Raw genomic sequence first — 144,179 nt, 5'->3', positions numbered from 1 at the left:
CCTAAACTGCTGATTTTGGAAGCTGATGTCAAGGTAACTTTAGTATTATGTTTTAAAGAATTTTTTCTAATGGAAAAATTAATATGTATTTCCACAGTAGAAAATATGGAAACTATAGCAAACAGAAAGACGAAATTTAAACTCACTTTTATTTCTTACATCTAACGAGGACCACCGCTAACAATGTATTGGTGCATCTTCTAGTGTATATATGTATGTACACACTATACGTATGTACATGTATGTGCAAAAAAACACATAACATACGCAATAAATATATACACTAGAAATGTACGTATGGAACTAACAAAACAATAAATGTTAATGATTCTCTTTATAAATATATAATACATGTATCTATAGTATATATCTATAGATAAATATTTATGATTACATTTTATCGCATGAATTTGTGCACACCTGGACATTTGTCTGAAAGTAGAATCATGTGTTACTTACCAAATTAAGGTAACCTCTTTCCACGTAGACTGTGAGCGTGCTGTCGTTCCACAAAGCCCCCGCGTTGCTTCGACAACTTAATCCTGCTTTGCCGGGCCTGCCTCCCTCCAAACAATCGTATCATAGCGATAATAATATCTGGCTGTGGGAGGGTTTCTGTAGGCCGGCATTGTTCTCAGCAATTCACATGCATCAGTTCATTTAAAGTTCAAAGCAGCACCACAACGTTGTAAGTGGGGAAACCAAGGCACAAGGTGCCCAAATGTACACAGATAAAATGCATTTGGCCGTTGAGATTTGTGCTATAATCTGACGTATATACTGGTCATCTCCAGTTCCTGGTACAGAGCTCCTAAAACCCTTGGCATTTCATGGATGCTAGGAGCATCTTTTTTTCTAACGCGGTGACTCTTGGAGGTCCCCAGGTAGTTTCCGGGTGGAGACCGGTCATCAAAAGACCAAACTTTGATTAGAAGCTAGGAATTTTCAGCCCCGACCAGCTTTTTCAGGGAAGGAAGAAGGGCTGCATATTGGGTTAATAATCATTCATGCCTGCAAGATGAAATCTCCTTTCAAAATATCCCTGAATGCCAGGGTTCCGAGAGCTTCTGGGCTGGGGAGCAGATCCCCATGCGTGGATGGTGCTGTGCCACAGCTCCAAGGAGACAGACTCTCCTGGACCTCGCCCTGCGTAGCTCTCCATCTGGCTGTTCGTTTGTAACCTCAATGACATCTTTTATAAAACTAAAGTGTTTCCCTGAGTTTTGTGAGCCTTCATGGCAAATGGTCCAGCCTGAGGCAAGGGGTGTGGGAGTCTCTAACTTATAGCCAGTTGGTCAGAGACGAGGCAGTAAACTGAGACCTACAGCTGGGGTCTGAATTGGGGGCAGTGTCATGGGACCGAGCCCTTAACCTGTGGGCTCTGGGCTAACTCTGAGCAGTTCGTGCCAGAACTGAATTAAATTGTAGGTTGCTATCCACAGAGAATTACAGAATCGCCTGGTGTGGAGAAACTGCACATTCAGTAGGTTTTCCTATCAAAAATCATAAAATCATAGCCGTCTCCAATTTTATTACTAAAAATGATAATAATGAATATCTTTCTGGCCAAATATTCATGTGTATCTGTGATTCTTTCTCTAGGATAACAGTTTTATAAGCACGACTGCTGAGCTTAAGTGTATGCTTATTTTAAAGACTTGCCATGTGCATTTTCCTAAATTGGGCTCCATCCTGTTTCTTAATTTGTGGGCTGGTGAGGGAGATACAGTTATTTCTGCTTTTACTAATCTTATTATGTAACAAGTGAACTCTTCTCTAAACAGGAGCTCTTGCCCAGAGATGAGGCTCTTTCTCTTCCTGAGTTTCTCCGGGTGGGCCAAGCTGATTCAGCATCGCGGCTGTTAAAAAACACGGGGCATGTTTGTGGAGCTGGGGAACCGTGCCCTCTGCAGTCTGGTACTGGACCTTTACCAGCATCGCGTGTAAATGCACCAGTCTGGAAACTCCGCCAGCTTATCGGAAGGACCCACCATCAAGGTCTATCAACGGCTTTATTGCAAGAGAGCCCCTTGCCCCGAGTGGCTGTAGATGGCAGCTATGAATACAGATCGATATGTGAATGGACACTAAGTCTATTTTCATTCAAGCTCCAGCATAGAGGCTGCTTTTCAATTTATGGTCCTGCTCAGCAACCCTTTTCTTTCATTCCTCATTTACTAGAAGCTTCCAAGTATAATGTGTTTGGCACTGAATTCAATCAATATCCACATTAACATCGTTTCAAAGGCAACAGCCCATCGACAAAGTTCTCACTCCCTGTGGCCTTGCTCTGCATGCGGTCTGGGCATGTGCTCAGCGCCGTCCTTATGACCTCCCCGCCAGTGTGCGGCGGGCATCACCTTCTAGATAACATCCAGGTTAATTAACCTTTAGGTGAAAATGCCGAGGATCCCTGTGATACTTACTTCCTTCTCGCTCATTACATTCAGCCTGAAAAGCAGCAAGGATCTGCAATAAGTGCATTAATTAGGAAAATGATTAAATGCAGTTGCCTTTATTACCTTAGCAGTTAATCTTCTCTGCAAGGTGCCTGAAAAGTCACCCTCATCAGGAGGGAGTCCATGCAGGGGAGAGGCAGCTGTGAGAAGCCCTGGGTCCTTCACTCTCTCACTAGAAGATGAACTCAAGATCCTACCAATTCCACAAAAGCCCAGCCTAACAGCCAGAAAGAGTGTGGTCACCTGCTCTTCTCCCAAGCCACCCTGCTGAGGATGTCTTAGGAGAAGGCGTGGACATCCGTCACCTTTGTCACCAGCAAAAAGCACGAACCATGTCACCCATAGGTGGGAAGACTCACTGGCTGTCTAGCGTCTCAGGATGTCTGATACAGACTTCCACGTGTGGCTTGAATGGAAATGAATAATAACAATTGGTCAGATAGGGCAACGTTTCCAAAGAGAGAGAAAGTGATCAGTTGACAGATCTCCTTATCAAGGAGACACGGTCAAAGCTAAACAGCACTCTCCTGGGACGATCATGCCCTCCGACCCCAGGTGCTGTGTTGGAACCTGATCTACCTTGCTCAACCAGGAATACTCACTGGGGTTGAGTTAAATTGCATCCAGTGGACAGACTGTCCAGAGCACCACTTCCTCTCTCTGCTTTGGATGACCCTAGTGCGCCCATTGGGATGCTCCTCCTCCCCTTGTTCCCTGTCAAAAGCCAAGCCTGGCACCGCCCACCCTTCCTGACACCACCCAACTCCCTCCTCCCCGTGCAGACATGGTTCACCTTCCCACCTACCACCTGTTGACCTTCCTAAAAATCACAAGGTGACACTCTTCCCAATACCCTGAAATTCACCCGCTCGGCTCGCATCCACGCCCGCATCGTCTGTCCTACAGAAGGTGGGTGCTGCATAGCCAGGGCTCAGTGACCATTCACAGAACCTGAATTAGAAGCATAATATGTAATATCTTCAGTAAAGATTTAAGGAAAGAAATCAGGCTCCGTGGGAAAGTCATAACTAACACATGTCACGCTGATTGACTCTGGGAGCTGATGTAGGACAGGGGGCTGAGGGGACAGAGAAGCTGTCCCATGTCCAGGGCGTCAGCTCAACGCCAGCACACGTCCTCACAAAACCACCCTCTGTCCCTCTCTCTGCAGGGGCCCCTGGCTTCCTGCCGCTCCGTCCTGTCACCCTATGCCTTCCTGAAAAATACAACTGAGTCTCATTATAGGTAAAGTCCGAGACTCAACGATTTTGACATTTACCGCTTTCTATGGGGAAAAAAACCAAATTATTAAAAATTAAAATTATTATCAGTGGTGACTGAAAACGTCTTCTTCCCCATCAGTTCTAAGCATCCGCTGTTGACAGAAGTGCCACAGCCCTGGTCCGTCCTGCTCGCTCCCGCCCCTCATCCTGCACCCAAGGCCTCTGCCAGGTGGGGCCGGGCTGTGTCCCGGGAACAGAAGCACCTCTGTTTCTATGGAAACCTATGCAGGAAGTCCAGTTTTGTAACCTTCCCTTTAATCGGAATGAAGAAGGTACGGACTCACTTAACTATCCCCGGAGTGATTTGCTACTGTATTTGGAGACAACAGCAAGGGCCCAAATCCTTGGCACAGCTCCTTAAACACTGCACTTACTGCTTTGCCAGAAACCCCGTCTGCCTTGGGCCTTGATGTTGCGGAAATTAAAAGCGAAGAAGCCAGTTCTCCCCAGCAGGGCAGACGCTCCCGGTGCCTTGAGCATGGGGAGCAGCAGGCCCTCGGAGCCAGGCTCAGCCCCGTCTGGGTTGAATTTGCACTGCTGGCCTGCAAAATTCACTGAAGTCCCAACCGCCAGGACCGCAGAATGTGCCCTTATTTGGAAACAGGGTCCTTGCAGGTGCAGGGAAGCTGAGATGAGGTCCCACTGTAGGAGGGGGGCCCTCACCCAGTACGGCTTGAGTCCCTGTGAAAAGGGGAATTTTGGACACACACACACGCACATGGGGAGAACAGCATGTGAACACGAACGCAGAGATCGGGGTGACGCGTCTACAGGCCAAAGGACACTGCGGCTTGCCAGCAATGCACAGAATCTAAGGGCAAGGCCTGGTGGACTCCCGCTCACAGCCTTTCAAGGAGCCCACCTGCCCACACCCTGATGGGGGACTCCCAGCCTCCAGGAGCAGGCGATCAAGCATTGCTGGCTGGCCCATCCATGTGCATTGTTACAGCGGCCCCAGCAAACTAACTGGGGGCCCTTCGTGAGCTCCCTACACACAGCTTCTCCTGCACTCGGCTCCGGCGCTGAGCTTCCCAGAGGCCGGAGGCTGTTTCTGCTGCCACCTTGCCCGTCGCTGGAGCGCGGCTGTTCAGGGAACAGGTCCTGGGGAGTCCCTGCGGGTCACGCTGCCGCCCTGGGGGTTTGGACAGAAAGGGCAATGGGGGCCCCTAGGAGGGAGACGGCATGACCCCGGGTGGGATGAGAAGCCAGGCCCTCCCTGCCGCCTCTCCACAGACTGAGGATGGAAACCCAGGACGGGGGGAGCTTCTTGTTCCAGGACGCAGAGCTGGCTGGGGGTGAAGGTCCCTTGGTCTCCAGCATCTTCCATACGGAAGCTTAGTCATCCCCGGTCAGCCCCGTCCACCCCGACTGTGCCCTCAGTGCTCACACCTTGTCCCAGTGGAGGTTTGAGCACCAGGCCAGGCAGCAGCTCGGACCCGGGCACCACCCGCCCCCAGACGCCTCCGGGCAGCCAGGGGGACATGGTGTCTGAAAGGCAGGAGGTGAGCAAGGGCCCCTGGCCTGGACTTGCCACCGCCCAGCCATAAGGAGGAGATTCTGAGGATCTGCGGGGGATGATGGGGAGCAACAGCGAGGCCTCCTGCCTCGTCAGAGCAGCTAGGGGCTGCCGCTGCCCACCCTCGGGGGGCTCTTCTCCTTCCCCTGGGGCCAGCTCTTCAGCGACAGGAGACCCTCAGGACTGGGGCCTGTGATTTCCGCTCGGAGGGCGAGTGCGGACGGAAGCAGCAAGAGACGCAACACAGTGAGCGTGTGGGCGGAGAAGCGGAGAAGTTGGCCGAGCTCCCCCAGCCGGGACATGTCCCCAGGCGGCCCTGTGCAGGGGCTCCTGCAGCCCGGCTGTGGCTCAGAGCCAGAGCAAGGCCAGGCTGCTGCCGGTGACCTTCACGTTCCAGGTCCCTAAATCTCCCTGCTTGGACTCCCACTCAGGAAATACATCCCCCGGGACTCACCACCGCGGGAACAGCCCAGGCACCCCCTCACTTGGTGCTAGGCCAACGCAACGATTTGCAGAGAGTGTTCTTTTTTTAATGCACAGACACATTCAAAGTGCACTCCTGCAGATGCTGAGTGCTGGTGTGACTACCACTGGGCCCTGGCACAGAGCCCCACCGGGCCATGCAGCAGTGACGCACTAAGCCTGGAGAAAGGGACGCAGACCTTTTACCCCCACTCCAGAGCACTGGAGTCACCCCCTCCGTATCCGCGACCCCAGGGTGTCTCCCCAACCTTGGCTGGAGGAGCATCACACACTGCCAGGCATGGAAACGAGCTCTTTATCACTCATCCGAGCCAGTGTCGCTGCACCTTGGCTCTGAGGTCGCCGCGTTGAGCTGACCTTGACACTCCACCATGTGTGCATCAGTCACCCCCTCGCGTCCCTGCGCCTTCCCGTGTGCAGCGGACTCGCCTGAAGCAAGCAGTACTTCTTCCCGGTATTCACACCTATGTATTGTTGACATTCTAATGACTCTTAAATATGCATGATCATTTTCAAGAAAAGCATTCCACACTTTATGATCACTTGCATAAACTGGCCGGTTTTGCGAGCTCACCCCTGGAAAGGGGGCACAAGTGAGCTGTAAATTTCATTTGCTCTCGCATCTGCTGTCATCACGTGGGAGCCTCCGGGGCTCAGGACTGTCCAGGACTCATATGTTCTGACGCCTCATTGTTGTTGTGACTGTTTTTAATTATAAGTGCTTCCACCAGAATGAATCACCCTTCAAAATTCCAGCGGGGAAAGTAATTTCTTTCTACTGAGCTAAACAGAACCAAAGCACATTCCGGCAAGAAATGCAGAGGCTCAGAAGGAATCCATGACGAGAGCGGTCCCTGCTTGCCGCTGTCAGCTTCTATTCCCGCACGGGGAGAGCTGACCCAGCTCTGGGATTGCATCCAGCACTGCGCTGCCCAAATTTTCAGAGTGGCTGTCAAAGCTAGAGGAGCTTGAGGAGCACGGCGGTTTCAGGGATCCAAATGCCCCTTAACCAAAGGACTACCTCTTTGCTTAGAGTCCACGCTTTTCCCTATTTTGTTCTGCAATGAGTTAATAATGACAAGCAAGTGTTCTTAAGACAGTGTGCCCACTGAGAGCCGTGCCTACCCCTTCCAGGACATGGACACGAGATTCAGGGACCCAGAATTCCCCAGCCACCCAGCCATGTGCCCCTTCCAGCCGATCTCCCGGGCTTGGTGCGCCCAGCTAGACCTCACCACCAGAGAGGGAGGCCCCAGCCAGAGGATGAAGGTGCGGGTGGAGGAAGCACAGACCCATACTCGGGGTACCTGGGCACAGGCCCCTGGGGCTGTGGGGCGAGCCTGGAGCCCCCTCTCTCTATCCTGGGAGAGTCTGAGAATCCGTATTCAAACTGGCCTGCCCCCAGGTCCTCAGAAAGGCACGGTGGCCAAGACCAAGGGAGAGAATGTGTTTTGTTCAGCACCTGTAGCCCTAAGTGCCCTGGATTATAACCTACCCTGACCATGAACGTCAGCAGTGAGCCTGCCTTGGCACCTCGCCAGGTGCCCGGAGCCCCGCGGTGGCCTGGCCTGCCTTCCTCCAGCGAGGTCGCTCACAGTGGTTTTGTGAAGTCTGTAAAGAATCAAGAGCCCCGGATAGTAAAACCACAGTCCTGAAAATAAATTCTTGTTTAAGGAAAAAAAAAAAAAAAGCACCAGAGTGACCCCAGTGTGTTTTATACGACTGAGGTGTGTCATCTTTTTCTTTTAGAACTCAACTTCGAGGGTTAGTAGGGGGAAAAGGTGCTGTTTGGCATCTGAGGGATAGTTTGAGGCTCCCACAGAGCCAGTGTCCTGACAGGGAGTGGCAGTCCTGCTCTGCCTCCTCCCCTCGGACCATTATATTCTCATTCTTCTTTCCTGCACCCTGCCTGGCAGCCCCCCCGGGCTCAACCAGAGACTGGGGCAGGCAGAGAGCGGCGGGTCCCCGGGAGCTCACGGAGAGGAGATGTGCTGTGGCCGCAGGAGCACCAGAAGCTGCCGTCGGCTGGACGGGCCACGAGGCCTCCGGCAGAGGACAGAGTTGAAATGGAGTTAGGGTGTAGGGTTTGGTCCCGTGGATGGGTGGAAGGCGAGAAGCTTCCAGAGGCAGCTCCAGGTAGCAAGGGCTGAGAAGAAGGAACAGGCCAGAAATGATTGCAGACAAGCATGTGATCCAGGACGCTGTGGATAAAAGACATATGGCTGGCAGTAAGGATGGAGACAAATCGTGATGGCTTGGGATAGCCCACTGAGGAATCTGGACTCTATGAGGCTGTGGGCGAGGCCACGGGGTGAGGGACGTGGTACTTTCCATGTGAGACGCCGTCACTGTGATCACCTCCACAGGGCACGGCTGGTGAGGAACCGGAACAAGGAGTTAAGGCACAGAGCAGGGAAGGGAAGGGCCCTCCGGCCACCAGGAGGGCCCAGCGTGAGCCAAGCCCACCGCCTGACAGCCCAGCACGCCTTCATGCGACGGGCCCACTGTGCTCACACCCTCTGAAAGTACGTGATGCCCATGTTGGAGACCCAACAGAGACTTAGAGAGGTCCAGTAATTCACCACACAAAGCACAGGTAACACACCAGCATTTGCCCTTGGGTCTGTCTAACCCCAAAGACCATTTCCACCCATTATTTCACAGAGAGGTATCAGAAATTAAAAATACACGCATATACAATTCTGTTTAAGACTTGGTGATGAATTAATCTGGGAGGTAGGAAAAAGAAGGAAAATAAACATAACTGAAGCTTGAAAATCACTCACTGTATAAACACATGGAGGTTCAGGGTGGGGATTTATTTGGGGGAAAGAACAAAAGCTCAGTCATTAGGCTTGTGGGCTTTATGATAAAAAAAGAAAAAGAACATCCAGGATGTTCAGGAAATAAATTACGTTGTACAAGGGACAGTCTTTGGAGACCGGGGCATAGAGGTTATGGTTGCTGGTCTGGGCAGAAAAGTGCTGCCAGGGTCAAGGACATCAAGGAAACTAGTGTCCAGAAAGAGGGAGCGGTTCATTTTATCAAATGCCTTAGAGATCAGGAACGTAAAAAAAATAATGTCCTTAGTTTGGTGATTTTTCTTTAACCTGAGTAGAAAGAATCCATGCCCACCCCCGAACCCCAAGGTTAATTAGAACACATATTTGGATACCATAGAGGAAATCAACCAAGCAAAAGGCTATTGCAACACTCCATCTTACAGGTACTCTCCCTCCCGAGCCCCATGTGGGCTGGTGCTGCCCTTCCTGAGTGTGGGCTGGATTTAGTGACCTACTTCCCAAGACAGAGTATGGAAGGGAACCAGGTGTGAAGGGTCCAAGTGCACCCCCTGCCCCCCGCCCCTGATCTCCCGGAAGGTCTCCATTCCACAGAGAAACCAGAAGTGGCCAGTTTGGTGAGTGAGCTGAGGCCCTACGGCTCATGCCTTGGGACCCCTTGTAGGGACCCCCCCCCCAGTCTGCTTCACACCTCCCTCGGGTGTCTCTGGGAGCAGCTAGCATGGAGAGCAGTCTCCGTTGCACTGAACGCAAACACACGCGCTCCAGTGAAAACACGGATGATCAGGAAGTGAGGCCCGGCTGCTGGAGACATTCTGACCCAGGGAGGGCCTGAAACCAAATAGGTCTTGGCGGCGTCCCCAGCTGCTGAGGAATTCCTGACTATCCCCAGGACATCTCCTCCCATCTCGGTCCCCTGCAGGGATGCTGGAGAGCAGTGACAAATGGCCCGCCACCTCCCTTGCCGTCATGTCTCCAGCTACTTACTGATCCTGGGTTCAACTCTGCACAGTCCAGCCACCCTTTTAAAAACGGCTCTAAAATGCCCCATCCACAGCTGAACCCCATCCTGCGCTTCCGCGTGCTCCGTGTCGCCTGAGTGCCCCGAATGTTGTCACAGCCTGCTTTTCTCAGACCCTGTTTCTCTTTGCCCGGGAAAGGTCCGCACAGCGGCTTCTGTGGGGACAGTAAGCTGGAGTGGAGTCGGGCGCGCCCATCAGCCGGAGGCCGTGTGTGCGTGTGCTCCGGCTCTGCGCCCATGAATTTCACCCTTGAGCCCGCCCCTCTCCGATGACACTTCCTCCCCACGGAAGGTTTAAATGTGTCAGCTCCTGTAAAACTTACAGCTCTGAGGCAGAAGGGAATACCTTGCCCCATCACAAAGCCAAGAAGTGACCAGGCCACTCCGGACCCCTCTAGACCCGGCCCCAGCCCAGGGCTGCAGCTTCGCTTCTCATCCTGTCACCCGCCTCCCGCAGGAAACCACTGTTGGCGCTTTTGTAAAACCATCAAGCAGAATTTTTCCCGTATGAATGTATGTGCACACACTTTTATTTTTTAAATTATGTTCATTTAGTCACTGTACAGTACATCATCAGTTTTTGATGTAGTGTTCAGTGATTCATTAGTTGCGTGTAACACCCAATGTTCATCACAACACGTGCTCCCCTTAATACCCATCACCCTGTTACCCCAGCCCCCCACACCCCTCCTCTCTGAAACCCTCAGTTTTTTTCCCCTGGGTCCATAGTTTCTCATGGTTCATCTCCCACTCTGATTTCCCTCCCTTCACTTTTCCCTTCTTTCTTCTAATGTCCTCCATGCTATTGCTTATGTTCCACAAATGAGTGAAACCATATGATAATAGTCTTTCCCTGCTTGACTTAACTTCACTTAGCATAATCCCCTCCAGTTCCATCCATGTCGATGCAAATGGTAGGTATTCATCCTTTCTGATGGGTGAGTAATATTCCATTGTATGTATGGACCACATCTTCTTTATACATTCATCTGTTGAAGGGCATTTCGGGTCCTTCCACAGTTTGGCTATTGTGGACATTGCTGCTATGAACATTGGGGTGCATGTGCCCCTTCGGATCATTACATTTGTATCTTTGGGGTAAATACTTAGTAGTGCAATTGCTGGATGTAGGGTAGCTCTATTTTTAACATCTTGAGGAACCTCCATACTGTTTTCCAGAGTGGCTGCACCAGCTTGCATTCCCAACAACAGTGTAAGAGGGTGCCCCTTTTTCCACATTCTTGCCAACCTTTGACAAAAATATGATACTGCATAGATTGCAGTTTAAAAAATAACTTATTGAGGTGAAATTCACATAATGCACAATTAACCATTTTCATGTGAAGAATTGGGTAGCATTTAGTACTTTCATTGTTGTGCAGCCACCACCTCTGTCTAGTTCCAGAATGTCTTTATCCTCTGAAGGAAAATCCACTCATCATTAAACGTTCCTCCCGCCCTGAACCTTCTGACAACTAGTCTACCTTCTGTCTCCGTGGATCTGTATATTCTGGACATTTCATATAAATAGAATCATCCAATATGTGCCCTTTTATGTCTGTCTGCCTGAAGCTGGCACGATACTTGTGAACATTCATCCACTTTATAGCGTGAAACAGTACCCCGTTCCATTTTATGGTGGAATCAGATCCCATTGTGCGGCATACTACCCTTTATTCAGTCATCTGTGGATGGACATTTGGGCTGTTCCTACCTTTTGGCTCTTGTACATGTATTGATAGCTATAGACACGCACTTGTTGAGTACTTGTTTTCAACTTTTTGAGTCTATACCTAGGCATGGCGGGGGGAGGTCATGGGATAATCCTGTGTTTAACTTTTTGAGGAACTGCCAAATTGTTTTCAACTGAGGCTGAACCATTTTCTCTCCACTGGCAGTGTACATAGGCTCCAATTTCTCCACACCCTCACCAATGCATGTTATTTACCTTTTCTTTTCTTTTTTATAACTACTACAGCCATACTGGAGGGCCTAACATGGTATTTCATGGTTTTTATTTTCATTTGACTGATAACTAATGATGCATTTCTTCATACGCTTGTTGGCCATTTGTATGCCTTCTTTGGAAAAGTCCATATTCACATTCTTTGCCCACTTTCTAAATTAGGTTGTTTGTCTTTTTGTTGTTGACTTCTAAGTGCTCTTTACATATTTTGAAGTATATAGCAATGATCAATGTGTAACTTACAACTATTTTTTCCAGGGCGCCTGGGTGGCTCAGTCATTAAGCATCTGCCTTCGGCTCAGGTCATGATCCAGGGTCCTGGGATCGAGCCCCACATCGGGCTCCCTGCTTCGCGGGAAGCCTGCTTCTCCCTCTCCAGCTCCCCCTGCTTGTGTTCCCTCTCTCGCTGTGTCTCTCTCTGTCAAATAAATAAATAAAATCTTAAAAAAAAAAAAAAAAAAAAACTATTTTTTCCAGACTGTTGTTGTCTTTCCACTTCTCCATAATGTCCTTTGATGCACAGAAGTTTTTATTTGGATGAAGTCCAATTTTTCTGCTTTTTGTTGTTCTTCATGCTTTTGGTGTCCATTGCTAAATCCAAGGTCATGAATATGTACCCCAATGTATTCTTCTAAGAATTTTATGATTTTAGCTCTTATATTTAGATCATTGGTCCATTTTGTGTTCATACCTGTATGTGGTGTAGGTAGGGGTCCAACTTCACTGTTTTGCATGTGGAAATCGAGTCATCTCAACAGCACCTCTCCAAGAGATGATTCTCTCCCCGGTGAAGAGGTGACTATTGAACAGCCTTGGCACCCTTGCTGAAAATCAATTGACCATAAAGGTATGGGTTTATTCTGCACTCTCACTTTTATTCCATTGGCCTATATGTCTACCTTTATGCCATTTTTATTACTGTAGCTGCGTATGCTGCTTTTTAAACCTTTTGGCTTTACTTAATAAATAGAATAAATTCTGCAATAAGGGAACTATAAATATTCTCCTATAATGTCATCAGTCAACCTTTTCTGTGTAAGGTGTCCATATTTCTTTATTATCAGGAGCAACATAATAAACACGCTTGCGGTTTTGTAAATGAGATAACCTACAAATATGCCTCAGAATAACTTCCTTGAAGTAGGATCCCTGGGCCCAAGATTTTGCAAAATTCCCAGAGTTTGAGTAGCTGTAGCTGAACTCCCTTCCAGAGAAGCTCTGCTAACTTGTCTTCTCTCTCCAGACTGAAGCTGCCGTCTCCATCCCTATGTCCTTCTCTCTGTTTGCCCCAGCCAGACCCCAAGGATAATTGTCCCTTCTTTTCTTCCACTTCCAACTGTGTTCCACATCAACTCATCTTCTTTTCAATTTTAAAACTAACTGCATATTGGAAAATGTAACACTCCCTTCATACTTCCTTATCCCAGAGATTGAAAGAGTCAGCTCCCTTGAAAAAGTCTGAAAGTCCCATTCCTAATGTGATGGCCCAACAAGGACGCTTGGCCATTGTGAATTCACAGGGCACAATGAAATGATGGGTCCTCACATCCCTATCGAGCACTATCAGCTCCCAGTAATTGCCTTTAGAACGGGCAGGATGGTTGAGTCACCGATGGTAGAAACTATCCAGCCTAAATAAAGTTACTAGTCTCAACTGAATGATGCTGGCAGACAGAGCCCTCTGGAGCCCACTGGGGAGGGAATGACACGGCAGAGAGAAAGAATACCTCCTTCGACCCCGGAGACGGCCCCTGCTCTCTGTGCCCCTAGGAGAACACGATTCTGAAGATTCCGTCTCTGTAGCTGACCCGTTGTCAAAGCCACACGGGCTGTGAAGGTTTGCCGAGATGGACATGTCCTTTGCCAGTGAACTCAGAGCAGGGGTTGCTGAAGGACACACGGGGAGAGAGGAAAAGGAGAGACACTCACGTCCGACTGCTCTGAGTGTCTGGGCGCAAGGTGCACGCCGCAGCTCAGGGGCTGCCCGCAAAGCTGCCTCGCCAGCGTCCCTTCACCACTACAAGCACTCAAGTCGCCCTCTGGTCAGCACGGAGGCACAAAAGGGGAAAAGTGCCAGGAAGCTGCTCACATCGTTGAGTCGTGAACAACCACAAAGAAGAGAGTAACCAACAGAGCAGGAGCCCAGACTCCCCGCCCATGTGCTGCCTCAGCCAGGCCCAGCACCTGTGTGGACCTTGCCCGCGGATGGGCCAGCCCCTTCTTGCTGACCCTGGCCTCCCAGGAAGCCACCACGGCCACGGCCACGCAGAGCCCACACAAGGAGGAGTCCTGGTGGCGTGTCCCGGCTAGACGCTGCCCTCCCCGGTCTGTACAGATCGAGTCTCTCCTTTGCCCTTCTCCCTGTCTCTCCCCTCGTATCCCTTTCCCCAAAAGGGACACAGGCAAAGGAGGGAGGGGGCGACGAGGCAGGAGCTGTGGATCTTAGTGCATGTTCTTGGCCTGATGGTCCCGCAGGGGGCGGAGGTGAGGAGGGGCTCGCAGGTGTCTCTGGAGAGAAGCTTTTCATCCAGAAGAGGACCATCTGCTTGAGGCAAGTGGGCACTTCTGCCGGAGAGGCGTTGTTTCCAGCAGAGCTCGGTACCAGGGACCTTTCAGAGGCAGATGTTCTGTAGTCTGCATTTATTTCCAGGCTCTTTACAGAATATTACATGGAACAAATGAGAAATTGGAGATAAGGAGAAATGGAAAAGCAGCTAGGAGTAAGTAGGGTAAGGAGAATGTGCTAGACAGCAGGATAGAGGCGTGGGCTGCGATGGAAACAAGGTAAATATAGACACGGCTTTCCATTTATAGGCTCACTTCACAAAGCACTTTAAAAACTAGCATCTCATCATCTCCTAACTACACCTCTGTGGCAGAAAACATCAGCCTTCTTTTCCAGAAGAGGCAGGGAGGGGAGACCCCCGTGGCCCGAGCAAGGTCACAGAGCTTGTTAGTGGCAGACGGTAGCTGCCCCCAGTCTCCTGACTCCTGTTAGCGTATCGGTGAATGCCAAAAAGACAAAAGCACAAGGAAGAACACATGTAAGAGCCCTGATTTTAAAGTAGAGCAGAAGGGATTTAGCAGAATGACTCGGAGCGGGGGCAATGTTTAAACAAAGCGGGAAGAATCGCTCTGGGTGGAGGAAGAGAGAATCGGAGGGCGGGCCAGGAACAGGGCTTGTGGACACAGCCATCCATCCCCACAGCTTTGGCGGCTGAAAGCACAGACGCCAAGTCAAAAGGAGAGCAGCACACAGCAGGTGAATAGAAACTTCCAGATGGAGCAAAGGAAGGACAGAGATCCACGGAGGACCATGCCAGGGTCCTGGGCAGCTTCAATGTGGGAAACACCATGGGGTGGGGGTGGGGGGTTGTACTGAGGCAGAGGCGACTCCCACCCGAGACTCTGATCACAACTCTATGATATTTTGTGTCAAAGGAGTCTGATGGTACACTTTATTTACCTATCTGACACTTTCTCTCCAAAGGTGCTTGAGAAAAGGATAGGAAAGTCCACCAAAGGATTTCCACTGGAACTCTCTGATGGGGGCTCACCCGCCACGGCTAGTGTTTCCATTTAAGCGTCTTCCTTTCAGAAAACACGGTGATTTGTTTTCCCTGGAGAAAGATCAGAACAGAGTGGCTTTAGCCATTAATCCCAGAGACCTCGTTCACTATTCTGTTCAAAGAGGGCAAAAACCAGAAACAGATTTCAAAGAAAGGCTCTTCTAATGAGCAGAGGCAGACAGGCAATCTGGGAGTAATGAGCCCTGAGCCCGTAATCAGCCACTGTGTTAAAAAGTGTCCCCAGATAAGAAAACCCTCTGAATCTAAACAAACACACAAGCACACATCTTACTTGGTGTGGCTTCCTCTCTCCAGAGAACCCCCTTCCACCTGTGGTTTCTTGCTGCTTTTTCTATCCCTCCTTCCCTCTAAGACCCAGGTGAGAGGTTTTGGGAATAAGAAGTCTGTTTATTTAATTTCACCCAGTGGTTCTCAAGCAGAGATGACCCCCTTACACACACACACCACTCAGGGGACATTGGGAGTGTCCAGAGATGTTTCTGATGGTCATGACTGAAGAGAGGTGGAGTGGTTCTGTGAGCTCTGGTCGTGGGAGGCAGGGACCAGCTCACCACCCTGCAATGCGCAGGATGGCCCCTAGGACAATAATCGAGGCCAAAATGTCCATAGAGCAGAGGTGGGGAAACCAAGGTTACCACTGCCACCTCTGAGGTCAGAACCATTCACACTCTAATCCTGGGGTCTGTCTTCTTTCTCCCAAGTACAGGATTTTAATAGTCACACGTCAGAACAGGGACGCGTGTAGGTGACGCGCTGTTGTGTTCACCTCCAGCTGAAGCACTGTCTTCCTGCTCACGACGCCCCTGGCAGATGCGGTAAGTCTTCATTACACAGTGATCTGGGTGGGGATAGTTCCAGAACGTGTGAATGCCTAGGGGAGGGACATGCCATAGAGAACTAACTTCAGCAGAGCCCACACGTCAGTCTTTTGAGCAAGAGTTCTGGAGGCCGACATTCCTACCTGTCTCAAATGAGGCTGCACTGCTTTGTAGAAGTCAGCTTCCTTCTGGATGCCTTATCTTGTCCTGATTGGCAATGGGATCCTAAGAGAACGCAGGCCCCTCTTTAACCCCGGACACGAGGCTACAGGGAATTTGGAGTCTAGCATGCGTCTGCAAGAAGAATGAGTTCTGTACGTTTTTAAATCGTAGTGAAAACAACAAAGAAAAAGTCCGCTAAAAAAAATACGCATGTAATAAAAATCAAAAGGTGGAAACCACCCAAATATTCATCAGTGATGGATGGGTAAGCAAGAGCAGTCTGTCCACATTGCTTGGCGATAGAGAGGAACAAAGCTCTGATGCATGCTGCGGCATGGATGAACCTTGAAAATATGACTCTCAGTGAAAGAAACCAGACGCGGAGGCCATGTGTTGTATAATTCAACGTATATGAAATGTCCAGAGTATGCAAAGCAGATGAGACAGAAATAGATTAGTGATCGCCAGGGTCTGGATTAGCACTAACTGGTAAGGGTTTCCCTTTGGGGCAATGGAAATATTCCTCAACAAGGTAGAGTTGATGGTTGCGTGCATCATCAGTGTACTAAAAATCACTACAATGTAGAATTTGAAGTTGTTAAAAGGTGGATTTTATATTATATGAATTTGTCCCAATTTCAAATAAGAAAACATGTTTTAGGACCCTTCACTTAGGACAATCTGATGAAATGAGTTCTCTTGAATGGGAAGGAAGTTAAGTATGAAACACCATTCAGAATCTATTGACTTGTGAAAAATAAAGCCAAACAAACAGCAAAAATGATGCCAAAGCCAGGTGTTTGTGGATGGTAAATTACATCATCCAGCCTTGGCGCTGGTTTTCCCAGGTCTGGGACAGGATCGATGAATACATGTCAATGAACATAAGTCAGTTCCTGGTCACTGGCCCAGCGAATTGTTCTATCATTTTCATTTTTAGTCGCTCCACGCAGCTTCACTTCACTGTGACTCCGAGAACTGAGTGTAATCACGGTCATCGCCAGCCCTCGGCAAAGGTGACTGTCTATCCATTGGGACCCTAAGACCTCCCTCCCCAACCCTGTCTCCACCACTGGCATCAATGAATGCCCCACTCTGAACTCAAAACCTTGTCTGGAGATGGTCCTGGAGAGGAGACAGAGTACCATGAGATGTCATCTGTTAGGTCGGCATGACCCTCAGCAAAGGGAATAGCATATGGGACAGGTGTCCGGCAGCTGAGTTACCTAAACCACATTGTGCTTCCTACCAAAGCCTGGGTCAGTCCAGAGAGAGAGAGCTTGCACAGGCAGAAGACAAGAAGGAAAGGCATAGCCATTCAGAAAAGGAGGTGGTTTTCAACAAAAGAAGGTAGGGGTGGGCTAGGAGGAATTCAAATGGGAGATGGTGGAGCCCTGAAGGTGAGCTTCATTGCTTCCACCTGTCTGCAGACCCCACCTTGAGCTCAGTCTCCTGTCATCCTGTGGTTGGACCTGACTTGTCTACACACTCTAGCACCCCCTTCTTTTCTGATATTGCCAGGAAAGGTAGACCAGGGTTCCAGAATGTTCCAGCAACTTGTCAATCCCACAGTCCAATTCACAGGGTCAGTCATTGGAAAAATATGGAACCTACTTCAACCAAGATATTCTCTGCAAAGGAGGACAGGTGTGTCCAGGCAGACAGACTTTGGACATAGTTTCTCTTGCTCATCGGTATACGTTAATTGCATGTGAATGTGTTTTGCCCATTTGGCAGTGTTAGAAGATTAACTGAGGCCTATTAACATTTTTAAGAGTTTATTTGAGCAGAAATCCATTCAAATCAGCAACATCCAAACTAACAGCTAGAAAGGAGTTCCGAGGTCCTGTAAAAAAATAAAGATTTTTGTAAGCACAGGGCAGCATAAATAAGGAAATTATGGTGACAAACAAACAAACAAACAAACAAACAAAAACAGGTTGGTTATTGCAAGGTCACTTTCCTTTAGGGGTTGGAAGGGGTTGTAGAAAAGGAAAATAATCCCTTCTACCCTCCAAAATTCTTCCAGCTTGTCTAATAATTAGATTGACATGACACAGATTAACAGGAGAAAAAAACCACAAAGATTTATTATGTGTACTCAGAGACCCAATAATGAAACTGAGACCCAAAAAATGACCAAGGCAGATGGTTTTTACACTTTTTAGACAGAAAATAAATCTATGAGGAATTGATAAGGAAAAAGTAACTTTGGAGCTTCAATTAGTAAGGTATTCTAAACAGAATTTGGGCTTTTACTTTTAGTAAAAAGTAATAAGAGGGTTTTTTTTCTTCATTTTTAAAATTTAAATTCAATTAGCCAAGGTATAGTAAATCATTTTGATTATATCATTTTGATATAATGTTCAATGATTCATTAGTTGAATATAACACCCAGTGCTCATCACATCACGTGGTCTCTTTAATACCTGTCACCCAGTTACCACATCACCCTACCCCCTCTTTTTCCACAACCCTCGGTTTGTTTCCAGGAATCTAGAGTCTCTCATGATTTGTCTCCCTCTCTGATATCTTCCTATTCAGTTTTCCCTCCCTTCCCCTATGATCCTCTGCACTGTTTTTTATATTCCATATATGAGTGAAACCATATGATAATTGTCTTTCCCTGATTGACTTATTTCACTCAGCATAATCCCCTCCAATTTCATCTGTCCATGCAAATGGTAGGTATTCATCCTTTCTGATGGCTGAGAAATATTCCATTGTATATATGGACCACATCTTCTTTATCCATTCATCTGTTGAAGGACATCTCGGCTCCTTCCACAAGGGGTCTTTATACAGCCTTCTGGGCTCGAAGTTCCATATCTCCAGTGGTAAGGGTGTCTCTTTACCTCCGGGTACCTTTCACACGGGATATTTATTTCCTGCCTTCTAGAGGCAAAGTGGGGGTTAGAGTATTCTTCTTGCACTGGCTGTTCTTAAGTATCTTTTAATTCAAAATAAATAATCAGTATGTCAAAGTGGTGCAGTTTGGGGCAGGGTCTTGGCCCCTACAGGGTGTATCAGGCAGATCACCTACATGATATCAGTGCCAATGAACTGACTTCTGATTGACTCACTTAAGCTTCCATTTCTGAGAGAGCCCAAATTCTAAGTAAGTTAGTTCTCGGTTCAGTGATGTGGGCCTTAGCATAAGCAACTCCATTTTGAGTTGTTGTCTTGTTTTTAACAACAATCTGGGTTATTTTCTCTGGTTTGGAGCAGGGTTTAAAAATTACCATAGCCAACTGGAAGCTATCTAACCATTAACAAAAGATAGTTTCCATCTTAAGGTTGTTTTAAATGCTAACATGGGTTTTGTTTTAAATGTTCAAACAACAGCAGAAGGGTTTAATGAAACTGAAAAGAAAACCGAACTGACTAATATATAAAGGTTCAAAAATCATAAATCTTTCTAGGCTCCTCAGGTGTGTGCCCCTGTTCTTGTCTAAAAACACACATGGAGTCGAAACAGAGGGCCGCGTCTGCGTCTGGCTGCTTCAGTGATTGACATCTGCGATTGTCACATACACACCGGCAAACACCTGCTTTGTGAAATGCATGTCCCACATGCTAAGAGAGCACACCAGGCGAGCGTTCACACCGCACGCATCCCCGGCCCACGTTTACATGGACCTGAAACCCCTCACTGTCTCCTTAACTTCCTCCTTAGGAACCTGGTCTGTTTTTAAGCCTGGGATCTAATATTCAGTTGGGTACTGGAGTCGGGGTCAGGGGAGCTCCTCCATGTCAGAGGACAGGACAGTGTCAGTGCCCAAGCCCAGGCCCTTGCTGAGGGGTGTGGTCACTTCCCACAGGGCCCAGCTCTGTGATGGGAAGACGCCTGCAGAACCGGGACCAGAAGGGAAGGGTTGGTTGCCGTGTGGGCTAGGGTTGACATGGATCCCAGGCTACTCCTTGCCCCCTGAGGAGGGGGAAAGGAAGCCAACAAGGACTTTGGGGTGTAGGTGGGAGCATGTAGGGACTTCTTTATACATTTGGAAGATGCGCTCAATGTGCATGTGCGTGTGTGTGTGGTGCACATATTTATAGACATACAAAGCACACACAAAGATGGACATAGAAGATAGAGTGAGCTAGAACTGTCATGCAAAGTACCACGGACCAGGTGGCATAAACAACAGAAATGTATTTTCTCCCAGTTCTGGAGGCCAGAAGGGCAAGATCAAAGTGCCAACAGGGTTGGTACCTTCTGAGGCCTCAGGAAGAATGTTTCCTACCTCTCCCCTGACTTCTGGTTTGCAGGCAATCTTTGGCCTTTGTTGGCTTGTGAATATATCACCCCAGCCTCTGCCTTCATCTTCCCTGCATGCATGCCTCTGTTCAAATCCCCCCCACCTTTTATAAGGACGCTCATCATGTTGGGTCAGGAGCCCACTCACTCCAGCATGACCTCATCTTAACTAAATACACCTGCAAGGACTCTGTTTTTCAATAAGGTCACATTCTGAGGTACTAGGGGTTACAATGTGAATATATGAATTTGGGGGAGGGGCACAATTAAACCGGTAACACCTCCCAACACGAACACATTCGGGTGCGCACACATACTCAGGCATATACACTCCACGTCCTGTCTGCTGTTATTCTAAGAAGCATGTATTCCCACCATGGGCATTTATCTCTTCTTGACCCTCTGGGGGTCCCTGTGCTGTGGGCTATAAGGTACAAATGTCACAGAGAAGGAAAAACGTGGATTAATCAAGAACATGCAACTCACTTCTGGTTTTCTTTTCCATTGCCATACATCAGTGTATAACTGTGCCCACGCCATCCAAGAGCCGGTCCCTGGGGAAAGCCAACAATCCTGGATCTCATGGAGATGGGGACAAGGAGAGGGGAGTTCCAGCATCCGGGGTCTTGGACTCACACCCTTACTCTACTGTGAATTAATGTAAAGAGAGTCATGTTCTAACTTTGTGCTATAGTTGCTTCTAAAACTTTATGCCTTGAATGGAATTCATTCAGTCCTGCGTGCGTTTAAAAAGCTCTAATATGCTCTCTATCTGTGTTTGCAGATATTGAGGGTAACCACACTGCGCAGGGTGGGCGGTTCTGGCTAAACCAACTTAGCAGGGCTTTTGCTAAAATTGCATGAGGCAGAGATGGACAGGGAAGTCCCAAAGTCGGGGTCCAGTTGGGAAGAAGGCTCAGAGAGCCCTGACTGGAGTGTGGTCAAGGAGGGACACTTCGCCACCTTGGCCCTCCGGGTCTGGGGAGTAACAGTAATCTTCCCTCGTTTTCTTCAAAGAAGCCCACACATCTGAGAACAAACCTCTCCTCAAGGTCTCCTGAACCATCTGACTTGGATTTTATCTTCTGCCGGGCCCCTGACGGACCCATGCCTGGGGGCCAGTCCTGTCCACGGGCACCACTGACGTCACCAGCGCCCAACATGAGTTACTGTTTTGTTTCTTATGTCACCATTTAACAGAAATGTGAAGCTCTCCTAACGACAGACAGATCCCTCCTTCAAAATGGAGGCATGTGAAACATGGAGGCTCCCCATGATTTCCATGATTTCCTATGTGCTCTCGAGGCCTCCCAAATGAGTGGCTTGTGAATAGGAAAGATTTATCACTGTCACCCCTGCTATTGAAAACAAGTCTGCACCTCCCATCAGAGCATTCCAGCTGTAGAGAGCAAAGTCAGACAAAATCGGACCCTGAAGATAGCTGGAAAGAGGCCTCCCCGCCAGAGCTGTGCTTGCGCTCATTCTTTCTCTCATGAATGCTGATTGCCTTTAAAGGGAATCTGCTCTGCACAGTGGTGTCCACACTTCCATTCTGAGCCTCCTTTTGTCACTGAGAACAATGCAAGCGCATGAGCCCAGTGTGTGAAGTGACCCATCTTGTCTTGCTGAAAAAACCACCATGACACAAGGTTAGGGAAATCAGAATTGGGTAAAACGTGGAGGTAGATGCTTGCTGCTTTTCTCACACTTAAAGAGTAAAATGATATCTTTCTTCTGCTCCTCTTCCTTCATTGACTCCAGAGACCAACAATGGCTGAACTAAGGTAAACACTTTATATCATGGTTGTTCAAAAGCCACCTTACGGGGGGTGCCTGAGACATACTCCAGTCTGAGAGCCTGGTGGGGCTCCTTCTCCACCCAACCTTGAAGTATATGTTTCCAGAGGATGTGACAAGGACCAAGGGCTTTCTCCATCCATCTGGTCACTCCAGCTCCCCTTCCGGCCCCATCAGTCTTGTCCTGAGGGTGGCCTGGCTAGTTTCAGGGCACTTTCTGTAACTCAAAGCCCAGCATCTGCCTGCTCTGTGATGACAGCCGCCTTGGTGGCCAGATGAGAAAGCACTCAGCTCCCATCCTTGAGCAACACTGAGTGAGACGTCGGCCTGCAGAATTCATGCTGAGCATCTGAAAGACAAACCACCTTGAAAATAGAGACACATGCAATCTCCTGAGGTTCCTCCATGTTCTAGAAATCCAACACAAAGCTGAAAGATGCTTCCACTAAATGAAAAAAAAAAAAAATGTTTTCAATGGAAGGCTTACATGAATAAAAGCCTCAGGTTCTCAGCTGGAAGCACAGTGTTGGCTAGACACCGATGCCTTCACCCACACGCTGGGGCTGACCCAGAACTCACACGTTTGCAGCATCTGCGCACCAGACAACCTTGACCAGGCGACAGGCTAGAGGCTGGCAAACCATAGCCCGTGGTTGTCCCGCGAGCATTTCCAACCGTTTCAAATAATATCAGGCTTTGGTCTTTTGGAAAACTGGTCGAGCGTTTGATAGGAGGTCCTGAGAACACTGTTTCTAGATGAAACCACATTCCACTTACAGAACTTTTCCTCAGAACATAAATGCTATTAAATGAGAGGAGGTCTACGGAGGCTTGGGATTAACTCAGTAAATTATTTACAAATAAAATATTTTTCATACATAATGTATTAGTCAGGTTCTCCAGAGAAACAGAACCATAGGATATGTATAGACAGAGAAAGAGAGAGAGAGAGAGATTTATTTAAGGAATTGGCTCATGCAATTGTGAGATGTAGCCTGCCTGAAATCTTCAGGGAAGCCTGGCATGCTGGAGACCCAAGGAAGAGTTCACACTGCAGCTCAAGTCTGAAGGCCTTCTGCAGACAGCATTCCTTCTTAGCGAACTTCAGTCTTTCCTTCTAAGGCCTTCACCTGATTGGATGAGGCCCACCCACATTAAGCAAGAAAATTTGCTTTAATCAAAGTCTATTTAAATGTTAATTACTTCTAAAAAAGTACTTTAATGGGGACACCTAGACTGGTGTTTGACTAAACATTGGGTCTGGCACAGCCAAGCTGACTCATTAAATTACCAATTGCACATGCACACATATACAGGGGTGAAAGGTAAGTAGTAAAGAATGTCCATAGAAGGTGCTACTTGTCCACCTGCAGGCAGTAATATATTTGAGTTTTCTAGGCTAAAGTCCTATTAAATAAAATCAAAGTCAATAGCATTAGACATTCTTGATTCCTAAGAATAAATACCTCTATATACCTAAGTTGTCCTTTCTGGAAATTGAGGTGATTCCGTTTGTGCTGATGCTTTGACAAAGTAGTGTGGTGCAAGACCCAGGGCACAGACCTTAGAGCCAGCCCAACCTAAGTTCACACCTTGGCTCCTTTATAGACTCCCTGTGTGACCTTGTGCAACTGATGTAACCTCTTTGGGCTTGTTTCCTAACCTGTCAGGTGAGCATAGAAGCATGAAACTCGCAAAGCAATGTGAAGAGGTGTGCCTGAGACCCAAAAGGGAGCTCTTGGAGGCAGCGCCAGGCATACAACTGTGGCTCCGCAAACGGTGGCTATGAAAGTGAGCCAGAAAGGGTTTCAAATCACTGTCTACCATGTGCAGTAAAACAAAGGCCGAGTCAGATGAAGGCCATAAGGATACCTGAGCGGTAAAAGTATCTGAGCTTCAAGGCAGAAGGGGGAGCGATGGTGGCCAAGACTCTACAGAGTTTGTGGGCAGGTGAGGACATGGCAGATGCAGCCAGATGATCCGGTGCCCTGTTTAAGGGGAGGACCGTCTCCATGCTGATTTCAATGGCAGTTAATACCAGAAAACACAATCAGGTTGGCAGGGTATCTGAGTATCATGAACAATCTAGAGCAAAAATATTGCAGTCATGAGAACTGTCTTTTTTAACATGATCATAGCTGTGCAGAAGGAGATTGGCAGGTAGGTTCAATTGCTTTCCCATGTATTATATGCAACATTTCTATGAAATAGATTTATCTAAAAAATGGTTAAGATACAGGTGAGTTCCAGCTCCACTAATACCGGACTAATCTTTCCCAATGGGAACAGCCATAAAATCTGAGAAAATATTATTGAAATGTATGTAGAGTTGTCATAAAACTAATACAGCAATAAAAAATATAGAACCAAGGTTTGAGAGAAAAATAAAACAGGTGAGTCTAGCATTTGGGGACATTTACCCTAGAAGCTTCTCCTCCTGCTGAAATGAGCAGAAGAACACAAAGTGATGGCCAGAGCCTTTGACAGACTCCCAGGGATAGAGACAAAAACTGGAATTCAGGGTACTCCAGGCACAGAGGGTGGCTCTGTAAACACCTAGGCATTGAGTTGGAACATCAAAGAGTTGAAACCTAGGAATAAAGGTGGAGCGCCTGGTGGTTCAGTCTGTTAAGCATCTGACTCTTGATTTTGACTCAGGTCATGATCTCAGGGTCATGGGATTGAGCCCCAAGTTGGGCTCCATGCTCAGTGGGGAGTCTGCCTGAGATTCTCTTCCTCTCCCTCTGCCTCTCCCTTGCTCACATGCTCTCTCACTCTCTCTCTAAAATAAAAATAAATAAATCTTTAAAAAAAACCCCTAGGAATAAGGGTAAACCAGAAGTAAACTGACCTTCAGAAAAAGATGGTAATCAAGCATTGATCCACGCCTGTCCCTGAGAGTCAAGGTAACCCCAGCTTTGAATCCCCTCGTCTAGTTATGGTCCCCTGTGTAGGAAGAGAGCATCATACCAAGCCTCAAATTATCTCTACAACTTTTCAAATACAATGTCTGCACCCAGTCAAAAATTACTACGCATGAGGAGATAAGAAAACATTAGAGAGAAACTTCATCCCAGAAGGAATCCAGACAATGGCATTGTCAGACACAGGTTGGAAACTAACAGGGCTTAATGTGCTTAAGGAAATAAAGGACAAGCTGAGAATTTTTGCACAGAACTAGAAACTATTTCTGTAGAGAATTTTGTAGAGGACTACAAAAAAGCCCAAGCAGATCTTCAAGAACCAAATAATACAATGACACCACGTTAACGAATGTAACAGAAAACTATGAAGAGCGGAAAACAGAATTAGCAAACTGACAAGTCGGTCAGAAGGAATTACCCAGACAGCATAATGAAGATGACAGAAAGAATATAGGAGAGGCAGGGATGTGGCAAGAAGGTCTCCATTACCTGCAACTGAAGACCCAGACACAAAGAGAAAAATAAAGAGGCAGAAGAAATTATGATAATATTCCAAAACTAATGAAAGACCTAAAGCCACATATTCAATCAGCTCTACAAACCCAAACGGGGTAATTACAAAAAAAACCCTCACCTACACACAATGTAGGAAAATGTAGAAAAACAAGAGAGAAATCAGGCAGAGAAAAAAGACAAGTGACTGTCAGAGCTGTGTCTGTAAGAATTATAGCTGACTGTTCTCTAGAAATGATGGAAGCCAGGAGAAAATCAAGTTCTGTCTTCAAACAACAGCAACAAAACCAAGAATTTAAATTAAAATTCTGGGACAAATATATCTCAAGAATGAAAGTAAAATTAAAACATGTTGAGGCAAAAATGGACAGAATCCATCAGTATGAGGACCACCCGGACAGAAAGGCTGAAGGAACTCCTCCCGGTGGAAGACAAATGACTCCAGGTAAGACCTGAGACAAGAAAGAGAAGGGTAAACTTCAAACATGTGAACAAATCTAAATAGAAGTGTCCACATCAAGTGCAAATAATACACAATTAAAGTAAGTGACAACAATAACACAAGAGGTGGAACAAGGCTACGCGCAGTCAGGGCACCCCACCTTTCCTGCTGTGGCTGGAAACAAGTAAAAGCATTAATTTATATTAGACTTGATAAGTCAGGGTGCCTGTTGCATTCTCTGAGGTAATCACTGGTTTAAAAAGAGTACATAATGATGAAGATAATGAGGGTGGGGGATGGAACAATTATAAAAATACTTAACCAGTTTAATAAAAAAGGCAATCTTAGAAAGAAAAACATCTTCCAGATATCAAGGAAGTCATTCACCAAGGAACTGCCAAGCATTGATCATAGAGCTGGTATGTCATTGGCCCAGAAACCAGGACCCTAGGTCCTTCATACAGTTGGGTTCTGTCTCTTGACTTCTGCCAGAGAAGGGTTGCATTGAACTGTGATGATGATATCAGATAATGATATATATATCTGCAATACTATAAAGGCAGGTCCCAGGAAGTAGACATAAGAACATGGAATTTGAAATCACAACAACTATAGTTTAGACCCAGTGCAACCATTAAATTTGCTTTAGCAAGTATTTTAACAAGAAAGATCTGGAAGAGAAAATATAGAGTATCATTTTTAAAAGTAACATGAGACATTACAATTTTATGGCCTTATTCATAATATAGATTTTAAATGAAAGATAGATGGTTGTATAGTCAGAAATCTAATCGGGGTTGGGAGTGGATGAACCACAGAAAAGCAGTTTGATAAGGAATCAGGTGGGTCAAATTCTCCCCAAGAACCTGTCGCAGATTAGGAATTTCTGAGATTCTGAGGGACTGAGAGAGTCCTCAGAGAGACAACATAAAGAGTCCCAACACATCTTGGAGCTCTAGGCTTTGAGATTAAGTATGTAAGGTTGGTCCTGCTGGTGTCTATTCAGGAATCACTGCCCTGAGCTTGTGCCTCTTTCACTCTGGTCTGTCAGAAGAAGCTCTGCCCAGTTCAGGAAAGAGCAAAATCATGATCAGCAATGATATTTGTGCCTCAACCCACACCTTCCTCGGGAACTCTGAGAGAGTCCATCTAACCGTGGATGGTGTAAAGTGCTCTGATACTCCTGGTGGAGACTGGCCTATTAAGCTTCTTTCATCTTCTCTCATCTTCCTCTGAGCACTGTGCCTCAGTTCCTACGTCTCACCTCATGGGGCCATCAGACAGGGATGGATGGCATCTGGACTTCAATACCACATATGTGAGGATAGATTCATGAGAGGGCTCTTTGAATAGTCCATATTATAGCTTTTCCAAAACAACTGTCCCAAACAAGAGGAATAAGACTCCATTAAGGCGAGTTTCCAAGTCTACTAACTGGGCTCATAATAGTGACTAAATCCTAGGGCTTGAGGCTTCAATTATATACCTGAAACAGAGTAAGTTCTACAAACAATAGGAATCACTGTCATCATTATTGTCATCCTCATTTCTACCATCCTTGTTCTCATCACCATCCACAACATCATCACCATCTTCATCATCATCACCATCCACACCATCATCACCAGGATCATCACCACCATTATCACCATAACCACCATCTTCATTATCATCACCATCCACACCATCATCACCATCATCATCACCACCACCATCATGATCACATCAACACCATCCATTATCACCATCATCATCATCACTATCATCATCACCATCATCATTACCGCCATTATCATCATCACATCACCATCAACACCATCTGTCATCACCATCATCATTACCGCCATTATCATCATCACATCACCATCAACACCATCTGTCATCACCATCACCACCACCATCATCATCACATCACCAACACCATCATCACCATCATCAACAACACCATCACCATCATTCTGGAGCTGGTATACTGTTTCTTCCTTCTTTGTTTTTCCAACCTCCCGCACTCCTGAGTGCTCCACCTCAGACCTCTGGAACTCAGTGTGCGCAGCCATGCCCATCCCAGAGGCACTGGCAAAGCGGAGTGCCCCTCCCCCCGGCAGGGATGCACGTCAACCGCCAGCCGTGCACTGTGTGCACCTGAGCACCACAGACGAGCCTGGACACACAGCTTTGAGCTCAGTGGACCCGAGCAGGAGGACCCCAGTCCCAGGAAGCGGTATGACCAGATGGCTAAGAATAAAGATATTAAGAAACTGGCTGCCTGTGATCTTGAAAGTGCAACTGACTCATGGCCATGGGGAGCCTTTTTGGAGACTTTCGCCTTGATGTTCTGAATGGAGCTCATTGTGATGCATGCCTGCTCTGCTTATTTATAGTGATGAGATAAAACCCAGGTGAGTTATTTGGCAGCAGGGAATGCTGCTGTTTTTAATCAAAGCAAACAAAAAGACAATCTCTTTATTGAAAAGATGTACCCTCAAGGCCTTTTACAGACTTCAGATGTGTGCACCTTAATCTTACATTCCTTTGAAAAGAGAACACTCTTGAAAAGCAATCTATATATTCCTAATTTCACAAAGAAATACTGGAATAGTTCTGTCATTCTGAATCAGAAAAGAAAACAAAGGGGAAAAAATAAGCTGGTGGTGACACAGGAACCATCCCATGTCACCAGCTGGAAGGCGACACGCTGGGGGAAAACCAAGTTCAAGGCTACCAAGGCTCAGGCTGCTAAGAGGCAAATTCGATTTTGCAGTATAAACATGACAAGTCAAGACAATGACTGAAATATGAGGATGCAGAGGATGAACTGGGCAGAGAACCCAGACTGTCCGGGGTGATAGCTGCAGATGTACGGACTGTCGGAGGAGGCTCCACACCCACAATGAAAGGGGAGGCCGCACGCCACCCGGTGTCTCCCACACAACAATAACGGGTAATGGAGGCACGGGGAGAATCGTGCTGAAAAGCAATGAAAAACACATCAACCTCCGTGCGTGCTCCCAGGGAGAGACATGAAAGGACAAGCGTCCTGGCTGAGCAGACAGGAGCGGCAGTCTCCCGCCGAGCAGGGCAGAGGATGATCTGTCTGGTGGTGTGCCTAAGGAAGAGCTTTTGCTTAACTGTTCGCTTCTCGTGACTTTATCAACAACAGTGTATAGAAAACACTGGTTTTCTAATGTGATTTCTTCACCCAACCAGACTGGAAAAAAATAACATTTCTAAATTTCTCTTTATTAAAAAAAAAAAAAACTGTTTTGTGTGAGTGCAGATATAATTTTTCGATTTCTCTGATTGTTTTACTATTCTCGCATGACTCTTACCACCAAACCCAATGATACCTCAAGGAGGTTTTCTGTTTTTTTTTTTTTTTTAAGATTTTATTTATTTGCGAGAGAGAGAATGAGAGACAGAGAACATGAGAGGGAGGAGGGTCAGAGGGAGAAGCAGACTCCCTGCTGAGCAGGGAGCCCGATGCGGGACTCGATCCCAGGACTCCAGGATCATGACCTGAGCCGAAGGCAGTCGCTTAACCAACTGAGCCACCCAGGCACCCAGGAGGTTTGAATTATGAAAAGAATGTCAGCCCAGCAAGATGAGCATAGCTGAGGGGCGCCAGGATTCGGGTCCTGAGCTTGAGGAGGTAAGTGTGTGTGTGTGCTTATGAAGTGTGTACTGGGTAAGAGAGTGTCTCCCCAAAAATCCACATCTACCCTCCTACCCTCACCCTCATGATGTGACTTCCTTTGAAAATAAGGTCTTTGCAGAGATGCCATTAGTTAAAATGAGGTCATTCTGGATTGGGCTGGGTTCTAACCCAATGACTCGTGTCCTAATAAAAAGAAAACGGAGACGCAGGGAAGAAGCCATGTGATGACAGGCAGAGAATAAAGTGACATGTCTACCAGCCCAGGAACACTGAGGATCAACAGCAACCACCAGAAGCTGGAAGAGGCAAGGGACGATCCTCCCTTGGAGGCTTTGGAGGCACAGGGCCTGCCAGCACCTGGATTTCAGACTTCTGGCCTCCAGAAACGAACAGAGTACACCTGTGTGGTCTGAAGCCCTCAAGCCTGTGGTCTGTTACTGCAGCTATGGGAAACTCATACCTGGTCCCTCAGCCATCTGGAGAGCAGAGTCTGCAGAACAGCACCTTCCCGGGACCCCCGCACACTGAGCATTCGAGTGCCTCCTGAAATCTGTGAAGGCCCGGAACTCCTGGAGTTGTGAGGAATCGCTTCCCTTGAGTGACTCCGCAGCGCTCGGAGTCCTGACAGGTGCTCTGTCCGCCACCACGTGCCACGACGTGGCTGCCGGTCCTCTGTGTGTGACACGTCCCGTTCATTCTTGAGCAGGCTGGTGGAAGACTCTTCCCCTAGTCATCTCACTGGCATTGCCAAAAGCCTGCATGGCTTTCATTCCACAGTCAATGGTCTTCAGCTGAGATTCTGGAATTTTCAGCTGGTGTTTCAGGCTGACTCTGCATCTGCTGTTACTTCCATGCCCGGCCCTCCCTCCCCTCCCCATCTCCCCCCTCCCTGACCTTTCCACTCTGCTCAAACCCAGCAAGGCCTCCTCTCCCTCTGCGCACAAGGCTTCCTCCACCCCCTCCTAGCCCGTATGCCTGTTTTGTCCCGTCCACCAAGGGTGTTCGTTTCCTAGGGCTGTTGTAACACAGCGCTGGAAACTGGTGGCTTAAACCAACAGAATTTTACTCTCCCACGGTTCAGGAGGCCACACGTGTGCACTCAGGGTGTCGGCAGGGTCCCCGAAGACTCTTCTTGGTTTCTGGTACTGTCACCCTCCTTGGTGCTCCGTGGCTTGCTGCTGAGTCTCACTGACCTCTGCCTCTCTCATCCTGCCGCCCCCCCGCGTGAACATCAGCCAAAGGAGTAGGGTCCAACCTACACTTGCATGACCTCATCTTAGTAACGAGGTTACTTCGGCAAAGACCCCATTTCCAAATAAATGCACATTCACCATGTACTGGGGGGTAGGACATGGACATCTCTTCCTGGGGGACACGAGTCAGCTGACAGCACTGAGCTGGGTGACACGGGGGGCCAGCTGGCCCTCTCTCATAGTACCACTCCTCACCGCACGGAATCCGGTCTGCATCCAGCCCTGCAGGGCTGGGGAGGGCTCTGTTTCTGAACTGTGCTCTTGCTTGCAGAGGGTCTAGCCCTGGCTGCCACTGGGCCCCAGATTACAATGCTCCCCATCACTGCACTCCACCAGCCCTGCGTTCCGACGTGCAGACACCGAACCCACCGTGACTGGGCACCAGCCACCTCCCTGTCCCCCACCCCCACACAGTATGGGGTCCCTGGCTGGGTCTCCTCCTTTGCTGCGGAGAGTCTCACGGGAAAGTGTCCAGCTCTTTCTGGTGAGGACATGCTGACGCCAGCCAGGGCCTCCCTCAGTGTGGCTGTACCAGGGCCCATGTGTCCTGACTTGCCTGCCCAGGTTGAGCGGGTGTGGCCGGGGAGAAGAGCGCCTGCCACTGCAGGGCTACTCACTCAAGACCTGGGCTTGGCCCGCTCGGGGGCTGGGTCGGCAGCTGCCGGCCGAGGTAGGCCATGGAAGGCCCTCCCCTTACAGGTGCTCTGTAAGGGAAGACTGCTGTCCTCGGCAGCCCCGCGTCTATGTCTTCAGAGTGTTTCCAGTGTACAGGGAATTCCCTAAAGAAAAAAAGAAGGGAGAAACAGGACCTGACATATAATAATAAAAGCTAAAAGTAGCCACCAGATATGAAGGGCTCGTGATGGCAGGGCAGCATTGTAATGACCTGAGCACACGCCTGCACTACGTTATTAAAACCTCGCTAGAGCCTGGGGGTGGGCTTCTGGATCTGATAAGGAAGCTGGGGTCGAGGTGCAGTGACCTGCTCAGGCTCACATGAGTAAATAAAGGGCAGAGCTGAGGTCTGAAGCCCAGAGTGTTCGATCCTGCGCTATTAGCCACGGCACCTCTCACCTGCATCCCCAGGCCATGGCCAGCTCTGGATGCTCCTGCGTCTGCATCTGCCCCAGCTACTAGGACAGCTTCCGTTTCAGCCGCAAAGCCCTTGCCTCTCCATCAAGTGCTGCCCGCTCTCTCCAAGGCAGAGGCTGCAGCCGGACCTGTGACAGTGGACGGGGTCAGATCCAGGTGTGGCCACATGGAGGCACGGACCGAAGCTGGGGCTTCTGGCTCACGGGCAGCCAGCCCGATTGTGGGCCCTCGTGCCAGTGACTGTGTGGTTTTGGCACTCTGAGACTCCAACACCTGCTCGTTCAAATAGGTGGACACAGCCTCCGGGCTGGTGTGACCGAGCAGCCACTGGAGTTATATCAGCTTCCTTAGGACCCGCGCATCGCAACACCCACTTGGACTTTGAAGAAAAATTCCTGGATCCTCATTGTCCTGAATGAGCCTCTATCTCATTTGCTGGACCTCAGTTTCCTTCCACATGAAATGAAGAGACTGGATGATGTTTTAATTAGGAAGCTTGTGGCTTTTTTAGTCTTTTGAGTATAAAATTTTCATCAAGACTAAAGTTGGCTTTGCCTCAAATGGGGACAAACAAATTCAAACCACGTGCAGGAGAAACTGGGCCGAGCACATGCTGGCCTCCCCCAAACTCTGGCCTCACTCCATGCTGGTCTCTCTGCATGCTGGCCTCCCTGCTAGTCCTCAAATTTGTCAGCTGCACCTGAGCCTCAGGGCCTTTGCCTCTGTTCTTTCCCCTGCCTGGGACTCCCAGGCTCCTCCCCGCCCCCACCTGACAGCACCATGCCCAGCCTCTGACCCCTCCCCTTCCTTCAGGGACAGGGGAGCTGGGCATTCCTGGGGAGGAGCAGCTATACTCAGGATATGTGTCGAGGACACAGCTCTCAAGATTTGCTGAGTGACTGGGATGTGGAGGGTACGGGAAATCAGTGTGCAATTACTCCAAGTTCCCTGGGCCCAAATAAGTGGACAGGATGGAGCTTCTGGGTACCGTGATATAGAGAGCAGGGGACAGGTAGCAAGGGCATGCTCAGGAGTTACATCTGAACATGTCACATCTAGGATACCCCTTGGACTCATTGGATAGCTACTTAGAGATGAAAGTCTGGAGTGAACATATCGGTCATGGCTGGAGGTACAAACTGGGAACCAAGAGTGCACGTATGACATTTAAAACCAGGAGAATGAAGTGCAAGCAGAGAAGGGAAGAGGTATCAAGTTTTGGTGAGCAGGGAGGGGAAGAGAACCCGCAAAGGAGACTGCCCAGGTGGAGGGGACTGGAGCTCCACAAAGCATGGGACGTGCAGAAAGACAGGAGCAAGGCAGGTCATTGCAACCACTCTGTGAAGTGTTATTCCTTCTTTAATTTGAGGAAACGGGTAGAGCAACTTGCCAGAGATCACTGAGCTGGTGAGACACTGATTTGGGATTCAAATCCAGGTCCCACAGACTTGAGAAACACTGGATTTTCCACGACAGTGTCCTTACTACTTGATAAAGGGTGGCGTGTTCTGTACGGTTATTATGCTGTTTCATAGGCATAGGGTTCCCTAGGTTCCTGTATCAGTCACACTACTTCCAACCTCATTGCTTTTTGTGAGTTTTCTTTGTCTTTTTCAAAGTGCTTTATTTACAGTTTTTTTAAATTAAATATAGGAAAATGAGTCCAGATGTGTACAGCTAAACAAACATCAAAAAGTGATAATTATCAATGAGCTTCTTGTATCTGTGAGTCAATGTCCTTCATCAGGAAGACATTTGGGAAATTCTCAGCCGTCATCTCTTTGAAGATCATCTCTGATCCATTCTCTGTTTTCTCACCTTTGGGGTGTCGAGTCTATGAACATCCAACGTTTTCATTATGCTGCTCTGTCCCTCCATTCTTTGCCTTATTTTCCATCACTTACTCTTTCTGTGATTCAGTCTGGATATTTTCCTTCTCCTGCTTCTGGTTCTCAGGCAAAACCCGACTTTTGATTTTTGAACATATTCATCACAATTATTTTAAGTCTGTGTCTGCTATTTCCAATATCTGGATCGCCCATGGTTTGGTTCTTGCTGTCTGGCTTATTTGTCTCACCTTGTTTGTTTGTTTTCATTACACTGTCATTCTGCAGAGAAGACTACCTCTTGCTTTGGCCCAGTGTCCAGGGTTGGGTGAGTGTGCAGTGGGGCCCCTTCTGCAGGAGACCTAAACGGTTTCTGGCTTAGCCCGACGTCTTACATACTATCCTGGATTCTCACCTGAAAGCATGGAATGATTCTAAAGACTTCTTCAGGAAGGTCTCTGAGATCCTGTTTCTGTCCTCCCAGGTCCAGGAGACTGTTGAGAGCTCGGCAGATGCTCAGACGTTTGGTTACTACAGCATCTTGAGGGTAAAGTGGCATCTGACCTCAGGGTTTTTCTTTTCTTTTTTTTTTTTTAATTTTTTTATTGTTATGTTGATCCCCATACATTACATCATTAGTTTTAGATATAGTGTTCCATGATTCATTGTTTGTGCATAACACCCAGTGCTCCATGCAGAACGTGCCCTCCTCAATACCCATCACCAGACTAACCCATCCTCCCACCCCCTCCCCTCTAGAACCCTCAGTTTGTTTTTCAGAGTCCATTGTCTCTCATGGTTCTTCTCCCCCTCCGATTTCCCCCCCTTCATTCTTCCCCTCCTGCTACATTCTTCTTCTTCTTTTTTTCTTTCTTAACATATATTGCATTATTTGTTTCAGAGGTACAGATCTGAGATTCAACAGTCTTGCACAATTCACAGCGCTTACCAGAACACATACCCTCCCCAGTGTCCATCACCCAGTCACCTCATCCCTCCCACCCCACCCCCCACTCCAGCAACCCTCAGTTTGTTTCCTGAGATTAAGAATTCCTCATATCAGTGTGACCTCAGGGTTTTTCAACACCTGCCGTGCTTCCAGGATCCTGGTCCTCAAATCCTGTGGCCTCGGGAACTGTGCAATGGCCACAAACAGACAGGTCTCTTTCCTTTTTATTGTATTCAGTTTTCTTTCTGTTCTCAGTGGAAAGGTTGGTCTGCATTATCTATCTCCATCACCAGAAATAGAAGTCTTTTCTTAGTTGCTTATAGCAAGTTCACAAAGGTCCTCCCATTAGTGTTCTTAGCCCATCAGCATGGCAGATGCCTAGGAAGACACAGTTCACTGGGCCGTCCCCACACGTATAAGCACAAATGACTTCATACAGTGCATTAAGCACATTCTTTCAAGTAACCTTAATGAAGTTTTTTATTTTCCCTGCCTCCTTTTGTGTCAGAAAGGGCCTAAAGAGTTTACTTTTTATGAAACTAGTATATCTCTCTTGGCTTTCACCATGTTGTGTTCTTAGAAACTTCCCACCTCTCATTAAAACATGCAGGTTATAAATTTCCAAGTAGCAGTTGGGGCAGGATATGGGGTTTCAAGATCGACAACCTAACCTCAAACTTAATAAATATATTTTCAGGGGGAATAAAGAACTCTAATTAAGAAAGCAAAATGACAGATCAGAGAAATAGCGTCAAGCAAGTCAATCCTACACAGCCTAATTCATTATCCATTTCTTCTCCAGATGCAGCGTGGAGGATGAGAGCCAATAGTAAGTTTGAATTGAAGCGTTGCTCAGAGTCTGCCTGTGTGCGTCCCCCAGACTCTGGGCCTTGTTACTCTCCGGACCCCATCACAGAGCCTGAGCATGGTGAGGACTGGGAAAGGAGGAGCAGAAGTGGAGCTCATTGCACAAAGTAGAGATGGTGTTGGGGGAGCTTTCCCTGTACGAATGAGCAAAGATGTCCTCACAGATGCATGCGGGCAAGGAGGGGAGAAGAGCCCGCACACTCCCTGCCTAATAACTCTTTTAGGCCACTTAGGAAACATACTCCCTAAAAACATTTATCTCGTGTGCCAAATCTTATCAATGAGCACCGTGTTGAGAAACATTCTGAGGCTGAATCAAGGTCAATGACAAAGGACACAATTCTAAGGAGTGACATCAGCCACAGGCTTGCAGTGCACAGGTGTTTCTGTATTTGCCACTTCTCCCATTAAAATGTGTGTACAATGACAATTATTCCAGACTTACTGTGGTGTGTCAGGGCACATCATTATTTTTTCTCTTGTTTCTAAAGCAACCTCATGATGTAGGTAAGACTGGTATCATACATCTCATTTACAGGTAAGAAAGCTGCAATACGGACCATCACAGGATTTGACCAAATCACCCCCAGCTCATTACTGACTTTTGCACCTATTTCTATTCAACTTTCCCATGGTCGTAAGGAAGACAGCAGGTGCCTGATGACCAGGGCATCACGTAAAAAAAATGGACCAGGCAAAGGTATTCACAGCATTGGTCTCAAAGAACAAAATAAATATTCTCTAAATAGCAAATGATTCTGCCCATTCATGTTTTTTTTTTTAAGATTTATTTATTTATTTGAGAGAGAGTGAGAGGTGAGAGAGAGAGAGCATGTGTGAGGGAGAGGCAGAGGAAGAGGGAGAAGCAGACTCCCTGCCAAGCAGATAGCCCCACATGGGGCTTGATTTCACAACCCTAAGATCATGACCTGAGCAGAAATCAAGAGTCAGATGCTTAACCGACTGCGTCACTGAGGCGTCCCCTGCTCATTCATGTTAAAAAATTAAACATGTAATTAAGAATCTATTACAAAATATAACTAAAATATAAAAATTATGAAAGATCATGAATATAGTCTTTTTTCATATTACTGATGGAAGACCACAAATGGTTAATGCTCCAAACATATAAGAAAACATACAGTGTGCCTTCAGGATTGAAAACTTCAGCTGTTAATCATTGTGCATACCCGAAAACAAGGCAGGAAAATAGCAGTTCAATTCAGTAAAACAAATATTAAATTGGACCATATGCAAAATGCATAGAATATATTCTATGCTAAGAATATACTAGAATATAATCTAATATGGGTCAGATAAATGTACAAATAACTATAATCCAAGATTAGATATGATATGATGTTGGAGAGACACAGGGAAAATATCACGGGAGGTCACCGAATCAGAAGATTTGGAAATAAACATTCAGAATGATGACTAATTGAGCATGAATTTCATTTTTATAAATATTTAAAATTTACTTTCAAATTCAAGTAGGAAAGAGAGAGAGAGAAGTATTTCTTTCAATTCTGTGGATTGAGTCTGCTCCTATTTTTTTCCCCCTGGAATCCTTAGATGGATATGAACAAACCAGGCTGCTAATGTATTCATGTCTATACCCCAGAACCTTTGTAAGATCATATCTAACAAGCATTTAATAATAAACCAATTTATCTCAGGACTCATGGCATGGATTTTAATTTCTGCTTAGAGATCTTCAAAGGTTAATAAAAGGTAAAATGGCCTCTACAAATGGATGATAGAAACCAAGAATTTGATGTAATTCCTTCCACCTTAAATAGAAATATCTTTAGACTATTCAACATGGACTATTATTACCCACTTTATTTTATAGCTCTCCTGGAAACAAGATACGAGAACCCCTTGCATCAAGCATTTTGGCACTAAATCCCCTTTGTGTTGTGAGCTCTTCTCTCAAGGCTGAACACATTAGTACCAGACACACGGAGGGAGACTTCAGAGTGCATTACTAACTTCTAAAGTTTCTGATCCATGGACAGTTCTCAACAGTGGCATCTCTGTGTTGTTGTCTCTCCTCAGACCTTCCCCTCAAGTCAGGCAGGCTTGTGACTGCTTCAGCCAGTCAATATGGTGGAAGCGACACCACCTGACTTTTGGAGGAAGGTCATATAAATCATGCATCCTCCATGGGGCCTCGTGGAACACTCTTTCTTGGAATGCTCCTTCTCAGAGCCCAGCCCCATGCAGTGAGAAGCCCAAGCCTCGTGGAGAGGGACTGTGTGAGTATTCTGCTCACCATCCTGGCAGAGCCCAGCCTTCAGGCCACCCCAGCTCAGGCACCAGATGGCTCAGTGAAGAAGCTGCCAGATGCTTCCAGTCCCAAACTCAGGTCACCCCAGCCATTCGAGTCTTTTCAGGTGAGACTCCAGACCTTCTGTACTCTGTATAATTTCCAGACCCGTAGGATTTGTGAACATGAGAAATGACTGCTGCTTTACACCGCTAAGCTTGGGCTTGTTTGTTACACAGCACTCAGTAGCTAGAACACCCACCATGATTTTGCCCATATCACTCCAATGTGTCCAGTGTCCATATCACAATCCTTTTCTATCCTGAGTCCATGGTCTCTGTCAGTCCTTATGCAACGTTTCCATCTTAGCACTTACCCAGTTTGCACCATTTTTCTCATTGTCATATTTTGGTGTATTTATTTCCATTTTTAAAGATTTTATTTATTTATTTATTTATTTATTTATTTATTTATTTTAAAGAGGGGAGAGAGAGCACACAAAAGCAGGGGGAAGGGCAGGGAGAGAATCTCAAGCAGACTCCACACGGAGCACAGCACTCGACTCGGGGCTCCATCTCACGACGCTGAGATCATGACCTGAGCTGAAACCAAGAGTCAGACCCTTAACCGACTGAGCCACTCAGGCGCCCTTATTTCCATTTTTAAAACCATCCTAATATTATGTTTAGATTCTTTTCCATTAGATGCACTTAGGGGTGGTGCTATCATGAATACCTTTGTGCGTGATTTTGTGCTTGTGTTTGGGATTCGTTTTATAAGACAGATTTTCAGAAGTTCAACTACTAGGTTAAAGAGGATTAATGACTTAAGGCTCTGGAGGCGTACTCAGATTTATTTTCAAAGAGTTATAACGGTTTAGAGTGACACCAATAGTATATGAGTGTGTCCGTATGACTGCACCCTCTCCAGCTAAATTAAGTTTTGAAATTAAGAAAAATATTAATTTGAAGCATCACATGCACTGATTAATTTATCTCTCAAACACATGTAGATGTGGAATAACAACAAGAGCAGCTAGAACAATAGGCACATTACGGTGTGGGCTGAAAACCAGATGAAGTACAGTTTAGAAGTGAAAAAAAAAAAACACAAAAAAAATCATTAACTGTCAAACCTGAGGGAGTGAGAGAAGGCAAGAGGGAAAAATGCAGCAGGAGGGATACTCAGAGGCGTGGCTAGACCTCTGCACAGGAAGGGAGAGAGACAAAAACAGAGAGCTCCGAGCAGCTGGGTGCATCACTGTGTCACGTAGGATTCTGAGGCTCCATGAAAGCCACTGGGGGCTGAGTATCGGGGTGCGCTAGATGAGACTCAGTGTCAGTGGGATTTTCAGGAGGAGATCAGGTCTTGGAGACACCCAGACAAGAGTCATTAAGAGAAGGAGGGAAAAAATGCTGACCTGTGGTGTCACTAGGATAGAATTCCCACCCTGTTTATCATCCCATCATTTCTCAGAGGGTAGCTAGACGTTAGAACACAAGGATTAGATAAATAGCATTAGGAAAAAAATTACAAAAAAAAAAAATTTGGAATGTGAGTGAATTTGGCCAAAAATTTTATTCAAAATTACCCTCTTTTATTTTATTCAAAACACCCTTACCGTTGTTTTCCAACTAACAGCTCGTCTTCTTTCAGGTAAATGTAGCTCCCAGAATGAAGAAATTTATGAGAATATTCAAAATGGCATTTTAAGGAGTATGTTCCTTGATATCGCACTGTTTAACGGCCAGCATGCTGCGCTGTCCTATTTTTTCCCGGATACTAAGGGTTTGTGATAAAAACATCTGGTCTCTGTGAGCTGGGTTTTGGCAGTAGCAGGTATTTATGTAAATAAATATCTGCTTAAAATGCATCACACCATTGCGACTGATGTCATCAGCTACCCAGTTTTCCAAGAACAATATGAAATAAACCACCAATTAAGCCTTCTCAACAGGAGGAGAACAATAGATAGAATAATCTGCTTCATTCAAGCTCTGTTCGGTGCTGGCATGCAGCATCTGTGTAATTCAGGGCACTCGATGCTCCTGGACTTGCAGAAAGAAATGCATCTTCTGCCAGATTACATTCACGTGCTTGGCACAAACATCTAACGTATACAAAATAATTAAGAGTTTGTTTTCTGCATGGCCAGGAAATGGGTAAATTAAATATTCTAGTTTATAATGTAAGCTCTATTTATATATCAGGTGTGTGTGGATGGTCCATCACCAAAGATCACTTACATTTGTATACTGACCTATGGTATGCATGGTAGTTTCCAGTGTATTATCCCATTCATCAGCACGATTTGACAAAAAAATCTACTAATGTCTCCACTTTTCAAAACTCTGGTCCTGGATGGATCCAACTGCTTGCCTACATGTGGGTAGCCTGTGAAGAGGGCAGAAATCATACCAGCACCAAAGGATGTGCTTTCAAATCTGTGTTCTGTGTACCTGAGCCCCAGGCCCCCACCCCACCACCTGGGCTGCAAGACTCCAGCCACACCTGAGCCCATACACCGCCAGGCCTGAGCCCTACTGTACTCCAGCCTCAGCGGGGGTTCTGTGCTCCGCCCAAGAGCCTACCCGGGTCCTGCAGCCCTCACCCACTTCTCCATTATAATCATCAGGTGCCCCTATGGGTTCTACCACCTCTAGTTCTCCCAGTGAACCTAACACAGGTCTCAGGGAGTCTGAGGACAACCTTCGACATCATTTTCTAGAGAACTCTCTGGTTTACATGGGCACTTCTAACGGAACAGAAAGGCCTCTCTCTCAGTCCAGAGCTCTTTGAAGAGATTCCTGGTGTTCTCCAACTAGCTTTCTTCTCAGGTAGAGGGCATTCTCTGTTGGGGAAGCATTGGTTTTCTTTGTGGGCCTTTGAAGAGAAGGAAAAACAACATGGTGGCTTTGAACGCTGCTTGGTAGGACCTATGGGAGGTGGGCCCCTCAAATGGCCAGTTAGCGCATCTCTCTCGGCACCTCAGCGGAGTTTCACATGTAGGACCGGAAATGTGACCACATATGGAAGGGACAGCAGGACAAAGGACAGAGCAGCAGAGCGAGTTCAGTCCAGGGTCCCTGGCTTGGAGCTGGGCAGCCTTTGGTGATGTGTCGAGTTGGGATCCCGAGAAGCAGACCTGAGGCAAGGAGGGATGTGCGTGTGGTAGGGAGGAGGGCCATGCGGAAACCAGTGCCAGGGTCAAAGCTGGACAAGGACGGGAAGGAAGCCAAGCAAGGGGAGATGTCAGCAGAGTCCTTCAAGCGCAGCTCGGCCGAACCCACAGGGAGTTCTTGGCGTGAGCTCTGCCTCTCCGAAAAAGACAGCCAGTGCCAGGCGCCCAGACCCAGGGACACGGTCAGCAGTCACCCCTAAGCTCCCGCCACTTCTGCTCTGTGCAGAAGGGAGGACAGGTCCAACAGCCCAAGGCCAGAGCCTCAAGGAAGAGCCCCAGCTGCTTGCACTGAATGGGCACTGAGAGGGGAGCAGGCCAGCACCAAATAGCCTGGTGCCCCGATGACTCACGGCTGAGTTTCTGGGAGCAAGCCCACAGCTTCTCTGCATCCCTCCCATTCATCATGTGCCTTCCTCAGAGCCTCCTGCTGCCACGTTTCAAGGCCCTTGAGCACTAGACTTTGCCTGAGCCACAAGACACCTCCAGATCCCCCTGGGGCCCCCAGCTGGCCGCCCGGAGCACGGCACCTCTCCAACACCATCACCACGGACCTGCTCCACCTCTCTGCTGCTGCCACCACTTCCAGAACTGGGCAAGATGCCAACACATGGGATCTGCACCCAAGTGGCTGCCCCGGGGACATGCAGTCTCATTAACTTGGGAGATGTTTGCCAATATGAGCCAGGATAAAAAGGAGCACACATTTCTCCTCTTCTTCCTCTTATGGTGGTTTGTCTGGAACCATCCTGCAGAGCAGGTTCACCTGTGCACATCTGACCGTGGCTCTCCTTGGCATCACTTCCCACCTGCTATGGACTGAATGTGTCCCCCCCCCAATTCATATGTTGAAGCCTAACCCCCAGTGAGATGGTGTATGGAGATGGAATCCTCGAGAGGTGAATAGGTCTCCACGAGGTCATGAAGGTGGAGCTGCCATGATGGGATTCGTGTCCTCATAAGAAGAGACAGCAGAGAGGTTGCTTCTTCTGTGTTCTCTCTGACATGCAAGGCTGCAAACCTGGAGTGCCAGCACCTTGATCTCCAGGATAATGAGAAATAAATGTGTGTCACTTAAGCAGTCCAGTCTGTAGTTATTTGTCATGATAGCCTAAGCAGATGAGAACAGCACCCCTGGTGCCTCACACTCCTGCTCCCTCATTCCCCAACACACATAATCCAGCCGCACGTAATCCTTTCCCCAGGCTCTGCTTTCTGGAGAATGCAGGTTTGGTCTCAAGTATTTCATTTTTAAAATAGAGACCAGAAGGCTTGCTGTGAGAATGGAATCAAACGTGAAGAAGCCATCACTTCTTGTGCATTAGCCTCCTGCTGATACGGTGCTAAGCATCATATATTCAGGATCTTCAGTCCTCAAACAACCTGTGGGGACATTCCTGTTCCCATCCTGCTTCATGGAGGAGGAAAATGAGGCAGAGAGTTTTGCAGAGACTTGGCCAAGATCAAATTGTGAGGTCAGGGACTTTCCCAGGGCTCCACACTTGCAGTTCTGGCCCCAGGACGACACCTTCTTTACCACCGTATGTGACCTGGGAAGCCAGGAGTGGTGAGTAGGTGACGGCTTCCCTTCCCCTCCGGCTGTGTTTACCATTATGATAGAACATCAGCTTTCTTTAGTTCAACATAATTTTGTAACATGATCATCCCCAAGTGTGTGCTTCTAGCTCTGGAGACAACCATCCCCATGACATCTCCGGTAAGCACCGCTACCACATTGGGAATTGAGTCTCAGAAAAAGCAAAATGAACAGACTGTAGAAAGGATGCCATTAAATTATTCTGCAAGATCCTTCAACATGCACAAGTACCCATCTAAATAAATATTTATTCCCAGAAGCTGGTGTTATTGCTGAAACTACTTGCAGCATATTGATTTTTATCATAGTACCGAAAAGTTATTCAATTTTATTATATTTGGTTCTTTTTGACTTAACAATTTTGCAAATAACTTTTTGATTCCAGGAAAACAGATGAATTAGAAGTCGACGATGGGAATCGAGTCATGCTTGAGTTTAGAGCCCATTGTGTTCTTTCTCCATATTATCTGCCTGTGCACGGCACAAGGCTGCACACCGTGCCTCTCCTTTCACCCTTTTCCTTTCAGCCGTAGAGGAAATATTTTATCACTCATGGGAAGCCGGCACCATATGCTATTTCCAGATAATTGGAGAAATTGATGCCAGCTTCTTTCTGTGTTCTTGGGCAGTTTTCAGGCACAAGCCTAGCCCCGGGTCCCCACTGGGAGAACAGCAGGTAGAGGAAGGAAGCAGACAAGGGTCTTCATGCCAGAACTGAAGGGCGAAGGGCAGAGCCTGGGCAGCGGTGGGGGGGACAGGGAGGCAGCCTCCTCAGGAAGGCTGCAGGGGGTGAGCCTTCAGTTGTTGAGAAGTGTAGTACTTGTTGTCCAAGAGCATGAAGGGAAGGAAATCCCAGATATTGGTAACATGAGCGAAGCCATGGAGATGGAAGTGCACCCAGTTGGGTGTTCACAATGCAGGTGGCGTGTGAGAAGATGAGGCTGGAGAAGCAAGGAGCAAATAATGCTGGTCTCCCCATCGGCCCAAACAGCGAGAGTGGCAGGTAAGTGGAGGCAGGTGACCTGTAAAGGTAGTGGGATTAACATCCTAACAACCAGCAGGGGAAACTGATCCAAGCCTGGAAGGAGACTGAAGGCTTCCTGTGTGTTGTCTCCTAAGTGAGGGGTGCTAGGGGATGGACAGGCTCCCTAGCCTCACCTGAAAGGAGGAAAGAAAAGAGAGGAGGTGGGGTGCTAGGGACAGGAGTGCATGCACCCATCTGGAGGACGGCAAGGTAGCATCCATCATGGTCTGAATCTGGGTGATTTCTTGTCCTTAAGAGGAATTGCTGCATTGTTTCTTTCTAAGCCCCCAGCGTTTACCTTCCTTCTGCTCTGGAACCTGTGGCCTATCTCAGTTTGGATGCAACTGTCTCCTTCAACTCTGTGCTGATGACAACCCTGCACCATCGGATACAGTGAGGATCCCAGGTTGCATCTGGGCCCCATCGTGGGATTCTGCAGTGCACCTGGTGCCCCCCATGTGAGACAGAGTACCGTGTGGTTCTCAAGAGGCCGTGGTTTGACTCTGGAAAGGAGCTGCTGATCTGGGATTAGAAGCAAAGGGCTTCATACACCCTGTGGGGAGGGGGGGGGGAGGCCGTGAGGGTGAGTGGGACTGCATGCATGCCTTGTGTTGGCGTGGACTGGGGTGGCAGGGTGCAGGCAGGGTGGACAAAGCCCTCATACCCATTCACTCTGGGGTTCCAGTCACTGCCAAGCAATTAATCCTATGATGACTATGAGAACCGACATTCTCCCACCTGGTGTACTCACACTAGAGTAACCAAAAACGCAACTGTCCTCAGCAGAAAGGAGCACATGGGGACTAAAACTCACAGCCCCAAGATGGAGAGATTGCAGTTCAACCAGTTTACAGCCAACCACTGCTTCTCACTGAGGAAATAATGAACAGGTACATCATGAAGGAGTATGTGATGAGCAATACTGCACACTGTTTTAGGGAATCTGGATTCAGAAGTATGAATGCCCCTGTCTCCAAAAATGCCAGCCTGAAGACCCCCCTGTCAGTCACTTCAAGAATGTCTCCTTCTAAATAAATAACTTTTCACACCAGTCCACCTGCTTCCTCTGAAATGGGATGCTGTGTTGGTGAGTTAGTATGGGTTCTCCAGAGACACAGACCAATAAGACATATGGTAGTAAGGAATATGTGGTTTTGTGTCTCTGGAGAACCCCGATATGATGGATGGATGGATGGATGGATGGATGGATGAATGGATGAATGGATGGATTAAATAGATAGATAGATAGATAGATAGATAGATAGATAGATAGATAGATAGATAGATATAATCCTATCTATATTGTATCAGTCCAGTTTCTTTAGAGACAGAGGACAAATAGGACATATATTAGGAATATGTAGTTCTGCGTCTCTGGAGAACCCTGACTAATGCACTACAGATAGATGATAAATAGATGATAGATACATATTAGTTTCAGATATATCTAGATATGATATCTCTATATATCTACACAGTTATTTATATGGATAGATATAAAGAGATTATGTCTACCTATATACATATCTAAACCTATGTGTCTATTGTAGATGTTAATCACGTTTGGAAAGTACCTTCACAGCAACATCTGTTTGACCAAACATCTGGGCACCACAGCCCAGCCAAACTGATGTGTAAAGTTAACTGTCCCAGCTGGTATGCATTACCTTCCCTCTAGAATTTCCATGGGGCAAGAACAATCATCCATCCCCAGAGAACACACATGCTGCGGAGTCCATCAGCCCTACGTGATGACGCAAAGAGAGCTGAGGTGATAGGAAACCAAGGAGGGCGGAGGCTGGGGTGGGGGGAGGACAGGCAGAGCCCGCTGTTCTGGGGATATTCTCAAATCTGCTCCTTCCCCCCCCTCCACCAAGAAATTTCCCTGAAGGCCACTTCACCTTTCAGCTCTGCTCTCTTAGCCTCAGGGGTAGCAAAAGTACCCAATTTCACACAAGGAAAAACCATTTTTAATGTAATTTACACACACTGAAATGTTCAGATCTCAAGTGAATTATTCCATGAGGTACTTTGAACATCCACTGAAGAACACTTCCCTGAGCTGAAAGTTGCCTTGTTCCCTCCCCAGACAATTCCTCAGGCTTTGAGGCAAGCACTGATCTGATTTCTATCACCATAGGTCTCTTTTGCTTATTCTAGAAATTTGTATCTATGGAATTGCCCAGGATGTACATTTTTGTGTTTGGCTTTTTCCACTTAGCCTATTATTTTTGAGACTTACACATACTGTGTGTATGTGTAGTTCATTTCTTCTCATTGTTAATATTCAACTGTGTGAACAAAGCATGGTTTATCCATTCTGTTGATCAATAATCCAGGTGTGACTATTATAAATGTCCTATTAAAGGCTTTTCATGGACACACATATTATTTTGGACAAATACCTAAGAGTGATTACTGTGTCATAGGAACTGACAGTTTGACAAAGTGGTTATGTTCCTACAAGAACATGTGAGAGCTCTGGTGTCCTTTATCTCTTCCAGGCTCTGCTGCGGTCGGCCCTGTGCACAGAGACATTCTAGCACAGCATGTATGTCATTAATAACATTATATCATATCATAGCCAATACTGCGTTGGGTTTCTAATGTGCGATTTTCTTGATGATTAATAAAGTTGAATGGTTTTTCATGTGCTTATTAACCATTTCGTGTGTGTGTGTGTGCGTGTGTGTGTGTGTGTGTGTGTGTGGAGTGCCTATTCGCCTTCAACACTTGTGAAACTGCTGCCTTATTCCTGAATTCAGGAGTTCTTTATATATTCTAGATACAAATACTTTGTCTTATGAATATATCCTCAGTCTTTGACTTGCTTATTTTACTAATAGTGTTTTTTGATTATTTTTTTTAATTTTTATGAAGTCTAATGTACCGTTTTTTAAATTTTATGAGCATGCCTTTTGTCTAGTAAGAAATCTTTGCTTATCTTAAGCTCACAAATATGGTCTTCTATGTTCTCCTTCTTTCTTGTTTGAGACTTTACATTTTGGTCTGTCTCAAATAGGATTTTGTATGGAGTGAATTTGTGTTTGAGGTTTCTTTTTTTAAAAATGGATCCCGTGCAGGGGCACCTGGGTGGCTCAGTCAGTTGAGCATCTGACGCTTGATTTCAGCTCAGGTCATGATCTCAGGATGGTGAGATCTAGCCCCACTTGAGATTCTTTCTCTCCCTCTCTCCCTCCCCCTCTGCTCACACACATTCTCTCTCTTCAAAAAAAAAAAAAAGGATCTTGTGCAAAGCACATTTTAAAACCTGAATAACAAGGTATTAATATCGAGCAATTAATATACTCTTTCCTCAATTTGGCAATTAACAAAGATGTTGACGACTGGCTTTCATACACCTGGGGGTGTCAGATGGCCCCGTGACGATCTGCCTGCTCTTCTTGCCTTTTCAGCTATTCTCCAGCGCCACTCAGACCTATCAGCCACACTTAATAATCACTATCAGTCTCCTTGCCATCAAAATAGTGCTTTCTTCCCATCCCTCCATTGTGTAGCACAGCGTGCCTGGCAGTCTCCAGATGATTCACTTCCCTTGATTTCTTGCTCTCTCTACTTTGAACACACACACACACTTACAACGTTTTTTATATTTATACAAATATGTACCTTTTCTGGTGCTCTTCATTGCTTCCTACAGATTTGGAATTGGAGCTGACATATTTCTTTACCCTGAAAAATTATTTTAGTGCTTCTTGGAGAGAAGATTTAATAGAGCAAAATGCTCTTAGCTTTTATCTTCTCAAAATGTATTTATTTTGCTCCCACTTTTAAGTTAATCTTTTATTTTTGAGAGAATATTAGATTCATATGCGATTTTAAGAAGCAGAGATTCCACGTACCCTTTACTCAGTTTCCTTCAATGATAACATCTTGCCAAAACTGCGTACAGTACCACAGCCAGGATATTATTACTGGTTCAGTCAAGGTACAGAATGTCCACCCTACAAGAATTTACTATGGTGCTCTTTTTTGTAACACCTCACACTCTCTACCCCGTCAGTGACCCCTAGTAACCACTAATCTGTCTCTCCTTTCTGTAATGTTGCCATTTCAAGAATGAAATTGTACAGGATGTAACAATTTGAGATTGCCTTAGCTTCATTTGTTAAGGCTCTTTTCCAGGATATGGAATTCTGGGTTGACAGTCGTGTGTGTGTGTGTGTGTGTGTGTGTGTGTGTGTGTGTGTGTGTACATCCTCTGTATTTTTCCTGATTGGCTTTTTCTGAGCATTTTGGAATCATGGGTTGACGTCTTTCATCAATTTTAGACCATTCAGAGCAAATATTTCATTAAATATTACTCTTTCTCATTCTCTTTTCTCCTTAGATTCCAATTACACACCTGCTGGACCATTTGATATTGTCCCACAAATTAAGACACTCTTATCAAAACTGTTTTTTTTTTTTCTTCTTTGTATTTCAGTTTGGATACTTCCAAGTAACCTGTCCTCAAGTTACTGATTATTTCCTCTGCTGAGTCACTCTGTTATTAAACCCAATAAAATATTTATTTCTGATATATTTCTTATTTCTACTTGATTTATTTTTATAGTTTCTTAGTGTCTGCTAAAATTCACCATCTCTTCATATCTATTGTATACTTTTTCTAGATCACTTAGCATATTTCTAGTTATTTTAAAGCTTTTGTCAAATAATTCCAACATCTAGGCCATTTATGGGTCTGCTTCTATTTACATATCCTTTCTTGATCATGATATATGAGAACAGTAGTGATTGAAGTAAATAATATTTTCCTATAGTCACTTCCTTTCTGGTTCAGGCCACTGTCTTGGAGCAACCAAGTAAATGTGTTTTACAGTTAAGCTAGCTCCGAGCTTTTTGGCAAGTTTAGTTATTCACCACCACCTTCACATATTTTGAGACTGGGCTTAGGATTTTCCATTCTGCAGTGCTTGGGGTCTGGGCAGCAGTAAGAGTTCCCAAATTTCTTCATGTTACCCAAAACACCAGTTTTCCACACCATAAAATCGTTCTGATTTGTAAGTCAACCAATAGTTTTGTACATGGATGGGCAGCTCTCTTTGTTTTCTGGTGCATCCACAGGCCTTGGGATACGTGTTAGAGGTCTTGTTCGGCCTGGAGTGCGTGGATGGGTTCTTTCAGCTCTCCGACCCCACCTGCAGCTAACGTTCATGGACAATCCCCCAGGTCTCTTGCTCATGCCTAGCCCTTGGTAGCTGAAAATCCAGAGTGCCTCTGATTAATTTACATGAGGTCTCATGCTCTGCTTCTCCCCTCCTTTTGTAGGTGGCTGTCTTGGACTTGGAGGAGGTGCCAGGAATGTCTGGGGACATTCTCCAGCTTTCTGTCCAGCTCTGATCCTGAGCACTTGATTAAGGCCTATGGGAAAGACTTGCTCTGTGACTGAGGGTCCTCAGAATTCTAATCTGTCAGCCTCATGTGGCCATTAAAAGATTGTTAAAATTCATGCTCACTTCTTATCCCCACCTATGGCAGAATCCTTTTTCTCTTATATCTACACCAAGAATGAGAGTAGCTATGGGCCCTTTCTCGCCTCTGAAAACCTTGCCATTTTCTGTAGTTTAGTTCCTGATGGGATTTTTTTATATCCTAAGCTCTCTGAGTGGTTTAGAAAGACTAGGATTTTGTGGGTTATACATCTTGTTTGGGTTACTGAGAGCAAGAGACTCTTGGGAGACATCTTCTGTGGCTCTTACCTTCTATTTTCTACCATTTTGTCTGAGTTGTCTTCCGTAATTATGTGCAGAGCAACCTTAAACCAATATCTCATCATTTGTAACTTATCTGCTTATATCCTGCCTTCTGGGATTATACTTTGAAATATATATGTGTGTGTGTATCTTTGTTTTTAGAAGTTCTATTTTGTTCTTCACATCTGTTGCCTGATGAATCTCCATAATCTCTTGTTTTCCTGTCATACTTTCATATTCCCATCCAATTTCTTTAAAATATGAAATACCATTGTTGCATGTACCCTGAATCTGAGAAATAAGACATATACAAACTCCATAAATCTGATTAAAAACCTACTTTATTGTTTCTGGAAGTTCCCACTCATGGGATGGGTTTTATTTTCTCATCTGTTTAGTAATTTCGTGGGTATGAGTAGGAATTCATGTTCCTTGGAACTTTACCTATGGGGATTCTTTAAGGACTGGGCTTACAAAAATCTTTCTTCTAAGAAGAATTTGCTTTTGACTCCAGATGCTTTAAGTACAATTAAATTGGGATCGCTGTGAACGAATTTGGAGGGATGGGGGGCCATGCAAGTGGTATACATTCCTGCCCATGTCCACTCAAGTGCAGGACTTGGGGTAGGAATTCTCATGCAAGATACTGTTTTGTGTGTGTGTGTGTGTGTGTGTGTGTGGTTTTCCTTGTTCCACCCATAGCTAGGATGAAGAGGGGATTCTGTCCCTACCTTCTCCTTCTTGTTTTTTTTTTTTTTTTTCGTGGCTTAACTCAGAGTTTCATCCCTACCCGTGTCCTGGCTTCATGAGACGTGGTTGGCTGTCACTGATGGACCTCCTGCTCTTCTGGCCCCAGGCTTGTCATCTTTATCCTTCTCTGTGTCCTGTAAACCTCAACCTGTTTGCCACCTGAGACTGGATGACTATATCCCTTTCTCACCCAGGCAGATTCCGATCTCTCCCCCTATGGATTTCAGCTTTCTTGTCCTGTCTCTCACCTTCAGGAGATTTTCTGATTTTCTGCCACCTCAACTATGCATTAGATTTTCAATGTTTTATTCAGCATTTTTTAGTTGTGCTCCTTGTCTGCAATTCTGCACGATTCCCTCTTTATCTTTTATTTCTACTGGGCTCTCCTGACAACTAGTGTGCAAGTTTGTGGTTTCCAGGGGCCCTCGGGAGGCATTTCATTCATTCATTCATTCATTCATTCATTTTAGAGAGGGTGGGGAGGGGCAGAGAGAGGGAGAGAATTTTAAGTAGACCCCACAGCCAGCGTGGAGCCCAACGGGGGGTTTGGGGGGAGGGATTTAGACTCAGGACCCTGAGATCAAGACCTGAGCTGAACCCAAGAGTCGCACGCTTCGCTGACTGAGCCACCCAGGCACCCCGGGCGCCACAGTTTCAAAGCACCTTCGGGATCTGGGTAAGAGCAGGGCAGTCGTGTGCACTTCTCAGATAAGGTAGCCACGCACTCATCTGGATGCCCACCTTGCAGAGTTTCTGAAGGGGAAATCCTGCTTCTTCCTTAGGCCACTGGCCAGTTTGGACTTTAAAAACATTGGGTTAAAGTGACTTTTATATCGGTCTTTATTTTGGCAGCTGTAAATGTTGAAGTGAATACAGATGTTACTAAGTTTAAAAGTAAATGTATCATTACCACAAACTTACTTTTAGTCAAATTAAATTTCAAACAAACCCTTATGATTTTTAAAAAAACGTAACTATCATTTCTAATTTTAAATTAATCATTGGGCAGAAATACATACTTCTAAATGATGACTAGAAATTGTCTGGTGTTAACGGTTCTTAGAGATTTTTCGGAGTGAAAGGTGGAGTAAGTCTGTGCAAGCTCAGTAAAGGGAAGTACGTAATGAGGTTTGGAACTACACGGGCATGCTGTGAACCAGCCCAGGGTAACAGTGGAAGCGACCTTGGAATTCTTAATATGCATTGCTTTTCCCTTTCTGCAGAGAAGAAACCCCTCAGGTGTGGACACACGCTGGGGGCAGACAGTGGCCCGGGCATTAGAAAGAGCAGGTTCTAGACTGAGCCACAGTCTCTGCCGCCCCGTGGCGGGTCTGGGGGCGGGGGGCTGACGTTCATCTGCCCGTCCTGCTCTGTCGGCCAGGGCGCATCTGCATCTCCCTTCTTCCAGGAGACATCAGGAGACGACGGGAATGGCTGTAAACCAAGCCTGACCTTTCTGACATCTTCTGTCATGCCTTCGTTCAACCTACCCGGGGACACCCAGCATCTGGGATGCAGGAAACATCTCATCCATGGCCACGGACACGTCACGAACCAGCAACAAGTGTCTGTAATTCTGCCTAGTGCTCCTGACCAGCCCACATCGTCACTGATGTAGAGGCCGTGGCTTGCTGCCCCCCAGCTCTGGGAGCGGCTACACCGATGGCCGTGGCTGAGGTCCAAGCAGCCTCTCAGGAAGACAGAGATATATAATAGTCCTCTGTTTTAATAAAAGTAGTCTGCCTTGAAAAACTCTCTACCAAGCAAAAATTTTAAAATTTAATCAAATGAAATTAGTGGCACTTCATCACTTTAATAGTTAACAAAGAATATTGTGATATTTGGGTATAAACTTGAACATTTAAAGCAAATTTCCCACCCCACCCCCCAAAAAAATCAGAATCAACAAGAAAACAGTAAAGGCAAAAGAAAGTAATCAAAATAATTCCGTTCCAACGGTGAAAGATTATTAGCTGCCCAGGACCAAGCCACCAGGATCCCGGCAGAATGCTATTAGAGTATTAGTGGGCTGTGCTAATGAAAAGCAGTGTCTCCTGAGCTCAAATTCTCAGGATCTGAATGGGTATTTTTCAGGGACACTGTGTTTTCTATAGAACAAAGTTTTAAGCCCCACCCAAATTTCTTGGGTGCCTCTTAGAAAGATGTGATTTACGGTGTACATCAGTCAGGGTTGCACCAAGACAGAAGACCAGTCCCAGGACGCCAGGAGCCTCAGGAAGTCACCGAAGAACATAGACACTGCCCCCTCCACCCCCCCACCCCCCCTTAGCGACAACACACAGGTCTGGCCCTGCTTCCAGCCAGGGGCTCCAGGGAAGCCGCCTTGGGATTGGGTTAACAGGGGAGGGCGGAGGGCAAAGCCCCTTGCTTGAAGCCCCTTCCCGGGCCCTCCGGAGCTCCCCCACCCCCAGGCCCTGCAGTCTGTGCTTCCGCGGTAGGTCGTCCCCGGAACCCACCCCAGGGCACGTCTGGGTTCACCTGCAATGTGCGTGAGGTCCTTTTGTGTCTACGCTCTTCGGAACCCGGGACCCCGCGGCTGGGCCGGCGTGAGGGGCCCTGCGGCTGCTGGCCAGGTGCAGCGCGCCCCCTCCCGGGCAGGCCGGGCACGGCGCCTCCCACAGAAGCTGCCTGCACCACATTGTTTCTAAATCCTGGGCACAGGGGTCTTCTTACTCTTAGACTTTTCTTCTCCCTCTCCTTTCTCCCCACCTGGCCACATTGTGGAGTTTGAGAGGAAAGGAATTGCCAGGTAAAGGGCCAGGTGTAAAAACAAACCGTGCTCCATAACCTCTCCCTTTGCTTAAGTGCACTGAGAAAACGGGGGTGGGCAGCTGAAGAAAGCCAGGAATAAAGCCACATGAACTGACATTTCCTTGAGGTCTATTTATCTTACTTTGTTTTTCCAATGTCAGTGTTTCTATTTAGAAATTAAAGTTATAGATTTCAAAATTGCATCAGAATCCAGGACACTAATTTCCTCATCACTAAAGAAATAGGCTTTATGAACGGAAAGACACATGAAAAGGTTATTCTGGAGGATCGGAACCATGTTAAGAGCCGGGTTTCAGTCTCCTTAAAAATACAAATTCGGAAAGGTCAGGAGTGAGCGCTTTTAAAACTATTTTCCGCTCCAGAGCCAAGGTAACAAACAGATTTCCAATCTGCAAAGGCTGGCCCTCCGGTGTAGAGGAGGAGGGGAGGCTGTCCGCACAGCCCCTGGGACTCAGTCACACCCCTCCTTCCACCGCAAGGGGGCTCCCCAGGGACTATCCCCGGGGTCTCAGGTTGGAGACTGCCCTGCAAAGGGACTCCTCCCATTTTATCAAGCACTTCTTTTGCATTTGAAGGTGGGGGCCAGAGTCCTGTTTGGTTTTCTCAGTTGGTCTCTCCCTGGATTTCTCCAGAAGAGACAGGACTCTTGAGCACTTGCCGCCACCACAACGGACCCCAACTCTGCTTTTCTAGATGTTTCCACACTCACGAGGCTCCGGAATCAGTAAACACCTTACAATAGGCAGGTCCTTCCCCTGGGGGGGTGTCTCTTTCCTCTTCTCCCCCATATCCCTGGGGTGATGTAAAAGCAAATGCTCCAGACGAAATCATGAGAACCTCTGAATTACTGATAGGGGCGCCCCTGCTCTGCAGCAGAGCTTCCTCTGCCCAGGGCGGGTACGGGGCTGGCAGGGGCTCCAGGAACAGAAGAAACCCTTTCTTATGTTAAATGCTAAATGCCTCTTTTTTTTTTTTTTTTAAGACTCCACAGTGTTTCTGCACAAACTTATTTTTTTCCACAAAGGAGAAGCACTGTTGAAAAACTAGAGAGATACAGATCCGGAGACCTTTCTGCCTCATTAGCGCACTCAGCACTTAACCAAGTCTTCCTATGAAGGAAGTTTCTGCAGGTCAGATTTGGGTTGTCCAAACATTTGCAAACAGGACTGTTTTTGCTTAAAAGAAAACGAGTCCCGGATTATATCTGCTAGTGACTGATGGGCATGTCGAGGCGGGCTTTCCCGACTGCGTGCGGGAGGATGTTCCCGGCCCCCGGGGGACGGGTGGGAGAGGTGCGCTGACAGGGCAGAGTGCCTGGCATGTGCGGTTTGGGCCACACTGTCAATGGTTCGCTAACCTCTTGTCCCCTTCCATCAGTTCACACGATCGAGGTGGCCTGGAACAAAGCAGGTGTAAACAGACGCTGACCTGGCTAACTCATTATGCAACACATTTATTGCCTCTACACTCCAACCCCCAAAACATCACTAGGTGTTTATTTTTAGAGGATTGTCACAACACCGTAAATAGGATTCCTCAGAAGTCAGAATGGTTCCTTCATTTGGGGGTTTGCTAACTATTTATTAAGGTCGTTTGTAAGAATCTGACTGGTGTTGGCTTGGACATCAGGGAATCATAGAACAGTCATCCACCTGAGTTAGGGGTTCAGGTATACGAGCGTCTGGGTGAAAGCTGGGTTCAGAGGCCCCACACGCCCCTGCCCACCTGCCCTCCCCTCTGGCTAGTGGGCTCCGCAGCGCTCCCTGCTCTTCAGGGGGAGCAAAAGCCCCAGTGGGAGCCCCTGCACCCAGAATCCCGAGGCTGGAGCAAAGGAACAGCCCTCCAGACCTGACTCCCCGGCACTTTCAGCTTCGGAGGGTGCACACTTCGAACGGCTCAACATGATTCAGCTCTTTTGGTCACCCCAGGCCTTCCCGTCCCCATGCCCTCCACCAAAGGGACAGCGACCCCAGAGGACCCAGCTCCCCACGGGCAGGAGAGTCTGCAGCTCAGCTGTCGGTGACCTCTGGGGTCCGTGGCAGACAGCGGTGAGAAGGGTATGTGGCCCCTGATGTTGGCCTCAGGACACCCGCCTGTGGATGTGGCAGGAAGCCCAGGAGCCCGGTCATGGAGCTGTCGGCCCAAAAGCAGGGCAGGAGGAACGGGGCCAGAGGGAGACTGACAGGCCAGTGTGTGACCTGCTTTCACTTTTAATTTATGACATGCATACAGTACAAAATCAACATGGAAAATTAAATTAAAAAGTACACTGGATCACAATGTAAACTATTAAAAGTGGGTATATAATAATACATATTTACATATAGAAACATGACAATCGAGTGGGGCAGCTTCCATGAATGCGAAAGGCGCACTGGGCTCAGGGTTTACACATTCGACCCCTCGCTTTCCTCCTCTTTCGTCAGTTGTACACTCGTGATTCAGGGTGAGATTATCCTGGAGCAGCAATTGATGACTATTTGTTAAGAAAAAAATTAACACCCTTAAAGATTACGCGAACAATTTAAAACAAAGAACGACAGTTCTAGACGGCGGGAGGAGGGTAATAGGCTCCCCTCCTCTTCCTCTCCCGTTTTCCCCAAAATGAATGAGGAGGGGACAAGGAGGGCTCAGCCGAGAGCGGCTGGGAGGGCAGAGGCAGCTCTCAGGGGCTCCCCCACTGCTGGGGGTGTGCCCCTGGCCCGGAGGATCCTTCCACACGCCCGCGGACAGCCCCGCTTCGGCACTCAGTGGGTGTGGGGTGAGGCCCTGTCCTCCGAGAACCAGGGGCCCGGGATCAGCCCGCCAGGCACCCCCCGCCCCTCCCTGGGCACAGAGCCCCTGGCCGGGCTGGGCAGCACCAGCTTCCCCAGCAGCAGAGTCAGAGGCCCACCCGGGGGAGGCCAGGCTCCGAGCGTGGACGCTGGGCACGCTGGGGTGTGTGTGCCAGGGAGCCCTGGTCCCAGCATTGTTCCGAAACCCCGAAGTCCTCCACAAGACGCAGACACCGTCGCTCTCCCACAACGGGAGTGCACCACCTCCTGCCGGCGTATCACTCACAGATCCTCGCTGCCCGTACTGCGCTACTTGACCGCCCTAAACACGCTGGCTCCGCACAGGGACCGCTCTGAAATTCACAAAAATGACCCCGGCACACGAAGACGGGAATGCCGCGCCATGCAAGTAGGTCCTCGTTATTCTGGAGGCAGGAACAGGTCGTGTTCCACAACCATGCACTGAATTTCTCTGAGAAAGTAGCAGGCAGATGGCAGGACGCAGAGGAGGAAGGCCTTTAAGGCAGTGGCTGTCTTCCTTTTGAAGCCCTTCCCCGAGGCATCCAGAACATTCCACACTGAACCCTTGGTGGCATCTCCGGTCTTCATGAGGCAGGCTGGTGAGACGCACGCTTCTGGGCTCTCTGCACAGCACAGGCTGCTGACAAGACGGTTCTACGTGAGCGGACACACCAGGAATGTTCTCTGGGGTAACCGGGCACGCTCCGAGAGCGGGCGGACGTCCCTGCTGTCCACGCGCCTGGCTGACCAGACGAGCGCTCAGAGCCTTCCCGCCCAGCAGCGCCACCACCGACCCACCTGGCCGCCTCATTTGTTCATTTCTGTCAAAGCATTCCGCTCTAGGATCACTAAAAAATATCCAGGAAAGAACCCAACAACAGGCAAAATCTGTGCATTTGTAGTTGGGGGGGGAGCCCTCCAATTCCACGGATCTTACATGGTACCCCTTCCACGCATCCTTCCCGCCCGCTGCCGGGGAGAACGGGCCCAGGCACGGAAACGCACTGCACTCAGGCCCAACATGTGAACAGAAGTAGGTCTCGCTGGGTGGCCGGCGCAGACAGCGTGGCCATGCCTTCTGCCACCCCGCTGAGGAGTCCTCCGTGGCCCAGGCCCTGCCGTCCATCCGCGAGGCTGCAGCGCCCCCTAATGGCCACGGTGCAACTCTTTCCGTTCCCAAGTTCAAAATCCAGGCTCCTAAAAATTCAAATTGTGAGTTACACTGTCACATCCTGTCTTAAGAAACAAAGTGAGCAGTGACCCAGTGCTCTCAGGTGGAAAATGACAGCCTGAAGTATCTCACAGGCCGGTGGATTTTGTGCTTGGGATGAAAGGCTGGGACCTCCACAGGAGAGTCCATGGGGACAGGGCTCAGACGTGAGCCGAGATCACGGGCCACACTGCTCGCTGCCCCTGCTCACGCCACTGTCCCAGGGACAGCTCCTCGGGCTCCTGCACCCTTAGCACCCAGCGGCCCAGCCCGGAGCACCTGGCCTCCCACGAGCGTCACCAGAGCAGTGCGCCAGGCCTGCACGGGCTGCTTAGAGAGCTGTGCGGGACCCAGCTCGGGCCACCCAGAACCTGTGTGCTCCCTGGGTGCACAGGGCCCAGCGCTAGTCTAAGGTACCCCACTCAACTCCAGGGTCAAATGTTCATTCACTTGGCTGTTTACTCATTTGTTTTAAAAGATACAACCCACAGCCGTGTTCTGCTTGGGTACCAGAAATTCAATCTAACAACAGCTTAAAACTGCTTCACCCCCCGAGGGTGCCAGAGCAGTCCAGGGGAGGCCAGGTGTGTTCCTCAACAAGCCACACCACCAGAGGGATGCCGACAGGTGAACTCCACGCACCTGGTGGCCAGAGTACAGCAACCAGCAGAAAAGCCCCGGTGCTACCTATCCTCTGCCTATTAAAAACACATAAACCTACCGAGGTTAAAAAACGGTTTGGAAGCATATGACCAACCCATTTACCAGGCAAATTCCCCCACAAGCCCAACTGCAAACCTAATTTTTGCCTTAATGCCCTTACCTTTGGGAAATGCTTCCCAAGGTCACCACCACCCACCAGAGGTAAAATGCAACCATCACCTTGTCTGACCTTGCGGCTCCAGCACAGAGAGCCACCTGTCTGCCCCCCCGCCTTCTTAGCCATGGCCAGGAGACAGCCGCTGGGGGGGCCACACCACCGCCACCAGCCAAGCAACTTCAAGTTGGCAAGGTCGTCTCCCTCGTGACCGCCTGAGCATGTGCACACACACCCCCCCGCTCTAAACAGCCTCCCCACAATGTCAACTCCCCAACTTCTGCCCGATCTAGTCTACCTCCACACTCTTGCCTGTAAAGGCTGCCACCTCCATTTGCATGTCTCTCGGTTCCCACATCCCGAACACACACTTAAGATTTGTGATGCCAACCACCAAACCTGTGCACCTGTCCCCAAACCCAGGTGCCCAACTCAGTAACCTGGGAACCTCGATTCCTACCGGTGCCTCTCCTCCACTGCATGAATTTAGGAGTGATCCTACCTTCAAGATACATCTGAACCCCATGTACCCTCGCTCTTCTGTGCCGCCACCACTCTGTGCTCTCCCCAGACTTCCTGAGTGGTCTCGGCTTCCACTCTTGCCCTCCTCCCATCCTCTGGCCCCAGAACAGCGCCAGTGCAATGTGATCACATAGGACGCCTCTGCTCAAACCTCCGTCCAAGCACGGATGACCTGGGGCTGCCCAGGTCCCAGTGACGGCAGTTACCTGTGTGACTGAACAAACAACACTAGCCCCCTTAAACAGCTTGTCCAGGCTGCACCAGCCTCCTTCCTGCACACAGTGGGCTCTTCCCTCCCAGAGCCAGTCACCCGTCTCCTCTCAGGGCTGGCTCCCTCCTCCTAGACCCTAGCTCACCTGCGACCTCCTCAGAGGGACCCTCCTTGACCAATACACAGAAAGACAGGAGTCGCCCCTGCTACTCCAATGCGGGCCTCCACGCTTACCTCACTGCACTTACTACAATTTCTGACTGCTCCTTCACTGGGGGGGTGGTTCGGGTTTTCTCTCCCAGCAGGGCACAGGTCTTTGCCAACTGGGCCCTTGCTGTCTGCTCTCTAGCTCCTCCCGTTGAGGCGCCTAGCACGAGCACATGCTCAGCAAACACTGGTAGAAAGAACAACACGCCAACAAAAAGCTTCCAAAGGGCAATGCAGAGTTATTTATAAATCTCAATTATGTCTGTTATAATTACTTTAAAAATACGAGGCAGGAGTAACAAAATAGTCATCCAATATAATTTTTTTAAAGGGCAGCAATATTTGTAAGTAAACAAATCCAATCATGAGGGCCAACCAGTACGTAATTATATGGTGTCCAATGTCGCTAAGAGCATCTTGGAGAAACCTGCTGGACAATGGCAATGTAGCATATTTCTATCATTTGGGATGGCCGTTTTATCTTTGGTTAGAGTGGAGAATTTTCCATCTTTGGTAAGAGTAGATGTAATGCCCAGTGTCAATCTTCACTGATCAGAACAATCGTGTGCATGGCTTACTTTTATTTTTTATTATAAAAAACACATACAAGAGTTTTAAGAAATGATGAATATATGACAAATCAGAACCACGGTGAGTTATTAAACCCATTTTCTATGTACAAATACTAAAATTCCGAAAGTGGAATATCATCAAATGTGAAACACATTATAGCACGGTCCATATATACACAGCACACACAGAGACCTGCCTGCGCGCGTCTCTGAATCGTCTATACACACGTCGCTGACAGAAACCCTGCACGGGAACTTCTACTCTTCAGCCCTCCTTGTCCTGATACAGTGACGGTTTTAAGGACCTGCAGAGATAGAAGAAGATGCACTAGAGCGGGTCTCTAAGGCTCTCCCAGGTTCTCCTCTGACCAGTTGCGCACTCTACCTTGAGAAACAATTTTGTAGCCCATTTCCAGCTAAGACAGTGGAAGAGTCTTCTAGCTCTTTCTTAGCCGATTTATTTTTCCCTAGTCAATCATTTCAGCGCAAAGTCCAAAATTAGCTCAGGAACCAAATCAATGCTTTTATATTAAATTCATTATAAAATGCCACTCAATTTTAAAAAGCGACTAAAAGGACACTTTCTGCAGCAAAAAAGGGCTAAGTTCAAGTTTTTGTTGTTTGACCAAGACACAATAATACAACCCACATGTCATGGAATCACAACAGCCTTAAGTGAAATGTATGCAGTTTGGGGAAAGGCAGCCCTGCCATGGCTGGCTTCTGTCTCCTCGCCACGGTGACCAGAGCCTCTGGGCATTCTCTCTCTTCTCCGGCTTTCCTTTTGAAACCTCAGTTTGTGCTCCGCCAAGCTGACTCATCTATTCATACTTGAGATATGTAAAGGCACTTCTCTAGACGCAGTGGCGCAGTGCAGCTTAGCCGACCTCCTCCGCGCACAGCGAGCTGACCTCCTCCAGGCAGCTGAGCACCGCGGAAGGCACGCTGTGCGCGGTTTCTTGGCGCCAGGCCTCCAGGATCTTGGATATTTCCGCTGGATTGCTGGGACTCAAATCACAGAGCGCGTACACGGCGGCCAGCTGGATGCCCCACGGGATATCTGCAAGGGAATTTCGTATCAGGCATTACACAAGAAAAGGCTTGTTATTCAAAACGCTCATGTTGTCCTCCACTGAATTACTACTCACATACAGGACACCCTCTCTGCCGGCAATGAAAAACAGAAAACCCCGTAATGAAAAAATGAACTAAGCACGCATCTGCAGCTGGGAAGAAACAGAAGCGCAGAGGAGCTGTGTGCAGGCCCCGGAGCTGGCCGGGCCCCCGAGCACCGGCAGTCAGCCCAGAACACGCGGCTGCAGAGCTCCGGGCCTCGCTTGCCCGACGCCAAGCTTCCCAAAGCAGCTCTGGAAGCATCACGCTCCATAATGTAAGTTTCAATAAAATGTGGATCCCAGAGCATTGGACAAGGAAGTGACTGCACTGGCCACCCACTGGAGGTGCGTATACGTGGGCCCCGAACAGGAAGCACGCAGACCTGGGGCGAGCTGGAGCCCAACCTCACACCCACCGCCGCAGCACACCGCCGTGCTCGAGCAGGCGGGTCACGGCCAGCCTGAGACTCTGCTAGGGGAGCCCTCTCACTTAGCAGAAGGTTATTTATAAGGTATTCAAGTAACATTTAGTTCGGCCGAATTCTGGCTAAATTGTAATTCAAACCACACACCAGAAACCCCACAGGCGCTCAATGTCCGTGCTGAGAACGCAGGCGCGCCGCTTTGCCAGTCCCTCCCCCGACCCGACGGCGCGGCGGGCAGGGGGCACAGGGCACCACGCAGCAACCTCTCAGAGGGCTTAAGGGGAGGAACGCGAGGGACCCAAAACTCCTTTCTGTAAACAGAGGTCTTACCTTCGTCCTGCGCGTGCTGGATGAACATACCAATGACGGAGCTAATATTCTTCACAGCGGACGGGAAGCCTTCCTTCAAGCCCAGCTGGCCTAAACGACCTGGAGGACACAGTAAACCAAAGTGCCAACAGCCTTCAGTGAAATGTTCACTTTTCCTGAGACTTTAACATTTCTGTTCTCTTTCCTGCATCACTATTTACGTTAAGTTCAAACAGGTACGTGTTTCCTACATGAAAGCAGATAAAGGGTGAGGAGCCGGGAGCCACAGAGCACCGTGTGTCTTACTGGGGGTGGGGGTGGTGGGGACCGAGACCACCAATCACCCCCGCTCTCACACTCAGGACACAGCACACAGCTTCCTTGGTGAAGGCATCACAAGGAGCGGAATTCAGGCGAAAGCCCGGCTGCAGCAGGCTCGCTGTGGACGGCGGACTTCCGCGAGGTTCCAGGACGCCCCCCGCGCTGCCCAGCAGGCCCGGCTGCGGTCCGACACTTGACCGTGCTGACCCAGCTGCGCAGCACAGCGGCTCTCAAGTGTGGTCCGCAGACCCCCCGAGTCCTCAGGGTCAAAATGATCTTCACGACAACACAGCTGTCACTCAGGAGTGACCTGCCTTCTTCCCAGGGCTGAGACCAGACGGATGGCAGCAAAGCCAGGGCCTGGGACGACCGTGACCTTGGCACCAACCAGGGCGGCTGCGGCAGGCAGTCACTCCTGAGCACCAGGTGCTCCCGGCGCAAAAAGCAGACATGCACATGGTGGAGCTGCTCGACCTGGGAGGGGAACTGGGCACCTCTCCATTCAACCCCCACGTTCCCCGGAAAGAATGACTAACTCAAGCTATTCAGACCGAGACAGACATTTTCCCAAAACTGAATAAAGTGAACCTGTCACTGCAAGGAAATTTATCACTGTTGTCAAAGATAAAATGTGAGCTCTTAAGCAAAACTAAAATTTTGGAAAAACTTCCAACAGCCATCCAGAGCTTGACAGCTTCAAAAACTGAAGACCTCTCTGATGAGATCAGCGATGATATTAATGCTTGTTTTCTCGATATTGTTGACATTTGGAAGTTCTATGCAAATCAATATTTTCCAAGTGAGCAGAGCAGGTCACAGAATCGTGACTGGGCAAAAGGCCTTCTCCATGCAGGTGCCAGAGCCCCGGGCAGCACGGCAGGAAGGCTCCCCGGGAAGGGTTCAGACTTCACACTGCATCCAGCCTGCAGGGAGTTACCCCTCGTGGAAGGTCAATGCAGTGTCAAAGAAGAATATCCACAATGATCTGAAAAGGCTATTAAAATACTCCTCTCCTTTTATCAGCTCCATACAAAACTGGATTTTCTTCATACACTTCAACCAAAACAACGTACTGCAAGAGCCTGAGTGCAGAGCAGAAGGTCCATGAATCCAGACAGTAAAGAGGTCTGCGACAAGATAATGGGCCGTTCTCCTCACTGTTGTTGTTGGGGAAATATTGTTCATGGAGGACGTCCTTTATGTTAACACTGGTTTATTATCAACATTAAACGAATAGCTAAATGTTATTTTCAATTTTGAACATTTTAACACCTGGTAGAAAGGACCTGAAGTGACAGAAGCTCTGGGGGTTCTCACTGGGCTGGGGGGGTGGCTAAAGCAAGCAAGATGAGGCCACACAGCTAGCCCCTACTCACCTGGTCCTTCCTTTATTCCAAGGGTCCGGGGACTCGAGCTTGCTTTGAAGCAGAGGCCCCACTCCCTCCCTCAGGACGAGGCCGCATGCTCTTTGCCCCTCCTCTCTCATGGGGAGAGAACTCTGGGACACAACTGGATGCGCTCTTATCCATGTCCTTCTCCTGGGTTCTAACGACAGGACCCTGCAATCTCACTGTTCTGGGCCCACTACACACATTCTCAGGTTTGTACGTGAACCCAGGCCCTCACCTCAGCTTCATCTCCATCTTGAATATGGAGAAACTGAGGCCCAGGACACTACAGAGACCTTTATTACTTAGCATCCCTGAGAGAGAACAACTTAGTGCAGGTTACATGCACCCTGAATGCCGTGATAGAGAGCAGACACTCAGTAAATTCCTGCTGATGGATGCACGCCTGGAAAATTTCAAACCCAGGACGAAACTATAAACATCTGGATAATTTCAGGGAAATCTTTCAGTGAGGTTGAAAAGCATTATACTTCAGGAATCAGGAATTTCACTTACTGATCACTCAATTATCTGCTTCCAATTAGATCAAACTGGTAACTGTATGAGCCCAGATCTGTCCTCCAAGACAATCTACCAGGGGTGTTCAGAACATAACTGACAGTAGAGACGGGGAAGGGACGTGTGCCAAACACAGACGTGGGCTCATCCAGCCCTGGGATATGAGTGCATGCTCAGATAATACAGAACCCTATTAAAATGGCTTCTGTTCTTTCAATTAAAAATGCTTAATGAATTGTTGGATTTTATAAGTGATCTAAATTAATGGAGCTATCGGGGTACAATAAGAGGAAATCATGACTCAGAGGTAGGTGGCTTAGAGGAAAAACTTACATATATGATGACAAAGATGATGGACAAACTTGCTGAATACATGGGAAGAAAAGTCCTCCTACATGTAGAAGGAATGTGAGTCCAGGGTGGCTCAGCCACATTAAAATACAACAAGTAAGAAACGTGGACTTATGCTCCATGTCAAAAACAGCAGTGCCCAGCACTCAGGGAAGCGTGCGGGGGGCAGCCGGGGGCCTGCCGGGAAGGCGCCTGGGTAGCCACCCACGGTTTTCATTCGAGATTGCGGGTGCAGATGTGCCGTGTGAAAAGCGAGTCGAGATAATTTCAAAGAAAAGGGCACAGGCCTGGCAAGAGACTGGGTACAAATCGACAGTGGTTACTTCAGCCGGCCCCACAAAAACCTGCTGTAGGAAACAGTGTTCTCCTAGCTTCTAGGCTCCAGTCAATGCCAGATGGGCCACGGGGGGTTAATAAGCTCTTTGGGGGCAAAAAAGGTACCACATAGCTCTGCACTCAACTCAATCCAGCAGCATGCACACTTCGGTCTCCCTTCCAAGCCTCACGTCTGCCCTGAGGCGAGCAGACTGAAGCGGGTTCCACCACTTCTCCATGGGCCCCTGAATCTAGAGCAATGCAAACACTCTACAGAATGCTCTAACACATCATTGTTGAAGATGTTAGACCCTCATCTAATAATCCCACATCTGCTAATAGCGATATCCAACATCAGACAACACCGAACTGCTCTGACAGAAAGCGTATTTTATTTCCCATGAAGTGAAAATCCAGTTAGGGTTTAGCAAATCTGGAAATAAGAATAAACACAACTCCTTTATTTTATGAATGATTAGTGATTTCGGTCATTATTATTAAATCACGGCCTAGCAATTTAATTACTTGCTAAATTCTTCAGTTGAGTGTCAGCTTCGAAAACTGCAAGAAGGTTCTCTAATGGAGTTTCTTCTTAGAAACAGTTCGAACTCCAAGTCTGACAGGTGTGCAGAAGGGTCCATGCACACCCAACCCTGACAGGACTCCTCAGCACTCTGCCAGCAGGTCTCACCTGTCTCTGCTCCCCACCCTCGGCCGCCCACCCACACCCTGCCCCACCAACCAGCAATATCGCTTCGGTGGCCAGACAGCCAGAGCAGGCAAAGCTGCGCCACCAAGGGCCGGCACCGGCCCACGGCACTATGGCCAGCCTGGCCGTCCCAGCGGCCCTCTCCTGTCTGCAGACCTGAGGACGGCTTTCCAGGCCTGGCTCTGCTGCTCTGAACATCACCACCTCCTACTTATCCACCCTTTGGATCACATTCAATATACGTATTAGCATTCTACCCAACAATACTGTGAACTATGTATTGTCAATCATTCCCATAATATATAACTTACTACATATGACTTTAATTATGTGAGTATCCATATACATTTTCTACAAAGCTTCTCAGGCAATTTGGACGGCCTGCCAAATGCGGAAGACTCCTGAAAGCCAACTGTAGGGGAGATCCATCCATGAGGCTGACCCTCTGCCAGACGCACAGGACTGTGCGCACGGCACCAGAAGTGCAGCCTTCCACCCTCCTACACCGGCTCCTCTCCTGCTACGACCAACACATATGTAAACAAACGCCTCTGCAAACAACAGCAGCAAAAATCACACCATATTTTGTAAGTGTGACTTCAAAAAGTTTATCATGTTCTTTTCAAAATTCTGAAGATACTTTATCTAGGTCGATATATCTATTTATGGATTTTACACCATCTCCCAATTTTTTAATTTTCAAGTAAGTTTTGTAATTTAAAATGTCAGTTCCAGGTATGAACATTTTTCTTGAATCCCTGAGAAGATGCGACTGAAAGCAGAGCGAGCAGACGTGCAGATGCCAGCAGACCGCTGAGAAGGCTGCCCCTGGCCCTGCTCTGGCCTTACTGCTTCCGGGTCAGGGCACCCTGAAATAAGGGATGCCACAGACTGTGTTTTGAGACAGTCCCCCAGGGAGCAGTTCATTCACTTCCACACCCTGAGCTATCTTTGCAGGCATCTCTTCTGATTCCCCCAACCTCTCCAGCAATCACCTGGCCCACATGCTCTCTTTTTGGTAACTTCACTCCACGTGTATTTCTGGTTCTATCCAGCGTAATTAGGTGTCTTCCTTGAGAGCAGCCTGGACCATTTTACACACTTATTTAGCACCATGTTCTTCGGTTTTCATGTAAAGTATGCACAGGACAGCAATATCTATTTACTGAGATGGTAACACAACTAGCCATGACGTACATGTCACAGACAGACCTATTTATGGGACTTACTTAGATAACTTAAATATTCGCAAACCTTATTTCAAGTGGTACTATCTCGAAGTTCTAATCAATTAAATGCCAAAGATACTTAAAAGTCAGGGTGAGTATGTTCTAGGATCTGAGGGGCTACAACACAGGTGTCAGACGAGCCTCGATGGCGTGCCCCAGGGGCACGGGCCACATACTACATATGGAGAAGTCCACTCGATAAGTCAGGAGAGCCTGCCAAAAATCAATAGATCTCATCACTGGTAATGCTGCAGGGCCTGGAGAGCGACTGGTCAGAGATGAGGCAAGGAGGAAAAAATAAGTAAAAATAAAAAATAAAAAATAAAAAAGTAGGGCGCCTGGGTGGCTCAGTTGGTTAAGCGTCTGCCTTCGGCTCAGGTCATGATCCCAGGGTCCTGGGATCGAGCCCCACATTGGGCTCCCTGCTCAGCGGGAAGCCTGCTTCTCCCTCTCCCACTCCCCGTTTGTGTTCCTCTCTCGCTGTGTCTCTCTCTGTCAAATAAATAAATAAAATCTTTAAAAAAAAAAAAAGTATGGGTGACAGGGAGCAGAACCAAAAACCCACTGAGGTCCTGCGCACCCAAGATGGAAGAGAATCTATGCCTCATTTAAAATCTGTTTAAACAAGGATTTTAATTTCTGTATATGGGCTTGGAGGAAAACAAAGCTAGTCCCCAGTTACGGAGCTGCATGACTCGACCCTGCCTGGGCCAGCAGAGAAGAACGCGGTGCATGAGGGAGAGAGAGCGGGTTACAGACACCGAACGAGACCTGAGCATCACTGACCGCAATCCCGTGTGCCGGTGTGCACGTGTGCATGTAAACAGTAAGAAGTGAGCAGCACACGTTCGATCACACGTACAATGGACTGCACGAAGACCTCATCTCTGACAAAGTCAGAGAAAACATTAATTTATAAAGAAAGAATGTGACTGAGGAGAATGCATCTAATATGTGGTGGTAAAAATCCGTCATTACGGTGAGGTTTTGGTCGGCATCTATTATTATACTTTTGTTCTCCCACCAAGACGTGATCAATAACAAGAAAACATTTCATAAAACAGACAACTCACCAATCAGCCTCAGTATCGATGCTATAATAATATCAGGAGTATATGCAATGTTCGCGTGTCCTTTTCTGTATTTTATCCACTTATCCATTACAGGCCACAGCTCTTTACTAGAAAACAACAACAGCATATATATATACATATATATATGTATACTTAGGTACACGGACGTGAAAAGCATGCATGCTCACCATCACTCAAATATTAACTTAAAATGGTCCATAAGAAATAGACAACTGATAAAGAAGAGGGACTTTTCTTATTTTTAAATGCCCAATGTGGGGCTCGAACTCACAACCCTGAGATCAAGAGTCACACGCTCTACTGACTAAGCCAGCCAGGCACCCCAGAAGAAGGTCTTCTGAAGATGTAACCTTCTAGGTTAAAATAAGATCAGACACTGGAAGCTCATACACCCTCCAACTATTTCGATATTTGGGCCCACACTGGCTTAAAAAAGGCTACAACTACCTATGCTTGCATCTTTATTCTGTTTTTACCCTTTTTACAAGGCTTTAAGTGGGACTCTGGACAATGTCCCCAAGTCACAGAACCGGAGGAGGTGGGAGTCTGGATTTTCACTTGGGACCTCCCAGACGTACATGTGGCACCTGTGTTCTAGAAGCCTCTACCATGTTCCGAGAGGAGCACGGAGCTCAGAGGCAACAATCAAACCACATGTTAGAAACTCTCGACTGCCTGGAAACAGTGTCAGCTCCTCTTTGCCTTCTCTTCCTTCCGAAGTGTAATCACTTCTTACACGGTATTTACAGCATCAGAAAAGTTAAACGCCAACACACAGAAGAAAAAGGTAAATTAAAAGCACCCCAAATAATACCTTTTCAGATAACATTACTCAACTAATTCGGGACTTTTCTCTCCCTGTGCTTCTCTAGGCGCACGTACGTATAAGCCCGGTGGAGGGGACCACAGCGCTCCAGGCTCCGGGTGTGGCGCTGCTCAGGCAGAGATCCTGCTCAGCACTCTGTCCTCTCCCTCAGCGGGGGTGCCCAGACCACTTCTGGGGGGCTTACCTGTCACCCTGCCTGCTGGGCTCCCCCGAGGAGCCAGGAGACAAGGCCCACAGGAGGCACTCACAAATCTACACTGACGGCACTGGACGACCGCACCGCCGCTCCCTTAGTCAGCAAAGCACGTGAGCTACTCCCCTGTCACTACCTAAACACCCACTTACAGCGATTATTTTACTGTGGCAGTATCTCATTATACAGAAGTACCATAATTCGATTCCCTATCGTTTGACATTTAAATCTGTTCCTAATGTTAAGGAGGAAAAGAAGAGAGCACAGTTTTCCACAGAACACATTCAAGTATCTCCAGGGTACGGACTATCAGTCCTTTGTGAATCCTAATTTTTAATGTCATAAACTCCTTTAAATCAGCCTTTCTCAATCAGGCTTCCAAGAAAATTAAGATCTACAGAACAATCATCTGAATGACAATTTCCTCCGTTCTCCCACCTCCCATTCTCCCAGAGGTGGTATACAGCTAGTGCCAGAATTCTCCACGCAGAGGAAAGTGGATTCATTACATAAAACAGATGCCCGAGACAGAGTTCCCTCCTGAAACCCACGTGAGAAGAGCTGCTAACGTGGAGTTCTTGCTGTGTCTGTTCACATGGGTCTTCCAGAGCATCTGAATGTTAAGATCCAGTCATGACACTTCCTCCTACACTAGCCGTGGACGGCTCCCTTTGTGGGCACTGCTTTATGAGCTGGGGACATGCCAGTGAACCCAAACCCCTCCTTCATGAGGGTCACTGCTCCTTGGGAGAGAGACACTAGTTAACAGAATATAATGAAGTCACAGCCACCACAAAAACATAAAGCGAGGGGATGTGACAATAATACAAGTCTTTTAATGGGAGTTTTACCAACTCTTACCAAATCAGAACGTCACTTGTAAATGTTTCAGCGACCTTCAAGAGCAAAACCTATTCAAACCACGATTCAGCAACCATTCGACAGCCTACCTTCCAATTCAAGAACCCAACTTCCAGTTAGCCAAACAGCCTTGTACCTTATGATGTTATCATGTGTCCAAATCCATTTCTGATGGCAGCAGAGCAGATCAATGGCAAATATGTACTCCCAAGTGTTGTCACTTAAGTCTTCACCAAATTTTTCACTGGACTGAAATTCTGTTTTTGGACACAACTGTATGGTCAATAGCAGCTTAGAAACCATGAAACCCACATCCACAGGAGCATTCTAAGCAAATGAAAAAAGAAAAAAATAAATAAAATAAAATTTAGAGTTTCAAATATAACACATCTTACATTAGTCATCTCATAGAGTGTAACAAGCATCAAATGAATAATCATTTAATTTTAAAAGACACTTTTTGCAAGTTGTATTTGAATAAGGAACTATGTTTATCTTACTCATAATACTTGTCCTAAGATGATTATAAGCATAGAGGTTGGCAGGTCAGATAAAAAAGCTCCAGGCAGGGGGCGCCTGGGTGGCTCAGTTGGTTTAGCATCCAATTCTTGGTTTCAGCTCTGGTCATGATCTCAGGGTCCTGAGGTCGAGACTGGGGGCTCCACGCTTGAGACTCTCCCTCTGGCCCTGCCCCGCCCCCCTCCCCCAGGGTGCACACGCTTACACACTTGTGCGCTCTCTAAAATAAATAAATAAAATCTTTAAAAAAAAAAAGAAAGCTCCAGGCAGGATGCAGAATCTAGTCAGGTAGAAAGGAGATTAGCTGCAATCCAGATAGAAATGCAAATTTTTATTACCTCAAATCAGAGAAAGTTATAATATTTTTTAGACACTGAAAAAGCTCTTCAATTTCTATCATTCTTCTGACCCTAAATACCAGTCTTTTTACAGAAATCCATAAAATCGAATCAGCCAACACCATACTCCTTATCTGGCATCTTTCACACAATCGCACGTTTGATATGCCCATACCGGTAGTCTCAACACTCCTTCCCGTCGGTGAATGTTACCCTTTTACATGACGGACCGGTCTGCTTATCCACTCACCTCCTGACAGACATCTGGGCTATGTAGCCTTAGGCTACCCATGATAATGCTGCTATGAACATGCATGTAACACAGCTTTGTGTGGACATTAATTTCACTTCTCTTGGACAAATACCTACAGTGGATTTATAATTTTTTCTTACTTGTGCTATTTTTTTATTGGGTTTTGTTAACAAAAATAAAAACTAAATAGAGGTGCACTTGGATGGCTCAGTCGGTTAAGTGCCCGACTCTTGATCTCAGTTCAGGTCTTGATCTCAGAGTCATGAGTTCGAGCTCCACAATGGGCTCCACAATGGGTGTGGAGTCTACATAAAAAAAATATGTAATTCAACAAATAAAAAATAAACAGGAAGAGGGGCGCCTGGGTGGCTCAGTTGTTAGGCGTCTGCCTTCGGCTCAGGTCATGGTCCCAGGGTCCTGGGATCGAGCCCCGCATCGGGCTCCCTGCTCTGCGGGAAGCCTGCTTCTCCCTCTGACCCTCCTCCCGCTTGTGTTCCCTCTCTCGCTGTGTGTCTCTGTCAAATAAATAAGTAAAATCTTTTAAAAAAATAAAAATAAACAGAATGCTTTCAATCTTATACTTGCAAAAGGCTGGAATTATTTGGTTCTTCAAAAGATTAGGCAAAATTCAGATGGAATCTACACATGCTTTTTATACAGTAAATTTTACATCAACGGTTTCCACTTGTTTTATGATAACTGAAAAAACTGGTTTATCAAGTGTTCTACCTCTAAAACCAAATGTGATAATTTTTATTTTGCTAAGAAATCATCCTCGGCTTCCAAATCTGTCACTACAGAGCTGCAGGTGGTGGTCTTCTCAATCTTTCTCCTACATCTGGAGTCTGTTTTCTTTCTCATTTTTGAAATCCTCAGTATTTTCTATTTTCTCTTTTTTCATTAATCTGACCTGGAAGCTATCTGTTTTGTTACTATTTCTTAAAGGCAATGCGTTTTTCTTCTGTGTTCTTTTGTTCTCTGCTTCATTACTATTACCTTTTATACTCTATTCCATTTTTCCTAGATTCCTTCTCAGATATTTAATTTCTAAGATGATAATCAGCCACCTTACTATCTAATAATGAAAACATTTAAACTACCTTAATAAGTTTTGTAAAAATTAGAGATCTTTGGTATGACGGGTTTTCCTTTCCAAAGACTTTTAAAAAATTTATTTTACTTTTGAGTTCCTATGTATTCCCAGATTGTCCAGGACCATGTACGCCAACTTTCAAGTAGTGTTTATGGAATCTCTGAATTACTTAGAGCGAATTTCACTTAACCACTACCAGAGAATCTTGAGTATGGAATCTTTACTTTTTAAGCATTAAAGTTTTCATGTGGCCAAATTCATGACTGGTTTTATAAATGTGCCATAAGCATACAAAGAAATACTCTTCATTCAAGTTTACATTTTGTTTTACTGAATTCCACTGTTTCTACTCATTTTTGTCTATCTGATCTGCTGAATTCTGTGAGAGAAAATTTGGAAGTCTTATATTATAATGGTATTTTTACCCCAAGTATTACTCATTTTTTTATACCTTTGACTTTATATTTTTATTTGATATGATATAGAGCAAACGCATTTATTAAAATTCTATTTTCTTTATAATGTCTTTTATCACCAAGTTACCATATGTGGTTTCATTCTGACCAGGCCAAAGAAGGAAGACCAAAGCAGATGCAAGTCCCCCTGCAGGACCCTGGGGGGAGGGGCCTTGCAGGTATTGGGGGAGGGGGCGTGACTGAGGCAGGTCAATGACAGGAGGTGGAAGGGCTCTTCTGACTAAGCCGCTGACCTGAATCCGATGGACCCTCCCAGGACTACACTCTGGTTTGTCTAGATGAGTTGCTGAAAAGATGATTACAGACTTGCTTTTTAGTATTTCCTTAACTTTTGTTTACTAATAGCCCTTTCCTTTACTTTTCATAAGAAAATAGAAGACGGGGCACCTGCATGGTTCAGTCAGTTGGGCATCAGGACTCTTGATTTAGGCTCAGGTCAGGATCTCAAGGTTGTGGACTCATGCCCTGCATCAGGCTCTCTGCTCAGCACAGAGTCTGCTTGGGATTCTCTCTCTCCCTCTCCCCTGTAACCCTTCTGTACTCTTTCTCTCTCTCAAAAAAAAAAAAAACACTCCCTCTGCTCCTCCTCCTGCACACACGTGCACACACTCTCTCTAAATAAACAAATAAAAAACAAACCGAAATCAACCCCTCACTGAATTCGACATCTCTTCTTAGAGTTTAGCACTGTCAATTCAACCTCCAGAGATTCTCACTAGATAAACAACTATGACATAAAAGAACACCAATCTAGATGGTATATTAGCACCCAGTTACCAAAGAAAATAATAAAAAAAGGAGAACAACACACAGGAACAAAATACTTAAATAAAAATTCCATCAACCAAAAAGAAAAATACACAATATTAGATTAAAAAAAGTCAAAACAGGAAGGAGTTGCAATGCCATTTTTCAGCTCTCCAAGTGCCCACCATAGAAGCAAATGCCATGTAGCTCCCGTGAGCCCTGCACACACATGTATATTCTACACGGTCATCAGCTGTAGATCAGTGAACAAAATAAACTTCTGTTAAATTAACACAACACCTCCATCTCCAATTCTTACCAAAGTGCCTCATGCGTATTTCCCGAACTAAATGCATAAGCTTAGGCTAAAATGGTATTTTAAAGGATCTAACAGGAAGAGTCCTGTCTCTAAAATGCCTATGAACTAAGTGGACACTAAATACAAAACCGAGTAAGAACATTCATGTGAGATCTGCAAGTAAGGTCTGACAATTGAGCAATAAAAACAAACCTCACCTTTTCCCAGTTGAGAAAGGCTCTCAAACAGTTCCGAACCTCTCCTTTAGCACGTTGCCTGGCAACCAACTGCATTGCCTTATTAATCACCGATTGGGAAATAAATATATCATGCCACATGTTTGCAATGAACAAAGTCAATTTCTCTGACTCTGGAAAATCTATGAGAAAAAAGACAAAAAACCTTTAAGTCTGATCAAGTGAATAAATTACAAGCTAAGGACTTACTTTATTTAATAATTTCACTTGTGCCTTGCAAGGTCTCCTAACACTGAAAGGAGGTGCCCGAGGGGGCCCTGCTTCTTACAAATCTGCTTCTTTCTTCCCCAGCCCCTTCACTTTGGCAAATCTTCCTTAATTAAATTTGAAACGTAATGCCTGGATATACAGCACTGCCTTATGAAAAGAACCATAAAATCCCAAACATGAAGCAAAGGTAAGCCTGTCTCTCCAGACTTCCACAACCCTAGAACCTCTCCATTTGTGAAGTGTCATTCAGGCTATTTCTTATGCATTTGGAAGACAGAACTCACCTGTGAAACACATAAAAGGCTTTTGATTTGAAGAGATGTTTTTATATACATTACGGATGATAATCTTCTACTGTGAATGCTCTTTCCCATGGTTGGCTGTTTGTTTAATCAACCTAACCCACATGCAGCTCACATACAATAAAATATACTCTTCTTAAGCATGCAGTTTGATGAATTTTGATGAATGAATATATCCATGTAACCCGTACCACAATCGACAGAGAACATTTCCATCATCCCAAATTCCCATGGCCTGACCCCTTCTAGTGAGTCACGTCACCCCAGATACAGACAACCCTGATCCGCTTACTGCCACTGTAAATTGGCTGTCTTTCCTCAAATGTTCATGAATGGATTCGGATAGCACGCACTCTTTTCTGTCTGGCTCCCTGACTCAGCAGGATGATTCTGCAATCCCTCTGTGTTGCCACACACATCAGCGGCCCCTCACTTTGTGTGGCCACCAAGTATTCAACTGCTTGAGACCGCACACCTGTGCTTCCTTCACCTGCTGACGGACGTCTGTGTCCAGCAATGGGCAGCGACCAGTGAAGATGCTGTGGCTATGTGAGCACCAGGCTAGGTGAGGGCAGTCTCTACTTCTGTTAGATAAGGACCTGCGAGCGGGATTTTGAGGTCATACGATAAATGAATATTTTATTTTATAAGAAACTGTCTGTGTTTTGCAACTTGGTTGAACCAGTAGACACAGATTTTACCGTTTGGCAGGAAGCCACATCTTGTGTTTCCAGAGCAGATAAGTCAAAGCAGAGGCTCACAGTCTATTCTGACCAGCTGTTTCGGAGACAGGATGTCCTCCCGCCCCAGGACCTTCCCACATGCTGCTCCTTCTGCCCGGCAGCCTCTCCCTCACGTTTCTCGTAGGCGCTCGCTGGCATCGAGCTTCACGCCTCAAGTTGAGAAGCCGCTCTGACCAGGAGAGCTTCCCTGACCCCTCAGACTCTCACAAAGCCCCTTCCACGGCACAGTCCCTCACGCAACAGATCCTCAGTGGCTGCGTACAATGCGTTCTTGTGGGGTAGGGATAAGCAGGGACAAGACAAACAGAACCCCTGCGCTGACAGAGCACGCAATCTGGGGAGGACAGAGACAGCACACAAAAGGGTTCAGGCTACAAGGCAAGGGGATAAGCGCCAATGAAGAAAAAGCCAGGAGCCTGAAGGACGAAGAATGGCTGTGGGAGCCCCGATAATGGGGAAAGCTTCTGAGGCAGAAACCTGCGCCCCACGAGCCTGAAGGGAGAGGGGGCTGGCGGTGTGTGACAAGAACAGAACCTTGTCTGCTCGCCTTGCTAGTACCTGCCGCTGAGGGAGCCCCACGAGTGCCGGGGCCACGTGACCGGCAAGGACGGGCCTCACCATACGGGCGGTCTGCATCAGGTTCCAGTCACCAGCCAGGCCCTACGACCTAGCGAGCACCCCGTGAACTACTATGGAGCCCCCCAATGACTGAAAGAGTAAACACAGACACGAAGAGGGCAACAGACGGCAGCCTCATCCACAGGTCTGCATGCTATGGGCACCTTCCATTACCCGCTTCACAAGCCCTGTGAACATCATGCTGTTAGGATGGAAAACCTTCATTGTCGAGAGAAGACTTTCTGATATGAAATTGCATTGCATTTGTATATCATTTCCCTGTTTACAAATGTTTCCCCTGAGGATGTCCTATTACAAAGGATGACTCCTGATCTGCCCCGTTAGCGGGGATGGAAGCAGAGGAAGGGAAAAGGGGACCCCAGGAGAGCCCTCGTATCCACTGCCCTCTGGTCCTCTTCTTGCCATGGGCTCACTAGTCCATTTTAGAGTTCTGCCTTTTCCAGCCAGGGATGCGGCAGTGTGGTCTGTCACTGACTTTACAATCATCCCCTTATCTCGTGTCGCCTGTGTCTGATTCTTCAGTAGCTGCACCAGGAAGAGACAGACAACGCAGTAATGAGAGACCCTCGATGATGTACCAGCGGAAATGTATGTGCTGATACAAGAAGTAAGTTTAAGTCATGTAAATTCTCCCACTGAAAACCAGGCACGGCCTGGCACAGCTAACGCCCTTCATGTCCTCTGGTAAATGCCCAAACATTAATGCTATTTTGAAAGATATGCTGCAATCACTTAGCTGCAAATACAGATCCAAGTGTAATGATGAGGTAAAAAAGCAGTAGCAGACTTCCAATACAGAAATGTCACTATCTAAACATACCTTCCTTCAGTAGGCTGTAGCAAAACAAACGAGCTCTTTCCAAGTCTCCAAGTTGCCGACAAATACCCACATACACTCTGCAGAGGGCGTGAATGTAATTGCGCTCCATAGAGATCTTCTGAATTTTTAGTTCTGAGAGAATAGAGTGAAGCAAGCACTCTGCTAAATGCTGGATAGGAGGGGGAAAAAAAAAAAGAAAGAAAGAAAAAAAAGGCAATGTACACTGGTATTTCTTTTGCCTACTGAAGAATAGCTAAACATGACAAAATTATCTATTAGGGCCGTAAAACGGGCACCGTATCAGACAGGAGAGAAGAGCAGTCACTGCGGCCAACCACCTGCCTGACTCGGCCGTGAACACCCCCCGCCTGGGTGTGCGGGGCAAGAGGCCCAAACCTGCGGGCTGCCTGCAGGTGCCACAGGCCACGTCCCAGCACACCCGCCTGCCCGCCGTCACGGCCACCACGCCAAGCAAGCACACTGCCTTGGTTTTGGCTAAAATAATTTTGTGTGTGTGCATTACACCCACTCTTAATGCTTCTCCCATTCCTGTTTTCTGAACTCTGATGTGCCCTACACATTTATCTTGTTTAGGTCTTACAAATACTGGGCAACGTTTTTTTTCCTACTTAAGAAAAAGGGCATTAAATAATTTGATCCATTTGTTCATTTGAAAATAAATATCTTTTCAAAGTTACATGTATTACTCTGTTTCCTGAAAGTAAACAATCTAAGAAAAATACAAACATATTTACACTATTATGACTCCAAGGATGTGCAGATAACCAGTACAGCAGGATCCATGGGGCACTGGAAATAATCCATACAAGGTGTCCACATGGACACTTGGAAAATGTAACCCTGTAAGAGTCCTAATAAACCAGGTGTGTGAATCTGCACAATGCTCCCACTTTAACTGTCCCTATCTTGAAACCAGGATTTGTTCCCGTTTCATTTGTGACAGGCATTAAAGGAGGGGCAGGGAAACCCCTTACTCTCTTTCTGGAAGACCCTCAAACTCTCAAATGTGTGTGTGCTGTTCACGGAAAAGAAAGGCTCTGTTACAGGAGAATAATTTGATGCTTTGGAGCAAATCTTTTCGAGCCTTTAAACACGCCAGAATTAATGGGAAAAATGCAATTGTAGTCCTGACAGATACTTTTACTTCTTCAAAATTTTAAGGTATTTGATGAATACAAATGATCAAATCGCCAGTGTCTTCTCACGCCTCAAGCGTACAAAATGCTGACTAGAAACAAAGTAGAGGTCACAATGTTCATATGGATAACTGTCGATCTCTAAAATAAAATTTCTGTTCAGGGCAATCTACCACTTTGCTGATAGCAGACAACCTATCCCTGAAGACATGTAATTCCTAACGCTCTTAGAGAAAAGCAGCCACGTACCTTTTTGGTTGTGCTAAATTCATAAACAACTTCCTTCTCTTGATCTCTCATTACAGGCTTTTTAGAGATATTTCCCACATACACGTGACTCCGAATGACAGGTAAGAGATCAAAAGACGACTCTGCGATTTTCTTCAGGGCACCAGCTATGGCTTGGTCATGGGACTCTACGGTTTCTTTTGGGTTTGGAGGCACCTGTGAAACCGTACTGACGGTCAGAAGAGAACCTTCTTCCTCTGTCGTCCCACCCTCAGCTTGAGGGAGGTTCCTCCGGAGGGTCTTGCTGACTCCTTCCGCAGCGGCACCCCCAGTTTCTGGTTCTGGGGACCCGCTGTCCAGCCGCAGTCTCTTGGCGCTCCTCGGCGCAGATGCAGACCACGTCCTTTTCCCACCTGCATCCTGGCGAGCCCCCCCATCTCTGGGCTTCTCCTGACTGCAGTCGCTCCCTGAGCCGCCCCCCGTCTTCACAAAGGCCGTGGACGTTGAGGTAATTGCCTTGAATCCTGTTATCGCGCTGACAGGCCCTGCCAAGCTTTTACAGTCTGCAGACGGACCTCGGGTGAGCTGAATACTCCCCTTGAGGATGCTGAGGGTGCGGGCCCTGGCGGACAGCTCTGGGTACATGGTGTCAAGGATTTTAACGGAATTCTCCGGGGCTCCGGCCACAGCCGTGTGCGCAGGTGCCAAGGGCGGGAGGCGGCCAGGCACAGGGAGGGCATGCTTCGGGGTCGCAGCACAGAACTGCAAGGGTGATGACAAGACCCTCTCGCCGGCCAGGGCAGTGGACGGGGACGGAGACGTGCACGGGGGGGAGAGGCATCCCGGCTCTTCTGGCAAAGGAGACATCATAGGAGGCACTGGGATTTCACACAAGGGAGAAATCTGGCCAATAGGAGAGGTAGGTGAGGAGGGAGAGGAAGTTGCTATCAGAGGAGAAACTGGTTGTGAAGTCCTTGGAGGTGTAGCGACCAGAGGAGCGAGCAAGGGCGGCAGGGGAGGCCCCACCTCCTGCCGGATTTTACTCAGAGTATCAGAACCATCTGTAGGAGTCGATGTGTCAGCATTGGCTAGAATGGTCTGAGTTTGATTTTTCTGAGTTTTTGTGTTCTCTCTTTCTCCTGAAAATGACTGAGAACCTTCATTCTGATTAGCTTCAACTCGGCTCGATGCTAAAGCCTTTGCCGGCTTGTTTGATTGATCTTTGTTTGAAATCTTTGATCGATTCTTATTTTTGCTGAATGGCTCTAGTTTCGAGTTAAAGTATGTGTGATCAGACGCAATAGTCTGAGACTCAAAGTTCTGATCATAGATTTCAGAACTAATCCTTACACTAGGTTTGACAGGCCTATTGCGCAAACGACTTTTATCGAAGTTGGTGCTCTGGCTGCTGCTGGAAATCTCCTCTTGGGCACATGACAGGTTGCTGCCACACTGGGGCTCCTGAAATGGACGGTGACTGGTCTCTGGGGACTTGTCCAAGGAAGTAACGGAAAGGAAGCCAGCTCCCAGGTCTCCTCGATCTGGAGAAACAGGAATGTCCTCGGGACTGTCACACAGTATGACCTGGTCCACATTTGGCATGAGAGCGACCCCATTTATGATGGTCCAGTGGTCCCCCTTTTCAATGACGAGATTCTGATCCTTATTGATAAGCACGTTTATGACTTCGGAGGTCACTGTTGATATCTGACACTGAAATGTCGTTTCTGCCCCCTCCTCGGCACTGCCCTCCGTGGTCTGCCCCACCATGGAGTCAGAGCGCTGGGGGGAGGGCTCTGCCAGCTCCGACAGGACCTCTGCCCCACCACAAATCGGGCTGGTGACATCGGGAACACCCTTAGGACTGCCTGGAGTGACTTTGTTACTCGATGTGCCTCTGGCCGGAGGACGGCCCTTGCCGGCCACGCTGGCTGTTGGAGAGGGTGTTCCTGAAGGGTGTGGCAGGAAGCCACTCACCTCCTGAGGTGCGACGTGCTCTCGGACAGGCTTAGTGCTCAGGCTGTCATGTGTACTTAAGAGCACCAAGTTACCGGCGTCTTTTCCAGGAGAGCTCTCACAGCTGGTCTGAAGCGCCTGGCCGACCCTGGTGAGTACCTCAGACAGCGTTTCCAAGGAACGCCGAGTGAGCTGATCCGTGCTCCTCAGAGGACCGTCATCTTCCTCAGATTCAATCCACTCTTCGGAGGTTTCAAGGGTTTCTTCTTCACAGAGCTGCTTTCTGTACTTCCCTCCTGAGAGTTCACCTGCCTTTAAGTCTTTGTTCATTTCTTTATATAGGGTTCCTTTGCTCGAACATTCTGAAACAGAGTCCCCTGAACTATAATCTCTTAACTGACAACTTTCGAGAAACATCACGACCTCCGATGTAGAAAGTCCGTCCACCTCAGGAAGAGTACTGATGTTGAAGTCCTGCAGCGCGGAGGTCAAGCACCCCACCTCGACAGAAGGCCTGGGCTCGGCTGCGCCAGCACCGCGGGCTCCTGAATCTTTTCTGGAGGCACGGGCGGCACCTTGCTGTCTGTCCCCCATCGCGGCTTCGCACTCACTCTCCCCCTCGCTGCAGCTAGGTGCCTCACTCTCCTCCACCTCAGTGTCGCCACCGCCTGCCTCCCGAATGCCCGTGTAACACAGAGCCCCAGCGAGGCCACTCTGGGGGACAGCATGCGTCTCTTCATCTTTTCTGAGAATGGCCGATGGAAGAGCAGTCCCTGTAGTGCCTGGACCTTTAGGAGAAGCACTGCCAGGAGTCTGAGATGGCAGCTCTAGAGACTCCAGGCTCTGCCGGACACGAGGAGAACCCTCCGGGACAGCCAGGGCCTCACCACTAGATCTGCCCGTGCCACCACAGGGTACTTCATCCACAGGAAAACTTCTCGACACTGGCACTTCTGTGGCGGGAAAGAGTCGATCCCCATCCAGCCCAGAGGAGTCCAGATCCGTGGCATGAAGGAGCAGACTTTGCTTCTGCACTGCTTCCTGTGCTGAGGCTTCCGTCACGACGTCTTGGTTTTGGACCGGGATGTTTTTAGAAGAGAAAGACAGTCCGCAATTTGTGGAACAATGAGAATTTCCTACTGGTAAAGAAGCACTTGGAAAACTGAAATCTAATTTTCTCCATGAGGCGGAAACTTGTGGCGAGGTCCCTTCAGTAGCAGCTGCCCCCTGGGCATCCCGTGCCATGTCCTCTCCTTCTCTGCCACGGCCGGCTACAGATGACATGGGTGCAGCCCCAGGACCGGCGCGTGCTGCTCCGAAGGCAGACTCAGTCCCCCGCCTCCAGCGCTCCGGTCTAGCACTCTGTGCCGTGTCAGGCCTGGCCTGCTTGGTGATCACGGACACTTGGTTTGGCAACAGTGATGTAGCAGCCCTGAGCCCCACAGCATTATTTTCTCTAGCAAGTTCAGGCTTGGATGTGGATCCTCTACTCTCTAAGGATGGCACTGCCTTTTCTACCTGATGGTTGGTCTTCTGTTCATATTCTGACTTAGCTCTCAGCCTTTCTTCCCCACCTCTCCTTAACAGATCACTATGGTGCCATGAAGGGCTTTTAACAAACCCAAACCCACTCTTGGTCAAGCCACGCTGAGACTCTAGCAATGGTGTAGAATCCGCCCTAGTCAGGGGGAGCTCAGTTCTGGGACCCTGACTTCCACACTGTGCCTCTTTCATAGCTTTTATAAATACAGACTGTGCAAGTGAACAGACTTTGGGCAGGCCTTTCACAACGTTTGTGCACCCGACCTCAGTGCTGCTCTGATTATTAAAATTTGATGCTCCCAACTCAGGGCTCAAAGCACACAAGGTATTCTCCAGATGGTTCTGTCCGGCAGGACACTCTGGGGGCTCAGGCTGCAGATCTAACATGTTCAAGGTTTCAGCTTGTAACTTTTGTTCAGAGTGATGCAGTTCCATAGGGGTAACTTTAGCAGGAATGTGTAGATCATGACCATACTTTAACCCAGAGGAAGACGGGGAGTCACTGCAGACAGACGATGTTCCCGAGGTAGAAGAGGAAGAAAGCCTGGCGTCAACACTGAGCCCTGTGGCACCCATTGCATCACCTGCATCGTCCTCTGGTTCAGGTGATGCTCCTAAAATGAACCCTTGAACATCTCTCTCCTTCCCCAATACTCTACACATTCCCTGAAAGTGGTCAGAGATCGACAGATGATCTGATTCAAGAGGGATTTCATTAGTTAGCATCCACTTAGTAAACTGTGATTTGGGTGATCCTATCATTTTGGATAGTAGGGTTTTTCCTTCAGAATCCATGAGCTCACTGAATGGCCTCTTGCCGAGGGGAGAACACACGTCAGACTTCTGGAGGGCCTCTCCCCTGCCCTGTGCCCGGCTGCCAGACGACGTCTCAACACATACATTTCTGATGGGCTCATGAAGCATGTTCTCAGTCTGCACTGACTTATCCGCCTCTCTAACCTCTCTCTGTCTTTGTGCCTCATCTAAAACGCCTCTTCTCCTATCACTCGTCGATTCAGATGACACCATCCAGTGTTTCTCACGAGCTAAGGAGTATGTGGCTGAAGGCTCTCTCAGTGTTGCTGTGAATGTCCCAAACCCAACAGTTGTCACTTCATTTACTTCCAATGTAGTCAGAGCTTGGGTGGCTTCATGTGATTTGAGCTTCTCCTCCCAGGGACCACTACTTCCTTTACTTTTTCTGGATGAACCAAAATACTGTGATTCAGACGTCTCATCTTCTGAAACAGACTCAGAATTTCTATGTTGGGACGATTCATTATCACTGGAATCTGTATACTCTCCAAAGTAGGTTTCCTTAAAAATGAATGAGTTATTCTTATTAGTTAAATATTAATTGAACTTACTAAACATAGCTACCAATTAAATGCCTTAAATAAGTGATTCTTACTAAATACTAACTGAACTTACTAAACATAACTACCCATTAAATGCATTCTTGAAGAATCCTTTAAAACGCAGTGAGGAAAGGGTAATTCCCTGTCTGGAAGCTAGAGGTAGGTAGACGAACTGCAGTCTGAGCACCAAGCTGCCGCCGTTTCCCTGACCTTGCCCCCGAGTTCCCCAAACTCCCACCACTCGCTCCTCCCACAGTAGACACAGCCAGGATTAGGTCTACTCTCCGAAGGGCCAAACATTCCGAGTCTCCAGCTCTCCCTCCCGGTTCCCGGCACAAAAGGTGTCCGACTCGGGCTGCACAGCCTCTCGTCCCCGCTTCCAGGTCACTCCCCCGCAGGCATCCAGCTCCAGCGCAGCGGGACCGGCCACCACTCTGGGGGACGTCTTGTACGTATCTCGTGCCCACAGGTCCTCATGCCTAGCCTACGTCTGGGATGCTGCTACCAAGCAGACAGGCTCTACCTCTTTCAACAGTATGCACACTGACACTGCTCCTTCCCACACAGCCCGCTCTCCATCTCCGCCCCAGAAACCCTAAACAACCCCTGGGCAGCCCCTGCTGTCTTGGCTGAACAGCCCCCATCACATGGCCCAGCAGGAAAGCTGGTTCCTCAACCGCCTGGCCTCCTTCTGAGCACCACGCTCATGGTTCTAAAATCCTATTGCACGAGTCCCCTTGCAAGCCCCATGCATGCCTCGGATCCACACCTGACACAGCACCCTCCCACCCAAGCAGGGCTGCTGCTTTTCTTTGCTATTTTCCAGCCTCCCCACCTCCTCCACCTCCCTAAACACCACACTGAAAACCTCGTCAAACGCTGCTCATTCACCCTCATAACATTTCTCAAACCAGTCCCACCTCTTGAACCCAGTGCTGCTGCAGGGATGAGAATTCGAGAATGCTGGCAGCTGCTGATTCAGTCAGGGATCTCCCGCGCTATGCTCTTGCCTCTGTCCAGACTACCCCCACTCCCTACTCGATCACACGGAATCTAAATAGAAACTTACAACTGAACATCTATCATTAAGTCCACTTCCCAGGATCCACCAAGGACTTCCCACTGCCCTCACGATAAAATGGAAAGTCCTAAGGGCACAGATGGCCTCTGCGGACCTGGGAAGTGTGAACATTCTCTGGCACAAACTCACCTTCAGTCCCATGACTCTGTAAAGAGCTCCCCCACCTGAAGCACCCCGACCCTCCTGAACACTCAGCTGGGCCTTGTCTTCCCAGAGCATCCTTGCCCCCCGCCAGCCACCTCCCTCGGGAGCCAGCCTCTGGCCTGTGTCCTCTCCAGCCGGTGTGCCCCCCAGCCCGGCAGTCTCTACCAAAGTGGTGCAATTGCCTGCTCCCTCCTCCACCCAACTGCCACACAAGATCTAGCAACTGGTAACCATGGCCTGTGTCACGTCCGTGTTCCCAGGCCAAGCACAGCCCCTGAACAGAACAGACGTACAATGCTTCCTGAAAGAAGGGAGTGACTCAGAGCAATGCATTTATCTGCTCCTTAAGCCAAAAAGCATACAAATCTGCTTCTCAAGACTAACTTCCTAAGAATTTACAATAAACCATTCTGCAAACACATGTAAAGGTGCTGAAGTCATCAAGCAAAAGCGGGGAATTTGGCAAACACAGGTTAATGGGCATGTATGCTACGTACATGGATTCCCCATCTCTGAAAAACTCCAGACCTGCAAACGTGCACTTAATCCATTCACTGCATTAGGTGCCAGGCGGCAGAAAGAAGAACAATTAGAACACAGTCCTCCCATAAGGGACTACGAATTTGGTCGTGGATAAAGACACACAGAATGCAACCTTAAGTGAGCATGTCATGTGATCCACGTTGATCCAAAGAGCGCTGGCATGCCCTAGTCAGCTCTCACGTCCGTCCCCAGTAAAGTCTGGCCTGAGTATCACTGAGCAGCACCCCCTGAGTATGGCTAAGGTGTCAGCATGGGGAACGTGCCCGCATGATAACTCAAATGCCAAGTGCAAACTCACAGGCGCGAGCGAAGAAGGTAATGTGCTCAGGGGTGGTAGGGACAGCAGAGGGGGCGACGGCACTGGAGACAACAGAGGAGGGGGAAGTCTGAAGAAATCAACGGCTGCCTGGAGATCTTCATCGAAACAGTGATCACGATCAGAGAAGTCAGTACTGTCCTCGTCGTTCCTCGGCACGGCGAGTGCAGGATGCTGGCCCTCGTGAGAAACGTGGTCATCACAGTGCGCGGCTCCACTGGGCCCCTCTCCCCCCACACGTCCACACGCAGAGAAGTCGCCCTCTATTTCCATGGACAGTTGTGCCAGGCACGTCTGCACAGCCGCAGCTCTGAGCGGCCGGCCTCCCGCTGGAGGAGGCAGGCCGTCATCCCTGGACTCTGCGGGTCCGGGGTTTTCTTTGGCAGGTTTCTCTGTAGGAGAAAAAAGTAAATACCAAACATCTGTAACATCAAGAAAACTTAAAAAAATTATCCTAACTGTTCACAATGCTTTATTGAAGAAACCCAAATAAGGAGAAACGTTTTTTAAAAGGCACCCAATCCCTTCCTACAGATTACCCTGTAAGACCTGAACACATTTCATGTAGGTACACTTCCCTCACAACAAGCAGGACAAGAAGGCAGGCGGGCGGGTGGAGGCGATGCCCTGTGGCCCACGGGCAGCAGGGCACACGGGTGGAAAGGCATCGTGGTGGTGGGAACGGGCCTGGATGGCACGCTCCCCCTCTCAGTGACTACCTTTCCACACAACCAGCAGCATTCGGAGACACAGCTTTGTGCAGGGAGGCTGACAGGGAACACAATTTCCTCTGTCTGAAAAACAATCAAGAACCAGCCAACATAAAGCCTACCCAATAACGATATTTGTACAATGCTGCAATTAAGGGACTCAACAAGGCACGTACATACTTTGTGTATTACAGTGCAATAGGAAAGTTACTGTAAAAAGCCAGTGATTTGGGGGTCTTGATTTTGGTGAACTTCAAGTGGTACTTATTATCAGTGAAGACATGGAAATAAGTAAAAATAACCATTTGTAATACCTTAAAGCTATAAAAATATGTTTTACATAAGGACTCAAGGCTCCCTGGAGAAGTGACTGACTATAGGGCTGGGGAGGGGAAAATACAAACAGGGGCTGAAACATCTTGCAGAGTCAGAAAGAAGTTCTCCAAACAGGCTGGGCTATGCCTCAAGGGCCCAGGAGCCAACCTGAAAACAGTCCCGATAACCAAAGCTGGAATAATTTGAACGATGAAATAAATAATGGTAGTTATGAATTATAATGCAGAGAATAAAGAATTCCAATTAATTAATGTAGAAGGAACGAGAGAAATACAAAATCACTATTAGACTAAGCAGGCTTCAGTGGTGGACGCTAAAATCAGCGGGCTAGAGTGGGAGAAAAACAGACTATCTGCAGAGTATCCATATGTCTCCCGCAAGATGTTTCACAGTAACCTAACAGTAGAGAAACCTGGCAGACACCACCTTAAACAAGTGGTCCTGCTCTCACCCATGTCATCCATCCCCCCATCCCCTCCCCGGTACAATGTCAGAGTGCGGAGAAGAGCGCAAAGACACCACTGTGGAGTTCTTGCTGTAAAGAAGTCTTCACCTAATATGAGAAAACAGCACACAACCCAAAACTGATAGGTTTCCTATGAAATGATGCTTCCTCTCTGAAAGTGGGTAAGACAGGAGACAAAGCGACACAGATGAACCGCCAGACTAGGGGGGCGGAAGGCGGAGGGCTGCTAGGTGCAACATGGGCTCCGGGGAGGGACACATGCCCAGAGACATCCATGTGACCTTTCGCTTAGCTAACAGTCTTGCACCAAGGGATAAATTCAGGGGAATCTGGATGAGGAGTCTAAGGGAATTCTCTGCACTGTTTTCTAAAATTTTCTCAGATAAAAACAAAAAACTAAAAAAAAAAAAAAAAGTGTATTTTAAGACTGAAGATTCCAAAGACTCCATGCTTTCCTTTCTACTTGAAAAAGTTAACATAAAGCAATACACTTATCCCTCAAAATAGTTTGCTTTTAAATAAAAACACCGAATTATGAAATGGAGAGCCCTTTTAATAGTACCTTGAACAACGTGAAATCAAGTGCTTAGGATAAAATACGACTGCTAGCTGCCGAGGCAGACTTAGAGCCCCGGCCTGCTGCTGCGCGAACAGATGAAGACACGGACCGTGAACCGCAGGGGCTGGCTCACGAGACGCAGGCGCCACCTGCTTGCACTTGCAGTGCCACCACGCAGCAGGCGACAATCCAACAGGCCTCTCTCCACCTCACAAAACCTCACTGCGTCAAGCACAAATGAGAATCAGCAAATTGCCTGGTAACATTTTTCTGAGGGAACTCTGCCTTCAGAAGCCTGAGAGCGAAAACTAGGCACACATCTCTACAGATTTAGATCCTCAACGATCTGTGAATTCACAGGAGCTAATGATAAGAAACCAGTAAAACGAAAAAAAAAAAGAGTTAAGGAGCACTTTAATCTTATGCATGAAGGCTAACTTCTCCCCATCCACTCTGGGATGACTAATACCTATTTCCAAATCTTAAATCCTGAGTAGGGTGTGACTGAGAACATGGCAGAAGGCCTCCACAGCTTTGCCTGCGGATCAAGATAGCCCACAGATGAAGTCAAAACTGAAAATTAGCGGACGGTGCTGCAGAGTAATCATCTGACGTGACGTGACAGCAGGAAAGGAAACCGCTTATCGGACAACACCAGTATTCTAAAGGAGACTGAATGTACAGATCGGCCGCTATCAGTTCAGTTTTGGCTTGTGTGCTGTTACAGGAAAAGTAAATTCAGTGAGGCCGCTACTGGATGGGTGACGCTCGTGAAATGATTCAGAAAGCACCATGCCTCCCCAGTCCTCTGCATGTTCCTGCCACAGACACTCCCCTGTGTGTCCTTCCAGCTTCGCATGTCCTCTGATGAAAGCCACTATTAAGAAAGTAAAAGCCGGATACACTTACTGAGACCAGAAGCCACACTGAAGTTTGGAAAGGAGCTCTGTAACTGAAAGTACCCAATCCAGTTTATTTCATTCTTTCAATGTCAGATTCAGGAGACAGTAAAAGCTGAAGGCATACAATACCCATGGTAAACATTTCTACTTCCATGCATGAAATGTACTTCTGGAAGCTTCTCTCTCACCTGTGATACATCGGCTGCCTTCACCAGGTAGTCTGTGTGTTGTGTTTATGCAGAGCCAGAGTTCCTTCAGAAGTAGCTTTACTTTTCCTGTGAAAAAGAGTAAAGTATTAAAGACATGTCATTTGGCTCAATCTACAAAAGGCCGAAACACACACCTGGGAAATCAGGACTTCTCAGGGGCTGGGGAAATAACTAGGCACTGAGATATCTTCCCCAAATCCAACCACTATGCATAACTGGCTAAGCTGCTGATGGGAAGGCCTGCAACGCTCCAGCTGAATGCTGAAGACAGGCTTATTTTTTCCTAGGGGTGAGGGGAATGGGAGGGCACAGAACTCAAAAGACTAAATCTACTTGCTGGTAAAGGTCTTTATCACCTTTTTGTATGAATGGACCAAATACACATTCTTGGCACTTTCTACAGAAAGTGGTAAGAGATAAGGGATAGAAGCAAAGATATAATGACCGATGTAAGAGATGTTGGCTCTACATTTACTCTAAACAATAATAGAAAAGCACCCCTCAGTGACATGAGGGTGTCAGAAAACCCATCAGAATTGACCATGCTGGGTAGAGCATGCATCTCATTGATCTCAGGGTTGGGAGTTCAAGCCCCACACTGGAGGTAGAGATTACTTTAAAAATCTTAAAAAAAAAAAAAAAAAAGATTTGGCCAAGCTCTAACTAACCTGGCGGCTTTGTGGACAATAGAAAATCCATTAATAGTCTTAAGGGGTAACAGGGTGGAAGACAAAAACGTGTGTATAAACACATGGAAAGAAAGAGATTATCACACAAACGAGCAGACACACAGAGAAACACATGTTTTTAGAAGGAAAGTGAAAGCCTTGGAATTTTTATAAATTTTCAAAAGGGTCAGGATTCCTACAACAGTTAAGAACCATTGGTTGAGGTTGAAAGGTACATATTTCTACAGATTTAGATCCTAAATGATCTGTGAATTCAGATCGTTTTAACTATGCCAAGCCTAATGAAATTCATAAAACTTTAGGAATATGACACTATGGTTTTAAAGTGAGTTTAACATTAATACGTACATACAATCCCAAAAAATTCCCAGAACAAAAACTATTCATAAAAATTTAAGTATGAATAACTTGTGGTCAAATATGCATAAAAAGACCAACCACACTAATAAAAATTCAACTAAAGATAAGCTTTTAAGTATTAGATAATTTCAGGCCACCCCAAGTTCTATTATTATAGTTTCCTTGAAGTTCTTAAATTGGCCTGAAGCATGTATCGAAAATACTGAAATCTTTGATCTAGTTCTAGAGAAGATAAAAGACCAACCTTCTAACACAAAATATCTGCAAGAACTCACAAATTTTGAAATAGGTCAGCCCTATTTAAGCTGGCAAACAGCATCACTCCACAAAGAGCGTTGTCCCCAGAAGAGGGGACCAGGGTAAGTGGTGAGGACATAGTAACAGGCAAGCTTAAAAAGTTTCCTATTTCCAGCCTCTCTGGAGCCCAATCAACTTCTGACTGTCACTGTGTATGAGGCACGTCCATTCTTGAGTTCCAAAATTCTGTGATCAAGTAACTTATCTACATTGTGATTTAACCTACCCAAAAGCCTGCTTCCAAATACTGTAATCCCCTTTGCTTAAATGACCTGACCAGGATCCCTGCTTATTACGTATACCCAAAGCAGCAAACAAGGAACCTTAAAAAAAAAGAGAAAAAGTTACTTTTCTATTCCTATGGAGGCTATTAAGCAGAGCTATGCCTATTCTAACTGAGCACTCATTCACCACTTCTAATCTGACAAAACAGAACTATCCATTCCCAGTAAAGCAGAAAAAAAAAAACAAAAAAAAAACCACTTCATTCCTTAGCTGTGAAGAGAAAAGCTCATTATGTTGAACTGCACACCTTCCGCCAATCCCGTACAATCCTGCCTGAATCAAAATCTAAGGCGTCCATGAGTGTCTCTGCACTCGTCTGCTCCACTGAGCTGTGTGGCGTTACACGAACACCAGGCTTTCACTGTGATACCGTCACAACTGTGTTTGACAATCTGTGTGGGCATGAGCCTTGCTCAGGTTTTTCCTTTTCAAAAACTTGATTATTCCGAACATCTATTCTATCCTGCTAAGCCTTCACCATCTGCTTGTCCTTTCCCATCTAAAACCTCAGTGGGATTTGAGTAAGACTGGGTCTTTAGAAATACATCTGGGGAAACCTCACATCTTTACACCGTGAGCCTCTGATCCAGTAACAATGCTCACTCACGTGTTCTGGTCTTTCACCCTCTTCCACGGCTTCACGGGCTTCCTCATAGAAGCCTGGCGCCTGCTTTTAGGTTTTCTCTTCCTAGGCATGACGGTCCCGTCGCCTTAACGGGTTGTTCTCATTCCGTCCCTATTCTGATAGGTTGAGGATGGCGCACTCGGTGTGCTCAAAGTATGTATCAGCACTCTGCCAAACTCCCATACTTGTTTTCAAGTTGAGTCTACCTAGACGGTCTCATCTGTGAAATAATGACAATTCTGACTCTTCCTTATTAGGACGTACAGACCCTGCTCTCCCCCCACTGGCTCCGCTGCACAGAGCAGGGCCCCCCGCCCTGTGCGTACGGAACGCAGGGAACAAGAAGCGCGTGTGACGGTAGTCTGACGGTGAAGACTAGGCTCTTCAGCTTTCATCCTCCTCAATTTCAAAATGTGTTTTTCTATCATTACCTCACCAGATATTTTTTAATGAGGAATGGGTGCTGATTTGAGATGATCGTATCATTTTTCTCTTAACCAGTGGTTGTGGTCTTCCTGAGATAAACCCCTAAATCATAATGTGTCTGTATTCTCTATTACTACGAGACTGGAGTTTTCAAAATTTCATTTGGTATTTTTGCAGCTGTATTCCTAAGTGACAGCGCATGTGTGTGCATGTCATTCTTAGCTGGCTCTGGTGCAGGGCTATTTGAGTCTAAGACAACGACATGAAAAGTAGTCTATATTTTTCTAAGTTCTCAGAGAAACAAAATAACAATAAAGATATTAGTCTTATTCACTGAAGCCTTTATAGAACTCACTTGTAAGTCATTCGGATCTTGTATGGTATTAGATCTTTAACTATTTTTTTTTTTTTAATTTCTTCTGCATTATTTTTCTGTTCAGGTTTGCAACAACGATCCCAAGTCAATCTGAGCATGTTTTCCTTGAAAATGGTCCATTTCACAAACATGATTCAATCTGAATATAAATGTGTGAATTCAGAAATTCTCTCACTGTGGCTGTTCATGGCTTTCTCCGTCATGCTGCTTTTGTGTTTCTGTTCCTTCCTTTCTTGATCAGACTTGCCGAAGAGCTGTCGGTTTCAACAGCTCTGCAAAGATCCAGCTGTTTGTTTTAATGGGCCCAAATCAACTGCTTTGGCTCATTAACTTAGGTTTTCTTCTTCATCAACTCCTTCTTTCCACTTTCATGTTTCTGTTGCATTTTCCTACTTTCCTGTCATTCTTGCTTTCTGTAGTTCTTGCTTTCTAAAATAATCACGGAAGATTACTCATTCCTGTGAATACCATACTGAGAGTATCTCAGATTTTAATACTGCCCTATGGTTGTTTATTTCAATTTTAATGTTCTCTGCTACCCAAAAGGAGTCTGTTTGTGTTAATGCATGCTCACTTACCAGACAGGTTTGGAAAGTCGTGGGGTTTGGCGGGGGGGTGGGGGGGGGTCAGGGGGAGGGAGAGATTTTTATTAATATCTTACTAAATATCAGTATCATAATAATATCTCATATTAGGCTGGAGTTTCCGTTGTCTAGCAAAGAGTCAGCTTTCGGGTAAGTTGGAAAGTATTTTAAAGAATTCTAGGTTTGTGGTTTAAAAGAGTTAGATATAAATCGTCAATCCTAAAATCACAAATCCAATTCCACCTATTTTGTCTGCTTTTACAAACAATGGTCTCTGAGAAACATACCAAAGCCTCCCATGGAAACAGGTAACTATTCCCTCTAGAATTTCCAGGCATTTTACCGTAGAGTTTCGTGTTCTTAGTCTATGACAGTAGCATCTTCTTGGTGAACTGTACCTTTAAGAAACCTGGATATTCCCTTTTAAACCATGTAAACTCAGTTCTAGGCTTGAATTACTTTTTGCCTGGTTACTGCTTTCACGTTAGCATTTGCTCGAAATTTCTCTATCCATCTCTCTACATTTAATCTTTCCACTTCATTTGATTTTAAAAATACTTCCTACTAACATGCCAGAAATAAAGATCGTACACAAAATCATGCTCAACACCTGAAAAGCCTTTCCAATATAAATATTACATGTGTATCCTGCTCTGAGATGGGTCCTTCAATTATTTCTTGGTGACCTTCCCTCCTTAGGGCTCTGGCCTCCCCTCGGAGAGGTCCTGGTATGTGACCACTGTGACATCTACGATCTTGTTTTCCATACTTGAGAACCCCACTGGCTCAATTTCATTGCAGCAGCCGATTCTTTAAGGACACTAACTCTATATTCTTAACATTTTCTTCCCTCCCATTCGTGATTCAATACCGTTTCCTCAGGGTTTTTCTCCTTGGTGCCTTTCTTCCCCACGACTCTGCTTCTCAGTTTTAGATGAAACCTGAGGCAGGTCATCTTTGAGAGCCAGTGTATAATTCATCAGCCTACATTCCTCTGGCAATACATGCAGGTTCTCATTTCATGGACCTAAGGGACCCTGCCTTCGGAGGGAAGGGATGCAGAGTGAAGCAATTACAAGGATTTATACGGAGAACGTAAATATCTAATTTTCTGCGAACAGGAGTGGCTATCCTTCAAAGCAGGTGCAATTACCCAATTTTCTGATTTTCTTATATCCACACCCGCTCAGAGTGCCTCCTATGTTGCAAATGACACTTCACAGAACTAAACTTTGGGCCACAACGTGTGGATAAATGCCAGAAGCTGTTTTTGAAACCAGAAGGCTATACATTCTTCGCCCTGAATCCATTACCTGGCAAACCACTAATGTCTTGCTCTGTCTCCCACTCCCTGCACCTCTGATCTAAAGAAACGGAGGGCTTCTACAATCAAACTTTCTTTATGAAGCCTGCTGTTTTCTCTGTAATTTTGGGTTTCACCACCAACTGATACCATCTGCTTTACATTTTCCTCCACTGGTAGTAAAATTTTAACTCTAAAAAGAGTATTTTTTTTTTTTTTAATTTTCTGCCATCTCTAATGGATTTAGAAGGAAGGAAAGGCAAATGTGGCATTCAGGTGGCCTTTCGAAAAGTGAAGTCAACCCAATAGTTTCTAACTTGTGAATTGCTTTCAGAAGTACAGATGAGCCTTGAACATGGGGGACAGGGGTGCTGACCCTCTACAGAATTGAAAATCCACCTGTAACTCTGACTCCCCTAAAGCCTAACTACTAATAATAGCCCAGTGTTAACCAGAACCTTTCCTGTTAACATAACAGGCAATAACATGTATTTTATACATTGTATGCATCATATACTATATTCTTACAATGAAGTAAGCTAGAAGAAAGAAAATGTTAAAAAACCGTAAGAAAGAGAAAATACATTCATAGCACAGCACTGTGTTTATAGAAAAAAACCCACATAGAAGTGGACATGCATGCAGTTCAAACCAGTGTTGCTGAAGGGTCAACTGTATGATGAGAGAAAAGTGTTAAAGATATACTTAGCAATTAGGAATTAAATCCCCCAAGGTCCACAGGTAAATAATTAACAGATTCCTCAAGACTTCATGTATTTACCTGGAAGAAGTAAAATGTACAGCAGAAAACAATCACCCTCATGGTGTGGGAAGAGAAAACAGAATGCAGAGATAGAGAGCAACTCCGAGGACACAGGGGGAGGGCTCAGTTTTAAATAGCAAGGCTTGAGAACAGTCAAATCCTAAAACAAACCCGTTGGTCCAAAAGAGAAGATGACGAAAGCAGCAGCTGACCGCTGGCTGGGAGAACCAAGCCCGGCAAGCCCTCCACTTCCCTGGGCAGCACCTAGGACTCAAAGCCTGGCCTTCCACACAGAGGGGCAAGGCAAAGAGGATTGAAGCATGTGGACCTAGGCAGCAGTGACAGTGGGAAACGGCAAACAAGTGCCCAGGCAACCGAAAGGTGTTAACTATTAAAGTCTTGAGCACAGGAAAAGGTGATCTTGTGCTCTGAATTAAAAACAAAAGTAAAGGATGAAGAGACAGGGTAAAGGAGGCTTCTAAAAATAAGCTATATCCTTGTGGAACAATGGAAGTGGTTTTAGTAATCTCTACTTGGAGGAAAAATAACACATCAGTAACATAAAAATACCATTATTTCCTTATTTATCATTTGAATTCCATCTCCACCAAGAAAGTGAGATAGGTAGAGAAGAAATCCATATTCTCCTTTTTTAAAAATGAAGAATGAAACGCAGAGAAGTAAATGGCCAAGGATCACACAACTAATAAAGAGAAACATTAAAGCAAACATTTCAATTTCTCAGCACCTGGTGTTTCATCTTCTTGCCTACAACGTTAACACACTGCGTGACAAAATGAAGACTGAAACATCTGTGACTTCCCTGTTCCACGACCACTGTCTTACCTCCCCTTACAACACTTGGCTTCCCTCCAAAAATACACTGGAGGGCTTTGATTCCAGTTTTCCTGCCTGGCCTTAACAATTTTTATATACTTGGCAGCCAAGAAATTTTATAAATTAACTTGGCAAACTGTAACCTAATAAAAAACTATACTTATTTATTGCAAAGTATGGAAATTATACCACGGACTAGTTTTCATTTCCCAAACAATATTGCTTTTTGACTTTTTCATTCACCGGATGTGATCAGACAGCAAGGTGATATAATACATACAACAGATCTGACGAATACGTAAAATAGGGTATGACTTCTCTAACATGAATATCTGCTAAACCTAGAAATTCTGCAATTACAGGTAAGAGTGACAAGCAACCTCCCAGACCACTGAACGGCACAGAAATTAATAAGAAATCTGTAATATACTCACTTTTATCTATGCTTCCATAAGAATCACTTGAAATTTGTGTTCCAATGTGTCTCAACTCTAAAATCATGGGGAAAAATACAGTTAATAAAGAATATTGCATGTCAAAACAGAATTTTCAAGCAGTAAGTGAATACTCACCCTTTTCATTTTTCTGTTTAGAAAATTCATCGAGCCGTTCCTGTGGAAACAAAGTGCTGACAGTGTTTGTGAGGGGTAGGGGGAGTGTAGGCATCCCACACCCAGTCTAAGGGGGTAGCCCAGCGGCGCTCTGGACCACTTCCACCAGGCGGCCCCGCCCGACTCCCATGTGATGAGGACACTAAGGAGCCCTGAGGCCGCGAGTGTCACCTGGGTGCACACTATTATCTATTACCTGTGTCTTCTTAAATTCCTTTTCAAGTATTTTCTTCTCATTCCTCAGCTGCTTGAAGTCCTGCGTTTGCTTGACAGCAGCCTCTTTAAAGAGCGCAATGAACAAGACACACAACAATTGACCAACTTCACAGCTACCACTAAGGAAATACTCAAAATATCATCTACTGAGAGCTTTTCTCATTTCATAAAACTTTGAAACAAATTTTGTAAAAAGTTACTGTTCCTTCAGCACTTCCTCAGTCAGGGATAAATGCAGGAACATGGTTTGTTTAAACTGTTATCTATAAAACCACAGACTTGGCAGAGGCCCCAAGACGCCTTTGCAATCCCAGCAGGAGCCAGCCCACGCCCTCTGGTCAGGCAAGAACCCAACACACATGAACTTTCGAGAAGGAGGGGCACTGCTCCCTCCTGCTCTTCAGCAATAACCAACATTCATGTTTCAGAGATTTTAGAGCTGTGGTTTCATCTCGGAATATAGTCAATACCATCCTCTGTATTGGGGAGGAGGGACAATCTTCTCCATGCTTATTACAGTGTTACTTCTTCCTGGAACTCCCTTCAACAAGCTAATAGTTCTAGCTGCTAATACCTTTGTTCTAGATCTACTTTTAAGGTATTGTTTTAGCTCTTCCCTGGATCTTCAGCAAATTCTTCAGTCTGGTTTTTGGTTCTGAAGCACATGGTCCAAATATATTATTAAGAATCTAACCAGCATTAACTTTACCTGAGTATGTTCATACACAATTGCCATGAAAACTAAAATCCCATAAAACACCATAGTAACAATCCTTTCCTGACTCCTCTAATGAGCTTGAGTATTTCTTTACCTGATTATTAGGCCACATCGCTCACTAGGGGAAAATATTTTTGTCACATGGGAAGTAAAGGCTACAATTCTCTTCAAAGGAAATCTGTCCTAAAAGGTGCACATAGTCTGAAATGCACAGGCATCTCAGATCTCTTTAAAACATTTCCTTAGATAGAAATTTATCTCCACATAGGAGCAAGAGAAAGCCATACTTAAAAAGAACACAGTGATGTCATATTTACTGCCATATTGTCAGTGTTTGTGCAAAAACCAAATCAGAGGAAAAATTGTTACCAAAATATTTGTAGAGTTTAAATCTAAAAACCTTGGGCTCAATCTAGGTAAATTCATGACTGGAAGTATCTTCAGCAAGTTCTCTTCTATATGCCCCGATCCAGCTAAATTTAAATTCTTCACACTCCACATGAAAAACGAACCATGCTCTGAGGCAGAGCACCATCACTGTGTCATCACTATCTAAAAACATCAAGTTTCCTGGTACTAAAAGCAGTAACCTTTTCTTTCTACTAACCACTTACTTCAGGAAAAAAATGAAAAGCCCCGTAACATGTAAATCTCAAAATTAAATCCTTTTACTGACTGCTGCTTTCTAAGGTACAAATATGGACTGCCAGTATTTTGAGTGCGCAACATTTCAAAGATCTGGCATATGCCATTCCCATGTTCCTATCCGGAAACGGAGAGGAGTATTCAAACTTCTCCTTAATGGTGGCCTTAGCGCGATCATTCGGGATGCACCCTCGAAAACCCGATGACCCAGCTACCAATCAAGTCCTACAACTCTGTACGGGCATCAGTGATCTGTGTGAAGACCAATGACTTCCATTAGCCAGACAACAATAGTGCTAATTACCTTCCAGCTTCTTCACCTTGGCTTCTAGTTTCTTCTTCCTAATAATTTTATAAATAGTAAAAATAAATAAATAAATACACACACACATACACACACACACACAATTCGTGGCTTTATTTTTTAATTATTGAAATATAACAAAGGAATGTTGGTCATGATGAGCATTGTGCATCAACCACTGAAATCATCAACAACTGTTATGAAAGTATAGTAAACTAAGAGAGAACAGTACGCTATTTAGTGTGTAATATTTCTAGAAAGAAATCTGTATTTTTCTGCCATGCCACATCTGGGAGTCTCCCTGGGCCACAATGGCCTCATGTCCAGGCCAAGCTGATGTTTCCCAGTGGTCTCCTAGAACCAGTCCAGCATCTACATCAGCAATGTCACTCTTGGGAGCACGCGTGGCAGTAGTGCTCACAATTCCATTTTATGGGAGGCAGGGGCTGGAGAGCTGCACCAGTTTTCAGATAGACTTTTGGGTCAGAGAAGGCAGGTAACTCTGAGAAAGTCTCTGAGGTACCATTACATCACACGTACATTTGACTACTGTGTGTGTAGCTCACAAGATCTGTGAATCATGTGACTATAATCACTTGGATGCTTTCAAAAAGCTCTTTTTTATTAATGGTAACAAAGACGCCCATTCCACAGGATACCTGTTAAAGTCCCAGTACAGAGGAAGGAGCTGACGATCATGTTTGAAAACACATAGACAGGTGTGTGTATGCACGAGTACAGACATAAACACTTCTATGGAGTTCTTTCTCATGCAGCTCTTTAACAAATCAAGACTTATAATCCTTCAGGGGAGGTATAATTTCCACTTGACAGACGTAGAGACTAATGCTGAGTGACTAACTAGTTTAAGATCACAGTTACAGCCCACAACCCAAAGACAGAGAGGAGAGAGACAGTACTGATTTAAGGACCAGCCATTTTCAGACATGAAAACCGTATGTCCACAGTCATTTTAGAACTTACTGAGCATCAGTTTTCAAGCATTCTTCTTTTACACGTGCGTATTCCTGGTGAGTATCTTGGTACAACTTCAGAGAACTCTAAGAGAAAGATAGCTGTTGTCAATTTGAAAGTCACTGACCATCACTGAGAATTTACTTGGACCTTGGTAAGTGAAATTATTACCATTTAACAATAAGAAATCAACCAAATGAATACATATATTGGACAGGAAACCAAAGTATATTCTTCGAACATTTTAATAGAGATAACCAGATCCTTAACAGATGTAATATGATTAATAGTCTCAGCCAACAAAGCTACACAAGTTAAGATGTACTAATTTTAGGGCAACTCCAAATATTCCTAAGACTGAATAGCCAATATTTTTCTCAACCAGTTAAAATTCAACAAAATCTGCTCAATAAATATAAGCTATCATTACTACTACATAAAAATATAAAGCAAATCATTATACTTAACAATCACTGGGAAAAATGTGCTACCACCACTCAGCAGGTACATCCTGACGGCCACCATGGAATGGGAAAGAGTCTGTCACTGAGCACTGTATCCCACTACAATGTGCATATGATAGATCTTTAACTGCCACAGCTCTGAGATGGATTCTATGGCCCCCTTTTATAGATGAGGAGTCTGAGGATCCACCAGCTGACTTATTTTTCCAAAGTCACAGAGAATGAGTAATTAGCACTTCTCACTGAGGTCCGACTCCAAAGTGGATGCTTCCTCTCAGATATGGCTGACAAGACTGTTATATATTAGAGGCAGACAAAATTCAATGTTGTAGTTGTTTCTGTTTAAACTTCAAGTAGTTAAAAATGTAATAAAGACTTTCTACAGAAGTAGGAAAACCAATCACTGCTGAAATATATAAGACCTCAGATCAGTGCATGGCATTACTAAAATAGTACAAGTCGATGCCTGAGAGGCAGAGACACCATCATGAAAAGAGCTCTGAGAACAGCTGAGAAGCAGGCATCATTCCAGCTCGGACAGTATATGTCTCATGCAAACCAACTAACTTTATTAGCCTTCAACTTACGTTATCTGTAAAAGCTATGAATTCTCTCCTATGACTCCTGAAAAGAGTAAACCAAAATTTATACCAGAAAGCAAGTTTACAGCATTTTTCTTTTGTACTGCCCCCAAGCTTACAACATTTTAAATAACTGTTTTACTGCAACTTGATTTTGAAACAGAGAACATGATCTCTTCACCTTTAAGTTTAAATTCTTGCAGATTATTTTACACTTACAGCAAGACCGATGTGAAAAGGCAACCAACGCGAAAAGGCAACCAACGCAGGACACACAGAGCCCTAAAAAGTCCCAGCTAGAAGGTTCCTCTGCAGAATCTCAAAGAACACATAAGCAACTAACACAGCATCACAGAGCTAGTAATTACTGTGAGGACCAAGCCATTAATCAACTAGTTCGATGTTCTCTAAACAGAGGAATACACTTTGTGATTTTTGAGTACCCCTTGTTTCCTCTGTTAAGATGTAAAATACCCCCTCATGCCAATGACAGTGAATAAACAGATCTTCATTTATGGAAGATAAACCTTCACAGGAAAATTCCTTTAGGTACCTTCTTCTCTTCCAGCTCTGCTTTTAAAGATCCCAATTCTTCCTGACATTTCTGCAGAGGAGAAATTTTTTGAAGCATCTGTTCCACTTGGTGATGCAGAGTACTATTCTCTCTAAAAATTGACAATGCATTAGCATTATTATACAGAAGTATCTACAGCGAATCATTAAATATATTGACTGCTGCTATTCTATTTTTTCTAACTTGGAAGGAAAAAGTAATAAAAGAATCTCTCTTTAAATGCATTCTATTTATACCAACATGATCTTCATACTGCTAATATTTTGACATTATAATCTATTTCTAATAAAAGTATATGATAAACTACTTGAGAAGTACAGTAGATTCTCAATCTGATAGACAATATATGAAAGGACAATATGCCAAATAATTAGGTTTTTCCAATCTTGAACTAAATCCCCGTTTATCCAAATTAAATCACAGGCCATTTTGTGATCCAGTTTGTAACAATGTTTTGCCTTCTTCTAGGGGATGAATATATTCAGAATATGAAACACTGCTAAATTTTCACTCCATTTTAAATTGTTTAAGATACACAAGATAACCTCATTATTAAACAATCCAATTCAGGCAGACAATAATTTGATTAACAATAAGCTCCATTTCAATGGCAACACCATCAGTAAAAGTAATAAAGTCAGATACCAGCCTGTAACTTAAGACCTTGGTAAGAATTTCATTTGGATAATACAATAGTAAGGAAAATATAAATCTTCTTTTATTATGACCATCAAAGCAACATTCAATATGATGGGTCAATCCTATGTGGCACTTTGACTGAATCTGTTTCGAAATCTAGTCTGATCAATGTCTACCCCAAAACAACCATGAAGACAGGTACTTACCTTCTTGCAAACTGCAGCTGTAAAACTTGTTAAAGAAAACTCTCAGTTTTATCTGAAACTTGTCAGAAGATTAAACTCATTTTAAAATTACCTGTAATAATCTCTGTTCAATGTATATACAGGCAAATTCACAATTCCTAGAAAACAATATTCCAAGGTCCATTTACAACATAGTGTTAAAAATTTTTACTAGGTTACTCTATTTACCGTAACATGTACCTAAAGTCAAAATATCTACTTCTCTAAATTAAAATAGGTACTCAATTACATCGATGATTAATACTGAATCCCGAGAATAAACACAAAGCAATATTCAATGAATGAACACTACCTTGGATCCTATAAACAACAAAATCCCCGAACAGCCTATCCTGAATTTAATAGTCCAGAGCATAATTCCAGCAAACAAGAGTTAGATACTTATGAGAACCATTTATCACTGTACTCAATGAGTAACGAGAAAAGAAACAAGAGAACATAAAACCTAGATAACCTCTCACTTTTACAATTTACACAATGTAACTTCATTTCCCATCTCATGCTGCCAGTGAAATGTTCTAGGACAGCAAAACAATTACCCTTTTAAATTTCACCTCCTACAAGTTTCTATGCATATACCATGAGGTGGCAAATGTCTATAACGACACGCCTCTGTCCTCCTCTGTCAGAATACAGACTTCTCCAGATTAAGGACTACATTCACCCTAAGTTAGCAGTCTTTGCAAAAAAGAGAAGTTCAAAATACCTGATGAAATAAAATATACCCTCTCCTTCCAAAAAAGGAAATAATAAACTTAACAAAACAGTCAGAATTACACAAAAAAGTAAGAAATCAATGGGTGCCTGGGTTGCTCCATCACTTAAGCATCTGACTCTTGGTTTTGGCTCAGGTCGTGATCTCAGGGTCATGAGATGGAGCCCCTTGTGGGGCTCAGTGCTCAGCGGGGAGTCTGCTTGAGATTCTCTCTCTCCCTCTCCCTCTGCTCCTCCCCTTGCTATCTCTCTAATAAAAATCTCTAAAAAAAAAAAAAAAAAAAAAAAAAAAGGTAAAAAATCAAGTTATATAACAAAGCCATTGAAACCTGCACCATTAGCACTTTGGGTTGGAAGAGCAAACTACTGCACACCTAAGGTACAAAAAATATGTATTTGGGGCAAATACCAAATGTGTTTTAAAAAAAAAAAAAAATCAGTGTTTACTTGTAGCTGAGGCTGAAGAAGATTATCGTATCACCGAATGGGTATTCCAGAATAATCCCAAGGTTTATCAATTTTTAATAAACTATTCTAATAATTTTGATTTAAAAATTTTATAAATTTTTAAAAAGTAAATCAATTTCCCTGCTAGATTACATGTGTAATTACCTCAAAAAGTTTATGCTAAAAAGGATATAATGAAAGTATACTCTCCTAATACTGGAATTAATTGGCTACCTATATTTCTTATTTAGCTAATTAAAAGTACTTTAATAACTGTTTCTATACAGGTTTCCTAATCAAAGGTATTACTCTTGTGATAATATACATTTATAGTTAAACAGACTGAGAGTTTTAACAAATGAAGCACAAGGGGGGGATTTCACTGACCTACATTTTTTAATGTAAAAATTCAGTACTAAAAATAAATCTAAGTCTTACGCCTTGATTTTATTACTCTAATCACACAAGTGAGACATGACGGTACCAACACAAACAAATAATTAGTGGTCACGTGTAAGTTCAGGGAGGCCAGAAGTAATATCAAAGCAGGCCTGGGGTTCCTGCCAAAGTTGAAGAGTAGCATCTGTCCCAAGACCTAAGCTGAAGCTGCACTTCAGTGAATCCCTAAAAATATACCCACGCTAATTTTCATGGGAGATTTCACTCATGGTGTTTTTACCACGAAATGCAGAAAAGATAACTACGCACACTATTTTCACCCTACCAGTAAAATATCTCACCAGAGGCCAACTACACTGCAGGTGCTCTGAATGGTTACTGAACAAACGCTGACCAAATCTGTCTTGTAAATACAAAATCACACTGTGATTATGGACATACATGTATATACATACATACATATATATATATATATATATATATATATATATATATAGTCATTCTCTACAAATCATAAAGCTAATTAACGAAAGCCACTTGTCCACCATTTTGAATATTCCTACACGGCAGGTCTTACAGAAATCCTGAGAAATTCTCATAGTATCCTATTCAGCTTAAGTTCATGGCTAAGCCTGCAGAACTTGTCACATCCTCAGTACAAACGAAAAAGACCTACCCATTAAAAAGGAGGCGCCCTGAAGAAAATCAAAATCAGTGACAAAAACATAACATTCTAAAAGAGAGACCAGGAGTCTTCATCATGAAACACGTACTCACAGGAAAAGATTCCTGTTCACTGTGTTGCTCAGAAGGGTTCCTTCCTTAGAGGCTGTAAACATTACCTTCCAAAGATAACTGAAAATTCCCACGGTTCTTCTAAGAAACTATAAATAAGTAAATTTAAAAACTCCAAGGAAAAAGCTAGTAAAAGGATATCATCACATTTCTTCTGATATTCTGTTAATAAATTACTGCAACAAAGAAAAGAATTACATTACTTTTTTGATCTAGAAAATATACTGTTAAGATCATGTTTCAAAATATGCTAGGCACCTTTCTTCCTAGGCTTCCTGCAACAAATCATGTTTAATTAATTAAATATGAATACACACACACATATATATCACCTTCAATTCCTTAAAAGTGCTGCAATGATATATGAACTTTAAAAAAAATAAAAATACATCCCCTACCATGGCTGTGAAATACTGTGAGGAAATCGGAGATCCAGTGCTAAAGCTAAAAAGGCTTAAAAGATAGAAAACAGCTTTAAAAAAATTGCCACTCTAGCAAAACTCACTTCCTAACCCGCAGGCCTGCTGTAAAGGGCTGTGGACCAAGAACACAGCCTCAGCCTGTGGACAAGGCTCACCAGGGTTCCACCATGACCCACAGCCCATGGGCCCTGGATGAGAGACTAAAGGCCTAACACACCACCTGCTCTGGCTTGTCTGTCAGGTTCACGAAGTTCAACAGAACACATGAAAACATACTCACTCTGTATTAATAATTTTCTGCTTCAAGGTAATTAGTGCTTCAACATATTCGTTTAAATTCTGAAAGAAAAAAACAGCTACAATCAGCTACTTGTTTCTGTAATATGAATGACTCTAAATGTATCTTCTGTAACGTGTGACTTATTGTAAAACATGAGCATATTTACTCTCACATAAACACAGAAATACATTAAGATATTATTTACATTACATAGAAACACAGACCTACTCTGTGTGATCTTGAACCCATGCTGTATCTCTCTGAATCTTTCTTTAGGTGGATGGCGCTCTCTCTCTCTGACAGTAAGGGGGTTGTGCAGACTCTCCGTGTGCTCTTAATCAGTGAGAATCTGGTACATACTCACTATTTTAGTTCACTAATTATTAGTAATCACGTCTACAACTCACTCTGCATTGTCTCTGAAAGGATTTAAGACATCAAAAAGTCACATAAATATAAAAAAAAGCAAGAAAATAAAAATAACATGGGAAGAACAAATAGGAATATTAAAATAGGGATGAAATTCAATGAAAAATTCATTTTATAAGGATCTATATATTTTAGGGACCAACTACAAATCTGGCTCTAAATTACTGCTATCAATTCAATAGGGAAAACATCATTAGTTACACTGCTCAAAATGTTCCTAAGACTTAAAAACAGACATTTTTTTCTTTCAAGTGACTTTTTCCCCTAATATCTTCATATTTCATTGGTAAATACTTCAGAAGAACTTATTTTTCACTGATTATCCCAAAACATCTTTTTCTAGGTAATCCAAATGATTTTGAGAATTACAGAAATATTTCCCTTTATAGTAGTCTGTGTATCTTCTTTGCAGTCAGACATGTAACACGGTATTAGTGACAATAAAAAAGGTCCACACTGAAATACGTAAATAAAAAGTCTTAGTTCAGGGCGCCTGGGTGGCTCAGTCGGTTGGGAACCAACTGTTGGTTTCGGCTCAAGTCCTGATCTTGGGGTGGTGGGATCGAGACCATGTCGAGCTCAATGCTCACTGATGTGCAGCTCGGAGTCTCCTTGTCCCTTTCCCTCTGTTCCACCACCCGCCCAGGCTCACGCACGCTCTCAAATAAATAATTAAAATCTTAAAAAAAAAAAGTCTTTGTTTTCTTATATTCCCACCACCAGTTAAAAATCTCTATTCCTCCTTGTGTATTTCCTCTCAGAAAGTTCCTGCATTTGAAAATGACATCTGGATGTGCTCAGTCCACCAACTCACTACTGAAGGCCATTCAGGTTCATTTCTGTCTCCACCATTGCACACCATGAGTGTCCCTGACCATTCCTGTGAGATACTATCTTTCCTTAGGATCAAGTCCAAATAGATTTCCTGCATTAGTGATAGTGATGAGCTTTGAAAATCTTAGAGCCATTTTTCCATGTGTATTTATTTACAAGTGTGACTGAGAAATCTCTTGCCATTTAGTTTTTCTCTTATTAAAAGCTCCTTAACATTGTTTGCTCACTGGTGTGGTTGCACTTTCTTATGAGCTGCAATATTTGAGCAATAGCAACATTTCAATAAATGTTACAAATATATACATAATGTCTGTCACATGATCACTAAAATACAACCACACAGGCATGCAGAAGTTTTAAATATTCACAGAGCTGAATCTGTCACTTTTTTTTAAAAGTATTGGTTTCCTGATATATTTAGAAAATTCTATCCCACCCAAGATGCTAAAATAAAAGGATTTTTCTCTATGTTGTTCTAGTACTTTTATGCTTTTATTTTTTGTATTTATATCTTTAACCATTCTAATATTCTATATAGTAGACTCTAAACACTGTAAGTCAAAAGGACAATGAGTGGTCCATTCCATATTTGTATTTAATGTATATTTTGCTTTCCACATTCAAAAACAATCTTTCATTATATACAAAATAAATTTCATACAACAACAGATTTCTGGGCACAGAGGGTAAATAATGCATCTGCTTTTACTCCCTCCCTAAAAGCCAGCTAAAACTAAAGCCAAGAAACTTTCTCCCCAAAGGCAAAACCCACAAAGATGAGAGTAGAATAAAAGACAAGTGGAAACTGGAAAGCAGATTCAAGAATACTGACTTAGCAGGCTCAAGAAAGCGGGAGAGGTGGGAAGGGGGAAGAGTCCGTGACACCAGGGTGCTCTGAGACAGAAGGGCAGGGGCGGCACTCACAGAACTAGTGGCAAACTTTCTTATAAGCAAATCCTCAAATTCCTACCTCTCTGCCCCGCCACCGTCCAGCAAAAGGTTTGCTGTTTGAAGAATTCTCTGCCTCGGACACTGCGAACGCTGTGCCAAAAACAAAGGGATGAGGCAGCCCTATGCACGCTGACCTGACACTGACCACCTGCTTGTCCCCATTAAGCTCCCAGACAGTGACAGCCAATCCTTTGCCCTCCAGGCAGGAGACTGAAAGTGCTTTCTCTGAGGATATCTAACCAGCACTGACATGAGATATCCTTGAAATAAATGGCCCACCAGACCTTCTGCAATGAAGCTCAAGGTCCAGATGCCCCACACACTCAGCATTTCCAGCCAACATATTAGCCAACAGTTTTAATAGGAACAATCATGGATTTCCACACATCAGAGAGAAACCTGTAACATGAAAGTGAGACCAAAACAAGACAGAGCAACTTGGAGTAAACAGAAACTGAGAAGAAAACTGCAAAGATTAATAAGATCGGAGATAAATGTTATATTCATGAAGCAACAATATTTTTGAAAGGAATAAACAGAGTTCCTAGAAAATTTTTTTAAAAGCTCCTAAAAATTAAAAACATCCACACCCCCTAGGATGGCTGAAACCAAAATGGCAGACGACAACAAGTGTCAGTGAGGATGTGGAGAAACCGGAGCCTCGGATTCTGTGCGGAGGACGATGTGGAGCGGCTGTGGCGCACAGCAGTCTCCTAACTCCTCCAAATGTTCCAGAGTTCACCACGTCACTCAGCAATTCCACTCCGAGGTCTACGCCCAGGAGAGCTGGAAACACACGTCCATGCCAAACTCTGACTTAGAGCATTATCCATGCTAGCCAAAAAGTAGAAATAAGCTAAACGTGCATCAGATGATGAAGGGATAAATGAGATGTCATGCAGCCATACCACGTGATTACTCGGCAATGAAAACAAATGAGTGACACCTCTGACGAAAGGGATAAACCCTGAGCTACATGCAAGGGGCCAGTCACAAAAGGCTACATGCCATACAAGCCCATTCATATGAATTGTCCACACCAGGCAAATCCAGAGACCCAGAGACAGAAAGTAGATTAGTGGTTGCCAGGGACTGGGGTAACGGAGACAGGGAATGACTGCTAATGCCTAAGAGGGTTCCTGGCAGGGGTATGGGGGTGGGGGTGGAGATGAACGTGTCTTACAATTACAAAGTGGTGACAGAGTTGCTTAACTGTGACTGAACTAAAACCCACTAAATCGTACACACAAAAAGGATGAATTTTATGTGAATTATATCTCAATAAAACGGTCAGAACTAAATTAAAAATAGGGAAGCAAAATAAAAGCCTCAAAAGATTTGATGAAAGAATTGAAAAAAAAAAAAAAGTTCCCCCAAATAATGCAAAACACAGACATGAGAAAGAACAAAAACAAATAAAAACAATTGGAGTATCAGTGCAAGATGTCCACACGCCCAACATTAAGAGTTCCAGATAGAAAGTAATAGAAAAGACAGAGAGATAGTCAAAGAAATTGTGATATTCAAGAAATCTCAGAACTGAAGCCAGAAGTTTCCAAACTGAAAGATCCCAGCACATAAATACAAACAGAATCCAAACCATGAAACATCAGCACCAAATTTCAGAGCATCAGAGACAAGCAAAGACCTTATAGGAAACCCAAGAGAAATATAAAACCAAACAAGTCAAACACAAAGAATATGGAATCAGAATGGCTTCAGCCTTGAACAACAATCCAGAGACCTAGAAAGCGAGCCTTCAAAATGTTGAAGGAACGTGAATTCCAAGCTACCTACATCCTTACTTAGGGAAGTACTGAAGGATGTGAACACGATCCACCAAAATCGCAAGTAAACCCAGACAAGATGACGTGGCATCCAAGACAGAGGTAATGGGAATCCAGGAAGGCAGCTGTGCCCCAGAATAAAGCAGATCCAAAGGCTCAGGAGGGAATTTTTTCCCTTAAGAAAGCGACAGAATATCTGGTGGAGTGAAAGCATTAAGACGGCATTTCTACCTAACTGGCACAGAGAATTGCAAATAAATGTAGTTGGTATTCACCATGCATTTAAATCAGGATTTTTTTTAATACAAGTGATTCTTCCTTTATTTTTCCCCCCATCCTCTTTCCAGTTCTTTGCTAGTGGGCCTCATCTTCTCCACCTTGCCTCCAGATGCCATTCTGTAATGTTAAGTACTATGCAAGAAACATTCCAGAAACCTGACTCTAGAGTCACACACAGCTGGATTCAAATTCCTATCCCACCTCTTTCTGGCTGAGTGAACCTTGGGCAAGTTTGTTTAGCCTCCCCCTGCCTCAGTACCCTTTCCAATTCTACAGATAAGGAGACTGAAACTCAGGGAGGGGCAGAGCTGGCCAGCTGTCAGGAGTAAATAGGAAAAGCCACAGAAAGGGTTTAACCCAGTCCCTAGCATAGGGTAAATAGTCCTTAACATTTCAAGATGAGCAAGTTGAATTAAGGATACCATCATTCATCAGGGGAAACAAGAAAACACATGGGAAAGGAAAAACAATCGTAATTTACTCCAGAGTATAGCTCTGAATAACATATAGTCATAATAACGTCCACTCTGAGTAGTGACTTAACCAAAATCCTATGTAGGCTGAGAAGACTGGGGAAGCAGCGGAGGAATGCTTAGGCAGGTAGGGCACAGGGTGGAAGGAGAGCTCAGTCTGCATCTTCCAAAGGCAGAAACTGAACAATATGCCCTACACTGAAAAACAAGAAGTAGCAATGCAAGTCTATTACTTAACGATACTAAAGCTCATCATAAAACACACAGTGCAATGGAAAGTGGGAGGGGAGAGATGCGGCTGGGGACACCGGGCTGGCTTAACACGTCTTGTCCATCTAGCTACCTCTCTAAACTGTGTTCACGTATATTTGATAAAGAATTTAAGACCACAAAACAGCATTACAAAGGAAAAGCCAGAGACTAAGTACAGGCTCCGTTCCCTACAGCATTCTAGGCCCTGACTTTTTTCTCAGAGCTCAAATTCAGGCAGATAACGCAGCACCCTAATAACACAGTCTCTTGTTTTTCTCCAATCTGGTCCAAACGCTGCTTAAGATGGTTGCAACCGTTTCTAATGTAGCTCGGAAGCATGAGCAAGCAGCAGGCTGGGTCGCAGCGGCCTGTGTGCGTTTATGGGGGCACACTGCACCCCACCACCATCTAGCCTCTGGAAGCAAGGTGTGGGGTGCACCCATCCAGGAGAGTTTGAAGTGACGTGCTTCCGGACTGCTGCTTCTCTCCCAGTGGTCTTGCTCTTCTGGAACTCCCACTGCAATGCTCAGGCTTCCCCCGAGTCCTCTCCCCTAACCACCATCTTTCTTCTTTCTCTGGCTTCTGGCTTAGTCCCTCAAGCTGTACTTTATACTTGTTCACTAATACAATTCCCAAGCAGCACGTTCTATTACTCATACTTATTCCACATTTACTCCTTTTCCAAAGCGTACTGTTTTAATTTTATCCACACAATACCCTCTGGAATGTCACTGTGAACATTTAGCACTTGAGAAAAAGAAAAGAAATCCATCTGTGCTCATTTTCCCTCCCTTCTCAGAGAAGTGAAATCAACACAGTGGCTGAGCACACAGGGCGAGTAGGGGGCATCAGGATAACCCAGGGCCAAGGGGCAAGCCAGGACTCGTGGGGCAGAGGCGGGGAGAGCAGATGCAAGTGTGCTTGGGAAAATGGCAATACTAAAGGAGTCAGTACAATGTGAAGATACAGAGCAGATAAATGCAGGTGATAACAGGACAAGTACATTGCCAAAGTCAACCTCAACATTAACATTGCAGGCTGGAAGACTGTTTGTGGTGGCTGTCCTGTGCACCGTGCAAATGTTCGTCAGCGTCTCTGTCCTCTACTCATTAGGTGGCCAGAGTACTCCCTCAACCACCAAGGTGTACGTGCAGAGTGAACACAGCAGGTCTGAGATGCTGTCCCTGGAAAGGTGTGCTAGCACGGTGGGCCCTTGGTGGTATCTGGGAACTTGGATTTCTAGAGGTTTCCCACCATTCTCTCAATGCCAAGAGTGGCTCCCTGTGCTTAACTGCACAATGTACTTTATGCTGGAACTTGCTTTCCTTCTGGGAGCCTGGCGTCTGGGTATGTGCTAGGTAGGCATATGCATGTGCGCAGCGCCCAAGAGACACTTTGTGCCATGTCACAGCACGCTGTTGGAGAACTTCAGTGAGTCCAGTCACCCTCACTGGGCTTCCTCGGGACCCCACCCCATGCATGGCCTTTCCTCCTGGCAGACTTTGCTTTGTATGCTCTCACTATAATGAGCCACCCGGTGAGCAGGAAAACCCTGAGCTGGGGGTGAGGGATCCCTGATACAGTGTGACCTCCCACAGTGTCTCCAGACCTTGCCAACGAGAATACAAGGCTGTGCTCTTTAAGCTTCCAGGCACATGAAAGGCAGAGAACGACTCAACTGGAAGAGGCTGAAGAGACATGCCAGTGCTCTATGACCCACGTCCCCGAGCGGACCTGGAACCAGCAAGGCAGGCGGGATTCTTGGGCCTGCAAGCAAAATCTGAAGGGCCCAGGGATGGGATGGAGCGGCGGCACCAATGCCAATGTCTAGGCTGGAGGGCTATGGGCTCACTCTGTCGGAAAGTGTTCAGATTGCGGGGGAAACACACCCTGCGGTGTGTGGGACACAGAAAGTGTGTGTGTGCATGCCAATGACAAAGCAAACGAGGAGACACCTGAACACCTGGTGAATGGGGTGAAGAGAATACCAGAGTTTTTGGTACTATTCTGGTGATTTTCTTTAAGTTCTAAGTTATTTCAAAAAAAAAATTATTTTTAAAAATCACACCAATCCCATTAATTGCTCTGCTGGGGGTGGTCTGGCTCACTGCTCAGCTCGCATCCTCTCTGATTTACGACATTTCCTCCTCCTACTTGTTCACTTTCTATCCATTGCTCTTATGTAAAGTCTACACTGATCTGCATCAGAGCTGAGTGTGTCTCCTGAGCGGTGAGCAAGGACCCCCACGTGATGTCCTCTGGCTCAGAGTGGACTGGAACAGGCAGGAAGGTAGGAATGCTCACCCCCACCCCCCAACTCCACTCTGGGAACTTCCCACCAAACAAGCTGAGAGGCTCTGCTTCCTGGGAAGGGAGGACCCAGTTTCACATGCCTAGTCTTCAGCTGCCCTGACCTCACACATTGTGCTTCATCCATCACAAACTACCTTCTCCCACCCCGGTCTCTGCACATGGTGCCCTCTGTCCACAACACATCCCCTCCATCTCTTCCTCTTCCTCAACTAAGACTCACCCTTCAGACAGACCTCAATTCAGATTCACCTCCTCCATGAAGCCTTCCCCTGTCCCTCCTAGGTGCTCCCAGGGTCCCCTGTGCGCCCCCCAGCATGGTACTTACTAATATACTCCTTCCGTGGTGGTTTTCTCACCATCTGTCACCCCAACTAGAACATGAGCCCCAAGCCTCTTCTGTTCATGACTGTATTCCAAAACAAAGCATGGCATCCTAGACCCAGGGATGCTCAAGAAATGTTTGCTCACTGAATGAATTACAATTTTGTGAGCCTTCTTTGTAATATAATCATTTACAAATCAGTATGTCTAAGAGAAGTCATGGTTTAGGTTCCAAATGATGAAGTTTAAACCACTGGCAATTATCAGTGGGAGCCCAACACAAGCTTATATAAATAACAGGCTCAAATCTGCACCAAGGGCAGCCAAACACCATCTATTCTGAACCTACTGTAGTGGCATGAGCTCAAAAGTATAACCACGAGCTCTGAACTCTCATAGGGCCCCCAAGGGTTAAACTGTTTTGCTCTGCAGTGAATGGAACTGGTGAAGAGGGGCCTCTCCTCCACCAGGACAGAGCAACTTGTGCCGCTGGACTGAAAACTCAGCTTAAGAAGTGTGTAAGTGCACACTCTCACCACAGGAAGGACCCGCGCTGCTCTGATGTGACTACTCAAGTCCGGCAACCCACAGGGACCTTGGGCTGGAGCTCAGTGACCAACCACCACCACCACTGAGGGTGGGCACAGACAGGAGGTGGGCTGTGGGACTACAAAACAAAGGATACCTAACGCGTGGTTAATCCACACACTTGTGAATGGAGCGACGATCACAGCCAGCCCCATTTGTCAACACCGATGCAAAGAGGACAGGGGAGAAGATTTCCAGCAAGAGGAAAGGACTGCTCCGCTCAGGAGAGAGCCAGCTTCCCACTGCGGTTCAGAACGAGCCCAGCATGGCCATGACCACCTCCAGTGGGGAGACACCTGCAGCCTGCCTGCCCGTTCTCGGCCAGGTGCGAGGTGCCCGCGCGAAACCACCCAGCAGGCCACCTTCTCTGTGCAGGGCACCCCCTAGGCTCTCTGACACAGTGTCTCTCAAGTAGGGAACCCAGCACCCAATCCTAAGGTGAGGTATCCTGACTGACAGATCCCTGTCTGCTCCGTTCTCGATCTTTCCCACCCTCATTTCCTAGGCGCTTCTTGTTTCCCTAACTCTTTCCTTTCCTCGCCATTCCATGCCTGCCTTCCGTCAGTAGCCAGCAGCTTCTCCTTCACTGACTCCTGAGGACGGCACCTCATCTCATACCGTGCCACAAAGGTTCTCAAAATCTCTTCAAGTGACAGAATGTGCTCCCCCATTCTCCTATCACCATCTCTCCCCCCCAAAAATTCTTACAAGGCACTCCGCGCCAACCCACCCAGGCCTCTGCTCTATCTTCTCAGCAGGCCGTCAGGTGCTCTGGAGGCCTGTGTTCCACTAACGACAAATGTGAAAGCCGCTGAAAATTCCCAATTCTGACCTCATTCCAGAACTTCAATCCCACATTTCCAACACCTCTTGTGTCTCGGTTTCCACTTCTCTTCCCTCTAACAGTTCTCAGTGACTCAGGTTTTAATCGCTGGATCTTTTATCCCCCAGATCTGAAATCCATCTATTCTATAGTTTTTCATATTGAGACCGTTTGCTTTTTTACTCCCATTTCTGGGAAGCTTCAATTCACCCAGGCTTTTGTTATCACTAGTGTGCATTAGTAAAATAACGTTCTGGAGCTAGCTGCACCTCCTCCAATCCAACCTGTACACCACCACCTGCTATTTTTACCAAAAACACCGCTCTTATGTGGTAATTGTGCAAAACCTCTCTCTACTCCGTAACACAGACAAAAATAAGTATATATTTTTTTTTGGTGGTTACCACTCAAGATCTTCAATAATCTGCCACGTACCTATCTTTCCAGCCTTCCTTTGCAAAATTAAAGACTCATTCAAGATTCTACACGTGACTAATCATCCTCTTCCCCTAAAACGCCATTCCAGGCAAACACCCCAATGCAGTGGAGTGTTCTGACCTAGGGAAGAGGTCTGCCAAGGCCCCAGCCAGGCCCATCCCTTGACTGCTGCCTGCGCTGCTTGTACCTTCCAATGGGTAGAGGACCTGCGAACAGACCACAAGCCCTCCATCTGAGGATCTTGCCTCTTGCGGAACAAGTCTGCAGACCCCTGAAGAATTTAACGGGATTCCTCCTATTGCTGCTCTGAGAACCACTAGTAGGAATGCGGCAAGGGTGGAAAAGGGGGGGTTCTCTGGAGACTGGAGCCAGAATCTCTAGGCCAGAGAGCACACTGGGTTCACACAGGGCTGGAAGCAGCGGGGACCAGTGGGGGTTGAGGGGGATCATGATGGTGGAGTCAGGATGCGAGAGAAAGACAGGAACCAAGGATGACACCGAGTTTCCGGCCAGGTGCTACTTTTAGCTAAGATGAAGACTACTATGGGTAGACCAGGCTTCTGGAGAAAGACGAGATCCACAACTGAAAAGTGTAACTCATGCTGTTCTCCTGCACAGAGGCCCCCATCAACTCACTATCCTTTCAGAGTAAAAGCCACAACTCACTATCCTTTCAAGCCAAATCCTTCGATGGTCTCTAAGGGCCCACACAATCAGACCCTTCTTTTACTGATGTCATCGGACTTCCTGGCTATTGTGTTTGTGCCCTGCTCCCCAAAATTGTATGTTTAAACCTAACCCCCAATGTGACACCTCTGGGAAGTGATTAGGTCAGGAGGGCAGAGCCCCCATGAATGGGATTAGTGCCCTTTACAAAAGACCCCAGAAAGCTCGATTCACCCTTCCATTAGATGATCCACCAGGTGACAGGGCGAGAAAACAGCCACAAACTAGGAATCGGGCCCTCCTCAGACACCAAATCTGCCCATGCTTCACTGATCTAGGACTTCCCAGTTAACAGAACTACAAGGAATAAACTCCTCTTGTTTATAAGGCACCCAGTCTATGGTATTTTGTTATAGCAACCCAGCACAGACTCAGACATCCACATGCACTCCACCCCGGCCACAATGGCCGCCCTCCCAAGCACGCCAGGCATCCACACCTGACCTTCCCACTGCACGGGACACTCCCTCCTGAAGTATCTCAAAGCTTATTCTGTCACCCCCTCTGCTCAAATACAACCTTCTCAGAAAGGACTTCCCACATCAATCCCACCAGCCAGCAGGCCCTTCCTCGCCCATTGGTCCTTTCCACCTTCTTTGCTTAATTATTCTCTACCGTATTATCTTCTCATGTAACTTGTTTAATCTGTCTCCTCCCCCCTCCTAGAACGGAAGCTCCAAGAGATCAAGGATGTTGGCCTTTTTTCCTGCTGCTATAATCACATTGCCTAAAACACAGCACATGACCTACAAGTACGTGTTAGATGAAACTGGCACAAAGAATAAATACAATTCATTAAAGATTCAAGACAACTTCACTCATGCTCCTGGGGTTTTAAAGGAAAAACTAAATAAAAGCACGTTATACATGCCTATTCAGTGCAGCTCCACTCAATACTTAACTCTCCGTCTTCCTTCCATCCAGAATGCCAGTGCATGATCCCTGTCTCTCTCCCCTGTTCTCAACACTTAAAACGTTTGGGATCAGTTCATAGATAATGCACTTAAAATTTAAAAAAAAAAGCTTATCTGGAGGGCCTGTGGCCCACATTCCTTTCTGATCTCCCCTCTGCTCTGCGCGGCAGCCGGACACTGTTCCGCTCCTCAGAGGCGCCCTGCGCCTCCTCACCTCCCCACGTTCCCGCCTGTTAATCCCTCCACGGAGAAGTTCCTCCCCACCTCTTCTGCTCACCGTTCAGATCGCCCTACCTCACCTCCCCACAAACACCCTGCCCACCAACCCAGCCAAGAGCACCACTCCGACTCCTCCTTTACCTTCTTCAGAATACTTAAAACCTCCCAAAGTCTTACTTGGACGCGTCTTCCTTTTAAGAACAGATCGTCTACTTCGTTCACCACCGTGACCCTGGTGCCCAGAACACTACGTTGGAAACGGTGCTAATTTAATTCAATCTAGGAGGTGGGGTGATGTCCCACTTTGCCATCAAAGGCACTGAGCCTAGGAGTTAAGAAACTCTCGACATCAGTCAGCGAGGAGGGTCTACCCGGAAACAAGGACCTGGGACTGTCCCCACTACCTCACAAGACCTGCAGCCAGGCACCAGCAACGCCTCTTCTGTCACTGTAGACAACAGTCCACTCTGCTGTTAGAAACTTCCAGTAACTGCAAGCCTTTAATGGATGGACGACCCTCCAGCCAACCCGCACGTCGCGCCTCCAGGCAAAAAATATTTCAGGATGAGCCAGAGCAATCGAAAATCTCATTCCTCAGAGAGGCAGCTTCCCTCTGCATTTCACCCGCCCCTCGTCAACCTCAAAATCAGGCCTGGGGAGCCCCGAGACTGGGTGAGTGCAGGGGCCCTCCAGAACTCGCTCGCTCCGCCCCGCCACCGCCGCATCACGGCAAACGAGTCCTGGGTCACAGGCCTAAATAAGACAAAAGAGGCGGCTCCCCAAACCACTGCAGTAGAAAGGGGAGTGGGACGGGGAGGAGGGGGAGCTTCCGCCGCCGAGTGCGAGCAGCGCGCGCGGCCGGACCCCCAGCCCCGCGCCCTGGCCGGCCAACTGAGCTCCTCCGCGCCCTCGGCCCGGGAAGGCGCCGCACCTGCTGCAGGGAGGCGCAGCCCTGACACCGCGAGAGGTCCGCCGCCGTGCCGGGCGCCGCCGAGTGGGTCTCGCCCGGCATCATGGTGCCAACGCCGAGCCCTGTGGGCCCGCGCGCCTCAGGGACCCGCGGCCTCGGCCCTGTCCTCCCTCTGCTGACACCGCCGGGGCCGCCGCCTGCCAGGCCGCTTCCCGCCGGGTCCGGGCGGGTCCATCCGTGCACAGAGGTCCCCGTGGAGCTGGCGAAAGGCTCTCCCAAACGGAGCCGCCTCAGGCACCAGAGAGAAACGCGACCCGGCGCGGCCCCCGAGCGCGACACCGCCCAGCCAGGACCCCGCCCCGCCCGAGCTCGCCCCGCCCCTCGCCGCGGCGTGGGCCTGCCCGGGGCGCCGCCTGAGCAAAATGGGAAGGGGAGCCGGGCCGAGGTGGCCGGGGAGACGCCCACAAAGGAAGAGCCAGAGAGATCAGAGGCATCGGAGGTGAATTCCTTGTGCTGGGTAGGGAGTTAATCTTTTATTGTCGGCTTGCTGTGTGACAGACTTCCCATAGACACCCAAAGCCTTCAGCGAGGGGGCGGTGACCCCCTTGATGACGTCACTCAGGCGCCTGCTAGACTGGAAGGACCCGCACCCGGACGGGCAGGTGTGGGATTTGTAGCCGGAGGGAGCCGCTCTGTGCGAGTCCTGCCGGGTACCCAGAGGAGCTGGATGACTACGGTTCCCGACGCCCCGCGCGGCGGACGCCCCGGAGCGATCCTCCGGCCGAGCCGGTGCGCTTGAGCGCCTCGCCGCCGCCCTCGCGACAGTGGTCCTTCCTGCGGGACCGTCTTTCCTCCCGGCAGCTCTCCGTGCGTGCTGCGGTCCATTTGTCCGCTTGCCGGACCCTCCCCGCGGCCCGAAGCCCAATCAGAGACCGTAGCCCGCGGCCCGAAGCCCAATCAGAGACCATAGCCAGCCACCACCAAATCCCACGTTAATGCCTCTTGAGGGGAAAAAATTAAAAAAAGTCCTCTCCCAGGCCGCAGTTACTGGGTAAATTCGGACCCAGATCCTCATCTTGAACGAGGTTTTTCACCTTATCCTCCGCCACCAGAATCATCTTCTCAAGGATCACTGCCTTACTCAGAAACTTCCCGAGGCTTCCCAGCGTCTGGTTATAAAGTCCAGGTTCTTAGCATGCAGTGCAGTCAATGCACGTGTTAAGTAGACGTCCAGACTTCACCAGCTCTTTCCAAAATGTTCAGTATGGAATCGCAGCTGGAAACCCTTCCGAGAAAGCCGTCTGGTTCCTCCCCAAATGCCACAGCCCTGCCCTTTAGTACATAATCCGTGGCTGGCACGTGCTGTGGAGTGATGGACCGGGTATCCTAGACCTGACCGCTGGGTTTCTTGTCCCCGACACTCAGGTGGCACCTGAGAGAGGAAGTGCTCTGATGGCTCCATTTACCCGAGAGCAGAAAACAAGACCAGGCTTTAAAGGGAATGGAGAAGTGAGCAGCACAGCGGGAAGCACCTTGGAAGACCCCCCGTGGGACCCGTTAGAGAGGGGAGAGGAGACCATGTATGAGTCCTGATGACTTTCCATTTCTGGCTTCAGATCCCTGACAAATAGGTTTTCACAGTAACTTCCCTTTTATTTAAGGTTTCCCAAATGAGTGGGTTGTTTGTTTTTTCCAAATTACTTTAGTGGAGGAGACACCAGCTTAGCCTTGAGCCTTTTCTCCCTGTACACTGTCCACCCACACCCATAGCTCGCCTCCTTTCCCTGGCACTCAGAACTCTCACTGCTGCCTTCCTGCCTGTGTCTTCGCCTGTTTCTTCCCCTTTGCCTGGAATGCTTTCCTCCCAGCTTCACCAGCTGCAATCAGCCAGGGAGTCCTTCCAGGTCCCACATTTTACCTCCACCACCCCGACTGACACCCACCTTTTTTTCTGCACTAATTTTTTGGTAACAAACCATTTTGACTTGGATCGCAGTGATTTTTATGTCTTCTAAGACCTCTTAGTTTTCCTTTTAAACCTTGTGAAGTGCTGTACACAGTAGGTGCTCAGTGAATGTCAGAGTGGACCAAATTTGCTGCAACTAATTGAAGGTAAAAAAAAAAGCACTCATGTGCAAAATTTAAAATGCATTTGTTTCTACTTCTGCCCACCTCAAACCAGTCCTTAGGACATTTACAGAAAAAAAGTCTTGTTTGTGTAATGCAGGGTCAGCAAACTCTGTGAAGGGCCACATGTTAACTATTTTAGGCTTAGGGGACCTGACAGATCTCTGCTGCCTATTTGTCATTAGTTTTTGGTTGGTAAAGAACCACCTAAAAACATAAAACTTGGGTGCCTGCCTGGCTCAGTCGGTGGAGCATGTGACTCTTGATCTCAGGGTTGTGAGTTCAAGCCCCAGGTTAGGTGTAGAGATTACTTAAAAATAAAATCTTTTAAAAAAATGTAAAACTCATCCTTACCTTGCAGGCCGTACAAAAACACGTCATAGGTAATAATGGGAATTGATGGAGGCCACTGACTGAGGAAGGCTAAAAATCAGGTTTTTCTGTTTCCCACATGAGGAGCCACACCCGTTGGTCATTGGGATGGAAACAAGCGTCTACACTGCGGAGTCATGAACAGTGAATTAACCATTTCAGTGGCTTTACGTTCTCAAGTGAGCAGCCTATTTGAGCTGGTACTCCCTTACAGAGCATCAGATGTCATCTAAGTGAAAAGCGACCAGGACAGGGCCAAATCCACAGGATCTACTATGCAGAGAGTAGTTCATCACAAGCTACTGACGTCATGATCCATCTTGGAAAACAAATGTGTCTTTAGTTTACTCACAGAAAAATAGTGGGTGGTTTTGGTTTGGGGGTGTGGCTCTTTTTTTTTTTTTTAAAGTCATTTTTCATATCAAATTTCCAAGAAAAATGTTGCGTTTTTCTGTCAGTGTCGCCAGACGTGGAGGGATGTCTAGATTCTGGCTTCTGATGTGGGGGCACCCTTGTGGCTCTGGAGTCCAGCCCACTGCTCAGAGGATCTGACTCTAAAAGTCTCAGTTCTTGCCTCACAACCTCCCAGATACTCGGTCACTTCTCCAAATTAAAGCTTTAGAATGTAACATAATTAAAAGGCTAGTTAAAGTGATGATTTATTAACATCTGCTTCCACTGAAATGGTTAATGGATTTGGTCTAGAAGCCAAGGAGATTATCATCATATGAACTCAAAATGGAAAGGGATTTGTTCCCTGGAAGTTCCTATATTTTGCTTCATGAAGAGCCATTCTTTCATTTGATGCACTTATCCATAATAAAAATAAACTATGTTACATTATTTCTTTTAAAGCCCCTAGATATGTTTTATGGAGTCGTTGGCGGCTCCAACAGTTTAGGATTCAGTGACAGTATCTGATTAAGTTCTACGCATTTTCCGACCCGTGATGTAATGCTAATAAATGGCCACAGGATGCCAGTCTTTCCCTGTGTCCTAGAGACAAATGGACCTCTCCAACAGATTTCTGTTTTCTCCTCTGAGGCATCCCAGGGGAGGCACTCTGCAGGGCACCTGTGCCCCTTCACTGTCCCCCAGGCATGGTCCTAACTTATCTTTGCTCCAGTGTTTCTTACTGTCTGGGTTAGGCCATGATTTGTCCACATGGGCAGCAGTAGGCCCTGGACCCTTGCTTAGAGCCCAGCTCCCACCCTGGAAGTGATGCAGAGTTAGGGGAAGGATGGCTGCTTCCTGGAGGATTGAGCTCACTCAGCAAGCAGAAGAATCCATTTCCCCAAACAAGCATCGTTTGCAATAGAGCGCAGAACCGACATGACTGTTAATGATGAAGCACAGTCTTAAAGGACTTTCAGGGTTGTGTGACCCCCTTCAGGGGAGTAGGGGGTCACTCCCCTTTTGGGGTATTTTGTAAACACCAGGCAGCTGTAACAGCTTGTCTCCTAAGACACTTCCTGCGTCTCCAGGGATTTGTAGAAGGGAGGTGGCTGGCAGTCTCAAAGAGGGGCAAGGGAGAGAGGACTCTGTTAGGGAGGGTTGGTGGGCAGGGTGCAGCCCACCCACCCCCAAGAAGAGGGCAGGAGAGGGAGGAGCGGGGTGAACCACTCCAAGCTAGACCTGTGCCCTGGCGTGAGTCCACGGGAGCCCGGGAAGGCCAGAGTGGTGGGAGATGCCGGGGCCTGTGGGAAGTGGGGCAGGGAGCACTGGGAGCAAGGTGCACTGCAGCATGGGGCAAAAGGGAAGGTTTTCTGTGCACTGGGTACTGTGGACCTCTCAGTGGAAGCTGTCCAGGGAGCCAAGAGCACAGCCAGGAGGGAGGTAAGATGCCTAGCAGGTGTTCTAGATGCCCGCCCCAAGGCAGAGTAGAAGCAGGCAGCCAGAAGTAAAACGTGGCTCCCACACCCACCATCAGAAAAAGTGTAGCTGCGAAGGGCCGGCTCTGGCCACCCCCGGAGTTGTGTATATTATCAGCTGCTCAGCAAAGTCTGTTTCAGTTTCTCCGAGGCGTTCAAGAACTCCCCCGCCCTCCTCGAAACAGGCATGCAACTATGTTCTCCTGGTTGAACGTCAGCAGCAGGGGCCTGGCTCGTAAGGCCCCTTCACGATCTTTGCTTCCTGCCCACAGAAGCGGAGATGAACCCCAGGGCACTGAGCCAGCCATGAAGCTACTGTCTCTCAACCCCAAACCTCCCCTTGTGTACCCTGCTTTGTGATACTGGGAGCGCGGAGCCACGTGGCCACCTTGCCTGCTGGGGCCCGGCAGACTCTGCCCACAGGTAGTGCACTGGTCCACAGTGATGGGAGGAGGGCGAGGGGCTTCACTTTTCCTCTCCTTGGACTCTGGGTCCTGTCCCTCTCTCTCGTCCTTGCTTTGCCCCAGGCCACATCTGATTCCATCTTCAGTTTCTCTGACATGTGCAGAATCAGCCTCTGAGACACAGGGGACCCTGTCTCCAAGTGCAGAGACCCAGCATTAGCCCAGCAGGACCCCTGCTCCGATGTCTGAATTTGAGCTCCAGCGGGCACGCCCTCCAAGTGTCCATGTTTTGCTCCTCCCATCCTTTTCCCTTGGTTGCCTACAGTCTGAGGGGTGGCAGGAACATCTTGCAACACAGAAGGTCCTGCAGGGATGGAAGGAGGGGACTCACCTCAACAACAGGTTCATCCAGCTCGCACTCTGATCCAAGCAGGTGGTGAACCCAAGTCACAGCAGAACTAGCCGTGACAGAGGGTACCTTTGTCTCCTCGTCCCTTCTCCTCCCTGCCCAACCCTGGAGGGACCCCACCCTGGCTGGGGATGGTGGGCTTGGCAGGCTTTTCTCTCCCCCACCCCTCCTGCTGGCATCTGAGAGCAGGCCAGAGCTCCAGGGATGGCAGAAGCTCCAAGCTGAAGACAGAAGATGAGTGACCAGTATATCGTGCTGGACTTTGTGTTGCCCAAGAACATCTGCGAGGCCACAGGCCCGAGATGTGGTCTAGGGTAAGCGAGGCCCCGGGGAGCCAGAGCCGCAGGGCAGGGATGGTGACTGAAAACTCAGAGGAGCGGCTTCACGAGGGCTGTGCGCTGTGCGGGCGCCGTCCTCCTTCTTACGCCCGCTGTGCTGTGCTTCGCTGTGGGCACCGGGCACCTGGCAACGCCCGGCTCCGCAGTGCGCACACCTCGCCACCCCAGGCCCAGCTCGGAGTGGTGGCGCTCGGCGTCCCAGGTGGTCCTGGCTCAAGTTCAAGGCTCCTGCCCGCACACCTCCTCTGGGCATCTCCCTGCTATTGTTCTGCAGGTCTCATTGTTTTTAAAGATTTATCTATTTATTTTAGAGATTGCAAGCGGGGGAGGGGGGCTCAGGGAGGAACAGAAGGAGAGGCAGTGAGGATCTTAAGCAGGCTTCACGCTGAGCGCAGAGCCTGATGCAGGGCTCCATCCTGGGATGATGACCTGAGCGGAAGTCAGACGCTTAATCAACTGTGCCATCCAGGTGCCCCTTCATGTCCCATTTTATGGTCTTATTTTGATATCATTCCTGCTCCTCTTTTTCCCCTCGCCACTCCGCACAGCTGAGCATCATCAGGCCCTGTGGGGGCCATGTCTCCAGGCATCCACCTCCCTGCCCCTGCAGCCGCCACTAGCTTCCAGGGACCACCAGCTCCTGGTGGTGGCCAGGAGCCCCTCAGAGTGAGCCCCAGCTGTTTGCCACCAGCACGAGTGACGTCCAGGGGCTCATGACTGCAATGCAGGTGAGAGTAGAGAGGTGGACAGGCTCCGGATTCCCTGCATCACCTCCACTGCAGCAGAAACAAATTTGGGACCCCCTTCCAAGGCCAGCAAGGCTCCCCTGGGTCTGGTCCATACCCCCTTTGTGCATGCTCCCCCACTGTCCTCTAGATCTCCTGCGGCGGGCTTGTTCCCTGGTCCAGATCTCAGCCCACGTGCCCCTCGCATATGGCTCTTGTATTTCCTTCACAACAGTGAAGAAGGAAACAGTACCCCACTTCTCCCAGGAAGAAGATAGACGTGAGAGAGGTATAGGGGCCTCGCCTTGTCCCTGTCCTCCCGGAACGGGCGCCAGGGAGCAGCCACTTGCCCAGCTTGTGTTTCCCAAAGGCAGAGCCAAAGGGAGTGCAGGGAGCCCAGAGCTCCTGTTCTGCGAGGGGGCAGGTGTGCTCCTTCAGCAGCTCTAAGTGGATGTTAGTTTACAAACAAAGAGCTGAGACTAGGAGCCATGAAGCGGCTTGTCTCCCTCTTCAAAGGGAGCAGGTGTCAGAGCTGCATCCGCGGGGCCACTTAGCACCCCTGCATGCTTCTGCGCCCCATCTCGGCCTCCACCTGGCTCTTCTCTGGACTTGGCCCGAATATCCCATTACCTCCCATCTGTGGGTCCCCCGGGCTCTCCCCACCTCTACCCGGTTCCCTCCTGCATATCCTCAGGTCCACCTGGGATCTGCTAGGGTCTTTCCAGTAGGGTCTTTATGCTGCAATTATACGTTAACGTGGGCCTGCCCCTGCTCACCTGTGTGCTGACTGAGACCGGAGACAGAGACCACATGTCATTCACCTTCTCGTACCTTCCCCAGCGCTTGTTCATCATGCAGCAAAGGCTACTGGATGAGAACCTGTGCCGGGGATTGTCGCAGGCACAGGGGGAAGCCTCAGGGAGGGGACATGGGACACACACCCCTGCCCTCATGCAGCTTGCTTCCCCCCTTACTCCCCAGCCGCTTTGTCGGCTTGGACCCGCCTCACCAGGCTTGCTTCTTGAAAGCACCTACACTTCGGGCCCAGCTAGCTTCTAGGTCCTTCCAGCACCAAGGCTGACTACACAATTTGTGGGGCCCAGTGCAAGATGAAAATGCCAGGCCCCTCATTCAAAACTTACTAAAGCTTTTAAGATGCCAGCAGCAAAGCGTGAGAACAAGAGTAGAGCCCTGGTGAGAACACATCGCACCCCGGGGGAGCGGCGCTGCCAGCCGCCTCCCAGCCTGACCTGCTCCCAGCCCCCACGTGGTCCCACCTCCCCCCGGGCCAGAGTCACGGCCAACCCGCCCTCTGTTTCAGACTCAGCGCACTGTAGCGGAGCTTTGCCCCTATCTCCCCAGTCCTGCTCCCCATTCTAGGCACCAGCATCTGGCCAGTCCAAGGGCACTGACCGATTTCTCACCCTCGCCAAACTCTGGTTCCAGGTCTCGTGCTTCTCCTTTCTACCTGTCTGTCCAGGCACTTCACAATTCTGGCTACACAGGACCCCTCCCGCCATGCTGTATATTACTCCAGTCTCCTGGGGCCAAGTTGAAGACTCCAGGGGGCCCTGGGACATACTGAGTATGACCCCGGAGTAGCTCAAGCATGGGACACTTTTTTCTTTTATTTTAAATTTAATTTTATTTACGTTCCATTAATGAACATATAGTGAACTATTAGTTTCAGAGGTAGAGTTCAGCGATTCATCCGTTGTATATAACACCCAGTGCTCATGATGTAAAGAATGAACATTTCTAAGAGCAAACATCAGGGGGAGGGGGCTTCAGGCAAAACTGAACTAACAGGATTTTTGCCAGAGGCAGCCAGCCTGACCAGATGACCAGATATCTCCAGAGGAACAGTAGATTAGATTCAAGAGGGCCAGATGTGGAGGGTGGGGGGTTCTGGTTAGACTGACTCAGTGGAACTCTGTGTAAGACTGGACAGTGCAGAGATGAGCACAGAAGCCCAGGAGTCAGGGCCTCATTGAGAGTTCAGAGCATCACCAATGTTGGGTCAGGAGAGACTGTCAGAACAAGAGGCAGCTACTGTCCCCTCATGCCCACTTCTGCCGGAGCAGATCAGCCACTGGGGTTTCTCCAAGATGCCATCACGGAGGGATTTGACTCCCAGAAGAAACGGAGTCCTTTGCCAGAGTCAGAGCCAAGGCCAGTTGAGGGGGGTTTTGCTCCTAGGAAGTCCACCAGGACATTTCCAAATCAGATGCCTTATAAAGAACCTTCTGGTATGACCACCTCAAGGCCGAGAGAGTGCGTTCCGGCACCCCATGATAGGAGCAAGGCAGATTGCACAAGAGATCCACACTAAGAGCTGCCCTACCTTAAAGCCGTCCACTGGCACCTGCCTGCAAGTTACGTCTGACCCCCTGATCCTTTTAGGCAGGTCTGGAGGAGGGTCTCTAACGGCCACTGTCCGAGGCTGGTGGTGCTCCTTTAAGGACGGGCTCCCGTGTTCTACTTCATGGGAGTCTCAGCTGCTGCATAGAAGCAGGCGCTCCTGGACCTGGGGAGCTGTTCCGGGCCAGGAGCCCTGCCTGGCCGCGCTGCCCACCCTCTCCCCCCAGCAGCCTTGGAGGAGGCACACTGGAGGCTCCGTCCCCGCCCCGGGTGCCTGCCGCCACCTCCCCCAACCCCTCAGCAGGTAGTCTGAGCCCTCTGCTCACCCTCAGCCACGGTCTTCACAGGGTTCTGGGCATTCTGTGTTCTACTGTTCCTTGGAGACTGTGCCTAATTCCCGTCCTCTCTGTGCTCTGGGCTCCTGGCTGTCCCCCCACCTGCTTCCACTGTGCGTCCTCACAGCCAGACGGGTTCGGTCCCACGGCTTCTGCCTGTGCATCCTGCATCCTCATGCCCCCTGAGGACCCACTCTGGAAATGGTCTGTGTCTACACTGCCTGCCGACTCCCGGGTTCCCCTCTCTGAGCACCCCTTCCCTGCTAACTGTCATCTGGGAGGACCCCTTGTCCATTTAACTAAAACATCTCGATGGTCATCACGCTAAACCGCATTTCACCGTCATCTTTTTATTTTTGAAGTTGAGCTCTCGGGATCCCCTTTCGAGGCTTGACACAGCTGGCCCGTGGGTGTCCTCAGTCCCACGCAGGGAAATACTGTCATGGGTTCGTGAGCTTGCCATGGCGTTTCCCCTGGGCTCTGCCAGGAGGGCCTGGAGCTGGTGGCTACTCCGGGTGGGTCTCCTGGGGCTTCGGCCGGGGGGTTGTCCTGGGCCCTGTGCTGCAGCGTCCCTCGTGCCTCACACTCCATGCAATGCCAGGAGCGCCCTGGCTGCCCCCGCCGAGATCACGGAAACTCTCTGGACTTCGCCGCATGTCCTGGGTGGGGGGGACCACTGCTCTACAGCTCAGTGGTTGCTTTCTAAGTTTTTTGTAGTGCCGGAAGGGGGAATATGGAGTCAAGGGAGAGATTTTTTTCTTTTCCTGGAAAAGAAGGTGAGAGGAAAAGGATCCAATGCAACATGTCTTGTCCCTGAACTTGACAACAGTGTAGGCCCGTGGAGCTCTTCCTGGGTCATTTCTAATGTTGGACCTCCCCCTCAGAATAAAATAAGACAATTTCCAATGGCCCAGAAGGCCCTGCAAGAGTTGTCCCTCGCCCCAGGAGACAGATCCATAAAGCTGGGGGCACACATGTTGGCCTGAGCTGATCTCTAGCACAGCTCGCAGCACCCTTTGTCACAACCCTTCCTACTTGACCCCATGTCCTCAGGGCCTCGGACCCTCTGGCAGGATGCCCCCCCCTCCCCCTCAGGCTGCTCCCTCTTAGCTCTCCCTGGCTCCCCTGCCCCTTCTGCATCTCCAGCCCTAATGTGGGAGTGCTCTGGAGCTTGGCCCTTGACTCTCTCTCCCCCTTCCCACTCAAACCCGGGTGGTTTCCTCCAGCCATGTGACTTAGAGTGACCAGTTTTAGCCAAGGCCTCTGGCCTAGACTCTAGAGGCACGTGCTCGGGGGCCCGTGTGCTCTCTCCTGCAATGTGTGGCAGGAATCCTGAACATTCCCCAGCTCGCTGCATTGCAGGGCGGCACATTCTGCACGTGCAGAGCCCAGAGCTGGGGAGTCTCCCTCACCCCTCGTCCAGCTGCCCCTGACAGCTGGGCAGTCAAAGCACCTGCAGTCCCCACCACTCCCACCCCTGTGCCTCATGTCTGTCCCACATACTCATGCAAGTGATGCTTCCAAACATAAACCAGCGTAGGTTCCTCTGTGGACCAGGAAAGAGGAAAGTCTCAACCTTCCTGGAAGACCTGTGACCTCCCTGTCCTCCTTCCCACCCCACTTCCCCATGCACCCTCATCATGCCCGGGAGTCTCCCGGCTGAGGAGGGGCACCAGGCACCCCCTGCCTCTTTGTGTCGCTCTTCCTTCTTACAGAATGCTCTTCTCCCTGACCTCTGCCGTCCTCTCTCCTTACCCCATTCTTGTCTCTGCTGCAATGTCATGTGACCACAGATCCATCCAAAGCAGCAAGTTTGGGCAATCTCTGTCCCTTCCCCAGATTTCTTATCTTCTGAGCTCTCAGTAGCACCTGCCATCACTCATTTGTGGAGGGCTTTCCTCCACTGAAACCCATGTTTGTGGAAGAGATACCCACCCTTAGCTTATTCTGTGCTTCCCCCCCCCAGTACCTGGATCATGCCTCACACGTGGTGGACAATCGACAAATAGTTGCTGAAAGAATCACTGAGAAGATAAATAAATGGATATTTATCTGAAAAAAGTATAAAGCTAGTGAGATTAAGAACCAAGAGCTCCAGGAATCACACACCTTGGTATTTAACCAAATGATTTGAAAACTTATTTCCACATGAAAGCCTACACATACATTTATAACAGCTTTATTAAAAATTGACAAAACTTGGAGGCAAACAAGATGTCCTTTAGTAGGTAACAGATAACCCGGGGTCCATCCAGACAGTAGAATATTATTCAGTGCTAAAAAGAAATGAACTATGAAGCCATTAAAAGACACAGAGGAAACTTAAATGCATATTCTTAACAGACAGAAGCCAGTCTGACAAGGCTCCATACTGTATGATTCCAACTCTGTGTCATTCTGGAAAAGGCGAAAGCGTGAAGACAATAAAATGATCAGGGGTTGTCAGGGGTTGGGGGAGGGAGGAGGGATGAACAGGTGGTGCCCAGAGGGTGTTCTGGGCACTGTATGGTACTGTAGTGACACAGACATGTCAGTGTACATTTGCTCAAGTCCACGGACGGTCCAGCACCAAGAGTGACCCCTAATGCAAACCATGGGCGTGGTGATGATGACGTGTCAGTGCAGGTTCGTCTGCAGTAACAAATGTCCTGCTCCGTGCTGACAAGGACAGAGGCTACGCACTGTGCGGGGGCAGGGCCATGTGGGGACTCCGAACCTTCCACTCTATTTTGCTGTGAACCTAAAGCTGCTCTAAAAAATAAAGTTTATTAAAAAAAATAAGAAGAACAAAAAGTTGCAGACAGTGGGGATAACAATAGAAAGTCTCCACCTTGGGAGTGAATTTGGCATATCAAAGCATCAGAAATCAGTTCAGGGTCTGGAGCATAGTTACTCAAGGGGGTGGGGGTGGCACAGACCCATGGCACAGGGTCTTGTAAGCCAGGGTAGAAATGTTTTAGATTTTAAGTGCAGAAAGCAGCCATTAAGGAATGTTAAGAAATGAAAAGGCATTATCTGATTTGCATTAAAATCTTCTGTTCTGGCTGTCATATGGAAATAGAGTGGGATACTGGGTGCCATCTCCCCAATTGGGAATGAAGAATTGGCACTGGGTAGGAAAGTCAAGGATGTGTCCATTCAGAGATTATGTAACTTTTTAAAAGAGGTTGTTTACCTTTCTTCTGGAAAAAGCACACAAAAAGATCATCTGGAGCCCAGGGTCACAAGAAGTTTTTTGAAAAGCAGTGTTTTGCATTTCTTACTGGTCTTAAGAAGCCATGATTCTCAGAACTTCCTTATTTCTGAAACTGATGATTCAGATTGTGAGTTGGAATGGTTTTATTCTAAGATCATGAGAATATAGTACATTCTGTAATTTATCCAGGCAGAAAATTATTGCCAAGAAGGGGGGGGAAGTGTCTTTCATTTAGAATAAGTGTCTAACAATTGTTTGACTTTTAGACAAAATGATACCAAACCTCTTTGGCCCGAAATTTTCCTTTGGGCTCATCTTCAAACCCTGCGATAAAGAAAAATGGTGCTAAACTTGAACAGTACGTTCCAGATCTGTGGCGGATGCTCCAAGAATCGGAGACCATCATTCAACATATACTAGAATGAAAACAAAAAAAGCTTAGCTTAATGTTCTTCATTGAAAACCAGATAGTGAAGTATGACCCCCAAATATCTCTTGGATGTTTCCTGCTGAATTTGTTGTTATATTCGGAACTTCTGTTAGAGAAGAGATTCTCTATCCAGTGGGGCATTTTATGGTTGAGGATGGGAAAAAATCAAATATTTAAGTACAGGTTTCTTTCTTCCCTCCTGCAGAGAAGATGGAATCACTTCTCATTTGTATGAAGAATAATCCCGTTACATTGGGCAGGAGCGTGGAGGTGTGCTCAGGGTGGCGTGGAAGCTTCGGTGTGTGTAGATTCTGATTTGTGGCGCATTGGCAGATCGGCACTCAAGGTCCATTCGAGACTCCAACTAAGGTGCCTTCCTGGAGGTCCAAGGTTGAACAGCGTTTCGGTCCTTCCAGTCCAGCTCCGTTCTGCACGTATGTCACCTTCTGAGAAGCAGCCATTGTCATGGGCACGCTGTCAGGCAGGGCACAGGGCGCCCACCTCACGGCCGCCTTGGCCGTCTTGGCTGAGACGCAAGACCGAGATGCTGGGTTTCTGCAGCCCCCTGTCTCGGGCCTCACTTGCTGCGCCCCAGAGGCCGCTTTCTGGTGGTGTCTGGGATGCGACTCAGGCTGGGTGTTCCTGAAGACGCGTTCCAGTGGTGGCCTCACCCTGCCTCACCTTCCCCCTGGTATATGATGCAACTCTGAGAAAGGCCTTTGGGACCCATTCCTGAGCCTGGGGCACAGACCACTCCTCCTTCTGACCCAGAGGAAGCACACAGTTCTCTGCACTAAACCTGTTTAAAATAGCTTGTGGTTCCTGCTGCTTGCTTGTTAATAGGATGTGGCTTTGGAGGCAGGAATGCGTGCTACTCCTGAACCCCGGCCCCACGCTGGTTCCCTGCTCCCTTCCTGACTTCTCCCCATCAGCCCGCACTTCCCTGCTCCCTTGCTCCCTCTCTGCTCGCCTGCCTTGCTTCTCATCACAGCCAAGTGTGTGGCCCTGTGCGCCCTGCCTGCTCAGCACCACACTGGACTCCTTCCACTCCCCTCTTATGCTTTACACGCTAGTTCTCTTGAAGAGTTTCGGGTTTGTTTGTTTGTTTTTATATTTTATTTATTCATTTGACAGAGACAGACACAGCGAGAGAGGGAACATAAGCAGGGGGAGTGGGAGAGGGAGAAGCAGACTCCCCGTGGAGCAGGGAGCCCGAAGCGGGACTCGATCCCAGGACCCTGGGATCATGACCTGAGCCCAAGGTCGACGCCCAATGACTGAGCCACCCAGGCACCCCAAGAGTTTCTTTTTTTTAAAGCAAGTTACTCTCTTGTCCTAAAAACGGTCACTAGAGTAACCCACAAGAGAAAGCCTTGCTGCCATAGAAGGAGGTTAACATCCTCCTGTCCCGCCCTCCCCCAGCCTTCTGGAAGTTCTTTGAAGCTTAATTATCAATTAGAACATTAAATCAACCCTCAGACTCCCAATCATGCCTTGGATGATCTCACCTTTTGTTCCAAACCTCTCCCTCCTGCCCATAACTTCATCCAAGAGCTGCTACCTTTGCCTTCCTGCCCCAGTCCCACAGGATGAGGGGGCTGCCTCCCCAATTTATCTAGCCCAGCACTCTGCCCCACCCGTCTGAGCCCTGTGCTAAATATTGCACTGCCTTGTGTCCTCGAGAGTCCCTCTTGGGCCGCTCTGCACTCTTCAGTGAGTAGGGCACAGATCCTTAGAACCACGTGGTATCACCGTCCTCCACAGTGCATATGGCAAACCAGCAGGCTTCAATCTGTAACCACATGGGGGTACGGACAGTTGGAAATGACAGATGGGAAGTATAGCTCGTGCGATCAAACCTGGAGGCTGGTGGTAAATATCTCGTGTCTACTATCAACTTGGCTGTGCATTTCTCGTGTGCTTAAAAATATTTTTTTCGCTTATGTTTCAGATTTTCTGCCCCCAAAGTGGGGGATGTATATTGACTCACTTAACAGGAATCCTGTGAAGCGCAGTGTTATTTATAAAGTAACTTGTTTCTCATTGATAAATAGCAACATGAAAAGGACAGTGTAATTTTCTTTATGAAGTATGTTTAAGTAACAGATCTAAAATTTGGGAAAAGCAAAAGCAACTTAATAAATCTTAAACTTGACTAACATGATTATCTTTGAACTCAAGTGGTACTAATTTAGCAAAGAAGACAAAAAAAAAAAAAAAATCCTTGTTTCTGCCAGAGTTTATGTTTTTAATTCACTTATCTGAAAGTCTTTCCTATTCTCTTGGAAGGGGAATTCCCATTTTGCACTAGGTTTGATGATGCATCCACATGTTATAAGAGTAGAATGCACGGTTTCCTCATGTAAGCATCTCTGCGCCCAGCAAGGGCTCACGCTAGGACCTTTGCCTGCACTGCTTTTGCTCACCGAGCCGTGCGGACTGAGCGTGTGCTCAGTGGGGCGCTGCTCCGGGCTGCGGACGTGCTGGGGCTGCGCTCCTGGCCTGCTGAGCACCTGCAAGCTGAGATGCTCTGCACCATGCCTGACTCTAGAGGAACGGAGAGGTTCCACATGGTCAGAGACAGGAATCTCACTGGATATCCGGGAATGCGTCACAAAGGAGATGAGCCCAGGATTTTGAGGTGGACAACGAAGAAAGGATTTTGCTCAGAGCAGAGCCGCACGGTCTAGGGCATTCCTGGGGGAGGGGCGGCTGGGCGGAGGTATTGGCTTCAGGAGGGGAGCTGGGTGGTAGCACAAAGCTGGAAAGGAGGTTGTGCTGGGCAGGGAGGAGGGGCTCAACAAAGGTGGACTGCGGGGCTCCCTGAGTCCCAGAAACAGAGTTTGGGCACCAAAGACACCGTATTCGGTGGGAAGGGGGGGAGGAGAAGGGTTTTGAATGACAATCTGGACTTCTGAGGATGAGAGCTTCCTTGGGATAGACTCCTCTTTTCTCTGGGACAGAAATAAAAACACACATGGAATACAATGGATGTTTTATGTCAATGTGGGTATTTATAGGAACAGAGGGTGCGATCCCAGCAGAGTATGGCAGCGGGCGTCACCGTGGCTTTCTGGAAATGCCAGGGGGCAGTATGGCATTGTGCAGAGGCTAAGAGCTTCGGGTTTAGCAGCTCAATGTATGGCCTTGGCCAAACACTCGGCCTCGGGGCGGGTTTCTTCACACAGCTGTAAGATGGGGCAAAGGCACCTTTCTTTGTGTTGACTCAGTTGCACGTATAATGTACCTGACCAGCAAGTAGGTACTTAGGAAGTGACAGATGCTGAGCTATGAAGACACATCACAAGTTCGGTACTTGTGAATTTCTCTCCAGCCGTTTGCCACGGGCGGCGATCTCACTGGAAGCAGGTCTACACGGCTGCCAAAACGCTCCCCTTGTTCTTCTAAATAATGAGAAGGGCTCGCACTTTCTCGACATTCGACCTGGCACAGCGTTCAGCCCCTGGCGGCCCCGCTCCCCGTGCAGAAGGCACCCCTCCGTGGCCAGGTGGCGGGCAGCGCAGGTCTGTTGCTGGGCTGCCGCCGATGCCCTTGTCACTTACGGAATTCGTCCCCCTTCTGCCTTCTGCTCCACACTTTCTGCCATTTGGACACACCCATGGAAGTCATTCAGGGTATGGGTTTTGGAAGTCATGCGGAGAAAATGTTCTCCTCCGACAGCTGCCTTCCTTGCAACATACCCAGGTAACCCCCTCCCGTCCCCACCATTGGACTCTTTCGGGGTGCAGGGGTGACTTCTGGGTTTTCTGTTCAGTACGGGCCTCCCAGAGGCATGCTCTGCTTAAGCTGATTCAGGAATTTTTGGTTGGCTTAGTACCGAGAACCAAAACATCTATACCCATGTAACTGACTGTCAACCGTAACATCTACTTACTATCCCACTGTCTTAATCAATCTGACCTCACTACTCTAGACAACTCTTGCCCAGGAAGAGAAACCTTGCAAATAACTTTATTGCTAACTTCAGGAGCTTCCCCAATATTAATTTAAATGGGTACCAGGCCACTCAATTTACAATGAACCACATTACATGACGGTATGTCCTCAAGGCTTTCTGAGTCTGTTTCTCCTAAACTACGGGTGACACTTGAACAACGCAGAGGTCAGGGGTGCCGACGCCCACCCACAGTCAGAACTCCCCCATATAACTCGGACTCCCGCGAAAATTCACTACTCATAGCCCGCTGTTGACTGGAAACTTTGCTGATAACATAAACAGTTGATTCACACACATTTTGTGTGTTATAGGTATTATACGCTGTGTTCTTATGATAAAATAAGCTGGAGAAAAAAATGTTAAGGAAAAGAAAATTTATTTATTTGTTTTTAAAGATTTTATTTATTTATTTGAGGGGGGGAGCACTAGTAGGAGGAGGAGCAGAGGGAGAGCGAGAAGCAGGCTCTCCGCTGAGCAGGGAGCCCGACGCAGGACTCCATCCCAGGACCCGGGGATCACAACCTGAGCCTAGAGAGACACTTAACTGACTGAGCCACCCAGGCATCCCTACTGGTTTATTGAAAAAAAAAAAAAAATCCACGTATAAGTGAACCTATATGGTCCAAACCCATGTTGTTCAAGGGTCAACTGAATTATATCATGGATCTTAACCAATCGTAATGTAGCCCCACTTCCATTTGGAAGACTGGCCTCAAACCAAACATTAGAAACTTCCTAAATATGTCACCTTTTCCAAACCCCTCCAACACAAATCTAAGACTACCAGGGTAGTGCTAGCAAAGAGGAGAGGGCCTCGTGAAGGGGCAGAGCTGGGAGTGAGGTGCTTCGAAGACAGTGGAAGGGGCCACAAGCCGAGGAACACGGGTGCCCTGAAAGCTGAAAACGGCAAGGAAACAACATCTCTGGTGCCTCCAAAAGGAACCAGTCCTGCTGACACCCCGATGTTAGCCTGCCTGAGGACTTACGCCCTGCAGGCTGTAAGGGAATACATTTGTGTTGTTCTGAGCCACCAGGTTTGTGGTGATTTGTCACACCGGCCGAAGGAAACTAACAAGTACACTCAGTTTTCTCACGTTTAAGGTGCATGTAGAGATAGAACCTGTCTCCAGGGGCTTTTACAAGGGTTCAATGAGTCAGTTCGTATAAAGCACTTAGGTCAGTGTCAGACAGTAAATACTGAGTGTTACTACCGCATCTATTATATCTCTATCTAACACCAAGTATCGTATTACGTCTGCAATGCTGCATGTGGGCAGGCTGTCCATCCATTCCAACTCTGGGATGCAGAGGCCAGCCGAGCCTCTATGATATTTGTTGACCGTCAGATCATTGAATGATGTACCACTTTCTCTACCATGCAAGATGTTCAGCCCTTAAAATGCTTTGTTAGTGAAAGAAAGCAACTGCACAGATGATTCCAAATACTACAAAGCTCTGAAGTTCTTTTTATTCAGCTTTTAAATTAATTACATAATGTTAGTGGCTGTAGAATGATGTCCCTTAATTTATCTTAGGCTTCCACAACTGATTTTCCCTGGATGTGTAATCCAATGATAGAAGAAATGGTCTGGGTTGGCACTGAGTGGAAGAAACCAGGAGAAATGAGGAAGGGAAGGGGTCAGATGCAGACACTTAGCTGAAGGTGATAGAGAGGTATCCCACTGTCCCACCTGTGATCATGAAACTCTGAGCAATACAGGGTCTTCCAAAAAACCAGAACTAAGAGGAGATGATGGATAGATTGATAGATGGATAGATGGATAGACAGATAGATAATAGATGATAGATAGATAGATAGATATATAGATAGATAGAGGGGAGAGAGAGAGAGAGAGAGAGAGAGAGAGAGAGAGAGAGAGAGAGACATACTATTAGGAGAGAAGGTAGAAAGAGAGGGATTTTAAGGAATTGGCTCATGTGACTCCAGGGCTGAATGTCACAATAACTCTCTACTAGAAGGTAGAAAGAGCAGAGTGAGGCTAATGGTCTCTGATTAAAAAGCAACAACCACTCACATCAGCCAGGGTGGAGGGACCTTTAGCCATGTTTGTGGTTTTGACAAGGCTCTTTGCTTGTGCCTAGACTGATTTCAGAGGGGTCTTCATTTCGCTCTGCTCCAGCATGCCCACAGAGTGGCCTTCTGTGACGCTGGTGCTCTGTGACACTGTTTAACCTCAGCAGGGGCCCGAGCATGGCCAAGGGTACCAGGGGTCTGCCAGCACCTGGAGGCTGCTTTTCTTTTCTGATGTATTCATAGGTTCTGATCCATCAGGTCTTGGATAATTAAGGGCCCACTATTCCCTCTATATAGAGAGAGCTGTAATACTTAATGAAGTTTTTTGGCTCATGTGTTCTCAAAGGAGAGGGAATCTTCCCACATTTTTTTAATCTATTGCTGCATAATGAATCACCACAGATGTGGTGACTTAAAACAACACATGTTAATTATCTCATACTTTGTGCAGGTCAGACATCTGGGCACTGCCCAGCTGGGTCCTCTGCTTTGGGTCTCACCAGGCTGCAGTCAGGCCTTGGGCAGGGTCATGGTCTCATCAGAGGCCCAAGGAGGGGAAAGATCAGCTTCCAAGCTCTCTCAGGTTATTGGCTGGACTTGAAGGACGGAAGTCCCCATCTTGCTACTGGCTGTCACCTGGGGACCACTCCAGCTCCTGGAGGCTGCACGGTTCCCTGTCACATGGTCTTCTCACAGGTGGCCTCACAAAATTGCAGCTCACTTCTTCAAAGGCAGCAAGGGAGAGGCTCTCTTCCTCAAAGTCTTATTCAACCTATAACCACGGATGTGACAGCCCATCACCTCTGCCGTATTCTATCATCCAAAATCAGTCACAAACCCCACTCACTTTCAAGGGGTGGGGATTATGTAGGATATCAATCATTGGTGAGGGTCTCCTCATGGTATGTCTACCACATCACCTCAGAGTCTATTAAACAGCTATATGAACCCTTCTATTTCTTAAGCATTGAAAAATTACAAAAGGAATAAATATAGTAAATGTAGATGGCATGAATAAATCCAAAGTGGGAAATAAAATCATTCCCAGTGATTACTAGTTCTACCATGAAGAGATGATCACTATGACACTTAAGTGTTATGACTTCTTTCAGTCATGATTTACTGTTCAGTGTAGACTGAGGACTCTTCACAAATACAGTGGGGGACCAGCCACATTCTTGTAGGACACAGAGAGGAGGCTTCCATCTTCATTGGTGAGAGAAGCTTCTGGAGCTCCTTCTCCACCTGCTAGTGGAGGCCATTGACCAACTGGACCAATAGAGCCCCAGGTGATGTGACATTTTTTAATTTCTGATTATCACACTGTTCGGGGTGGAGGGAGGGCTACTGGCATCGAGTAGGTGGGGCCTAGGGATACCGAGGAAAACTCGCACAACACACAGCATTGTCCCACCTCACACATCCATGGTGCCGAGGCTGAGAACCCGGGTCTCAGTCCTTACATGAGAAACGTGAAGCTGGAGAGGCTCTGGGGCAGGAAGGGTACTTACACAGGTGATCCTTTCTCTCTCAATCATGGCTCCTCGTGGCTCAACCCAATGGAAATGAAGAGTGGCAATCAGCTGGTTGCAAAGCACCTAGTGAACTCAGCACGTTTTAAATCCCATAGCAATCTTGGGTAGACATTCACACTCACTAGCCAATGAGGCAAAAATTGTAAGTGCTGCAGAGCGGGAAAAGATTTATTGGGCTTAAGGAATAAAAGGAAAATTATGTTATCGAATGATAGATTAGAACCAACCAAAGACTAGAAAAGACTAGAGAGCCAGCATCCTCCACTGCTTTCTTCCCATGAGAGCTGCAGGGCTGGCCGGCCCTCTGGATTTCTACGGTCACAACCCAGGCCTTGAGAATGCTTTGTAGGAAGACATTTCTTTGGGACACTTGGGGCCCAGCACTTGGACAGCGGTTTACCTAAACTCTGTGCCCTGGAGTCTGTGATCATTCAAAAGTAACAGGAGAAAGCTGTCAAGCCAAGGGGATGATTTCCACAGGCCCGTCAGCAGTAAGGATGTAAACCATTCATTCATTGCGAAATCCGGGGACAGACACCAGATGAAGAACTCACAGGATCCGAGCACTGAAAACACCCTGGAGACAGCTGGGTTGACACGCTCATTCTGCAGATGAGAAGCCTGGGATCAGAGGCAGAGAGCCAGGGTTGGAGGCCAGATCTGAGAGAGAGGGTCCTGTGTCTCCCCACCTCTCCGTGCCTTCTGCTGTCAGGTCGACGCAGTGAGTGGACAGATAGGGCTGGCCTCTGGGAAGGCAGCAGGACCGGCCTCATCTCTTCCCTGTGCTCCTCGGGGGTGGGCCCTTCTTGGGAGCAGCGCCACGCAGAGGGGCCAGTCCTAGCTCATCACCACACCTGTCTGCCCCTCAGGGCAGTGCTGAGTGACAGGCAGGGGCTTCATAGGCAGGGCGCCCAGCTGATAAGGAGTCAGTGGGCCATCTCCCCAAGACACATGTATTATTATAGATTTAACGGTGTCTTCACTTAGAGACAAGACTCCTTCATGATGGGACCCCAGGCTGAATTCAGCACCCTGTAGAAGAAGGCTCAAATAGAGAGAGAGAGATAAATTGGAAAAGGTGTAGAAGAATAAATACTATCATATGTGTGTATACAATATATATATATATTTACATATATAATAATACATATTTCTTTCATATGCTACTTTCTATAGAGATATAAAAATACATTTTTTCTATGAAAAATGTGAAAGATAATATTCTATAAATATGTATATACTCTATTAACGTATTTACATTTTCTAGCCATGTGACCATCACAAATATAATTTTATAATCATTTTTTCACTTAACAAAGAGCTCTAAGCATTAATATGATTAACAGTTTTTCCTGATGGTTGCAAAACATCTCACTTAATCGATTCGACCTTGTCTCTACATTTGTGCACTTCGGACAAGGTGCCTCAGCCCCAGCGCTCTGGCTCTCGGGGCCGGATCATCGTGTGCGGCGGGCAGTCCCATGCACAGCATTGAGCAGCATCCTTGGCCTCTGTCCCCTGGATGCCGGGAGCAACCCTTTCCAGTGTGACCATCAAAGCTATCTCCACACATGCTGAATGTCCCCCAAGGGCTGAATCACCCAAGGTTGAGAACCACAGATGTAAGGTTTTTTTTGTTTGTTTTAATTTTTTTCTTTAAAGATTTTATCTATTTTTTGGGAGGGGGAGAGGAGCAGAGGAAGAGGGAGAGGCCGACTCTGCTGAGCATGGAGCCTAATGTGGGGCTCGATCCCCTGACCCTGGGATCATGACCTGAGCTGAAACCAAGAGTCAGACCCTTAACTGACTGAGCCATCCAGGCACCCCCTTAAAAAAAATTTTTTTGAAGATTTTATTTGTTTGTTTTTTAGAGAGAGAGCATAATTCGTTTTATTTTGTTTGTTTTTTGCTTTGACTATCATTACACAAAGCTGCCTGAATCTCTTTACAGCCTTCTTTCTGCTTCTATCCAAGCACACCCAGAGGGTACATTCCTAGATGCTAAATTACTATTGCAGAGAAGAAGTATCCATTGAGAACTCTGATCCATTTTTGCCAAATTTCTATCCAAGTGTCATTTTTAAAAAGTTAAAAGCACAACTGTCGCTCACATATATAGGGAGCCTACGTCAAAGATTTCTTTGTCTCATTCAGTGAGACAGCCCGCAGGCTGCGGAGGCTGGTTGGGGAGGAAGCAGAGAGAGGTCCCCAAAATCACGGTGAAAACCCTGGGGGGAGTTGTTCAATCACTTGCACAATGACGCTCTACCTGTGGGCTGTGTCCTCCGTGAGGCTCCAGAACACGGGTCGTCTGCATTGCGGTCAGCCTTCCGTGGGTCAGCGTGGACTCTCACAGTAATACGCTAATCAATGGAAACGGTCAGTCAAACCAAACACAGTTACTCCTACTGACTCAGATACATCTCAGGAGGCTATCGCGCTCACCCCCATGTACCTTGAAAAAACAGAGCCATCCTCTTGCCTATTTCTGCATTTTGATCTTTTTCTCTCTTACCACTGCCTTCCTGATATTGTGCCAACTGTCCTCTCCCTTCAAGTGCGCCCACCGCCCAAGCATCCACCTGCACAGGGGAGGAGCATCCCTTTCCCTTAGCGCCCATCACCCATCAGACAGGTGCCTCGAGTCCTAGATCCATCTCCCTCACTTCTGTGAGCTTCAGGATGTCCTCACACATGTATGGGCCATTTCCGCTCTGATTTACTCTGCCTGCATGTCCTTCATCGATTTTCCTTTCAGAGAGTCCCACTTCTCCTCATACACTTGCAACCCGTTTATGTATGCGTCATTTGCCTCTTATAAATATTAGAACCGCTTTTTCTAAATTTCCCTTTAATAAAGAAATCGATACAGAATCCAGTCCACCAGTATCTGTGTTCATGGGTTCATGTCTGAGATTTTAAGTTGAAAAGCCCTTTCTCAGTCCTGGGATTACGTCTTCACCTATGCTTCCTTGTAATATATTTAGAAGTTAATATTTTATACTTAAGTTTGTGTTCCATCCGAAGTCCCTTTCTAAATGATGGAAGTTGGAGATACAACTATTCCCCCGCCCCGCCAAGAGTTAGCCAGTTTTCTTGGCTCTGAATTATTCATGTTTTTAAGTCCTATTGCTCAGATGTGAAGTCTCCGTGTGGAAGAGTCTGATTCTGGCCTGCCTGTTCTATTCCCTTGATCTGCCTGCCGTCTTGGCCCCAGGCCACAGAATGTAAATCACTATCGATACATCATACACTTCTTTATCTGCCAGAGCAGGTCTCATTTTAAATGTCACAGCTTTTATTTGCAAATGGTAGAGTGACTATTTGTATAGAATTTAGGTAAGTAAAAAGGTGTTCTTTTGTTTTATGGACAGTGGTTTTTCATTATCTTATCAGACCAACTATTTTCCTACTAAAGAGATATTTTCACTTCTTTGTGAACACTTGGAGGGCATGGAATTTCCCTCTGTGGAGTGAAAGGCTGTGCCACTTGTCTTAAATATTCTCACCAGGCACGCTTTTCCTATGCCTGAGTGTCTGGGAATGTTTAGGCCCAGGGTCCTAGGGGGGTGTGCAGAAATCAGCTGAGGGAGGGCATCTGGGCACTTGAGTAGGTGCAGACTCTCCTATGCTCATGACACAGCATGATCAGGGTGCTTGCAATGGGGAGTCAGCAGCTCTTTATGTATTTGTTTGTTTGTTTGTATTAACCTCTAAACCAGTTTTCTCAAACACGGCTCCTCCAGTCCCATGAGATTTATCAGAGTGTGGCTGGAGAAAAGTTCTTTCAAAGTAGGAAGGTTAGAAAATGCCCTGTTACACCATGTTGAGCAAGGTTCTCTGCAGCAGGACTTCTCAGGACCTTTGATCTGTTCATATCCCGTGACTCTCCAAGAGTGTGATGGTTATTAGACCTTGGCATCTTTCTCCAAGATCCCAGTCAACACTAGGCTGTCTAAGCTCTGCAGCCTGGCAAGCACTATTTCCCAGATACTATTATTTTTCAAGCAAAACTGAAAAAGACAAAATGTCGCCAACAGAGCAAAAGAAAATAGCTATAATTAATGGTAATCATTGACAAGAAGAACACGATCCACTCTATCTTTGGTGGCAGTTTCAGTTTTCCCGATTGAGTTCTGTACACTTTCTTGGCAGCCCTCCCCGCTCCCCAGTGAGGAATGCAGGATAGGATTTATCATCCCTCTTTGCCGAGAATGTTGATGATGTCCCGTGGCCATGGGATAGTGGCGCCCACGCGAGAATCTGCATCTGTTGATTGCACAACAGATTTTGTTAGTTTTGCTCTGCTGTGTAAAGTGACAGAACTTAATGGCATAAACCAAGGGCCATGTGTTAGCTTACAGTCCTCCGGGTCAGAAATCCAGCACAGTGCGGCTGGGTTCTCTGCTCAGGGGCTCACTCGGTGAAATCAGGGTTGGCTGCATTTCCTTCCTTTCTGGAGTCTCAGGGGAAGATTCAGCTTCCAACTCATGTGGGCTGTTGGCAGAATTCATTTCCTCACGGTTATAGCACTGAGGACACCAGGTCCTAGGGACCGTGCACACTCCTTGCCATGTGATCCCTCATCTTACGAGGCAGCAACAGGGAATCTCCTTCATGTTAATCCCCCCATGCATCAAGTGTCTTGCTTCAGGTAGAGCTCCATCCCTTTTATGGGCTCGCCTGATTAGGTCAGGCTCACCCAGGAGAATCTCCCTGTCTTGAAGTCAATGTGTTTTGGACCTTAATCCCACCTACAAGATCCAGGCACCGCAGTACCTACATTAGTGCCGATCACATATCTGGGGGACGATTTGTGTATACAGTGGGGTTGGGGGAAGCGGTGGTTGTCTGGGGAGGCTGGGGGAGAAGTCTGCCCACCACCTTCGCTCCCTATGGGGTGGGGTAGCAGGACCGCACTTGCTTTAGAACGTTTCCCTGCTGCTAAGATGCTCCATGTGTGTTTGGGGAAATAAAAAATGAGTCAGAAGAGATTTACTCTCAGTTAGAAGTAGTAGAACACATGAGACTTCCAGAGAAGCCGATGCTGACAACCGGGCCACGTTCTTTCCACCTCCAGCAAAACCGCTTCCCTTGGGGCTCCCTGCCCCTGCTGTCCTGGGGTTGGAAAACATTTGCGTAGTGGTTCAATGGTCGCCTTTTAATGTTTTTTTTTTAAAAGAGACTTTTTGAAGTCTCTTAAAAAAAAAAAAAAAAGTTTTTTTTTTTTTTTTTTAAAGGCTCTATTTTAAGCTCCATTAGTTGTTTGTGGCTGAAATAATGCTCAGTGTATGGGGGCAATTAAATCATTCACCATTATGGCACAGCATGCTGTTCTTTATAGGATGTTAAAATCATTCACATTTCGTTTGTCCTTGATAATCAACCGATAGAGATCATCTTGCCATCCCCAAGCCCGCACCCTGGAACGTGTACCATGAATATCAGATCTTTGCATTCCTTGTTTTCCCCGGCTCACCTGACCTCAACTTCCCGAGTTCCTCATTGCAAGTTTGTAAATGTCACTCTACGTTTTTAATGAAATTCAGCAAGTGAAAACATTTAGCCAAACCAGATTCCGTTGGGTCCCTGATTGGTTGGTGCCAGCTCCCCCTTTCCAGCCAGTGTTGGAGGGGCGCCAGAACTGGGAACTGCTGAAGGGACAGCCCCCTCCTCTCCCCTGCAGGAACCATCTGCCTTCCCACCAACTTCCCACCAACTGAGGAAGCTGCCATGGATTTCTTGTTACAACACGAAGCAAGCCTCCCCTGGGGGCTGAGTGCACAAGCCCTACCGCAGGGTCCCCCTGCTCCGGGGCCGGTCACCGCGTGTCCCCACCATCCCCTCCAAGCTCTGATGTCATAGGTAGCACGGGCCCAGAGAGCAGGGCCCGGCTGGGTTTCTCAAGCAGGGCCACGCTAATATCATTAAGCTGCCTGGTTTTAATTTGCAACCACTTCCCAACTGTCTACTTAGAAGTGTTTAAAGCCAAACTCTTTCATTCTTTCCACCATTTACTGGTGATTGGAGAAGTTTAATGATTGTCTTGTGAGGAGGAGGAAGGGACACAGATCAGGCACAGGCAGAGTGATGAGAAAGAAGAATTATAAGCTGGAAGAGAAATGCAAGATAATAAAAGTGTAATTTAAGACATCATACTTGTACAATTACCATGGTGTGTCACGCTTAGCAGGGAGTCTAAATTTATCTCACTGCTGATAGTCCACTGTGAGAAATAAAACTGTACGAAATCTGGGGGGCGTTCCAGCTTTTCTAAACAACTTTATCTAGCGGTTCAGCGTGTGGCCAGGAGAGTGGGGGGGACCTCAGGGCCTTCCGTGGTGCTCAGCCCTCAGCGACCATGCTGCGGAGCGGAGCTGGCTGCCCCCCGAGCCTGCAGAGCCCCCGTCTCTGGAGCAGAGCACAGCTGCCCTGCAGCCCTGCCTCCCATGCTGTGGCCTGTCCTGTCCGAGAACCGGGTGGAGGCTGTGAGGTCAGTTATTCCAGGCCCCTCCTCCCTTCCACGTGCCCACACAGGTGCCCCATGGGCGTGGACGGCACACACCCCTCCCTGTCCCCCTTGGCGGGCCCCAGCTCTCCCCCTTCTCTGTCAGCAGCCCCACTGCCCCTCACACCTCACGCGGGAGGTGTTCCTGGGTTTCTCCCGTGTTCTCCGAGCTCAGATCCCATGACAGGATGTCCTCCTGGCCCTGCGTCTCCCCGCCTCCCTCATCCGGCTGGGCCACGTCTCGGCCGCAGACCACTGGGAGGGATTCCCACCCCAATACCTAGTGTCCTCCCGGGGGCCAGGGGAATGAGTTCCAAATATAAATAACATCACTTGGTGCCCCCGCTCAACGTCCTCCAACAGCTGCCCATCCTGCTAAAAAGAAAATTCAAATATGACAGTGGCCTGTAGCCTGCTTTCTCTGCTGCGGCCTCTTCTCCCCCCTGGCCTCCAAGAGGGGCCTCTCCTTTCTGCCCACTTTCTTCCCCCGTCAGGGCCCGTTCGGGTCCGGGCTGTCTACCCGGAGCACACTCCCTCCAGATCCTCCCACGGCACACAGGCCTCTGCTCAGATGTCCCCTCTCCAGAGAGCTCCTGCTGCCACAGGATGGGAGCCCCAGGGGGAGGAGCCCCCAAGGCAAGAGTGAACCTGGCTTGCGCAGGGCAGTCCCACTAACGTCTGGAAAAGGAATAAAGGAAGATGTATCACTTCCCTGATATCGTGGAAGGTTTAACTATTTAAACTAAGAGCCAAGATAGTTTCTCCTCCTAAGTCCAGTTCACCTCAGGACTAAGTACTCTATTCCAAGCAGTATGGAAGTTTCTGGAGTCGCGTTGTCCAATCTGGGAGCCGCTAGCCACATGTAGCTATAGAAATATACATTTAATCGACTTAGGGTAAACCGCAATGAAATATCCAGTCCCTCAGTTACACTATGCACATCGAAGAGCCCACACGTGGCTAGTGGACTAAATGCCCCCCCCCCCATTTCATGTTGAGACCCAAGCCCCCAGGGAGACGGCATTTGGAGGCAGGGCCTTTGGGAGGTGAATAGGGTTAGATAAAGTCATGAGGGTGGGGTTCCCATGACGGGGGTAGTGCTCTGCCTTATAAGAAGAGGAAGAGACCAGAGCCCTCCCGTCTGTCCCACGTGGGCACAGACAGGAAGTGGGCTCTCGCCAGATGCTAAAGTGGATGGCACCTTCATCTTAGACCTCCCACCTCCAGAGCTGTGAACAATGTCTGGTTTTTGAGCAACCCTGCCTGCGATGCTTGGTCGTGGCAGCCTGAGCTGCCCGAGACATCAGCTATCCAGCTCCCAGACACGTCTCTGCTGCCCACAGGCACAGAGGCGGAGCTCCCGCATCCACGCCGACGTCCTACTGCGCAGGGCGGCCATGCCACGTGGTAGGAGGGGCTCCATCATGCTCTCCGACAGGGTTCAGAGTTGGCCGCAGGAGGATGGACGGGGAAAGGGTATCCGGTTAGTCCCGGGAGATGAACGCACAGGTGCCGAGCACTTAGCATCAAAGCAGAGGTGGGCCCAGCAGGTGCCAACTCTGAGCCAAGTTTTTAAGGAGGAGCAGGAGCCACCGGGGGGGCAGACTGTGAGCCATCAGGGGTCAACCCTACCAAGTCTCCTGAAAATAAATATAAATGTACACAGGGGTAAAACCCCAAGCATGTGTCCGCTTACCCATTATCCCACCACTTCCTTACGCACCTGCTTCAAAGGAAAGAGCATGTCCCTTGTGTTCCTTGGCAGGATTAATGTAGAGAGGCACAGCTCAGTCCCAATGCTGGGGGTGAGACATGCTAGTCCGTGCGGAAGCAGCTGAACTAGCATTGCTGAGATAGAAGAGCTAGCGTGAGATCGCAGGAGGTAACGGATCGTCACGTGAACAAAATGCCTCTAGGTAAGACCATGAGGGCAGTGGGAGTCCACACGTCCCGCAGACAAAGCACGTTGTGGGAGCAGTGGTCACAGCTGTAGAGTGGGGGTCCATCCACACAGGGGGGCCCCCCACGCTCACATAGCCTCCCCCCAGAAGGAAGCTCAATCAGCCTTCTCTCTGCTCACCTGGTACAGCTATTTTTTGCCAGGGTACTTGGTTACCAGCTTGCCTATCATCCAGGAGTTTCAATGTGCTTTCCCGCTGGGCCTTTGCTTCCGTGGGGTCCAAGTGCCTGCAATGCGTATGCACCCAGCTCCCACCCTGGTCTTCCTTCCTCCCCAGCGCTGGCAGGATGCTTCCCGGCAGCGGGCTTCTGCCATGGGAGCCCACACCTTGGAGCATGGTACGTGGACGCCAGCCCTCCGGGCCCTGCACCAGTCCTCAGCTGGGGGCTGGCCTTGCTCCGGTCCTCCTGAACTCCGTCCACCAGCACTGTGGGGAGCAGGGCAAGAAGACCGAGGACTTGAGATGCCCCAAGAAGCGCCAGAGGGCACCTGTGGTAATTCAACAAGGGTCTCCAGGGATCCCTGTGAGGAGAGCCGGCCGAGGAGGGAAGGGGCGGCCGTGGGAATGCGGTGCGTCTTGGGGCTGG

At 47.2% G+C, this 144,179-nt stretch overlaps 1 protein-coding gene across 2 annotated transcripts; it reads right to left on the bottom strand.

The window, feature by feature from the left end:
• Positions 1-58,987: 58,987 nt before the first annotated feature.
• Positions 58,988-115,370, bottom strand: ICE1 (interactor of little elongation complex ELL subunit 1). 2 transcript variants are annotated; one of them, XM_036104089.2, is made up of 19 exons: positions 115,050-115,370; positions 102,772-102,830; positions 102,211-102,245; positions 99,676-99,694; positions 98,810-98,921; positions 97,221-97,297; positions 96,237-96,274; positions 94,550-94,632; positions 94,315-94,354; positions 94,177-94,233; positions 87,177-87,263; positions 83,998-84,407; positions 77,097-81,890; positions 75,691-75,859; positions 72,938-73,098; positions 69,132-69,322; positions 67,095-67,201; positions 61,211-61,309; positions 58,988-60,400 (listed from the first exon to the last, which is right to left on the bottom strand). In XM_036104089.2, the coding sequence occupies exons 1-19, from the start codon at positions 115,131-115,133 to the stop codon at positions 60,219-60,221; spliced, it is 6,804 nt and encodes a 2,267-aa protein (XP_035959982.1). In that variant the 5' UTR covers positions 115,134-115,370; the 3' UTR covers positions 58,988-60,218. The 2 variants fall into 2 exon arrangements, 1 of the variants encoding a protein (XP_035959982.1); XR_013445468.1 differs by lacking the exon at positions 58,988-60,400 and adding an exon at positions 68,686-68,877 and having other exon boundaries at positions 61,290-61,309.
• Between the last annotated feature and the right edge of the window lie 28,809 nt (positions 115,371-144,179).

The sequence above is a fragment of the Halichoerus grypus genome, chromosome 2 (assembly GCF_964656455.1).
Source record: "Halichoerus grypus chromosome 2, mHalGry1.hap1.1, whole genome shotgun sequence".
Classification (NCBI taxonomy): Eukaryota; Metazoa; Chordata; class Mammalia; order Carnivora; family Phocidae; genus Halichoerus; species Halichoerus grypus.
Note: the sequence above shows the minus strand (reverse complement) of the source record. Positions and strands in the feature narration are given on the sequence as shown.

Bases quoted from the DNA above. Each gene is read 5' to 3' on its own strand.
- ICE1 (XM_036104089.2), bottom strand. From the start codon at position 115,133: ATGATGCCGGGCGAGACCCACTCGGCGGCGCCCGGCACGGCGGCGGAC. The intron at 94,234-94,314 runs GTGAGTATTCAC...CCATGATTTTAG, and splicing joins TAAACAGAAAAATGAAAAGG to AGTTGAGACACATTGGAACA. The intron at 87,264-94,176 runs GTGAGTATATTA...TCTTTTTCACAG, and splicing joins TTATGGAAGCATAGATAAAA to GAAAAGTAAAGCTACTTCTG.